General features: G+C 43.6%; 1 long non-coding RNA gene across 2 annotated transcripts; it reads right to left on the bottom strand.

The window, feature by feature from the left end:
* Nucleotides 1-26,819: 26,819 nt before the first annotated feature.
* On the bottom strand, nt 26,820-135,225 carry LOC143653280 (uncharacterized). Of its 2 annotated transcripts, none has more exons than XR_013161218.1 (4): nt 135,113-135,225; nt 134,585-134,694; nt 127,726-127,920; nt 26,820-26,935 (listed from the first exon to the last, which is right to left on the bottom strand). It is a non-coding gene; the product is annotated as an uncharacterized LOC143653280 (long non-coding RNA). The 2 variants fall into 2 exon arrangements; XR_013161217.1 differs by lacking the exon at nt 26,820-26,935 and adding an exon at nt 125,810-125,924.
* Between the last annotated feature and the right edge of the window lie 8,954 nt (nt 135,226-144,179).

The following is a 144,179-nucleotide window of genomic DNA, read 5'->3' as shown; positions in this document are numbered from 1 at the left end:
TTTGTTTTGGTTTATGCCTTCCCAGGAGGCACCCAGAGCCTCCTGTTGTGGCTTTTGTTACTGTGAGGCAGCAAATATAGGCGGATCCTCAACCACTTACAAACAGGCCTGTCCCTTCCCCAGTCTGAGGGTCAGCCCTACGTTTATAAAACTGTAGGTCAACTACTCTGTGTCACATACCTGGTGGGTATTTCATAAATCCTTCCTAAATGAATCAATGAATGCATGAATCAATGAATGAATGAAGAGTGATTTGTAACCTGTAGTTTACAACTAGGGGGAAGTGATGAACAATTGAGATTCAATTCCATGATCTACAAAGCGCCCTATGCAATGGTGAGCTTTGAGGACAATGGGGGACATGACTCTTCCCATCCATTCCTCCAACAACATTTACAGGGGGCCACAGGCTGTGGAATTGCGGGCTTAGACCCAGGAACAGGCAAGTCACAGTCCCCGACTCCATGGAATTCAGCCTGGCCAGGAACCAGACAGGAAACTAGTAATTGCCCTGATGAGTGTCTAATTACAAGTGTGAGACATGTCACGAAGGGAAGATAGAAGGCCCTGTGAGAGCCAACAGTGGGCCCTGACCAATCCCAGGGCCAGGCGTCCCTCAAGGAGAGGAACATGGAAACTGAGACCTGGGCAGGAGCAGAAATTGGGTCCAGAAAATGTCCAAATGCCTTTGCCAATTGTGATAGTTGGGAAACGAACTTTAGTCTCTTCCATGCCACATCAATGTAACTCCTGTCTTCTCTGCCAGAGGGTCAGACTCCTAGGACAATGCTGGCAGCATGGAGAGGCTGGGTTATCACTGCTAAACCAGATTGGATCATGTCTTTTCCAAAGTCAGAGCCCTAGAGTCCAAACTTCACTCTAAGACCTTCCTTAATTTTCTTTACCACCTCTGCCTATTTAACTCTAGATCTTGACAGCATGCAAATTTTGAGAATGCGCATAAGACTAAAAAACAGAAATTTTCTATCCAAATATCTCACAGGATAAATTCCAGAAAATTCTTTCTTTCAATGAATTGCCTTCTTCCTTCTACAGAGTAATAAAAATTATATAACCCATGGTGATCTTGGCAGCTAGGAAGTGCAAAGCCAAATTTAATGCATCAGAATAATAGCTCTACCAATCCTCGAGGTTAGCAAATTTGCTTCCTCTTTTTGTGGATTTGATTTTGCAGTATTTGGTCTATAATCCTAATGTACACATGACTTGTATACAAATTTATGTCATGACATTTATAAAAGGCAATTACACAAACATAAACAAACCCAAAAAATAGCAAGAAGAAGGGAGGACAGAGGGAGAGAGAGGACAGCAAAGTGAATTAATAGAATCAGGCAGGCCAGGGCTTAGCATAGGGAGAAAACAAGAACTGCGATGGAAATGTTCCTATCCCCTTGAATCGTCAGCTAAGGCCAACGGTGATTCCAGGGCTCACATTTCATATAGGCACCATTTGAGAAATGTCCTCTGCTGAAACATGGGAAAATGAGAAATTATAGAGTCCATCTAACAAATCAAAAATAAATGAAGTAACAACATAAAGGTAGATTTACCGTTATTTATAATTTACCACTTTTACCTTGTTTTCAATTGTCTCTCGTCCTCTTCATTTGAGGAGCCCATTACATTTTATTATGCTAAACCCTATCTTCTGTCACATAAATTACAGTTAAAGATCTTAATATTAAAGCCTCTTAGCTCCGAGATCATATTTCAAGCTTTGTTCAAACCAGACGTTAATGCTGGAATTGAACACAGAACACTTTGTCATCATTACCTATGATCTCAAAAGTATAATACAATTTTTGCTATATATGGCACAAAAATGCCTCTTGGTATAACACTGAATTATGGAGATATATTGATTTCTGCAGTATTTTGACAAAACAATAAAACTAAACCTGTTAGCTCCTAAACAGATACCCAGACATCAGCCCAGCCATGATAGCAACGGTCATGAAGATTAAGGTTTCATTTAGCCCAGTTAAAATAGGAAACCACTCAAACTCGTGCTTGTCCTGGCAGTGCCTGCTACTCACACTTTCGTTTTCCTTTTCCCTCCTGGGGGACAGAATAGAGGAGTCAAGAGGGAGCCCATTTCACCTCTAGGGTGACTTGGAGGGGACTCCCAAAGCAGCCCTTCCCTTACCTGTTGGGGCATCTTGGCCACTATCCTAACCTCATGCAGCTTTGGTCTCCTCCCAAGTAAGATTAAGAGAATATCAGCCTAATGGGATCATTGAGGGGATTAACTGAGCCATGTACACACAAGGCACCTAACCAAAATCTGGTTTAGTATACCGCAGGTGCTCAATAAGTGATCGGACTCCTGGAATATACATTGCATGGATCATGAATGCCATTTGCTTATGCTCTGATGTGAGTGAGTTAGAAGACCCCACCAAGTCCTCCTCCTGCCTCTGCTACCAGCTTTCTCTGTGATCTTGGGCAAATCACGTTTCTTTCCCAACACTCTATTTTCTCATCTAGAAAAGAGATAATTGCACTGGCCCGGCCAACCTCAGAAAGTTGTTTGGGGATAAAATGTGAGAAGACTTGTGTCAGTGCTTTGCAAAGGGAAAAATGCTACACACCCATAAAGGATTATTACCACAAATCAGTCTTACGGTTTGAAACTGTAAGCACTCTCAGAGTGCTGTGCCATTCCAAATCAGGCATTTGGCCGGCACAATAAGAGAACTTCTCAAGGAATAAATCAACGTGTCCTTTTCCCCCCTGTAATGATGATGGTAATAGCTCCGCAACCACACAACTCATTTTTTCCCCTAGTAATGATAAGAATAATGCTGCCACCTCCCCAACTTGCATTTCTTGAGCTCCTACTACGAGCCAAGCATGGAGAGAATATTTGCACATAAAATGGTTTTCCCATTTACTTCCCAGAACTACCTGATGTGCAGAGCTGAAATGAGGTATATTTTGCTGACAGGGAAACTGAGGCCCAGAGAGAGTAAGCAGCATGCCCAAGCCATCACAACCATCAAGGGAAAGCCAAGATGGGACTGGGTCTGCCTGACTCTGAGGCCAGGGCTCTCTTGGACATGCCCCTTGGGATCTGAGGTGCCCACTGACTAAATGACGGGTTAGTCAAATACTGGCCTAGACGTTGCTTGGATATATTTTGTGGATGGGCTTAGCATCTACAGTTAATTGACCTTCAGTGAAGGATAGTACCCTCCATAGAGTGGATAAGCCTTATCCTATCAGTTGGAGTCCTGAAAAGCAAAGAGCTGAGGGTTCTAGGAAGAAAAAGAAATTCAGCCTCAAGATTCTGCCGAATCTTCTTTGAGTTTCCAGCCTGTCAGTCTCCTCTGTGTATTTTGGCCTCAAGACTTCAACATCAACTCTTACCAGAATTTTCATCCTGTCTTTCTTCCCATGGATCTTAGACTGGTCAGCCCCCATAATCACACAAATCGGTTCCTTAAAATAAATCCCCTACGATGTAAATCTATGTATATTCTGTTGGTTTTCTTTCTCTGGAGAAACCTGACCTGATTCAAGATCCATCCAAAACGCAGGTGGCCGGGTGATTGCTGATAGCTGAGAACTTTTGAGTAGGTCTTCAGTTGTCATAACAGACCATCGTGGAGCTCTATGTCACCAGACCCATCATCTCCACAGACCATCGTGGAGCTCTATGTCACCAGACCCATCATCTCCACAGCAACTCTAAGCCAAGGCCTCATTCACAACCAAAGCCACAGACCCACTGTTGGCCTGGGCATGGCCCCCAGCACGAGCCCATGGAAAATTCATAGCCCATGAGAGCACTTGGCTATGATTCTTGGTTATGGATTATGCTGGGGAATAAGACAGGTTGTGCAGTGAAGTGAGGTCATGGGTATGGAAGGAATCTGCAAACTGACAACTTGGCCAGTGTCTTATCACCTTGTTTCTGTAGGGTTTGGGATCTCACCTTAGAGTTTTCCCTACCATTGCATCTACTACAGTTTCCTGTCCCAAGGGCAGGTTCACCCACACCATGGGGTGTTCATTGTGAAGACATTCACTCTTCACCACAGTGAGGAGCAAGCTGTCCCCCAAATCTGTACCACTGTCAACACAAGCCTAGTAGATGACCACACCCATGCTCACCAACACAAACCTAGGGGGCGTGTCCTACCTTGTGCAGTAGGACAAATGTGTGCAAAATGAAACAGGTGGTGTCACACACATATATGCATACACACCTCTGCACACATACACACACAAGCACACACACACGCACACTACTTCAAACACTTCAGTGACTTCTTACTATTCTCAGGGTAAAGACAAAAACTTTTACAAGGTCCCAGAAGTGTGGACCCGCAGCCTGACACACCAACACTTACTGCTCCTTCCACCCACCTCTTCTGCCTAGAGCTCTGGCTCTCCTTAGCACTCCATTTGCCCAGTTGCTTCCCATTTTTCCTGCAGATCTCAACTCAATCATAATGACTTTGTGTCTTCATGGAAAGCCATCCCCCAATTATACCTCACTTCTTAGTTCCTATCAGAGTAGACATTTTACATGTTATTTGTGTGATTCCTTTATGTATATCTGGCTCTTCCCCAGATAGTAAACTCCATAAGGACAGGAAACATGTCTATTTTTCTATCATTTTCTATCTCTACAGCTTAGCACTGTGGTTGGTACCCAGTGAAGACTCAGAATAAATGATGGATTAGTTAGTGGTTGGAATGAGTCCCTCTCATTTGCCCTCTTCACCTGCATGCCCATGTCTTAATTCAGTTGAAAAATATTGATGAACCCATACAAATACATCATGGCACACACCAAAATTAATTCCAAATGGACCACCAACCTAAATACTAAGGCTTAAACTATAAAATTATAGAAGAAAATATAGATAAAGATTTCCCATCTTAAGATAGAAAATGTTCTCAGGCAGGACACAAAAAATGACACTATAAAAGGGTAAATTGGACTTTATCAAAACTAAAAATTTCTGCTCTTCAAAAGAACTATGTCAAAAAGTGTAAAGACAATCCATAGTCTGATTCTCTCTATCTGTAATATTTTAAGGCATATATCTAGAATATATAAAGGACTGTTACAGCTCAGTCATAAGACAAGCCAACAAACAAATAAAATATGCAAAAGACCTGAGCAGGGATTTCATAAAAGAAGATCTACAAATGGCCAGCAAGAATGTTAAAAAGTGTTCGCCGGCATTAGTTATGAACCACATGAAAACTAAAAATACAAGGAGATACCAGTTTTAACCAGCAGAACGGCTAAAATGAAATACTGACAATACCAAGTATTGACAAGAATGTGGACCAACTGAAACTTTACTATATTACTAGTGTGACTTTTTAAAATATTACAACCACTCTGGGAAACCATTTGGCAGTACCTTATAAACTTACCCTTCTAGGCATTTACCCAGGAGAAATGAAATCTTATGCCCACACAAAGACTTGTGCAAGAATATCTATGCTGCTTTTTCATGACAAAGCTGGAAATAACCCAAGCGCTATATCAATACAATGGATATTAATGGAATTATAGCCATAAAAGTATATAATATTGAGCAACAAGAATGAATCTCAAAAACATTATGCTGAGCGAAAGAAGCCAGACACAAAAGAGTACATGTTATATTATTTCATTTGTATGAACTTTAAGAACAGACAAATTAAGCTATAGTAATAGAAGTCTGCTCAGTGGCCGAGTGGGTCAGGAAGTGGTATGACGGGATGTTCCGTGGCTGAATACATTTGTCAAAGCAAGTTACATATTTAAGAGCCGTGTTCTTAATGTGTATAAATTACACCTAAATAAAGTTGAATTTAAGAAAGGAATAATAAAACATTAACTGAGCCCTCCCCCTGCCACATGTCCTGTATTGATTCTTGGGGAGCAGAGAGTTGGAGAATAACCGACTTCCCATCCCTCCACCCTCCAAGGCCTCCACCACTGCTGAATTTCGGTCAGAAAAGAAAATGATAGTTTAAGAAGGAACTGATACATGGGATTGTGCTTTTTTAAACCATAAAGCATTCGGCTGCTCCCTCTGCTCCCTTCCCCTCCCCTCTATGCATTCTTCACAAGAGAAACAGAATGAGCATTCAAACTCACAGCCCAAACCTGTCACCACCTGCCCCCAACATCTCCTCTGCCTGCACCCTCACAAATTATTGGATGAATTAACTTTCCGGGGCTGCCCTGACCAAGAATTTACCAGAACCGTGGTGGTTTAAGACAACGCCGGTGTACTCTCTCCCAGTTCTGGAGGCCAGAAATCCAGAATAACGCGTCGGCAGAGCCCTGCTCTGGGGGAGAATGCTTTGACTCTTCCAGCTTCCGATGGCTCCGGGCATTGTGTGGCCTGTGGGTGCATCTCTCCAACCTGCACCCCGTCTTCATGTGGCCTTTCCCTCTCCTGCCTCTGAGTCTCCCTTCTGTGTGTCTCTTACAGGATCACCTGTTACTGGTTTTAGGGCTCACCCAGATAATCTAGGGTGCTCTCCTCTCAGGGTGCTTAACTTGATTAATCTACAAAGACCCCTTTTCCAATAAGTTCCCAGCAACAGGTTCCAGCGGCTAGGACATGGGCATGTCTTTGGGGGGGGTGGGTGGAGCACCATTCACCCCCCCTTTATTAGCACACAGGCACTTTTTAGTGGCTCCCAACTTTTTTTTTTTTACTTTTTATTGAAATATATGTTCAGTAACAAGCACATAACGCAAGTGTTCAAAATTTTCACCAACAGAACACACCCATGCCACCAGCACGCAGGTCAAGAAATAGAAATTTAGCCACTCCAAGAACCCCCTATGCCCCTCGCCATTCCATCCCTCCCCACAGGGGTGGCCCGTGCCCAGACAGGGTTTGCTGCTTTTGTCCTTTATGTTGATGGAGTCATAGTTTGCAGCCCTTCATGCCTGGCTTCTTTTGCACTGCTTTATGTTTGTGAGATTCTTCCATACTGTTGCATGCAGTGATTGGTTAGGCATCCTTGCTACGTATAATATTCCAGCGTGTGGGAAAACAACAACTTCTTCAGGTGGGCATTTGGGTGGAAGCTGGTCTGAGGTCATTACAAATAAGGCAACTTGGAGCATCCTCCGGTAGGTTTCTTTTTTTTGAGGGGGGTGGTGCATGGTCCGGGAATTGAATCTGGGTCCCCTGCATGAAAGGCAAGCATTCTACCACTGAACCACCCATGCACCCCTTCCTTTCTTGGTGCCCAGGAGCACATATTCCTGTTTAGACCATGACCAGGACTGAAATTGCTAGGTGTGGATGATATTCATCTTTAGTAAATACAGCCAAACCGTGCTCCAAAGTGGCTATACCAATTCCACTCCTACCAGCAGAGAATGAGGGCTCTCCTTCCTTACCAGCACTTGGTTGGTTTCTTGCTTTTTTTATCTCAGTGCTGCAATTATCTTCTTGGACTCTGTGCTTGCCTTCTCACTTTTAATGGTGACTGTTGATAAACATATATTCATCGCCTTAATATAGTCCAAAGTGTCAAGTGTTCCCCTCTTGATTAGTGCTGTACTGTTCTGTTTAAGAGTCTTTGCTTGTCTTCAGACCCCAGCCCTTAGTCCCAACCTCATCTCCTACTGTGCCCACCATGTACCCACTCCTGCCACTCAGAATTCCTTTTCTCTCCTGAAAAGCTTCAAAGCTTTTCATGACTCTGGACCTTTGCACATGCTGTCCTTTCTGCCTTAGATGCTCGGATGGAAAGGTCTCCTTTTTATCGCTTGAGGACCAATTTCAACACAACCTGTATGTGTTGTGGTGCCTTCCCTGGCTGGATCCATTCCCTTTCTATACACATGTCTACTCCTCATCTCAGGGGCCCTGATGCTCTAGGATCTAGTGATAGCCTCTCAAATGCAGTGACCATATCTGAATGTGACTTCTTGTGTGTCTGTGACCTGTGTCAATCCAAGAGTATAGGATGGGTCGGTGGATTTGCTGAAGTGAGACATGCAAGTCTAAGGTAAAATACTCCTGGTTACTTTAGTAGAACACTTAGGTGGGATAGCATGGTGGTTAGGGTCAGGAGCTGTGGGATCGGAAGGATGTAGGTTTAAATCCCAGTTCAGTCATTTGCCAGCTGTGTGTCCCTGGGTGGGTTACTCAATGTCTCTGATCTTCAGTGTCCTCATCTGTCAAATGGAGATAAGAGCAGCTGCCTTCATTGCATTCTTGTAAGGATTACAAGAGACAATGGATGCAAAATGCTCAGTTCTGTGTCCAACATATAGTAAGCACCCAATAAAAACGAGCTCTTATTGTTTCCTCCCACAAAACAGATTATAAAGCCATGGTCTTACTTTAGCTGCCAACAGTGCAATTGAGAGAAAACATTCACACCTCTTCTGATAAAACCTTGGTTGGGAGCAGAACCATCCTGCCCCCAGCTGCTAGCTGGTTCCAGACAAACAAAAAGACTGCAGTAACCAGGAAAGCTACAATTTTCACACCTGTATTTGGCACATCACCTACGGGGGTACTGGGAAAGCAAATTGGGTTTATGTTGCAAATAGAAAATGATGACACTAATTATCTTACATTGTGGTGGCCCAGGATAGAGGAATAGTTCCTGGAGCCCTTTGCCATCCATTATCTTGTTTGTTCACACCATGAAAGAGACTAGACTTCCATCTCAGGTGTTCACGGCTGTAGTCTAGATTTGAGACCACCTCTCCTCCACATCGTGGACTTTTTCCTCCCAGGAAAAAGAAAGACTCACTCAGGAGGCATTACTTATTTGGAGTGAAGCCTTCCAGAGCTGCAATGAAAAGAGAGCTCTGCATCTGCCTGGAGTCACTTGTGGAGAAGTGTGTTTTAGAAGTCCCTGCATCCTTATGATGTCCCAAGCCAGAAGCCAGGACAGCTTTGCCCACGCTGGCATGCTTTCCTCCGCCCCCAGGGCTGCCTGCGTCCCTCTAACTGTAGGCACCTATGATTCAGGTAGTTTTGCTGCCTCGGCATTTTAAGCACCAACCCCCCGCCCCCCACCCTCTGCCATAATGAATACAGCCGCTGAATTATTGGGATATCATGAGGGACCGGGACGTAACTGCACCGGAACACGACACAAATCATCCCAACCCGACACAAAAACCATTTCCCGCCAAGTATATAACGTGTGGCTGCAGAAGCCTCATCCCTCCAAAATTCCCAAATGGTGTGTCTTCCCATCTGGGGTCTCATTTTGGCCTGCGAGAGTTTCCCTCTTTATTGGGAGAAAGGTTTCCTTTAAAATCTATTTTTTTAAATATATCCTTTTTCCATTAAAACGAAAAGGAAGGGTCATGAGTCCTTCCCCATGATGAAAGTATAAATATTGCATTCTAGAGGTGAAATAGTTTAGCTCCCGCTTTGCAGGATCCCCTTGGGTAAAATCTCCCCCAGAGCTGCAGTGGCCTTATTTGAAAAAAAAAAAGGTCTCAAGAAACGATGTGGGTCTTTGAATTTCAAATGCTATGGAATTCTTAGGGTGCACTTGACCAATTATATTTATGAATTTCTTAAGGGAGGGCCCTGCAGCTGTTATCATTCTCCATTTTCCCTTTTTCAGGGCAGTGCAGAAAATGTAAACCTTTCCTTAATTGGGGGAGCAAAATAGTTGCCAACTTACAAAGCACTTTCCTAGGAGCCCCCCATACCTGTCAAGAACTGCACCATATTTTTTCGTCCAAGAGATTTTTAAATGTTAGTTTTTTTCTTTATTCCTCTTCTGTTTTTTTTTTCCCCCTGTTTTTCTTGCTCCCTTTTTATCTTTTATTGTTACTTTTTATTTTCAGCTTTCTGCATGGCCTCTGGGAGCAGCTCTTCTGGAAACATCTCCAGTGAGGCTCTCAGCCTTGATGGAGTCTCTGCTCTCGTTGCCTTTGGCATGCTAAATGGTGCTGTTTCGTTTTGTTCATTTATAGGGCTACTCTTTCATCTGAGGCATGTTTATTAACTGGTAGCTGTTAATTATATAAGAAGATAATTTCATGTAAATGTTGGATTTAAAAGCAGCCTATCTAGCATGCTTACTGTTTAACAAGAAGGCTTTGGGATTTGTTTTTTGTTGTTCCTATGTGAGTAAAGCAATTAATTGATTCAGTTGATTGAATGAAAAATGCATCGTAATTGCTTTACCCCATCAAGCAGCTACTAGAATTATTTAATGCTGGCAGGGGACAACAGCCTCTATGATACATATCTGTTTATTGCCCTAATAGGACACTGAAGCTGGGCCCTTTGTTAACAAAGGCAAGCTCAGATGGGGGCTGGTGGTCCTTTCTCTGAAGACACAGAGAACAGCCCCAGCAACTTGGACTATTCAGACCAAAAAAAAATAAAGGAAAGAGGGGGGAAAAAACATTTTTGTCACAACTATCCAGATAATTGCCTGCCTGCTCCTTTGGTCCTGTCTAGCAGGGCTTTGGGGGCTGAGAATGTTGGGTCTGAAGTGCTTTCCAGCCTCTGGGCTTTGTGCCTGCACGCAGATGGGGCTTGTTTTGAGAGAACATGCTGTTCTCCACTCAGGAGAAAGATCTGGGCAGCTCCCAGGCAACCAGTTTTGTCTTGTGAGGGGTTTCCAAGAAGGGCCTTCAAGAAGAACTGGGGGAGGGGTGAGGAGGGTCTTGCTCGGACTCAACCACAGCACCCAAGAACCACAGATCCCATTCGTTCCCAAGTCCCCTATGCCCGGCATGGGTGCCTGGCTGGTCACAAGGGGTCAGGTTGAAACAGACTCAACAAAACCCACCAACCCCAACTCTGGCACCACCGCTGAAGGTTAACTTCAGGGGAGCCCATGATCCAAACCTGGCCCCAGCTCTGAGTCCAGGTACATTCCAGAACTGAACCCTGATCTTCCATAGCACCGAGCTTCATCAGAGATTGGGAACCAGCTTTGATCTACTCTAATGGGAAACTCCCTATAGAGACTGCCTACTCTGTGCCAGGGGCCATGAAATGAGATTGATTTAAATTGCCTCATGCGCACAGCTTTATATGCCATAATAATCTCACAAAGAAGAGTTTATTATTCCCATCTGCCAAAGGAGAAACTGAGACTCAAAGAGGTTAGATGGTGTGCCGGTTAGAGACTATTACGTACCCAGAAAAGCCATGTTTTAATCCTGATCCAATTTTGTGGGTCAGACCTATTGTTTAGGGTGGGAAGCTTTCATTGGACTATTTCAATGGAAATGTGACCCACCCAGTTGTGGGTGTGACCTTTTAGTTAGATTACTTCCAAGGAGATGTGACACACCCAATTGTGGATGTGGCCTTATGATTAGAAATGTGACCCCACCTATTCAAGGTGGGTCATAATTAGTCTACTAGAGTCCTTAAAAGAGGGAAACGTTATGGAGAAACCTCAGATGCAGATGCTTAGAGAACAGAAGGAACAGAGACAGCAAAAGACCCAGACATTTAGAAATGCAGGGCCCAGCAGATGTTGCCATGTTCTTTCCCATGAGATGTTAAGCAAGTCAGACCTGGAGAGAGCCAACGGATGCCAAGAGATGAAACCTAGCCCCAGAGAAGCCAAGTGAGGAATCCCCACAGGAAACAGAGGCTGAAAGCAATGAAGCCCAGGAGCAAGGGACCAGCAAATGTCCGCCAGGTTACTTCCCAGCTGAAAGAGGTGATCCAGATGCCATCAGCCTTTCTTGAGTGAAGGTAGCCTCTTGTTGGTGCCTTAATTTAGACATTTTCACGGCCTTAGAACTGTAAACATTTAATGCAATAAGTTCCCGGCAGCCTTAACAAACCAAAACAAATTGTTTATTGATGAGCACCCTGTTAGAAAGAAGCAGAGCTGAAATCTGAACCGTCCTCTCCCTGATCCAAAGCTCAGTCACATTCAGAGCCTAGTCCAGCATCAGGTACTTGGAAAGCAGCCCTTAATTATTAGTTTTGTTGCTGTAGCTGTTATCTTGTTTTAGCTGTTGTCACTGTTATTCCATGAGGCTACTTGCTTCTATTTAACCAAGGGGAGCCATAAATACATCTAAGAGGTGTGTACCCAGCCATAAGTTGTGCATCTCTCTATAGGGCTTCAGAATTCCAGGTGTATCCCACGGTTGCTCTCACCTTCTTTTCCCTGTGGTAATTAGACATCCAAGTCAACTGACTTAGACCCACTCCTGAAAGCAGCTAGAGAAAGGCATCAAACTGACAAGTCCTCGATCCCAAAGAAATAGACAAACACAAGATGCAGGATGGCGTCAATGACTTATGGACACACCCATAGGTACATGTATGAGCATTATATGGAGGAATTTTGACCCAAAAATAAAACAAAATAGAGAAAATGTTGTGCTGTGCACTTTGAAATTTTCCCAGTCTTAGTATGGTAAGGTGATACCTGCTGACCACTCACATGCCGAAACAAAGCACAAAAAAGCCCTCCCACTGTTTTGCCATAACCTGTTCCATAACACCAAACAACAACACTGACAACAGTAATAATAATTCAGAATTCACTTTGGGTGAATGAACACAGGCTGTCTCTGAATTTTTTTCCAGCTGCCAATATGAATTATTTAGTGTTTCTAAAATTAGAGGGCATTTCCAATGATTGCGGTAATGACCTTCCAGATGAACGTCCATCACAGTTGAAGGCATTTGGCCGACTGGGTGTTGTAATAGTGGCCATACGTCACCTGGGCCCTGCTCTCCTGGGGACCACTATGATGCTTGCTGGAATTAGATGAGAATGCTTGCGTGTAATCCCTTTCAGACCTGTCCCAGCCAATGCTTCACTGTCGTGGCCAGAGACACATGCAGCCTGTGCTGTGAGGCAAAGGCCTGCCCAGCAGGGTCCCTCCTGGTTAAGTGGGAATGACTGTTTTGGGGGACACATTTGCAGGAGAGGATGTACGTACGCCATAGAAGAGCCTTGATCCAGGCCTCAGTTACCAGGTCAGGCAGTAGCTGTGTTTCCTCCCCATTCCTGGGTGTCTAATTAGGTAACTTGAGCTACAATGTTCGTGGGTTTTGAAAGGTCAACGTGGTTAGATGCTTTCATGATTGAATGATTAAATGCATTCTCTGTTCCTTATTGAAGATTCACACTGGACCTTAATGTTGCAAAGGCTCTGAAAAGTCCTATAGGAAAGAAACTTGTTAAATGACTTCATTCAATTTGCCAGTTCTGTTTTCTTATGTTGCAAAGGCTCTGAAAAGTCCTGTAGGAAAGAAACTTGTTAAATGACTTCATTCAATTTGCCAGTCTGTCTTCCATGGCCACCGAACATTCTTCAAGGACTGTCCTTATACCCCGCTGAGCCACCGCATCCCATTGTCCACATTTTGGGAAACACTGGACAGAATGATAGCTTTGCTCCTTTCCAACATAGAAGTTTGAGTGCTTGAGCAACAACACATGTCCTTTCTGAAGGCATCCAGTGATGTTGCTCAACAAAGAGGAATATTCCATTGGATGAAGATTTCCCTCCTGGTATAAAGGTTAGGGCTCTTTTGTTTTCAAACTAACTCCATCTCAAACTAACTCATGCAAATAAAGAGGATATATTTCAGTATAAGGAATTAAAGGTGAGCTAAAGAATCTGTACCTTGAGGATTAGAACTGCAACCCAGCTCCACCAGGATTGTGGAGGGGTTGGGTGGGGGTTCTTTCTCACTCTTTCTTTGTCTTTCTTGCCGCCCATCTCTGCTGCTCTCCACTTTTCCTCTTCCCATCAATCCAGCCAGCCAAGCTTCCAGTTCACATTTCCTTTTGTCTCTGCTTCTCCGTGCTACTGGTAGGCTTTTCCATGTGGGAGGGAACATGGCTGCTGGCAGCCCCAGGTGACTCAGCCCAGCAGAGAGAGAGAGAAAGAGCGCATGAGAGAGAGGGCTCCTTTCTTCTCCCATCCTCATATCAGCCCTGGGCAAGATGCATCACAGCCAGCCTGAGTCACATGCCCACCACCAGGAATTGCCACCTGGATCACATGCTTTCCCCCCTGGCCCAGAGGGGGCAGCACACTGAGAACACAGTGCCCATCATGACTGCCTACAGGGGACGGGGGTTCCCCAAAGGAAAGCTGTGGCAGTGACCCCAAAAGGAGGAGGGAGGGACAGGATGCCAGGCACCCAAACTCAGCAGCCCCCATAGACCACTTTTCCTCTCAAGTAGGAAACACGGAGCAGCCAAGCCCTTGTGTTGTCTTACCATTCCCATTTATTTTTGCCTATTCAGACTAGACTGCAAGGGTCTTGCATTTGTACAACTTCAGATTTGCAAGGGATTCTGTTCTTCAAATGCTGAAGACATCTTTTGGGTTGCTTCCATATACAAGTCCACACATAAAAGAGAAAGGCTGTAGCACAAATTTGCTAGGGCGCCAGGTCAGCGGTAACAATAGTTCTAATGAACGGGCCCTTCTGTGGGCCTTTCCATTGGTGAAGGCTTCTGTTGTGGACAGGGAGGATTTACGATAAAATTAGTCATTTACCGATGCTCATAGGACCCTGGAAATCACCACGGTTGCTTCTGTCAGTGCAGAAGATGGTTCAGTATTCAACTGTTGCTTTTCCTGGGGTTTTGTCTACAGGATGCCCAAACAACGAGTTTAAAGGTGAAAGAGCAGGTTCATCAAACTAAAGCACTGACTTCCGACCGCCATCCTGCTGTGATTAAGGGTTTTGCAGTCCAGCCAGTGGTTGCTTTGACCTCATGGTCTCAGGAGCCACGGAGCTTGTGAAGGAATGACAAGGATATTCAGGGCTGGAGTGGGAAGGGAATTCACACCAGTGTTGATGTGAACAAGGGGAGCACAACCTACTCATGCTTAGTGTCTCATTATTTTAGAAACAAAATGGATTCTCGTGCCACACACCAGCTCGGTAGGTCCCTGACACCCAGAGGTTGGAAATCTTTCCAAGTGTGGATTCATTTCCATGAACCAGGCATAGTAGGGGTGGTAGGTGACAAGGGCACACGTCAGGTCTCATCCCCTGCCCTGACAGTGTGTAGACTGAGGGAAGGTATGTTTTATAAGTAATCCCATAGATCTACAGTCCACCTAGTCTGAGCCTTGAAGGCTTCTGAGAATTATCCAGGGGCAGGGTTGCAGCCAGAGGTGAGAGGGAGTGTTTCAGGCACAGAGAGAGAGCAGCATGGGGGAGTTTGGGCTAACCAGTGCACATCAACGAGCCCTACCCAAGGGAGTGAAAATATGCAGAGACAGCCAAGTCACTGCTGCTTGGGTAAGAGGTTGGACCACGAGGGTCATGGACAAGAGCATCAGACAGCATGGGCCCAGTCCTTAAATATTCTAGCAAAAATGAAAGCAACCATAACCTTAAATGAATTCCCTACCCCTCTGGACTAAGCAGCTTCTCCACTTCTCTCTGCACAAGCTCTGAAGCAAGTCTGGCCTCTTTGGACTCAGGCTCAATCCATGGGGGGAGAGACACTGGGCTTGCAGTTTCTCAGGCTAGTCTGTGTTCATGCCTATTTTAATTCGAACAATTAGTTGTTTGTACTTTGAGTTGATGAGGTAGGACCTTCTGTACTTTTGATCTGCCTGTGATAACCCTTCTAACTAGACTGAACTGATATAATTTCAGCCCCTAATTTTTTTTGCTTAATTAATTGTTTTGTTAGTGTATTATACCTTGTCACCAGAAAATGTGGACAGACCATTAAGGACTTAGAAATACTGAAATCATTCCTGTCCTCCTCCCCCTCCCCCATTCCATTTCCCTGGTCCTCCACGTGTCTGAGAAGCCTGGTCAGACATCACTCCCTCAAGCTTGGGTGGTGCTCATGATGGAAACAGTGACCCAGTATGAGGCAGCTCTTACCTCCCTTTGTGTTCATTGCTTGCTACCTTGCCAACCTTCTCTTCCATCTGAGGGCCCATTGGTGGCAGGAACCCTCACCTAGGGTCTGGCATTCAATAAGTGCTCAAAAACCCTTTTGTCAAGGAAATGGGTGGATGCACACTCCTTAAAAGCAAAGACTGGGTTGGTGTACTTGTTGGGCCTTGCCCCCAATATGTTGCACTCACATAAGTCTTAACATGCAATGGGGCTGAATCCCTGTTGGACAATGTAGAGAGAGGCTGGAGTCTCCCATTACCATGGCAACAGGCCTGCATGGTTTTGCAGGTGAAATCAGGCAGCATTACTTGTATTCCCCCTATTGTTAAGAAGACACCCCCATGATATGGAGATTCTCTCTGACCTTGCATCCCAAGTGACCTGGGAAGCAACAGCTCCTCCCCTCTCTGCCATCAATGAGAGTAGATTAGATGTCACTACCAAGATCAATATCTGGTCAGTGGGAAGGCCACACTGTCACTCCACCAAAATGGTGTCATTGCTCATGACAGTCACAGAGAGAATCTAATTTTAGAAAATAGGTCTTCTAAAGCCCTAATTAAAGCCTTATGCTCTGTGATTATGCAGGCAAGGAGTTTTCACAACTCAGGCTTCTCTGCATTATTAAATAATTAGCATATAGTTGGGATGTTATATTTTACATATTTAAAAGAGACGTGCAATGTTAGAAACTCTAGAATGCTAATCTCATGTTAGACCATTCACTCTGTAGAAGGGGTATCTTTGTGTCAAGTGTCGGCAGTTTGTTTCCAGCCCATTACCTTTTAACTGAAAATTTCCTCAAGAAATGAAGCTGATACATCATTGTAGAGATTTCCAGACCTTCCATTGCATATGGACAGACAGGCATCCAGTGCTCAAAGAGGGTCAAGGGAAGGCATGGATATCTTAAAAAGTGTCATATACATTCTGGAAGGCACAAAAACAAACGGATTCAGAAAGCCTAAGACAAGTTTGTCTAGAAACCTCGATCCCGGGAGAAAGAAGCAGATGTTTCCACAAGGATTGGGCTGACAGTAAGAAATCACTGTCTTTCATTCAATTCCTTAAATGCACCATACTCCTTCCAGCCTTGGGGCCCAAGTCCTGTTCCCCCCACCTGCAATGCTCTTCCCCTACGGCCCCATCACCATTCACCTCCTCAATTGGGTGTTTCTCCTTCAGACCCCAGGTCAAATGTCACTTCTTCAGGGAAGGCTGCCTAGATCCCCAGCCAAGACCTGTGTTACCAAACCCTGTGCTTCACCTCCTTGTGTATTTAGTTATGGGATCGTTTTTTCCTCATGTCTGCCTTCCATCAGGAGTGAAGCAGCAGGGAGGAGCGAACCCGTCCCTGTCTGCCATTGTGATACCCCCAGGGCCTTGCACAGCACCTCACACATAGAAGACACTCAATATATGTTGAGCAAATGAAGATGTGGGAGATAGAGTGATGGGGCTGGCTGGCTGGGGGCTGGCTGGATACTGGCCAATCCCCTTACTTTCGTGGGTATCTTTATGACTTTCTTGCCTTTGGATAAAGTAGCCATATGCTCTAGATGAATGTGAGATGCCAAGGATGATCCATGGGAGAGGCATGTGAGAAGAGAAGACTGGGAATGCTGGACCCCAAGGCCTCCACCCACAGCTGGTAAAGACAGTGGAAGTGACCAAGGGTGGTTTCCTTGAAGAATAAGCTGGGACTTCACACGGTGTCACCCAATGCCTCTCACACCCCAAAATTTCCTAAACCTATTTTGGAAATCATTAAACAGATGCTTAATGAGCATGTACTACATGCCGGTCTCTGTCCTGTGTTAGGAACACAGCAGCGAACCCTGCCTTCATGGAGCTCACATTCCAGTGAGGCGAGACAGACAATAAACAAATGGGTGAGTGGACCATCCAGCATACCAGATGGTGACAGTGTCCCGGAGAAAAGTAAAGCAGGGTTGGAGGACAGCAGTGGCTGCTATTTTGAGGAGGTCATCAGGAAACCTTCTCAGACGAGGAATATTTGAGCAAAGAACTGAGAAGAGTGAAGGGGCGAGTGTTCCAGGCAGCGAAAAGAGCCAGGGCTTCTTCCTCACCCTACTCACCCGGGGACATTTAAAGAACAGAGAGAGCAGAGACCACCTGGAACCCAAAAAGCCTCTGGGAACATTTGTGCCCCTGTTTGTGGGTAGTTCACATGATAAGGCCAAAAGGGTGAGCTGCTCATGGGTTCAAAAGTCTCGTTTACCCAGAGGTGATCTACTCTGCAGGTATCTCGGCATTTGCCAGCGGCTGGTCAGTGGTGCTTTCAGCAGGCAAATGGAGGAGGAGGTGACCCAGACAAGAAGGAATGATGACCACGAAAAGAAGGAATGGTGACCCAGGCAGGGAGAAAATGACCACGAAAAGAAGGAATGGTGACCCAGGCAGAAGGTAATGGTGACTTAGAAGGGAAGAAAGTGACCCAGGAAGGAAGGAAGTGACCAAAGCAGGAGGAAGTGGCTTAGGCAGGGAAGAATGGTGGCCCAGTATCTGCTCCCATGGCCTTCCCACCTGCCTTTGCTCAGCATTTCAATGGGGAGCTTCCAAATCCAAGAAGTCCGTGGTTAAAAATCGCATTAAACAGGAAAAACAAAAACAGCAAATACTTTCAAAACATCCAGAACTATGAATAGATGATGTCAGCCCGAACTAAGGCAGCTAAAGTCCTGCATAAGGGCCTGAGGGAACTGTCGAGTCCCACCCTACACCCTCAGTCTCCCATCAGCCTGCCTTCCAGGCTCATGGGCTTCATACTGGGCACCAGAGAAGCAGCCATTTCTCAGCGGATTGAATGAGCCTTAATGACTGGCTTTTGTTAGGATGCATTAGATCTCCAGTGCCGTCAGTCAGGACTGCCCACCTCACGTATGTTTTTGGAAGCTGCAAATGTTAAATTCATGAAATTCATGTTTAAAGATGGTTGCTTCCTCCAATGCTGATGGTACCTTTCCTGCTCAAGCAGAGAGCCTGGGGGCAGCCTCACCCTGGCCAAGAACGTCCAGTCTCTGAGATGAAAGAGCTGGTTGCCTGCTTCTTCAAGGAGGCAGAGACAGGAACAGTAAGGCACTGTGTTCTCCTGCTTCGCTGCCCTTCTGCATGACACCACCAGGATCAGGAATGGCCCTGCCTGGGAGGAAGTGGCCCAGACAGGGAAGAGGCATTGTCTGCTCCCATGGCCTTCCCCAGCTGCCTTTGCTCAACATTTCAATGGGGAGCTTCCAAATCCAAGAATCCATGGTTAAAAAATGTATTAAACAGAGAAATAAAATAAGCAGCAGACACTTTCAAAACATGTGGAACTACAAATAGATGACATCAGCCCAAACTAAGTCGGCTCTAGGCTCCCTGGCACCTATGCTCTCACACACACCTGTAGACTGAGAACATCCTGGAAGAGTTTCAAAGAGGCCAGGGGTCTCTCTCTCTAAGGCCACAGTCTCAGCACTTTGGGATCACCTGCTGGTCAGCCTTGCCCTCCCCCAGTTCTGTTCCTTGTCCCCCAATCCATTGCCCACTCTGTCCTGGAAGATCTTTTGTGTACAGAATTCCCAGCTGCAGGCCTGGCCCAAATGCTCAAGCCGACCTCAGAACTGGAACTTGGGGCCCAACCCTACCTGATAGCCCTGCCAAGCAGCCTACCAACCCCCATCCTGAGCTGTGTGTGCCAAAGTGCATTTGCCCTACGTTCGCATCCACATCTGCTTCCACCTCTTCCACCACCCAGGCACCAGCCACGGCTCCCTCTCTCTGCCTCCTCCTCCCCAGTGCTGCTCCGTCCTCTGCACTAACCACAGGGGCTAACAAGAAAGAAAAATAGCAATAATAACAATAACTACAGCAGATTCCAAAGAAGCATATTATTCACGTTTCTTTTGAATGTATTTACTTTTTTAGGAATGTTAAGGTTCTTGTAGAAATTAATTTCATTTCCCATTGACTCTGTAAGAATATGCACCAGGAAACCTTTTCATCCTACAAAGGACCTATTTATAATAAATTGCAGTGGGAAAATCATCACTTGCATTGTTGATTAGCTTAACAAAATTTTGCAAAATTACAATCTTTTAGTCAGAAGACATTTAATGCCCGTGGAAGCCAGATTGTCACAAATGTGGGCCACATTCAGAATTGTCCAGAAATCTCAGTGGTATTGTTAAATCCTGCCTTACAGTAGCATCTTCGTCCTGCCACACTCGGCTCGGGGGCTGTCAGCAGCAGGGGCGGCATGAGGAGCCTGGGCGAACCTGGGTTACCTAAAATTTCCTCCGACGCACCCACTTCCCTGGGATTAAGATGATTTTTGGATTTTGAACCTGGGGGATGGATAGAGACAACCCTCTCCAAAACAAGAGCTAACTGATAGAAGAAAGCCCTAACTTCCTGACCCCGCAGTGGGGATCCCAGGTGGAAAGACTTGGCACATAGTAAGTGCTCGACCAGTTGTGGTTGAGACGAATATGGATAAGAATATGGGCAATTGTGATGCAACAATAAACATACATGTTCCAATCCTTAGGGAGTGGTGGAGGTTCTGGACACATCTCCATGGGTGGTGGGGTGAAGGCCAGCCTCTAGGCAGGAACCAACTGGAGTGGCCCGTCTGTCTGCTTGGGTGTGGCTGCATGAGTGCTGGGGACCGCTCTGCAAAAGCGTCACACGGCCGTGCTAAGGGGCAGCCTTCGGATGTGCCCCCAGGCCCCATTCCTGGGTGCAAGGCGCCATCTTGAGATGCTGGACAACTCCGGAGTAAGGGAAGACAGCACACCAGCGGGCACCGTCTTAGCTTTGGGCTGTTTGCAAAGTGCTTTCATGGCAGCCATCTCACCTGAGCCCATTCACCAGCCCCTCCTGACACCTGAGGAATCCTGGGCAGTCTTAGGTAGTCAGGAGAGAGGTTTGAATCCCCCAAGTTCCAGGCTTTCTTCCTTGGGCAGCTTAGAAATGGGTTGCTTTTAAAGTGGGGTTATTCTTGCTCTTGGGGAGAGTTTTCTTATAGGATGGGAATCAGATTGTTCAGACTGCAGAAGTGATGGCATCATCATACGGCCATTCAGAAAGCAGCTGGGGCCCCCCACTTCTGGCAGCCAGGCGGGGCAGATGTTCAGGAAAGGCAGAGCAGGAACCAGAATTCCAAGAAGCCAAGTGGAGACAATAGAGTCTGGCGAGAGAGCCCGTCTCCTGGAGCCTGGCCCCAGTGGCATTATGGGGCAGCAGCAGCAATGGAAACGCCTGGAAACCCTCTTACACCTCAGCATCCATCAAAGGGTTCCCTGTGCTCAAATTGTGGTGGGCATTGTCTCTCCATCCAGGGACGTAGGCAATGGATGGGATTGGAGCAAAGTGGGGTGGGAGTCTGAGGCCCAGCAGGTGGGGTGGGGGCCATGAGAGCCCTATGAGAGCAGCTACCACCAATGACACTTTGAAAAAACACAACTAACACATAAACCTACAAGGTGGGTGCTAGGATTGTGCCTACTGTACACATGAGGAAAGTCCTACCCAAGGTCCCGAACCTGGGACCAGGTGGAGCCAGCCTTCAAATCCAAGGAGTCTGACTCCAGGGACCACATCCTTCACCTCTTCCATAAGCCGGTTCTTGACGTCAGGTAGCCAGGGTCCCAACAGTGGCTTAAGAAATGGCTCAGAACATAGAGAGAATGGACCAGCTCTGACTGGCTGTCTTCCCAGCCCGGGGCTGCTGAAGATGCTAGCTGAAGCTCAAGGTGCTGGAGCCCACCTTTCCCCACTGAATGACCTGGCACTAGTTCAGCTAGCAGGCATGGGTCCTTCCCCACACACAGAAGGGGAGAGAAGGGCACAGGCTCCCCAGGGCTCCTGGAGGGTGGTCAGCCCTGGCTCAGCTTCCTTAGACCTTCCTGAGAGCTGAAGCCAGCGCAGCCGTCCCCCTTTGTCTCCCCCCAGCCCCTCCTCATCTCCTCGTTCATCCATCTCAAGGCCCAGAGCTCCTCAGCTGTGTATTTCCAGCCCAGCAGTACACAGCTTGCCTGTAGCCACTGATCCCCACATGTTATTCTTTGCCTTTATCTTGTTAGCATAATGTGCAGCTTCATTAACCAGCCAGATGAATCATTTAGTAATTGAAGCTAATGAATTTAATTTTCTACTTTCTATTTTTTGTATAATAAAACAAAGTCATATTTTACCAACAGGTCGAGGAAGGCTCCAAGTTGCTGTTTAGAGTCAACATCAGGCCAAGAGAACATGGCAGGCAGGGCCAGGCATGTGCCCTTTGGCTCATCTCACCGCCATTTTTGGAATCTCTCAGGCACCGAACCCAATTGGATCATCTTCCACATCTACAGAGAAGGAAACTAAAAGCCTGAACCAGAATTTGGTTTTCTCTTTACTGCATGATATCACCATGGGGTCAGCCTTCCTAATTGGTCAGTATGAAGAATAGGATAGGAGAGGTTCATAAAAAAGAAACATAAAGGTGTTGGGCCACTGGGCATGCAGTGCCACTGGCATGCAGTGGCACCATGGACCAATTTGTCTCAGAGAGATTTTTCTCCTGAGGGCCCCACTGCCCCTCATTCAGTGAGCTGGATTGGTCATTTCCACCACCCTCCTCACTAGGTTATTACTAAAAAACATGGAAGCCAGTGATGAACCAGTACTAGAAATTTCCACAGGGGAAGGCAGGCTAATTAGAGTGGGTCCCTCCTACCTTGCTGCATAGCTGAAAGGCACCAGCGGAAGCCCTACTCATCCCTGATTAACAGAGCCTGGCTGCAAACTAAAATGCGGTTAATTTACTGTAAGTTTTATTAGGCATATAAAAGGGAAGCAGGAATGACCAGCCTTTCGTTGCTCGAGATACATTTCATCTATGACTCGGAGCAGATTCCTTGCAGATTAAGCTTGTTAATTTCCCTCACCACCAGCATTCTTCTCTGCATTGCTGAAGCCAAAGCCACAGACTCTTGTCTGTAAATGGATGGGATGAAAAGGACTTGGGGCCCCCTGGACAACAGTTACATTAACCACTTTGTCCTTTTAATTCATCTAATTACATGCAAGGAGAAAGCCTTCCGCGCCTTAGCGGGCTTCAGCTCCTTGCCAGGGTGCAGTGCCGCTGGGCCATTGCTTTGGGCTTTTTGTTGTCTTATTAAGGGTGCTTTTGTTCAGAGAGATGGTTAAAGCCATTTTCAGCAGCTACCGAGATGAAGCAGTTTCAATAAGGACACAATGTACTTGTTTAAATTACCTTTCAAAATGCTCAAAACCATTAAGGGGGAGGCGCTGCAAATAAAAGTTGGATTTTTTTGTTATAATGTTTTACCCTAATAACAGCTTTTATTTTATTATAATCCATTAGTTGACAATATTATTCTATAGATTATTAGGCAGCAATTTTGTTATTTTATCACACTTTCAGCACTCACTCACCGGGCCAGAATCCACAAATCTCAGTATAATATGCTTTCAATTTTGCTAAAATCTCTATTTAACTGGTTTGGCTGCGGAACATCTTGGCAAATGCGTTTTTAATTTCCTTCTAATTAACTTGACAGTTGACAGAACTCGATGGTGGCACACGGGTGACCCTTTTCTAGGGTCCCCACTGCTTCATTCCTGGGGTCCATTTCTTTCTCCCGCTGGTCCCCACGTGCAAGATGTCAGCGCTCACATCCAGGAAAAAGGGCCTTTCGTCTCTATCAGAAGTGCATGAGATTTTTAAAAAATCAATTTAAAAAACTGGCTTCTTTTATGTGTCAAAAGGAGATCAATGATTCCTGTGGGGTTCTCAAAAAATGGATCGTTCTTATAGATGTGGGAATGGGTGGGGAAGGAGGTCTAAAAGACGAAAATAAAGACAAAGCAAGTGAGAACGGAGGTTTGCTCTTACACATATAGGAAGCCAGCTCTTTCCCAAAGAGATACTGCAAAAGAAAGACCACACTCCTTCTATCACCCCTATTAAGTGGGAAACTGTCATAAATTCTCTGCTTTGGGGGATCAACCCTGGGAATTACAGCTTTAAGAAAACTGACCCTGGTTCTTTAAGCAGTTTCATATTCTTGGTCTTTTCTGGGGAATTTCACGCCCACCAACTTCCTGGAGGTGGCATCTCCTTCTTCACTCCCAAGTGCTACATCATCTGGGACCCCTGGGCAGAGAACAAGCAGCGACACAGGTGATCCTGGGCCAGAAACCAACAATTAGTACTTTTTTTCTGAGAAGTAATAACTTTTTTTTTTTGTATGCTGTGTGACGGGGTCACATTCCATTATTTTTCCACGTGAGTATTCCATTATTGCAGGATCATTTGTTGAATTTTTTTGTTGCTTGTTTGTTTTTCTGGGGGGAAGTACATGGACCGGGAATCGAATCCCAGGTGTCCCACATGGCAGGTAAGAATTCTACCACTGAACTACCCCTGCACCCCCACGAAGTAATGGCTTCTTGATATGAGGTAAAGTGACTCTCTCTAAAACAAGTACAATCTTTCCTACAACTTTTGTTTCATAAACAGAGATGGGCAGCCAGTGGATGTTATAGGAATCTTTAGAAATTTGGAGGTGAGGGTCTTGTGTGAATATTCACAATCTGCCGTGATTGGTGAGGCACCAGCTTCTCCCATCAGTCATTTGAGTTTCCAGGTGCATTCATGTGTTCATTTGTTCCATCTCTCTTTCTCCCTTCCTTCCTCAGATCTTATAAATTATGCCATAACTGGAAATCCCCTGATGCCCCATTTGTTTCCTTTGCTTTGCCTCTGATCAAGTATAAAGAACATCAGCCCTACCAGAAGCCTGAGAGAAGATTCACTACTACGTTTCCTTCCCGTTAGTGACCAAAAACTCATGGCTCCCAGGGTTTGGGACTCGCACCGCATAGCTAGAGCCCAAAGAAGGGCTCTTCTCCCAGTCCAGGCTCTTTCCTGAAAATTTCCTTGGAGAAGGCTCTAGTTTCTGTCTAATTAATCAAAATAGTCTCTCCGCCCCAAGTCTTTAAGTGTGAATTTTGAAATTTGACTTAAAACCAGAATGTTGCTACACAAGGTTGAGGCCATTAGACTAGAAGCAAGCACCCCATGGGCATGCTCCAAGGAGAGCCTACATTTTTAGCTCCCTGCAAACAAAACACAAATGCCCAGACCCCTGCTTCTCAACTGGTGGCAGTTTTGCCCCCCAAGGGACATTTGTCACTGTCTGGGGATACTCTGGGCTAATGAGTGGGAAGGTGCTGCTGGTGAGACTGGGGCCAAGGACGCTGCTGCACATCCTACCCAGCAGGCAGCCCCGCCACTGAGAATGGCCCCACCTAAAATGTCAATTGCACCAGGGTGGACAAAACCTGCCTTACCCTTAACCTCAAGGAACTTACATTCTACTCGGGGAGAGGCACGGATGATGAGCTGGCAAGGGGGAGCCTGCTGGGTCAGCCATCAATGCCCCCAGGGGCCATGGTAAAGGCAGGACCTGAAGCCATGTGACGCTGGCATTGCTTGCTCTTTTTTGTCCTGCCTGGAGAGCAGCTTGCCCTTTACCCACACTCCCTGCAGCAGCTCTACAAGTTTAATAGCTGCTGCAATTCCCCTCGGCCCCCCTGGCCTCTTCTAGCCAATGCAGACAGTCGGAGTGAGAAGACAGAGAAGAGGCGCCCAGCCAGGTCCTGGCTCTCAGTGGGCGGTCCAGAAGTGGGGCAGTGATGAGAAGGCAAGTGGCAGTGACAATGTCAGTGGTGATGGTGCTGCAGCCTGGTGATGTGGCTGCGTGCCAAAGGCACAGGTCCCAGGCTCTGGCATTGTTTTTTCCAGAACATCAATGTGAGTTCTGCTCAAATACTATAGGAAACTCACCTAATTGCCCCACATGGGAAGAAATTCACAAAGAGAAGAATTTGGTGGAAGGAGGTGGAGGAGGGGCAAGAGAGGAGAAGAAGACTGTGGAAAGGGTGATGTAGCTTCTCAGGACGTGTGCCCTGCCTCGCTGCTCCCCATATTCCCCATAAGCCATAAAGGCGTCATTAAGGCTCTGGTCAGGGCCAGCTCAAGCTGCGAAACAAGGGGGTGATTTCTGTGCTCAGCTTCCTGAGTCTGGTACGGATGCCCAGCAATGATTCGGGTCAAACAACCTCGAGCTATCTGAGAAACCCAATCCTTACCAAGTGCCTGCTTCCTGGTGAACCCTCTCGCTAGGTGTAAAAAACCACAGGCAACATCTCAAGCCAGACTTTATGATCAGAATATTAATTTGCACCATTAAATATGCGTTGGGCTATTGAAGTGCTTGTTCCCCAACTCTCCTCCCCGCCTCATTTTATTCTCCTTACAGCCATGTGTCCGCTGTTGGGGAGGGTGGGGTGGACGTGCAGGAATCGTCTCAAAAATTCGCCCCGTTAATTAAAAACTTCTTTCTCAAAATTAATTGCCAAAGAGAAGCAAAATGTCCTTCCGATACTTCTTCGTCTCTGAAACTGCTCCCTGGCTTGGGAACATCTGTCAAGGATATATATTTCCAGGACTCTGGATTGCACAGATTTTAACATCCAGCCTGGTTAAAGCCGCAAGAGATTAGCCATCACAGTGCTCCTTGCAGAGACATTGCTAGAATAAAGGGGATTTTCATTTCTCTGCCGAATGCGTGCGGGGTTCTGGGGACGGTAGCTCCGCCGTGGGTGTGCCTTGCCCCAGCCCGGCCTCGGGTGCACGGAGCCTTGCACACCGCTGCCTTGTAAACCGTCCTTTTGATTCCCTTCTCCATCAGCCTCTGTTTTACCAGGCCAAAATTAAGTTCTGCTGGGACATTGTAGCAGGCGTGTGTTTGTCCATTGAGCACCATGTGTGGCCATTAGAAATAAAAGGAAAATCAATAGAGTTTCATTAAAACAGCAGGCAATCAGGGCCCAGCCCTGGCTTAATTACAGTTTCAGTAGCATTTGCTTTAATTGGAAAGAATAAAAGAAGTGAAGTGGAGTGAATGAAGAAATTAGCATATCTATCACTGTTGTCACATGTACCGTGGCCTGAAAACACTGTTCGCTCTTTCCTATCTCCGAGGCTGAGCCGAACCCTGGAAAAAAATATGGAACGGCAATTAGCAAATCCTCAGCCTGCACCTTTGTGAAACTCTAATTAAAGTCCTTTATAATCTCTAGGAGGCTTTTTTATTTTTTTAATCTGCAAGATATGCTTGATACACTTTGCATCATGTTTGTTAATGACGCCAGCTTGGCACAATGTGGAGAGAAGCACCATCGTCACCATCACATCGGGCTGTGTGTCTAAGGCAGACCTGCACGGTCTAGAAAAATCACAGAGAGCCTGGTTCCTACAGACTGTGGACCCCGAGGGCTGCTTCTCCCAACTGGAATTCTTCCTGTGTATTGGACTTTACAATTGTTGAAGATAAAGGAAAAATCTGAGTTTCAAGGGTCCTTTGGCACTGACTAGTCCAACTGTTTACAGGTGGGGAGACTGAGGCCTAAGGATTCCAGACTAGGATGGGGTAGAGCAAGGACTTTTTCCCAGACCTGTTCCTTGGCAAAGCCCCATCTATCCAGCAGATCCTGGAGGCAGAGTTTACTGCAATCTGACTGGGATTCTGGAAAGAAATGCCAAAGACCTAACCATGTCCATGAATCTCATGGAGGTTGCAGAGATAGCTAATAATAAGAGCTTCCATTTCTTGAGAACCTATTTTGTGCTAGGCCAGCTCAAGTCCTCATGTGGAGGTTCTGCTGTTCCCATTTTTGTAGATTAAAATAGTGAGGCAACAAGCTGGAAGTTATTTTCCTGTGGTCAAGACACCATGAACTGGGATTTAAACTCAACGTAGATTCCAAAGGGCTTTTCCCACTAAGCTGCATAGTCCTCTCAAGGACCAATTCCAGGGTAGATGGCCTGGGTGTCTCAACTGAGCTCCCGGCCTTGTCTCAGCAGATGCCATGGCCCAGGCAGCCTTGCAGGTGTGGCTCAGTGCCCAGGCTGGGCCCTTCTGAAAATTCATGCAGACCAGCTGTTCCCTTCCAGCCACGAAGGGTGAGCCCTGCCCTTTGGTGACAACCTGAAGGCAGCAGCTCATTGTGCAGCTGAAGAGAAGGCATCACTCAGCCAAGGAAAGTGGCTGGAGACCACGGAGCGCTCTCCATTACAGGGATGACATGGTTCATTGTCCCCTCCCACGTGGTCATCTGGACGTGTGGAAGTGGCTCCTCACTGGAGTATGGCTGGAACCCATCACGGGTCAACCCTGGAAGCCCAGGCAGGGGCAGAAAGGTACGCGTTCTGGGCCCCCTGGGGTAGGTGCAGGCCGGGCCCTAGAAGCACTTTATCTCCTCTCACCATCGTTGTCCAGGGAAAGGGGCCAAGAGATGCTTCCCACCAAATGCCCAGGGAAGAGGGTGGAGAAAGGACTGAAGAGGAGGCATGCCCGGGAGCTGTATGAGATCGCTGCCTGCCTGGCTGCGCCTCCACGGTCAGAATCTCCTGGCTCAGAGCAGGCATGTCGCTGCCTCCAAGAACTACTGTGGGGGCGGGAGGGGGCAGAGGGCTCTACCCCACTCCCCAACAATGACAGAGAGGTTGTTCCCAGGCCTCGTAGAACCCCCATCTTCCCAGCCCCCGTGGTGGCATCGGGGGTCCTGGTGATGACTGGGAGGGACCTGGGTCCTGCAGGCCTCAAAGGAGCATCCAGGGCAGCCCTGCCAGGAGGGGCAGCAAAGGAGGCAACACCTCCCAGAGGACCCCAGGGCCTGGGCCTGCCCCGCCTTTGCCCCCTTGTCTCTCTACGGCTCGGCAAGATGGTGAGGCAGCTGCACCTCTGCTCTGGGACCATTTCATTTCCTACCGGCCGTGTGTCCTCCCAGTCATGTGTCCTTGCAGGCTGTGTGTCCTCCCAGCCGTGTGTCCTTGCAGGCCGTGGCATCCTCTGTGCCTGTGACTGAGATGCACTTTGGCCCTACCCCCTCAATGATCAGGTCTCAGGCCAAGGACGGCCTCAAATGAGGAAGGAATGAAATGAAACTCACTGCCAGGCACAGAAGGCTGAATTAAGATCCTTAAACCTGAGTTAGGGCAGGGTGAGGACACTTAGAAATGGGACTGCAGTTGGCCGAGGCTGTTTCCCCAACCCTACGATAGCCATCAGAGTGAGAGATGAGCAGGCAGGTGGCGGCCGCAGCTGACGGAGTCCACACTTGCACCCCCAACAGTGCCAGGCTCTGGGCTAATCCTCTGGGTACACGAACCTCCTCCCCCTCGCCACCAGCCTGAGCTGCTGGAGGAGGACAGGGCTGTGAGTGCCCCCTCGAAGGTGAGGTCACTGTACAGAGGACAGCTAGCTTGCCCCAGGGCCTGGGACTGCCCCCCCCTTTGCCCCCTTGTCTCTCTACGGCTCGGCAAGATGGTGAGGCAGCTGCACCTCTGCTCTGGGACCATTTCATTTCCTACCGGCCATGTGTCCTCCCAGTCATGTCCCACGGCCAGGGAGCAGCTGAGCAGGACTTCAAGTGCCCCAGTCTCTGCACCTCCCCCCCGCAGTGCCCACCTTGCCTTTCCTGGCCAGCCCACGTGGCCATCAGCCCCCCTGGCATGGGACCAGCTCACACTCCGAAGGGAAAAACCAGAGGTCAAGGAACTGAAGGCTAGGGAACCCTATGACCACAGAAAGAGCCCCCCCCACCTCTGCCCCTAGGTCCCGCAGTCAGTTCGGGTTTGTTTTTTGCTTTTTTCCTTAGAGAAGACATGAAGCCCCACTCTGGAAAGGCAGAATTGGGTGCTGGGTTCAGTGGTTCCTACTGTGAACGAGCCCAAAGTCACAGGCACCTGCCTTCCCCCTGCAAGTGCTGGATCCCCTGCGGTGAGGCCAGGGTGATGCGACATCCCCCTCACGGGGCTGTCCAGTCTTGGGCTGCATCGCGACTTGGCCACCACCATCCACCTCAGCCTCAGTGCCTGATAGTAGGCCTGGGAGCCTGTGACCCTCTGGGCCATGGGACCCCTGCACATCAATTTTCCGTCTTAAAAGGCGGAGGCAGAGGGGGCGGGCCATGGTGGCTCAGTGGCAGAATTCTCGCCTGCCATGCTGGCGCCCCGGGTTCAATTCCCGGTGCCTGCCCATGCAAAAAAAAAAAAAAAAAGACGAAGGCAGAGGTTATCCTTATAGGAGCTGGGTGCCAACTCTAATGCTTGCCCATTCTCAGAGGACGGGCCAGCCACCAAGGGCCATGCACCCTGAGACAGCCCTGCCTGCTTCGGCGTGTCCCAGTCCCTGCCCTGGTGGACCTGCCTTCCAGGACAGCATCTCCCTTTCCAGGGAGGGGCGGAGGCCTTTGAGAGGAGAGCCATCTCTGGGTCCCTGCAGTGCAGGAACTAGGGCGGGCACGTCCCTGTGCCCGGCTCGGCCAGGGCACACGTTCACAGGCCGTAATTAGAGGGGAAATATCCTTCGGGCAGCCGAGCTGCGGAAAACCATCTTCATTGAAAATATACATTTGTAATTGTAAATGGAAAGATTACCTGTAATAGCGGTAACAGACCCATTTCCTAATAAGATGAACGCTGTAGCTGATGACTGAAGCATCTGTATCTCGCTACGTACACCATTTCTGTACTGCAGGCTGCCAATTTGTTTCAGCGGCGAAAAGCGTGATTTAGTGTTTGTAGCATTCCCATCTGTTGTCGTTATTACAGAAATTATATATAAACCAGTTAGTAAACACTTTGCCGCATTGTCTGTTGTTTTGATAATCACCCATAATAACATCTAGCATCAATATGGTCTTTAAACCCGATTTGGGAGTTAATGGAATAAGAGGAGGCAGTCTGTATATGCACCGGGGTAATGTCATTAGGAATGTTTGTGAAGAACAAATTAAATCAGTTGTAAATTGTGCTCTCAAGTCAGCCAGAAAACCAGTCTTGTTCAGGAGAAGGGATTTATATTTTAACCTCGCGCAGAAAATGCACTTACGCAGATTAAAATAAAATAGGGACTTCGCCGATGGATGGAAGTGGTAATTGCTGGGGCCTTAATGGCTTCCTGTTGGCTGTGTCATGCAGTGGGCACGGCTATTTTAAAAGTTAACCGGCACTCGGGGTCATACTTTCACTGATTCAGTCATTAAACCAGGCTAGACATGTCACTAAATGGCTGATTATTCAAATGACAAGCCATTCCATAGTTCCCGCGTGTCATCTTCTGAACATGGGGATTTTCAGGAATGGTTCTCATAAAATTGAGATGAGTTCGATTCAAGTATGAGTCAATGGTAGCAGTGGGCTGGGGGCTGGCCCGTTAGGGGTGGCAGAGATTTGCCCCGCCTGCTTTCTCACGCAGGTTGGGGCGAGCAGCCACAATGGCTACACCTTACTGTTCGGAACTCACCACGGTTCTAGAAGAGCAGTTTTTGGATGTGTCTAGAGGGGAGCCATGTTGAGACTACAGCCTGGCCTGGAGACCAGGGAGCTCATCTCAGTGGCAGCTGCAGGATCTGGCTTTGGGGCAAGACAGGGAGAAGATGGAAGGAAGCCCTCTAACAAGAGCTGCTCTCAGCACAGAGGTACCCAAGGCCAGGGGGAAGGCTGGACCATCCAAAGGACCAGGAGATGCCAAGCCACTGGCCATATTGCAAGCTGGGGGGACAGAGTCAGTTGCAATGCTTTCCAAAGTATTGGAAATTGGTAATTTTCCAAATTACCAAGTGATCTGGGATTATTTTCCTCGTGTACAAAATGAGGCCAAAACACTCTACTTCACGGGACTGGTGAGGACACTAAATGGGCCATCAGGATGCTCGGTGCACTGAGGCAGTCAACAAATGGGGGCTAGGCACAAAAGTCAAAGGACCCAGGCCTCTTCTTCCAAGGAGCACCCAGGAGATGTCAGCTTAGGACCCAATGCCCTGTGTTTGAAGCATATTCAACCAACAACCTCTGAGTTGGAACAGCTGAGAATTGGAACAGATGAGCTCCAGGGCTCACCTCCTGATGCTAATTCATGTGGTTCTCACTACACAATGCTCCTGGATGGTCTAGTCCCAGTCTGGGTTGTGTTTGTCTGTTCTAATAAATAAAAGACCTGAGGTCCAGAGAAGTCAAGTCACTTGTCTAAGCTCACACAGTGAGCGAGTTAGTGCCAGAACCAGGCTGCAAGTCCCCCAGGGTGCACTAACGATATTTCACGATGTGCCAGCCACTGTGATATGTGATTTTCTCGAATCGTCACAACCAGACTACAAAGTGAGAACCATTATCACCACCCCAGGTTGCAGACAGAGAAGCTGGGGCACAGAGAAGGCTACATCACCCATCTACCGCCACACAGAGCCAGAGCGGGAACCCAAGCCATCCCAGACAAGACCAAGAGCACCGCATCCTTGCCCAATCCATGTTACCAGGGTCAGCAAGCCACGCACTGGCTTTTATCATCTCACTCATGGCCCGTGAGATGACAATGTTTGTCCTTACATTTTTTAACGATTGGGAAAAATCAGAAGAAGACTATCTCACAACACATGAAAATCACAACAAATTCAAATTTCTGTATCCAAAACAATTATTTGTCCAAAACCCAGCATGCTCCATCATTTACATACGGACTGTAGCTGCCTGCAGGCTGCAAAGGCAGGATCCAGCCATGAGGCAGAGAGCTGGACAGCCCGCCAAGATTAAAATATTTCCTGGCTGACCCTTCACAGAGAAAGCTTGCTTTCTGCGCCATACTGCCTTGGAACTTCTGTCAACAAAATGAGGAAGTAAAAAAGGAAGGGACTTTTGTCTCTGGGGTGCCATTCCTCCTATTGTTTCCCAAGAGCTGGGGGCAGGGGAAGGGGAAACAAAAGGAGGGAGGAAGAAAATGCCCCACACCCATGAGCCTTCTTGCTCCAATGTCCCTAATCCTGAGATTGCAAAGGCCAAGGGAGAAGGAGGTCGCAGTTTTGGAAATGAGCCTCCTTTCCCCAGCTTGTCCTGGGATGTTGATGACCAGCCTGGAAATCCATATCCAAGTGACTACCAGGAAGGGGGACCATCAAGATTGCGTCTCTATAGAGATACTTCAGGTGCTTGAGTATTTTTCATAAATTCACATAATTATATTAATTAAAAATCTTTAAAATATTAATGGGTGGGGGAGGTAGTGTCCAGCACAGAGTTAATTACGGCAGCTGTACTCACCGCCTGTACTTAGGGCTCCGTCAGCTTTGCCGCCAGGAACCACGGGTTTTTGCAGGGGGTTATAATTCAACCAAATAAACTGGCCACTGGCTGAAGCTTGACATGCGAGGTTGCAGGGTGGGAATTAATTGCTTAATTGATTTGAATATTCAAGGCCTCTGTGTGGAAGTTAAAAGAAACCCTATGTTGTCATTTCAGGGCATCTGTGTCTGATGACCTGCTATTTTTTTAGTAGCTCACTGGTCATCATTTCCCCTGTTAAATCCCCATCGTCCATCGTTTCAGTTAAAAAATGCAGACCTTTAAGGACTCTGCAGCAAAAGGTTCTGACTACCTTACTTAGCTCTTAAAATCCTCCCTAAGTTTCACCTCAAACGAGTTTCATTAATCTGAAAAGGAGAGGCTTTTATCTGTTCGTGTGAATGTGTTTTAAAATAAGCCATTTCGTGTTTGGTAGCCTCAATATACAACCAGCAGCAACTGCGTGCTTCCCTTTCCTTGGCTGAAATCCGATCATTAAACCAACTTCACTATTAGGGGGAATATCTGGCTGGAAAATGCATTTATCCCTGAAGAATATGCCATATTAGTGTGAAAATTACTCTAAATGGGAACAAAGCTGACAACTGCTGCTTGCAGCTAATGGTCTGGTGTATATATCGCACCCAAAAAGCATGTCATCACCCTGGGCAGATCACAGGCGTCAGGCTCTGGTGGGTAGAAATGGGACATTAAGGACATCGAGAAGGTTTTCAGGGTTTGGGTGGGTTTCTCCCCTCCTTCCCCCTTTAACATAAACCAACATCATCAGCATCGGCAAAACCAGAAACCCAGGCCAGCCCAATACTGGGAAGGCGCCGAGCCAGCCACCAGCAGGTAGAAATACATCCTGTTCTCGCTTCTGTAGGATTACCCAGTAGCCATTTAATGCAAAATCACGTCCTATGATTTTGGGCATTTTCTCACCCACTGCAGAGTTGTTCAATTCAACCTCTGTAGGGGCTTGGAGGATGCCCCGGGGACAAGCGGACGGCACAAGTCACAGCAACGGCTCCTTTATCAAAAGACAGAAATTGTGCCGTTGCATTGCCCAGTCAAAGCAGCCCCCCGGGAGGAGGGAAGGCAGAACAGAAGGCTTAGAAGTTCTCAAAATAAAGATGTGAATGCTGTCCTAAGGAAAAGAAATCTGGTTTGTTTCATTTGCAATCCTCGATTCTATCTTCCTCATGAGAGCAGATTCAAATCTGGGGCCATTTTCCATTCTTATTAAGGGGAAAGTGGTACCAATTTTAATGGAGCCCAAGAACACCCATTAATAGAATCCATTTTCCATCCAGCTACAAACATAGTGGGAGCCACGTCGGCGACTCAGAACATTCGAATAAAGGGCAGCCCCTCGCGTCTGCCTGCTGGGTGGGGGCGGTGGTGCCGGACGACAGCAACCCTTAGAACTTCAGTCCTCCTTTTGTGTGATTCTTCAGATCCCCTAATTCAGCTATTATTTCCCATCAATTTTTTTTTATTAGAGTGTAATTCATTTACTGAGATTGCTTCTTTTGAAAGCATTGGGCGATTGGATCTCTCTTATTGAAAATTCATGGCCAAGAACATGGAAATTTGGCTGGTAATACCCTCGAACCGAAGGCTAGTTCTCCATAGCCTGAAACCTTTACACATTGAACTAAAAAGGCAGATAAGTGGGCTGGGGCAAAAAGCCAGGGGCAGAGAGTCGCTCGTGGTGCAGGAAGGAGGGGATGCCAGCCACCACCCAAAGCACTTGTGTGGATTCTCAAACATGAACGGCCAGTACCTCCCAAAAAGTGACATTTCTGCTCTTCTCCCCACCTGCCCACAGCTCTGGCACGTGGAACAAGCGTTTTGCCTGTATCGGGCCTAAAAACGTAGATAGATAACTCTGCAAATCCAAAACCATTACATGCATTTTAGACATGTAGAGGGTGCATTTCACCTCACTTTAAAAGCAGAAGGTTCACATATGTCCTAAGAAACTATTAGACCAGGGCCATATTTAAAGTCACACAGTACCTAAGAAACAGCAGGCTTGTGATGATTACTCAGCTGCAGCTGTGAGCATGGCTCTGTTCTGGGCACCACGAAGGCTCAAAGAGCTTCCCGTAGGGAAAGATCCCGTGCGAGGAGCTGTCAGTGATGCAAAGAGATCATGGGATGTTCAAGTGGAGAGAAGCTGGGGGGTCAGTTAGGGCAGTAAGCCCGTTTAACGGATGAGGAATCAGATCCAAAGAAGCAAAATGACTCCGGCTTGGGGTGGAGTCGGAGCCATGACTGTCCATCGGGTTGGTCATTCCAGCAGTGAACTCACTGTCGTCGTTGCCGTGTGTCGTGAGCTGCACTTCGATTTCCACAGTCCTTGAAACAACCTTCCGCCATAGTGTTATCCTCCCGATTTACAGTGAGGGAACAGAGGCCCAGAGGGGGTAAGTTACTTGCCCAAGTTCGCACAATTAGTACCTGAGCCCCCAGGTTTCCAACCCAGCCCCATCTATTTCCGACATTTCTCACCCAGCCCCATCTGTTTCCTACATTTCTCACCCATTAGATTCTTCAAAGGCCAAAGTGTGCAGCCGGTTCCACATCCCCTATTGACTTGGGAAACTCCAATTCACCCTTAAAGACTCGGTGACTCGACCTTGCACAGCCTCCCCTGACCCCCAGCAGAGGTGACCAGCCCTCAACCTCAACAGCTCCCGCTCCTCGTGCTGTCCTCTCTCCTGCTGTTCTTCTCAGCATCCTACATAAGGATGATGAGGACCTCAGACTTCTTTCTGGGTGGCAGGGATGGGGGCCGAGCAGAGGAAGGGGCGCTTTGGAAGCGGTGGGTGGCATGTCTGCCAGGCAATCAGATTTCAGCCTGCCAGGTTGGCCTCCCCTTGGCATGTCTCCTGGGCATGTTATGGCTCCTGCTCTGCCTTGAGAGTATTACCAAACACCCCTCTTGATTTCCTTACTGCAGCGAGTTCACAAAAAATAAGTGTAGTTGTATGTACAAGGGGAAGGCACGGCGAGCCTAAAATACCTTCCCTCCATTTAATGAAACCTGACAGCTAATAAAAGCAATTTAATGGCACAACTGTGATCTGTTGCCTTATTAAATAAGCAAGAATTTAGAAAAAATAATTTATTCTGGTGTTTGAAGGGTGGGAAATGCTGTTACTCTCAATAGTGATAAACCATCTCCTGAAAATTCTAGCAGATTCAGAGTAAATATTGAAATGCCTAGTTTGATCAGTGGTAGGGAAATGGAGTGCTCTTGAGAATAGAAAATTCTAATACCAGTGTTTCACCAATTTGTTCAAGAATCAAAACACAGTGAAGATATTTATACACAAACTACCAAAGGTACAACTGGCTCCTTTTTTTTTTTTTAACAATTCAGAACACACTTCAAATCTCATCATGCCTCCCATCAGATTTTCCATTCACACCACAACTCCCTAGACCTAGAATTTTTTAAAAGATCTTGTTTGTTGAATCCTGTGCCAGCCTTGCTTTTATACATTTACTGAACATCGTTTAAATTAATCGTCCCAAGTCCTGAGAGGAAAGGATCATTGTCCCCATTTTACAGATGCAAAGACTGAGTTCAAATCAAATCACCTGTCCAGGTTCACACGGCCAGATGGCGGTTGCATCAGGAGCCCGAAACAGGTCTCTCTATGCACCCCTCAATCCCATTCCACCTCCTTAGAAAACCCTGGGGTTTGGGGTGAACCCATACCAATCTTGACATATCCTGGAATATTGTTTTGCTGTGTGTTTTCTGCTATGGGGAGTTTTATATTTCGTTTTAATGAATCTTCATCAGCCTATTTATGTCTCACTTGTTGAATCATCTCAGTCTCACTTCTACTCTTTATTCTTTAGGGTACCAAGGAGTTGTGGTTTGAATCTTCTGGCTTTTGAGACTGCAGGTGAACAGGCCATTGCTGAGACCACAGCCACCTGCAGGCGACCAGAAACATGGCGAAGCCAAGGGCAGCTCCACGCACACCTGGTGCTGTCCTAACCCTCACCTTTCTACCAAGTAACAGCTAAGGCCCACCTCAGGCCTATGAAGGGCTCCCAGCCTTAGCATAAGCCAGAAAGGGGCACTGCACAAATGGAGCAGGAAAGGGTCAGCCACAGTAGTACAAATACAACTTGAAAAACTGAAAAATCTGATTTTTTCCTATTAGTAAAATTCTTGTATGCGATAGCAAGAGGGAGTGATAAGCTTTTATACTTTGCTCATGGGAATGTAAACTGATGCATCCCTAGGAAAACAATTTACACATGTGTATGAGAATCTGAAAAATATTGATCCTTTGAGTTAGCAATTCATTTTGTGGCTCTAACCCAACCCAATAATCTGAAATAAGAAAAGATGCTGTATATAGAACATTGTTTAGTGAAATAATATTTAGAGTAACAATAGCATTACACACACAAAACATGAGATAATCCAAAACCACACTAATAGAAAAATAGCTGTTAATTTATGGCGTAGGCACATAAAGACATAAGAGAAGGAAATACTAGGCAACCCTGAAAACTGATACTGTAAAATTTTGAGATCCAAGTTTTTTAACTACACATATCTATTGCAAGCACACTGTAAAAATAAAAGAGTAAAATGAAATACACAAAAATCCTAACGGGTGGTTGGATTAGTTTTTCTTCTCATTTTCTCACGTGTATCTTTCTGTATTTTACGTCTGCAATCATAACAGAAAGAAACTTTTCATGCTCTGTTCACGGAATACTTTTGATAACTCGATATGGTTCCATATTGGAAAAAATGAGGACACACGGAATGTGATCATAATTTCTTTAAAAGGAAGAAAAGGCATCAAAATATTAACAATGGGAAGAATGATGGGTGACTATTTTTCTTCCTTCTACTTTTCTATATTTCAAAAAATTTTAAAATAAACACTTTTTATTATTATAAAAAAAACTTGAAAATTTTGAAAAATGGATTTATTACCCATAAGGTGGCCATAGAAATAAAAATAAAAGTGCTAGCTGGATGAGTGTACCTGGTAAAGGCTCTGTTTTAAAAACAACAATAAATGAACAACAACAAAAAATGGTGTGCAGAAGTGGTGGGAGGAGTGGGCCAAGTCCTGCCGGCACCATCCTGAGTCTTTCTCCTGAACTCCATTAGACAGATGGAGAGAAAAGTGAAATGGGAATCGCTTTCATCAAGTGCATGCCCCGGCTGCAGGCACCTCCTCAGATCAGCCCTGGTCCCCACCCTTTGGAGACCCCGGCCAGGGCATCTGGCTGTGTGAGTCCATCTGTCCTGCAGGTCCAGATGTCTGAGGAAAGACACGCTGACTGTTCTTCCGATCAGAGCTGCCCAAACAGGTCATCGATTCGTCGTTCCTCTCCCGGGTCAGCAGGCAGGCTGCCCCTCCCAAAGGCGAGCCCACCCTCCAGCGAGGAGGAGGAAAACGCAATGCAGAGAGGGTGGCCAGGGTCTCAGGCCCGGGCGTTGCCAGCATTTCAGTGCGTGGCCAGGATCGCTTAGGATGGCAATTTACATGGAGAGGGAATAGGGTAGAAAAGGGCTAACAAACACATTAATAAACAAATAGATAAACACACAAACTAAAGCAAAAGCATGAAAGAAAACACAATCACCCAAGGTTGGCTATTTCTCAGTTTAGCAGCAGACGGCCAGCTGGACCTCAGAGTCCTCCTCCACCCAGCCTAAAATCCAGAGTCTCCCTGCCTGGGTCCCGCGAGCCTGTGCCCTAGGTGGCTGAACTCCTGACCTGAAGGGAGCCTTGCTGAGAAGCGTGGGCATGCAGCAGTTATGCAGCGAGCATCATGACATCACTGTCAGCACTAATGCTGCACCAGAGTGTTTTGCCTAAAAATTACCTCCTTGTGATTGCAGCAGACCAGGGTGCATTTCAGGCTGAATGAAGGCAGCGAGCCTGGTGGGGCACTAAGGCTCTGGGGCTCAAATCCATCCCCACCCCGACACACACACTTGCACACACATCAATGCACACATACTAGCTGGGTACTGGGGTAGTTATTCAGCCTCTCTTAGCTTCAGTATCCTCATCTACAAAGTGGGAGTTGCTACTGCAGAGGGCTGATTTGAAGACTGAAGAATGTAACATAAAGCGTTCAGCACTCACACATTAGCTGGTAGGAAGGACTAGCACTTCCAAACCTCAGAAGAAGGGGGTCCAAGGGAAGCGCAGCAGCCGCCCATGCTCATGGCCATTCTCTCCAGGACCTTCTCTCAGGGCCTTAAGTGAGGGCCGGGATAAACAGTCCAGGGAACTTCTCATCCAAACCAGAACTGCTTGAGAGAACGAAACAGAGTAGGTGGGGACAACTGATGTAAAAATGAGATGATCCCTGCCAATCAAAACTTATGAGCACCCTAACAATCACTGTAGGTCCTGCACAGGCACAAAATGTTCCCAAAACTCTGCACATTGTGGTCTTTTAGTCTCAAGTAAGGGATTGGTTTATTGAGTTAAACGTTTACCATTGTCTCCCAGAACAAGAGCCCAGAGAAGATGAGAAATTGGAAGAATGTGCATCTTTATCAAAATATAACTTACATATTAAGTGTACAGTTGAAGGAACCTCAATAAATGTACCCACCCATGCAACTACCATCTAAATAAAGATATGGAACATTTTCATCACCCCCAAAAGTTTCCATATGTCACTTAGAAATTAGCCTTATGCCCCAATCCCCAGACCCAAGCACCAACTGATCTTCTGTCTGCGTATGCCAAATTCTAGAATTTCATGTAAATGAAATCATACATATGCACTCTTTCATGTCTGGCTTCTCTTTTCCCGCATCACCCATGTCACATGCATCAGTACTTCACTCCTTTTCATTGCTGAACCCTATTTCTTTGTGTGGATATACAGCAATTTGTTTATCCATTCACCTTTGATGGACATTTGAGACTATCATGAATGAAGTTTCTAAGAACATTCTTGTACAAGTCTTCTTGTGGGCATATGTTTTCATTTCTTTCACATAAATACTTAATAAAATTTAAGGCCATACGATAACTTTAGAAAAACTGCCAAGGTGGTTTTTTAAATGGTTCTAAGCTTTATACTCCCACCAGCAATGTGTAAGCATCCCAGTTGCTTCCACCTTCTCACCAATACTTGATATTGTCAGTCTTTTGAATATTCGTCACTCTAGTGCATGAATAGATGTCGTGATTTTAATTTGCATTTCCCTGATGACTGTTGATGTCAAGCTTTTCCTCAGGTAATTATTGGTCATTCATAGATGATCTTTTTCTTTCTCTCTTTTTTTTTTGTGTGTGTGCTATATGGTGGGATCACATTTCATTATTTTTCCATGTGAGTATCCCACATGGATTATTGCAGCACCATTTGTTGAATTTGGTTTTTGTTTGTTTGTTTGTTTGGGGGGAAGTGCATGGACAGGGAATCAAACCCAGGTCTCCTGTATGGCAGGTGAGAATTCTACCACTGAACTACCCTTGCACCCTCTTCCTTCTTTTTTTTAATGTTCATTTTTTTATTCAAGAACTATGGGGGTTACAGAAAAATCATGCATAAAATACAAGGTTCCCTTATACTTGACATTGGTGTGATACATTTGTTACACTTGATATAAAGCACACTTTATAATTGTACTATTAACTATATCTTATTTATCAAGTGTCTCTTCAGATAGTTCTTAAAATTAAGTTATCTTATTATCAGGTTGTAAGAGTCCTTTCTATATTCTTAACAAAAGACCTTTGTCTTAATAATGAATATAATGAATATTTTCCTCATTTGGGGCATGTCCATTTTCTTAATGCTGTCTTTCAAAGACCAGAAGTTTTTGTTTTAATGAGGATTAGAATATCAATTATTTTGTTTATGGTTTGTTTTTGTGGTCTAAGAAACTTTGCTTATCCCTAAATTCCCAAAGATTTTCTCCTATTTTTTTCCTAGAACTTTCATAGCTTTAAATTTTATATATAAGTCTATCATCCATTTTGAGTTAATATTTGAATGTGGTATGGGCTCAGGGTCAAAGCTTTTTATTTCCACATGGATATCAAGTTGTTCCAAGGCCATGTGTGGAAGAGATTGTCCTTCCCCCACTAAATTACCTTAACAGTTTTGTCTAATATCAGTTGTCCAGATACATGTGGGTCAATTTCTGGACTCCCTACTGTGTTTCATTGATCTTTGCTATTTATTGCAAGCTTCCAGTAGGTCTTGAAATTAGATCATGAAAGACTTCCTAATATTCCTAATAAAATGACAATTTTTTTCAAAACTGTTTTGGCGTGTCAATTTCTACAAAAAAAAAAAGCCTGTGAGATTTTGGCTGGAATTCCACTGAATCAACAGATCGATTTGGAGAGAATTGACATCTTGACAATATTGAATTTTTCTATTCATAAACATGATCTATCTCTCCATTTATTGGGGGTTTCTTTAATTTCTCAGATGTGCTGTGAAGGTCTTGCATATATTTCTATTTGTTCTTAAGTATTAGTGTTTCTATGCTATCATAAAAGGTATTTTGTATTTCATTTTTCAATTGTTCATTGCTAGTATATAGAAATACAGTTGATTTTTTTAATACTAACCTTGTTTCTTGCAACCTTAAGTCACTTTTCTTTTTCTTTTGTTTTGTCAATTCTTTAGGGTTTTTCTGTATACAAAGTCATGTTGTCTGCTAGCAAAGGTGGTTTTATTTCTTCCTTTCCAATCTGATGCCTTTCATTTCTTTTTTTGTCTTTTTATGCTATCTAAGCCCACCATGACAATGTTAAATAAAAGTGTTAAAAGCAAACAGCCTTGCTTTGTTTCTGATCTTATAGGAAAATTGTCCAGTCTTTCAAGATTATATATGGTGTTCCGTGCAGGTTTTTGGTATATGCCCTTTATCAAAATGAGTAAGTTTCCTTCTATTCTTAATCAACTATGAGTTTTTATCATAGATAGGTGTTGAAATTTTTCAAATACTTTTTCTGCATCTACTCAGGTGGTCATATAGTATTCTACTTTATTCTGCCAATATGGTGGTTTACACTATTGTTCGTTTATTTATTTTTTTAATGTTAAGCCAACATCATATACCTGGGTTAAACCCCACCTCATTATGATGTATTAATCTTTTTTTAATATATTGCTAGGTTCAATTTGCTAATATTTTGTTAAAGCTATTCACATCCATTTTCATGAAAAGATAGTGGACTATAGTTTTATTTCTTGTCATCTCTTTGTCTTATTTTATGTTAGGGCAGGGGTGGCCACATGAGAGAGAATTTTGGATAGTGAGCAAGGTAAGGGCAAAAATAGGGTAGGAAAACCTGAAACCTAGGGGGTCCAGCCTCTCTGGAACATCAGCTAGTTCCATCTCCCTACCCCATATTATTGGCAGCCCCTTCCAACATGTAAAAGTTAGGATAGCCGTAGCCCAAATACCCCTAAAGCGGGCGATAGAAAGATCAAAGGTGATGGTGGGGTTATACAGAAAATGTAGGGTTTAGCAAGTGACTATGAATGCTGAATTTTTAAATTGATATTTCTTTTAGTCTCCAGTATCTCAGAGCAGCTAGAAGTAAAAACTTAAAATTGTGGAATTGTAACCCATAACAAACTCTGAAATCCATTCTATGACTAATTGTGCTGTGCTCTGAAATTTATTGCTTTTTGTATATATGTCATTTTTCACAAAAAAAGAAAAAAGTCAGTTGTGATGTTAAAAAAAATATTTATTCCTTCTAGCCTCCTATATTCTGGAGCAGCTAGAAGGAAAACTCTGAGATGATGGTATGGTAGCCCACGACAAACTCCGGCATCTGTCCTGTTGAAGAGTGCTTTGAAAACTATTGCTTTGTATATATATTGTACAATAATTTTTTTTAAATAGTAGAATTATTTTTAAAATGGGGTGGGAAAAAAGGAAGGAATGAACACATTTATAGAACTAGGCCATCAATTGAACTGCAGTATAGAACCAATGACTTTACTGGGTCTCACCAAAACTTCAATTTCAGTTAAAAAAAATATTAATTCAGTCTCAGATTGTTTTTACTTAAAAACAGCACACACATGCCCACAACATTCAGATCAAGGGAAGCAATAAGCCTACTCTCTAAAATTGCTGGGTCTCCAAAGTGCAGGGTTCAGTTCTGCACACCACATTTTAAGACAAACTGGTCTGAATTTCAGGGACCCATATCCAGGAGGATAAGGTGCCCCTAAATTAGGAAAGGACTAGAAATGTTTCCCATGGTGAAGGGCAGGAGACCGGGAAGGAAGGACAGGCTGGCTGTCTTTAGATTTGTGTTTATGCGGGAAAGAGATTAGCCTTTTACCCTACCGGCTCGGCGGGTAGAACAAGGGAAAACGAGATGATGTGGGATTTCAACTCACTATTAAGACTTTGTAACAATCATAGTCATCTCCAAATTTCGTCTTGGAAGTAGGACATTTCCCTTTCTGCCTGTGTTCAAGGAGAGGCTGCATAGCCACAAAGAAAGAGTTGGCAGGAGGGTGCTGCTAACGGGGTGAGATGCTGGAGACAGGATTTGATTGTGCTGTGGCTGAATCTTTCACACACGGCCCTGTTCTGTTCCCCCAAACAAAAGCTTCTCTGCTCGGTTCGACAAAGAAAGTAAGACGGTCAAAGTCCCTACAGCAGTGGTTTCCATACACCAGAGCCAATACCTGATAAGGTTTTTGGTGAATTTTTAAAACTAGACTATTTCAATCCATTTTTCATAAAATCAAATTCATTTAATTAAAAGATCCTCCTTCATATTTAAGATTATGCCATTATTATTTTGGGAAGGCACTAAACTATTTTTCCTTTGATGAAATGCTGGTGATAGTACATTATCTTATTTTTATATCTTTAAAAAGAAATTAAGCCCTCTAATTTTTATAGACATATTTAGAGGTTACTGCTCTGTGGAATCGAAAGTCTCTAGCTGCCACACCCGATAAGGTCATCTTGAGAATCTCTCATGTGGATCCACTGCATTTATCTAGACCAGTGTACTCGGGGGAGTGGGGCTAAGGCAGTTTACAATCACTAAAGCTGGGAACAGTTTTCATAGTTTTTGTCAAATCCTCCAAGGTGACCAGCCACTGATTTAAGGTGCGGATGGTTGCGGACGAGACTGAAACTAAAGTCCCCTCACAGCCCTACAAGTCCGTGCCTCTGTGGTTCTGAGACCCCAAGCATGAAAGGTTCTAGAAGTGGGTAATTGGCTGAGTCCACTGAGGGCTTTGGACTGCCAGGACACATCCTGTGAACCCAGGCACAGAGAAGAAAATTGGATCCCTCTGACTTTAACCATCTTACCTGACCACTCCAAAAATCTCTTAAATTCTTAAAGCAAATGAGGTCAATTCAAAATATTCAAACAACTGGGGAGAAACAGAAATTCTTGAAGTCTTCCCTTATTAAGTTGCAATTATTCTCATTCTATAGAAATGTTAAACAGTGATACCATCAGCCTGCAAATATTTGAGCTGCTGACACGTGGTCTCTGCTAAATTCTCCTTTTAGGGAATACACCTGGTTTGAAAATATGATTTCAGTCTCTGCAGTGTAGATAAATATGGCCAGTGCTAGGGAATAAGGAATCACAGTGAGAATGCTTTCGCCATTCTAGCCAGTTTCACTCTGAAACTACAGAGCAGCCGAGCAGCCACACAATGTGGCTTTTGTTCAAGTGGCAATTAGCAGAAATTATAGAACGGGGCAGTGTCATTGTGCAAAGGATTCAGTCAAAGTAGACACAGACCAGTTTTCATTAGACCAGCCAAAAGCTGGAGAACCCTCTTTTAAAAAATTAAACATGCTCTCAGCCCATTTGCTCCAGTTTTAACAATGCTGAGAAGCATGCTTCCTCTCTCTTACAGATAGTACCTGGAGGACACTCTGTGGGGGGGAGGGGTCCCTCTAAGTGTTGGGTCTTTGACTGACAAATGTATTCAAGGGGAAATTGCTGGTGCGATTTTATACATTATTAAGAAAATGAAGGAGCTGAATTGTGCTATCTTGTAGCTCCCGTACCAGCTACAATTGTGTCTCTGGTTATTTTGTTTTATTTTATTTAAAATCTGACATTGGAGAATGATGTTCCATGTTGGTCCTTCTGGGGCAGGAGGGAGAGTCTGAAGGAAAGTCAGAGTAATTAAAAGGTAAGAAGACGGACTTGTGTGCAGTGAGTCATAGAATCTCTAACTGGGAGGTGGTCCAATGCTCACTAGTCTACTAGTTGGTCCCAGATAAACCCTCCAGATGATCATGAAGAGATGAACCAATACCCCCCCCCGCCCCCACTTTGAAGCAGCATCTCTTGATGTACTTGAAGAGATAGGTCATGCCCGACCAACCCACATCATCTCCAAACTAAATACCCTCAGTTCTTGCATATTTCTGGACTCCCAAACTCTTCACCTTCCTTTTCATTTCCTCCTGGATGGTCCTGTCTCTCAAGAGTCCACCTAAAATATATAAACTGAACTTAACCTTGGGAAAGTAAAGCCTAGAAGCCACTGATAACCAACGTCAAGGCTTTCAAAGTTGACAATAGGAGGATGCTCTTGACCACCTCAACTTCACAAAAGAGATACAGCAAAGGCAACGCAGCAGGCAAAATTGCAGTGTCTTCAAGGAGCTCCCAATTCTGTAGGACCTTAGGGGTGGAAACTTTTCCCCAGTTGACAAAGAGCTAGTGACTGAGACATTGAGAAAAACCCAGCACCCTGGAATTCAAGAGTCTGAACCCAAGAGCCTGCTCTGCCTGTACTTTCCTGAGTGATTTTAGGGATGGCACCCCTGCCCCTAAGCTAGTTCCACCTCTGGGCTCTTGGTGGGAGCTGGATTCTGGGACTCCCAACAGGGTAGAGATAACTACAGAGTTACATCTAGTAGGACTCAGGAATCCCCCTGCATATGAAATCTTGTCTAGAGACTAAAGGAAAGTACGGCTGTCATCACAGGAAGATGGGATGTCAAATGGTATCCTTGCTAGAAATGTTGCAATCCATAGGTCAAGGTGACTGCCGAGGTCCCGAAATCCCTTGCAGCTCAAATGCCCTAACGGAGAGTTTCAGGCGGATAAGATGACTTTTCCAGATCTAGTCTGCCTGTGGATGAGAAGTTAGAGAATCGGCTAATTCTGATTCTAATTCAGGAAGATTAATCCTGACCAACTTTGTAATGATGGTTTATTTTAAAAAGCAAAAATTAAAAAGTTGAAAGTCAAATGCAAAATCTCAATTCCAGAAAGTATTTTGTAATGGTAATTTTTATGACAGAGCCCGCATTTTTTATCAAGTCAGACTCCTTGCTCTCAGCTTTTCAAAATGGTTTATTATAGTGGTAAAGAACTTGAATTTTGGAACCACACAGATCTGAGTTTGAAGCCTCAGTACTTACTTAGCTGTGTGACCTGAAGCAAGTTACTTGAGCCTCTGAGCTCTACTTTACTCATCTGTAAAGTGGGTGTAACATTCTGAGCCTCCCAGAGGAGTGGTGTGAATTAAATGACACAGTCCTTGTAACACATTTGGCAGGCCTGGCCCACGATAGCAGGCGTGTTTTCTTTGGAATCAATTTGATCATTTTTAAAATCAAATTTGACACCTTGGGTTTTCAGATTACATCATAACCAGGTCTTCCAAGGAGGTTTATACACAATGAAGGAATCCAGTACAATTTTTTTCTTTCAAAGTGAGGGATTACACTCTCACAATCACACAGATAAAAATGTCACCGAGTAAAATGTGTGACCTTCGCACTCCTTCGCTTGAACCCCAAACACTCCTGTCCCTCTTTCCCCCCTCTTCCGGGTACCCACATCTCATCTCCCTACCCTCCTTCCAAATTACCACAAACCCTGCCCCCAGCAACCCTTGAAGGAAATCATTCTTGCATCTTCCAATCACCTGGTCAACTCCCTTCTCCTATGAGGAGAAAGAGGCAAGTCAGCTAACGTGACATGGGTCAGCAATGACCCCCTTCTCTTCCCTTCCCCATCCCATGAACATCTTTGTGTGTACTGACAGTAGGTCTAGTGCAAGCATCCCAGGCAGAGGGACCAACCTGTGCAAAGGCTTTGCCTGCAAGGAAGAGGGATACAGCACTTTCCAGGAGAAAGACTAAGGCTGCTAGGAAGGACCTGTCTTGGCTTTTATTACTTCCTCAAAATGGAAGTCCTGGCTTTATTTGCACAACCAGCATCCTCAGAAATGAGGTTCTCCATCCTTGCAGGGAAGCACAGATTCAAAACATTAAGCCTACATGCAAATAGATGCAAATGTGTCATGTGTTACAGTGAAATAACCAAGGTGTACACAGCAAGGGAGACTTGCCAGCACATTGTTCTATGATTCACAAGGTGATTATGGTTAATTATAGCTTTCTGCCTTAAATCAGAGGGCCCACAGTATGAGAGTGCTTGCCAGGCCCAATTCATGAAATTCAATGTAGGTGTGAAACACACATGAGCTCTCTCGTCCTAAAGCTGGTCATCGAGATGGAGCTCTTGACTTCATGGCTCTTCATTTCTAATGGTCTAGGGAATAAAACATCAACATCTGATTTCACCCAGGGACGTTTTCATCTAGCTTTGGAGCCAGAGTCTTGGGTTCTAACACCAGCTGCTGATGGTGAGCAGGAGTCCTAGAAAAAGTCACTTAACCTCTCCAAGCCTCAGTTTCCTCATCTCTAACACAAGGATAAAGACAATTTCATCTCTCTTCTTCAGACTTAGAAGATGAATCACTCTTTCCTTCCCTGATCCCCAATCCAAAGCCCCTTTCCAACAAGGATAGAAAAAGTCATCAGGCTAATATTTTCTGGATTATTGTGTATGGAGCCAACATGTGTTAGGATAGAACTGAATTGGACCAGGAGTAAGAGGACCCAAAACACGCTCAGGCTCAGGAATGGAGATGGGGAGAGCAGGGTTGGTGCAGGAGCTTAGCTGGCTTTCGCCTCACGTCTTCACGGTGGTCACCAGTACCTCAGCACCACTGAAGACTGGCGTGGTGGGCGCCATCTTGCATAGCTGCCCGTGAACTGCAGGCCCTGTTTTCAGGCCTTCTTCAGCAGGAGATAATCAAGTACCTTTGGAATAGAGACGCAGTAACAATTTAAACACTTCACTACCCTAAGCAGATTGCAAATGTTTCCTCAGTGGAGAAGAAGAAATCCTATAAAATGTAATGCTTCCTTGAGGGTTTGGGGATTTTTGTCATTACAGTCCATCATATTTTTAAGCATTTAGGAAACAAAGTTAATTCACCTTTTATTTTTTCCATTTCTTCTTAATAATGACTAAGATCACCTCCAGATGGAAAAATTTCAGGTTTTTAAAATTAAGACCATTGTAACTGCGTGTTTTTCAATGTTTCACTGGGTTTTTGAGCTGGAAGGGGCCTTGGGGAGCATCTTACTCGATGCCTTGACATTCAGGTCACAGAACTGGGGTCCAGAGAGGTGAGTGACTTGTCCAAGCTCACTTGGCAGGTCAGGGACAGGGCTGAGACAAAATCCAGATTTTCAGGCCCATATCAACCACACTTTATTCCTTACTGTGCTGCCAGAAATAATACTAGGAAGACGAAAATAAAACTAGGTTTCTTTGTGAATGTTAGTACAATCCCTAAAGCTGGCTGGCTGGACCTTGACCAAATGGAGAGGGCATATCTGCATGGCCTGACTTAACAGATGACCTTTATGTAACATTGAAATTCACTCAGAGAGGAACTGGGGAAATCCCAAATTCCTCTAACCACCAATATAGTAGATTCATAAGATGCAGGGAGGATAAAACCAATCCAAGCCAAGAGCCCACACGTATTAAGGCACCTTAAAGAGGGTTGCCAATCAGCTAGTGGTACACGGTATATACTTATGCTAAAAAAAAAATGCACAACAGTATAAAGCTCATTATCTGAAATTCAAATTTAACAGAGCAACCTATATTTTATCTGGCAGCCCTAAGCAAAGACAGAGTTTTAAAAAGCACAACATTAAAATATAAGCCACAAGGATAGACACTCCAAAATTGCAGCAGCATTTCACAATAAAACTGCTTCTCACCCAGGCAACTCTACTTAATGTGCTTCAGAATAATTAAATTATTTGGTCAAGGCCAAAGGTTCTCCACAGTGAAGGAAAGCCCAGCTAATACAAAACACAAGAAGTTCCACTAGGAACTTCAATTTCATCTTTCTCCCTCAAGTCAATGAAAATAAATTGTAAAATACCTACCATGTGTAAAAGCAATTTCTCTACTCTTTCCTTCTCACTTAAACTTCTTGAAGGGACGTGTCTATGCTCGCTCTCTACCCTTCCTCATCCTCCATTCAATTCCCAAAACACCATAATTCAGTTCCTACTCTTACTATACAACAGGAACCATTCTTGGTAAAGTGCACAATGACCTAATAATGACCAAATCCAATAGACATTTTTCAGAACTTACCCTAATGGGTCTCTCTGCCACATCTGATCACTTCCTTCTTGAAACTCTCCACTCCCTTTGCATCTAGTACCCTGTGTACTCCTAGAATTGATACTCCAATGCTACTTCTCTATCTCCTTTGTGGGTGCCTTTTTCCCCCAATTACACCTGAAAATGCTGCTATTCCTCAACATTTGAGAGGAAACTGAGACTGAGGCACGGGACTGAGCCAGGGCGCTGAGACTTTGGCCACCCTGTGCTGGGGGAGGGTTGAGTCTCCCTTGGAACTATCCCTCTTACTCATCGGGTCACCTACTAGAGGGTGGTGATACCTGAGTGTGGATAACTGCCAGGGTTAGAGAAAATCAAATGTCTACACTGTCTCAGGACCAGGGCAGAGCTGCATTGGACCAGGAGTAAGAGGACCCAAAACAGGCTCAGGTTCTGGACCTAGATGACCTGACTTGATGGCCTGGGCTGGAGGTCACCCCCAGAGGCCTCAGGGAGGGCACGAGATAGGGATGCACATAAAGGACCTTGGCTTCACCTTGGGGAAGGACAGAGAGGAAGGAAGGAAGAGAATGATAATAATGGCTGATGCTTACATAGCACTTGACATGTTCTACTGCACCATAGTGCCCCTGGGTGACAATGACAATGACAATAACAATGATGATGGAAAATACTATACAGAATGTCCATTATGTCTTGGGCACTGTGCTAAATGCCTCACTCCTATCAGCAGCCCTGGGAAGCCACTTCCCAGACAAGGAAACTGAGACTTAAAGAGGGTGAGCAATTTGACCCACGCGTCCTAGCATGCAAGACTCAGAGTTGATATTTGAACTCAATCATTTAACTTCAGGGCCTGAACTGTTACCCATTCCTTGATACTGCCTCCCTTCTCCAAGGATCCCGGCCCCAGAAGCTCTGGAGAACCTCTAGAGCACAGGAGGGACAAAACCAGGAACTGGGAGCGTTGAGAAATGAAGTGAGGCTCCATGAGTAGACTGAACTATCTGGTCAGTAAAGAGCCAGCAGCAAAAGCTGGCCTGCTGCAGAGACCCGGAGCTGGGATGCATGTATCAGGAATGCAGATGGGGAGCGCAGGGCTGGTGCAGGAGCTCAGAGGGCCCTAGCAGCCCAAGCTCCTTCCATTTTGCTGCTCTGCCATCCACGTCATGCAGCTCTCGTCCTCATGCTTGCCACATGGTGAGGGGCATCTGCTCCCCCTCCAGCCTCACATCCATGGTCCAGCAGGAAGAAGAAGGGGCAACACCAATGCTAAGAGTCAAAAATTATCTCCTAAATTCTCCTCCTTGTATTTCATTGATCATGCCAGTTTCAAGACAGGATAAAATATGTAGGCTTTTTTAGGAAGGAACCCTGTTAGTCCAAACAAAATTGAAATTCTGTTAATAAAAGAAAAAAGGGAGAATGGATATTAAGCAGTGTCTGCCACGATATGGGATTGTTCTAAACCCATCCTGAGCTCAAAGCTTAGCCTTAGGAAGTGCCTCCTTCTCTTTTGGAGTTTGATCATCCTTTTGTATCTAACTGTAAAGACAAGGGGAAAAAACTCGGCTAGCCTAGCCGGTGGTGTTGAGAGGTCTCCTGCTTGGTTAGCCAGGTTGCCAGAAAGCTGACCTCTTAACTCTGAGGGCACTTCAGCTCAGACAATCAGACAGGAGTCTCCTCTGATAAACCTTTGCAGAGCTGCTTGAAGTGTCCCCCACAAGAGTGGTCACAGGCTCCAACAAGGTTCAATTCTCCAGAGCAGCCCAGGGTCCCAGGTCTCCAAAGCCAGCCTTCTCCAGCTCTAGAGCCTTGGCCCATGCCCCAAGACCGGCAGCCCTGGCCTCTGACCCCTTCAGCTTCCATAAACTGGAGCAAATGAGCCAAGAAAGGAATGGATGATGCTCAAGAGACCAAGAAAAGAAATGCAGGCAACAGTAGGTAATAATAGCTGTTAAAATTCACTGAGCTAGGCACCAGGCTCTGAGCCTAGCAATCTATGGGCCTGAGAGCCAAACCCCACCCATCACCTACCGAATGTCTATGGCTGCTTCCCAGCCACAGCAGAGTTGAGTGGCTGTGGCAGAGACAGTAGGGCCCGCAAAGCCTAAAATATTTAGTGTCTGGCTCTTCACAGAGAAAGCTTGCCAAGCAAGCCCGGCTGACTCCCAGTGACAAAAGCATAAGGAATTGACACTTGGAGGGAGTGGAATATGTGTAGCTATGCATGATGCCATCATATCTCCACAGAGCCATTTAGTCTCCCATCTACGAAGAAACAAGGTGCATTTTAAGTACTTGCCAAGCTCATAGCCCCTGAGAGTGATTGCTGGGATTCAAGATCACTAGGCCCACCTCCAAAGCTAAATTGCAGGCCACCTAGACCTAAAGCCAAGGCCAGAGGTGTGTGTGTGTGGATGTGTGTGTGTGTGTGTTTGGGGCCCCGGACTGAAGCTTCTGCTCTATCTTAACACGTTCAGAGGGATCTACAATGCAGGGCAGAGAGACAAATCTCTGCCTTGTCGAGTAATTGTTCCTAAAAGAATGTCACAATTCACAAATGCTGATTTTGATTAAAATAATCAAGATGATTTCCTATTTCCAAAATACTGACAAAATAGCTTTTTTATCTATGTAGACAAAAAACTCAGTGAGGATTATTTAAATCAAGATTATGTACAACAGGCATCCTAATTACTACATGATTACCTAGCTAAAAAGTGGATATTAGTGAATGTTGTTTTCTCCTGGCAGTCAAATCCAAATTAATAGCATTCTAGGCTGATCTGGATAACAGATAAAATTAAATTAATGTGACTCCAAGCCAGCTCTGTTTATGAGCACAGCCCAACTACAAAGAGAAAAGAAACATTTTAAGATGCAAAAATATGCTCCTGTACACAAGCCGAACATGGATTTTTAATTAAAGCACCAAGAACTCTTTATTTATTTATTTATTTTTTTAACCAATTGTTCCTTTTGGACATTAGGTAGATACTTCCAGGCTGGCCTGGAGATGGTCCTTCTGAGGACAGCTGAAGGCCAGCAAACAATGGGGATGAATTTTCCTTGGGGCAAGTTCAACCAAAGGAGCAGTACCAGATGGGATTTTGAGCCCCCACCTTCAAAAGACCCCTCTCTGAGCCAAGATGAAAAAGAAGAAGAGAAGAAGCTTAAGACTTTTATTCCGAGACACGCTACCTGGTTTCTAGCCCCATGCCTGGGGTCTTGCATTTGGGCAGAACTGGGATAGACCAGCACCCACTGAGACCCACCCCTCACAGGCCCGGAAAGGGGCTCTCCTCTCTGCAGCTCCTTAAGGTGTTGGCACTGACTCCTTCCTACCAGGCTGAGGGCTGGTGGGAACCTGACATAGCGTCAGGGAAGCTAAGAAGGAAAAGAATTTGGGCTCCCAGCAGTTGGAAAGAAAATCACGGGGACTCAGCTCTCAGAGAGAAGATTTAAATGCAAAAACAATTTTTGATAACTCTGAGTTCAGACATTTTAAAGGTTCTTAAGAGCCTTTCCCAAATCTACAATGTAACAAAATGGTTCAAAAGCCTCTTGGGACCAGTAAGTAGAGCCCACAAAGGGGTTCTCTCCTGGATGCAGTCACCACCAATCATGGGCAGCACTGTCTCCCTGGGGAACACCTTCTGCAAGTCTCCTTCCCCCACCCATCCCATGGCTTTATGTGGGAAAAACAGCCTTTTACACCTCCCTCTTCTTTCACTTTAGGATGGGGTCTTCATCGTCCTCTTCCTCTTTTCTGCAGGTCTGGAAGCAGAGCATGTTGACCACTTGGAGAAATCCTGCCTTACAAGGGGAGCCTTTCTGAAGAGCCATGCCCAGAAAAGAAGCAAGTGGAAGCCTTGGCCCCAGGTTCCCACCCAGCAGCAGTCCCAGGGGTTACAGTAGAATTACCCCAAGGAAGCCATGCCATCTCTCATGCATCCACCACATGCTGAGGTCCCGGCCTCTCCAGTTGGTGCACTCATGACCACTGACGTGGTAGAGCGGGTTGCAGTCCTGGATTCCCAGGCAACAAAATCTGTGCCCCGGGTCTCACTTTCTGTGGTAGGTGTGGGGCACACCTGTCTCATGGCTTTGAACAAAATGGCCTGAGGGACAGAGTCTGGCAAGGAGCAGACTCTAAGTCAACAGGAGTTCAACATCAAATACACTTTTCAAAGGCCTTTCGAAGACAATTTAGCCAAACCCCAAATTTTAGTCAAGGAAATAAGCTCGAAGTCACCCCCAAGACCCCTGTTGGACTCCCATCTGCTGCTCTTGCCACCACATCTTACTGCCCTCTCCTTCAACTGAAACCCATCGATCTGGCTGTCATCTCATTTCTAGACTCAGGCCTGTAGGGCTTCCTGATCCCTTATAATCACGTCTCTCCTGCAGGCTGCACGAGCCCCTGCTCCCCTATTCAAGAGTTTAACAAATATTTATTGAGCACCCTCAGGCACTCACTCAGACATATACACTGGAATAGAATAAAAACAAAACAAGAACTAGTTCAACCAAGGCCGAAAACAACTCTCTCATCCTCAGTGGTGGTTTTGTGTGAAGGATACTGTTATGAGCCTTAACTTATAGATGAAGAGAGTGAGATCTAGGGAAATGAAACCTCTTGCTGACTTTCTTGACTGCTGTGTCAATCAACTGCTATGTCAACGTCTTTGGCTATGACCATCATTGTGGTTGCCATTATTATTATCTCCCCATCGTTGTACCCATGACTGCTGAGATGTCCTCTGTCCCCTTCTTTGTCCACTCATTCCAGCCCCAATCAAAACTGGCTCCTTTAGAAAGGCTCCCCTGCCCACCCCAGTCAAACAAGGTCCCCTTCTCCTTAGGCTCAGAGCACCTGTCTCCTTTGTCCCCAGTTTGGTCTTTGGCCCTGACACAGTGGCCCCTGCTGTGCAGTCTCCTCTGATGACAACATCATATGAGGTTTCCCCAGGTTGAAATGCTCAATGCACCCTCTCCCCAAGGGCAGGAGGGTTTCATACCCCCATTCCTTGTTATCCCAGTCTGCCCAGCACCACGGTGGGGTACAAAGGGAAAAGTGCTTCTTTGCTTCCAGCTCCCCAGGTACTATGGTCCCCAACGATGAGTGATCTTCATTCCCCATCCATCACGTGTGCCCCCAGGACAGGCCTGTGGAGCTCCCTAGAGGACCATGCTGAACTTCCGGTCCTGTGAAGGCCTATTGGTCCAAGACTTGAGGACTGAAATTCAGTCATCATTGCTGAGATCCTGAGGAATAGATCCCTCCTGAGGGATCTTCAGCCCCAGACCCAGCTACCCCACCCCCACCCCAGCTTGAGCCAAACTTGCTCTGTGCTTCCTCGGCCCTCCAGTGCCCATCCTCCTGGGTGGAGCCTCCTCCCTGACCCAGAGAAACCAAGATTGGCCAGCTCATTTGGAGCAGCTCTGACTGCTGACATATTCTTCTCTGCAAGGCAGTGCTATACAGCAGAGAGAGCCAACAAGGTTTTAGCTCAAACCCCACCTCCAAAACACTCCTTTCATCTCTTGCTCCGGATATCTCTTTGCCAGGGAGAGCTATCTTGCAAAAGATCTTGTGAAAAAGGGTTGTGCAAGGGGCCATAATTTCTGTGTGATCTTGGATAAGCCATAACTTCTCTGAACCTCAGTTTCTGCATCTGTGAAATGAAAATAGCCCACCTCAGCTACCAGGAATATTGGGCAGATTATGGGCAGTTGTGTGTGTAAAAGGGCTGTGAAGATGGTGATGATGACGATGATGATAATTGCCACATTCAATTACTATCATGTCCACAAATTAGATATAAATAGACATATGAAAAGGACAGTCACAAGACTGATCTCTTGGCCTGGGAGGAAGGTCCTTGGAAGGTGAAAAGGGACATTCTTGAAGTAGGAGCCATAAGGACCTAAGTCTTTTCACAGAAAAGTAAGAAGACCTTGTTTTGGACCTTAAGCTAAGGAAGCAAGGCATGTCATTACACGCCATGATGTTAGGCAAGGACACAATAAATAGAAGCTGTTTGTACTGGGGATGGGGTGAACCTCTCAGTTTGTTCTGTAGGCTTCTTGAGTGTTAAGGTTGGTCCCCCGTGTTGGGGGAAGATACCTCATGGAATTAGGGAGTTACCCTGTCTCTCCAAGCCTGCCATGGCTCTCTGAGCACCACCTGGGCCATTCCCAGGCATACACCTGCCTAAGTGGGGAGTCGTACAAGGTTCTGACTTTGGAGCATGTGCTCTGAGTGGCTTTCTGAAAGTTTCTTGTCCTGAAGCTTGGGACCATGCTGACCAGGCTATGGGGGCCATGCCTGTTGGGCTATGGAGGCTTGCTTGCTGAGCTGGGGTGGGAAGTCTAGCCCATTATTTGGATAAGATCCAGAATCTGCTTTTCAAGAGTTTCTCCCCACTACCACCACCCACTAAAAATTGGGAAACACCATTCTAAACTATAAACTAATACTTATACTCTGCTCTCTGACTGCCCTGAATTCCTCCTGGTTCCTTTATTATTCCTTAATGTCACTGACCTCCAGACCTTTCCACATTGCAGCTCCTCTGCTGCCAGAAACATTCATTGCTTCTCCCACCAGGAACCTTCCTTGATGCCCACCCCCATCCTTCATGAACTCCTATGTTGGGCCCTTTCCATATGATCCCATAAGGACCTAAGAATGATCACCTTATAATAAAATTGCCTACTGACTTGTAGGTCTTTCCCTCTAGAATGTGAGGCCCAATGAAGCAAAAACACCATTCTAGGCCACTGTTGAGAATGTCGAATAAACACAACATTGGCTGCTGACTTGATTCACTGAGTGATCCAAGTTGGAAATACATAAGCCCTCTCTCCACCTTGGGGATGTCTAGACAGGAATAAACAGCACAAATATTCCCCTCTGAAAAATAAAACAGAAAGCCACTGTCTTCCTGGATATTCTTCTGAATCTTGCCTGATTGAAGATCCAAAAAGAGAAGATATTCCACCGATAGATGCTCTCACCCAATATGAAAAGGTGTCCACCATGAATTCTGACCAAAGTTCTTTTTCCCATAAACAGCACAGCCTAGGTTAGCTCTACCTTCCATGTCTCTCCCAGCAACTGAGCATAAGCAGTGCCTCCTGAGGAAGTCAACACCTTTTTGGTGTTCCTCTTGGTGAACCTTTTTGTCTAAAACCAGAAAGCCAGTGGGTAAGAAGACTCCTTTGACTCTGGCCCCTATGAGACAGCCAACCGGGTCTGGTCTCACAGCTCTGCTTTCTCCAGGTTGTAGAAACACTGAAAATCTGGTCTTCCAGCCTCCAGAGCATGCAATTTTGATTTGTTGAATGCAGCTTTCACAAAACAGAGTAAACTCCCTTCAGTGCTTGGAAGAATCAAAGTAAAAGATCTTTCCAGTTTTGACGTTTTCCCTTTGGCAGACCTACTTTGCAGACTTCTTGGCCAGGTTCTGGGATCAGATTCTTTCCCCAAGCGTCCAAAAAATGGTTGTTTTTTTTTAATGCTCTATGGAGGAAAAAAAAAAATAGAAGCAACATAAGACGCCCTGACAAAAGATACCCTGTATGGGGAATTAAAAAAATATTTAACACCAGCAAGAAGGTTACTAAACACCATCAAGAAGGCTGGAATACTAATAAAGACCCCTGAATGGCAAATTAACATGCAATCTTTTCCTAGTCCAACATCCAGGCAGTGGGTTGGCTTTGTGAGTGCATAGTATGGAGAGTTTATGCAGCGGTTGTTTTTTATTCAGGGGGTTTGCTTTTGTTTGTTTACTGTCAGGTTTGGGGATTTTGTTTGTTTGCTTATGTGGTTTTTGCTTTTCATTTTTTTCCAATCATCTTCACAAAAAAAGACTGATTCTGTCACCTCCCGCCTGTAGAATATAGCGGCTTCTACATTTGATGTTGGAAGATGGGACCAAAATGCAGCACTTGAAAAACCTGAGCTGTTCAAACTAAAAACAGCCATTGCCATTTTTGAAGAATCTGTCATTAGCCCAAACTTTTCAGTGAGACATTACAGATTGAGAACTGAAAAAAACCCTAATGCCTTAGGATTGCCCAACCTTATAAGCCACCAGACAGGAACTTAAAAATGGGAGACATTTCACAGGGTTTCATTAGCCCTGCCTCTTGCAACCACCATCTACCAACAACTTTAAGAACAAACTTAACTTTTCTAAGCAAAAATGATTTCATCATTTTGTGTGGCATTAACACCCCGCTACTTCGATATGTTATCTATATTTTTCTTGTTGACATCCAACCAATTCAGAGCTAAAAATCCATCCTCCAGTTTTCCTGTGGGTCGTAAATCATAAAAAGGTTATATTTTATGAAAGCTGAAGCTGAGAAGTAAACAGCATATTTATATCCAAAGAGTTTCATCTATTAAGCAGCAATGACAGGGCCCTGTGGGCCAGAATCTAGTTTTCTTACTTAAAAAGCTTAGTTCTTTTGTAGACTCCTGCAGGGACCTGTAACAGTTGGAATTGGGTTTTTTATGCCTTTGAGGCCTCTGAATGAATGTTACACTTTTCCATTATTTTCTTTTTTCTTCTGAGAAAACCAGGCTACCTGCTTATTGCCTAAAACTTACACCCCATGATTGTACTGTCATAAAATCTGTCTTCTGCCCTTTCCTCTCACATCTTACCAACATCTCCAAACTTTGTTTAGACTGAGTGTCAAGCAAGGTTACACTGCATTTACTGAGATGGGGGAAGGAAGCCCTGTGCTGATCTGGGCTGATAAATGGCACACCCAAACAAAATTTGGCCCAAGGGGTACCCAACAACCTAGACCTCTTCTGCCTTGCAAAAAATATATAAATTAAAGAGCTTAAATCATAATATCTCCCTCACTCTGGCTTGAGAATGCCTTAAAGTCTCCTGACCATTCTGTGAGATGGTGCATGGCTGAAATGAAGAGGTGGAAGTCCAGCTTTTCCACTCCCCGTTACAGCCTGCTATTAAAATGTTAGTATGACTGCCCCTTAGGCTATTAAAAGATGCTGCACCTGCCCCATTTGCAAATGGTGCAATTTGTGGTCATGAATATATATCTAGGTTTATGCAGATATGGGTATGGATTTCACACCATTATTACATCTGGCAAGTAAGTATAGGTTCAGAGCCAGGAAATGGTCACCCTGAAACTAGCCAAATAATCACTAACAATTAAGAAAATGAAATACCCGCGCCTCAGTCCTCCTTTTACCCACTTCGAACATATATTTGTTCTTTTGATGTCCTGTGTGAATAGGGGTGCTTTATCTGACTGCTGATGGGCCCAACAATGTGTCTGAGTTGTAATATAGAACTCAATTTGCTGGAACCATCATCTGAAAGGCCTGGACAATTTGTCGAACACTGCAGATGAAAGAAAGAGAAGGAAAAAAAATTTTAAAACTGACCACTTCTAAAATGAAGAAAATAGGGCACTAAAGGGTATTGTAATATACTTTAATCTTCCTTAATGTAGAAAAATATGAAATGCCATTAAATCTTCCTTTGAAATGGATGTGGCCGCATGGCTCGAGCATCCAAATCTAGTTAATGAATCTATTGTTAAGGCAAATAAACAGGAAAGAAGCAGTGAAGGAGTGATCTGTGCATGATGCAACTAATTCAGAAGATGAAAGGCAGAAAAATTAAAGTTAAATTCACATAAATATTAGCGCTAAGGAGAATAGCTGCAGGTGTAAAAAAGCCAAGCCTGCACCCATCTCCCTTTGGTTGGTGCTGGGAACAAGCAGACACTTTCTGCTCAAGAGCAAAGTCGGCAAAGATGAAAGTGTTTCGAGGGGCCCAATAATTAACATTTTAAAAGGTTCTCTTAATAAAAAATGATCTGACAATAATGGCAATTTAATCATTTTATTTGAAAAATTAAATTGATCGCAGCGTTCATTTGTGCGGAAGTGGCGTTTACAGAATTTGGATGAACTTACCCAATCAGATCCCTGCTTTAATCACTGTAAATGGAGCCAATATAGAGAAAGAAAGGAGGCAGTGGAGACTCAAAGGACAGTCATTTGGGGGAGATGAGCAGTCCTTCCCAAACGAACACCAAGCAACCTACTTGCCCTGCTTTATTTGTTGCAGGCAAAACACTACCAATAGAACTCAAACCAATGCTATGAGGAACCTGTTGGGGAAAATGGGCTTCGTAACTTCTCCATGACATAAAGGAGTCCTATCAAATTTAGAAAGATGGAAGGATTCATCTAGGTTAACCTTGAATTTTGAAAGGATGCAGAGGTTTCAGACACATTAACTTTTCTTTTTTATTAGAGAAGTTGTAAATTTACAGAAAAATCATGCCTAAAACAGAAAGTTCCCACATGCCTCCCTTATCGTCAGTGCCTTGCTTTGGTGTGGTACATTTGTCACAATTGATAAAAGAACAGTTTTATAATCGTAGTACTGACTATAATCCATTAGGGTTCGGTGTGTCATACATTTCTGTGATTGTTGTTTTTTTATCCTAGTAATGTATATTACCCTAAAATTTCACCTTCTTACCACATTCTTATTCAAGAATTATAAGTTATAATTTGCTCAATAAATTGGAGCTGCTGTCATTCTAGAAGGCAGACCGGACAATGATCAGGTATCTACAGGCTGGGTGGGAGCACGCAGGTCCACATGTGGGGCCAGAGATGACGCTGTCCTACCAAGCCATGGATTCAGCCTCCAACCAGAACCTCTTGATTCCAAGACAACTAACAACTTGGGATGTAGCATTGGCCAGTCCAGCATCACAGCACACTCTCATTGTCCAGAGAACCATCAGGGGCAGGCTTCCCTAGGCTTTCCTCTAGAACCCTGGGGCTCTTCTGGATGCCTGGGAAGTCTTCAAATGTTCAGTTCAAATTAATCTTTTACATTTTTTTTTTATTATAACTGTGTACTTTGCAAGGCATAGTATGGATACTCCAATGCATTAACCGGTACTGTGACTTGTTTTTCAGCATACCTCAGAATAAATTTTCTCCTTTATTACTTTTCATTGATAGGCATTCTTAAATTCAAAGCGAGCTATTTTTTAAAATTACCATTTGCAAAGTCTCATCCATTTGAAGCAAAATGTATTCATTGCTATGAAAAAAATCTAAACTGAATTGGATGCTGGAGTTGATATAGGCTACAACTATAACTCATAAATCTAATTCCAAGACAGTTTTATGATTCTCATGGATTGATTTTAATACATTGTTAATTTCAGCTTCTCAAATAAACTGCTAAATTACCACTTACCTATTACATATGTGAGGGTTCTCCACAAGATTGCTTTTGATAAAGACCAAAAGACTCCTGACAAAGTTTACAGGCCACTGCCCTGGGGCCTGACCAGCAAGAGAGCTGATGACCATTTCACGGTGAGCCAAAAAGACTGAAGATCCAACTTCTCCCTTTGCCTTTCCTGGAAGCCCCTAATACCTCTGTGCCTCTGAAAAGGGGGCCATTCTCACCTGGACTTCCAGACTTCACATTTAGGAAATTATAAGAAACATAGAAAAAAAGACTGGAAGGAAATATACTAATTTGCTAACAGTGCTTTCTCTGGGTGAAGGGCTCCTGCGTGACCTAATTTTCTTCTTTCCTGTTCCAAAGTTTGCTACATTGATTTACAAAGTTTACACATTGGGTTCTGGTCACTTTATTACTTTTGTTTACTTTTACTTTGTTTTTTCTTTTCCTTTTTTACTTTATTTTTGCTTTTTTTTTTTTTTTTTTTTTTTACTTATCACTTTTTGACTCAGAAAAGAAAGTAGCTTTTTTTTCTTTTAAGGGGAAGACCATATAATAACCTTCCTTCTTGACCGACCCCTTCAACTGCTTGCTCCACCCAATACTGTTATAGGCAACTGATAAGGAGGAAGAAATTATTTTCTCTACTCATCTTATACCATCCCCCACTCATGCATCCAAAAGAAGGCAGTCAGGTTCCACGACATCAGCTTTGCACTGGTCACTATACACAAACTAAATGGAAAGGAATGAATATAAAGTTTAGAAACAAAAGTGAACTTGGCAGTCAGCCACTTTTCCATCCCTCTGACTCTGCACTAAATGTGTTGTTTCAGTTAATAGAACCTGTTGCATCAGTTTTTCCAACTTAGGGGTGTAAGATGTAGCAAATAAAAATAAGGGATACCCAGTAATGAACAAATAATTTTTTTACTATAAGTGTGTCCCAAATATTGCATGGGACATTTTAACATAATTTTAGTACTGTTCGCATATACTGAAATTCTAATTTAACTTGGTGTTCTGAACTTTATCTGACAATTCTATTGCCCATCCAAACAAATTGACTCATCATGTTGGGGTATTTTTGGTTCAGTTTGGTTTGATTTGGTTGTTTTTTATTGTTGATGTTGTTTGGAGCTTGAGGGTTGTTTTACTTTTAATTGGCTTGCCTGACAAACCCTAACACTGGGCAGCCTTCAGTCTGCTCATATGCATGAGCTGAGCAATAGTCATCACTCTACCCAATATGAGATGATGAAGGGAAAGAATCCAAAGAGTGGAGCCACTGAGCAGATGAACAAAGTCAAGATGGAAAGAGAAATCAGTTTCTTGGGGGAGGTTCTTAACCTTTTTTTTTTTTTTTTTTTGGTGGAACACTGGGCTATGTGTATACAAACAATGAATTAAAATACTTAATATGCAAACAGCTCCAATAAATTAAAGTGAACATCATATGCATACAGATGGGCTGGCCATGCATTGGCAGCATAGCATGATCCACCACATATTAACCACAGGTCTCAGGGCAGTCTCCTCCACCTCACCAAGCCTCTGTCCCCCTGTATCAAATGTAGATCATAACATCTACTCATGGAGTTTATGTGAGGACTAAACGAGATAATACATCCCATAAAACCGCGCCAGCACTATTCCCTCAATTAATGATGGCTGTACCTATTATCACAAAAGATATGTATATATCAAATATATATTTGAGCAAAAGATGAGAAAAATTCTACTTTACTAGAAATAAAAAAAAATTGAAATTAAAATCACAATGATACCTCACTTTATTTCTGAAATTGTCAATGATTTTTAAGGATTTTAATCATAGTATACTTGAAAGAGCACAAACTGTTCATAAATATTCAACAACTAAAGATTGTTAAATATACAGTAATATGATGGTCAATATACAGAAAATGGTTAAATAAACTATGAAATATTTACACAAATAAGAGAATGGCTAAATAAATTAGGGAATTCTTATGTTGAACATTCTATGAAGCCTCTTGAAATAACTATCATATTACAGAAGAGCATTTGATAATATGAAACATGTTTATAATGAGCAAAAAGAGTTTCAAAATATGTCAGTAAAAGTAAAACAAAAAGGTGGAGGATTTAGGGATATAGGAATAGTGTATGCACATGTCATTGAAGTTAAGTTGGTATCAAATCAAATGTGATTATTAATAGATTTAGAATGCTAAGTTTAAGCCTCATCATAACCACAAAAAAAAAGATATCTAAAAAAATACATACAAAAGGAAATGAGAAGGAACTCAAAATGATTTACTCCAAAAAATCAACTAAATATGAAGTAGGCATTAATTAAAGAATTGAAGGAGAATACAAATAAGACTTACAAAGACCAAGTAGCAAAATGGAAGAAGAAATTCCTGCATTATCGCTAATTACTTTAAATGTAAATGGATTAAACTCCCCAATCAAAAGGCAAAGATTGGCAGAACTAATTAAAAAAAAAAAGCATGACCCAACTATATGCTATTTACAAGAGACACACCTTAAATGTAAAAACACAAGTAGGTTGAAAGGATAGGATGGGAAAAATATATACTGTGCAAATAATAACCAAAAGAGAACTGGAGTAGTGATGCTAATATCTGATAAGATAAACTTTAAGTGAAAAACTGTTATAAATAACAAATAAGTTCACTATATATACTGATAAAGAGGTCAATTCAATAGGAAGACATAACTTATAAAATATTTATGCTCCTAATGACAGGGGCCCAAAATACATGAAGCAAATATCAGATTTGAAGGTAGAAAATGGTTCACCATTCTAAATTACTAGGAGAGATTTCAATACATCACTTTCAATATGGATAGAACATTTAGACAGAAGATCAATAAAGAAACAGAAGACTTGAATGATATGATCAACCAATTCAACTTAGACATACATAAAGCATTTCACCCACAGCAGCAGAATATACATTCTTCTCTAGTGCACATGAGTAATTCTCCAGGATTGACTATATGCCGGGTCACAAAACAAGTCTCAATAAATTTAAAAATATTGAGTCATGCAATATTATCTTCTCTGACCACACGGGAATGAAGTTAGAAACCACTGAGAGGGAGAACTGGAAAATTGACAAACAGGTGGAACTTAAGCAATGCAGCATTAAACAACTAATGGGTAAAAAAAGAAACCGCATGTACTCGTATGAACAAATGTTGTGCTACTACAAAAAAGGAACAAATTCATGAGGCAAGCAACAATGTGAATGAACGTGTGAGACATTTGGTGAGGTGAAATAAGCCAGAAACAAAAGAGCAATAATGGTGCGGTCTCCTTCAGAAAATGCTTCTAGGAAAGCAGGGGCCTAGTTGTAAGCTTTTATAGCAGACACATTCAGTCCAGATTTTGAGAAGCCATTTTATATATATATATGTATATGTATAACCTGATTATTTCTGGATTCTGAAAGGCTGTTATATGTGTGTGTGTATATATATATATATATATATATATGTATGTATGTATAACCTGATTATTTCTGGATTCTGAAAGGCTGTTATATGTATATATGAAACCTGGTATTTAGAGACAAGAACAAAACCCATCAGGCTGAGATTAAAGTAATTCAGAACACAGGGGTAAGGAAGACATGTCAATGTTTTAGACCCACATGTACTCTTTGAGACCTAAGGAAGAAAGAGTTATTTGGTCTGGAACCGAAATTTTCTGTAGCACAAAATCTAACTCAACCCGTCTGTAGAGCTCATTTGAACAATTGAAACACAGGGAACCCAGAATAAGAAAGAGGACACTTAATCTGTATAGCTTAATGTAATGCCTACATCTTAGAGTTTATTAAGCAGATGTATTGGTAAAGTCCCTTAAGCGATGAGAGAAAAAACATAGAACTATTAAACTTTACCATCAAGAAATCCCCTGATACTGTATCAAACTTTAGGAACAACCAATCCATAGGCCAAGCCTTTGATCTTGAGGCTTACTCTTGTGAAGCTTATGTAGGTAGTGGAGAAGCTTAGCCTATCTATAAGAGTTACTTCTGGAGGACTTCTTTTGTTGCTCAGATGTGGCCTCACTCTCTCTAAGCCCAACTCTGCAAGTGAAATCATTGCCTTCCCCACTAAGTGGGACATGACATCCAGGGGTGAAAGTCTCCCTGGTGACGTGGGAGATGACTCCTAGGGATGAATCTGGCCCTTGGCACCGTGGAATCAACTCCATCCTGACCAAAAGGAGGAAAAGAAGTATAACTAATAAAGTATCAGTGGCTGAGGGAGTTCAAATATAGTTGAGAGGCTACTCTGGAGGTTGCTCTTAACTCAAGTTTCAGTTAGACCTTGCTACCTATCATAACCTGCCAAACCCCAACCAGGACAATTTCAGCCCATCCTAAAGAACACCTAGGGCAGTATATAAGATTCCACAAGGGTTCCATGCACCAGAGTAACTTTCCAGAAGCCTACAACATCCGGATGAGTCCCTGGACCCGATAAGTCCTAAAACCTAGAGGGCCCAGCCTCTCCAGTGCATCAGATAGTTCCGTCTCCCTACCCCATATTATTGACAAACCCTTCCAACACGAAAAGGTTAGAATGGCCATAGCCCAAACACCCTAAACAGAGGGATAGAAAGATCAAAGGTGGTAGAGTTAAAGAGTGAAGATAAGATTTAACAAATGAATATAATTGCTGAATCATTAAACTGATATCTCTTTTAGTCTCCAGTATCTTTGAGTAGCTAGAAGTAAAAACCTAAAATTGTGGAATTGTAACCCATGTCAAACTCTGAAATATGTTCTACAACTGATCGTTGTGCTGTGCTTTGAAATGTATTGCTTTTTTTAAATATATATGTTATTTATCACAAAAAAGGAAGAAAAAAGTCAATTGTGATGATAAAAAAAATATTTAAGCCTTCTAGCCTCCTATATTCTGGAGCAGCTAGAAGGAAAAATCTTAGAGGATCGTATGGTAGCCCATGACAAACGCTGGGATATGGCCTATAGCTACTTGTTGAAGAGTGCTTTGAAAACTATTGCTTTTTTATTTCTTTGCTTTGTATATATGTCATACTATACTATAAAAAAAGTTTAAAAAAAAAGAAAGAAGGAAATATCTTGAGGTGAAGAAAAATGAAAAGAAAACATACCAAAACATATGGAATGAAGCAAAGGCACTGTTGGGAGTATTTATAGCTCTAAATATTATAAATAAGAAAGGACTCAAGTCATAGACCTAACTTCACAACTTGAGGATCTAGAAAAAGAAAAGCAAACTAATCCCAACGTGAGCAAAAAGAAAGAAATAACAAAGATTAGAGTATAGATAAATGAAATAGAGAATTTAAAAAAGACAATCAATGAAACCAAATGCTTGTCCTTTGAAAGGATTGATAAAATCAACAGATCTTTAGCTAGACTGACAGAGTGAAAAAGAGAGGGTACAGATAAATAAAATCAGCAGTGTAAAGAAGGACATTGATACTGACCCCACAAAATTAAAAAATATCATAAGAGAATACTCTGAACAAATATACACCAACAAATTAGATAACCTAGAAGAAATGGGCAAACTTTTAGAAACACCAAACTACCAATATTGACTTGAGAAGAAATAGAAAGTTTCAAAAGAGCAATAACAAGTAAAGAGATTGAATCTGTAACCAAAGTAAAGCCCAGGATCATAAAGCTTCTGGTGAATTTTATCAAACATTCCAAGAAAAATTAATAATAGTCTGTCTCAATCTCTACCAAAAAAAAAAGAAAATTGAAGTGGAGGGAATACTTCCCTACTCACCCTATAAGGCCAACATAACACTAACACCAAAACCAGAAAAGACACCAAAAGAAAAGTAAATTATAGACGGACATCTTTTATGACCATAGATGCAAAAAAAAATCCTCAATAAAATACTAGCAAACTGAATCCAACAGCACATAAAATAATTATGCAGCATGATTAAGTGAGACTTATTCCAGGGTATGCAAGAGTGGTTCAACATAAAAAAAGCAATTAATGTGATACACCACATTAATAGAATGCAAGTAAAAACCACTCAATTGACACAGAAAGGGTATTTGACAAAATCCAGAAATCCTTCATGTCAAAAATTCTTAGAAAATTAGGAATAGAAGGAAAATTCTTCAAGTGACAAAGGGCATATGTGAAAAGCCGACTACTAACATAACACTAAATGGTGAAAGGCTGAAAGCTTTCTCTCTTAACTTCAAGAACATGACAAGGAAGGCCTCTGTCAGCACTGCTATTCAACATTATACTGGAGGTTCTAGCCAGAACAATTGGGCAAGAAAAAGAACTAAAAAGACATCCAGATTGAAAGGGAGAAGTAAGACTTTCCCTATTTGTAGATGACATGATCCTATATATAGAAAATCCTGAAAAATCCATAACAAAGCTACTAGAGCTAACAAACAAATTCAGCAAACTGTTGGGGGTACAAGATCAACATGCAAAAGTCAATAGTGTTTCTACATAGTAGCGTAAAGAATCTCAAGAGGAAATCAAAATCATTTACAATAGCAACTAAAATATCTAGGAATAAAGTTAAGCAAGGGTGTAAAGGCTTTGTACACAGAAAACTACACATTGCTAAAAATAATCAGAGAAGACCTAAACAAATGGGGGGATGTTCCATGTTCATGGTTTGGAAAACTAAATAGTGTTAAAATGTCAATTTCACCCAAAGCAGTTTACAGAATCAAGGTAATCTCAATCAGAATTTCGACAACCTTCTTTGCCAAAATGGAAAAGCCAATCATTAAATTTATACAGAAGGATAATGGGCCTTGAATAGCCAAAGTCATCTTGAAAAAGAAGAACAGAGATATAGGACTATCACTTCCTGATTTTAAAACTTATTACAAAGCCACAGTAATCAAAACAGCATGGTACAGACACAAGGATAGACATATAGACCAATGGAATCAATTTGAGACTTCAGAAATAAACCCTGACATCCAAAGCCAACTGATTTTTATAAGGTTAACAAGTTCATTCAATGGGGAAAAATAGTCTCTTCAACAAAGGGGCTATCAAAGCTGGGTATCCATATACAAAAGAATGAAGGAGGACCCTTATTTTACCCTATATATGAAAGTTAACTCAAAATGGATCAAAGTCCTAAATATAAGGACAAAAACTAGAAAAGTTCTAGAAGAAAACACAGGCAGGTATCTTTAGGACCTTATGTTAAGCAACGCTTTATCAGACTTTACACCAAAGACACAAGCAATAAAAGGAAAAATAGATAAATGAGTCTTCATTAAAATTAAAACTTCCCAGTAGTCATGTTTCTTTTTTTATTTTCATTAATAAAACCAATCAACATACAACATGAACATTCTCAACATGCGAACATTCCATACTTGGTGTGCAATCAATGGCTCACAATATCATCACATAGTCGTATATTCATCACCATGATTATTTCTCAGAACATTTATATCACTCCAGAAAAAGAAGTAAAAGGCAAAAAGAAAAAACTCATACATACCATACCATACCTCTTACCCCTCCCTTTCATTGACTGCTAGTATTTTCTTCTACCCAATTTATTTTAACGTTTGTTCCCCTATTATTTATTTGTAATCCATATTTTTTACTCATCTGTCCATACCCTGGATAAAAGGAGCATCAGAACAAAGTTTCCACAATCACACAGTCACTTTGTGAAAGCTGTATCATTATACAATCATCTTCCAGAAACAAGGCTACTGGAGCACAGCTCTACAGTTTCAGGCACTTCCCTCCAGCCATTCCAATACACCATATACTAAAAAGGGATATCTATATAATGCATAAGAATAACCTCCAGGATAATATCTTGACAAACTAGTAGGGGAAACAGAGGTTAAAATAAATTAAGTAGATTGAAATACTAGTGGTCAATGAGAGGGAGGGATAAGAGGTATGGTATGTATGAGTTTTTTCTTTTTTCTTTCTTTTGCTGGGGAAATCCAAATGTTCAAAAAATGATCATGGTGACGAATACACAACTATGTGATGATATGGCGAGCCATTGATTGTACACCATATACAGAATGTTTGTATGTCAAGAATGTTTGTATGTTTGTTTAAGGTTTACAATAAAAATATTTTTTAAAATATCTAGGGTGAGGAAGAAAACATTCAGACAATGATGACTTCTCTTAGGTCTTGGATCACACACATGCAAATGTGACACAAACTCTTTATTTTATCTATTTATACCCAATTCCAGTCATTAGCACAATATTTTCTAGTTTTAAGCATCAATGTAAGGAAACAACATAAAAAGAATTTCAGATTTTGAAACAGACTTAGGTTCAAATTGCAGTTTTCCTATTTACTAACCACATAAACCCTATGGAAATAATTTCTCTTCTAAAAATCACAGCGTTAAGGGAGAAAGTCACAAAATGTGAAGCGACAGATATTAAACTCTGCTGGCAAATAGCAAATTTCATCTGCTCCTCTCCTGCCCCACCCTCCCCCCACCACACCCCTCCCCAACACACACACTGACACAAGGATTCAAAACCCCTAGATCAGAGACAAAGACTACTTATTACTCAAAAAAAAAATTTTTTTTTAATTCTGTGCATCAAAGAACCTCATTATGAAAGTAAAAAGACAACCTACAGAACAGGAGAAAATATTTGGGAACCACATATCTGATATGGGTTTACTATCCAGGATATTTAAAGAAATCTTACAACTCAACAACAAAAAGACAATCCAATTAACAAATGGGCAAAGTCATTGAATAGACTTTTCTCCAAAGAAGCTATCCAAATACCCAATAATCATAAACATAAGCCAATAGGAAAATGCAAATCAAAACCACAATGAGATACCATGTTACATTCACTCGAATGACTACTATTTTTTTTTTAATGTAAAAAAGCATGTGTTGGAGAGGATGTGGAGAAATAGGAATACTTATTCATTGTTGGTGGGAATGTAAAATGGTGCAGGCACTCTGGAAAACAAGTTGGCAGTTTCTCAGAAAGTTAAGTATAGAATTACCATATAACTCAGAAATCCTGTATTTGGGCAAATAGCCACAAGAATTGAAAGCAGGTATTCAGATATTTGCACACCAATGTTCATAGAGCCCTTACAATTGCAGAAAGACACAAAGGTAGCCAAAGTGTCTACCAACAGATGAACAAATGAACAAAATGTGTTATATACTTACAGTGGAATATTATTCAGCCATAAACAAGAATGAAATTCTGATACATGTGACAATATGCATGAATCTTAAACACATCATGTTGAATGAAATAAGCCAGACTTGAAAGGACAAATATTTTTTCATCTCACAGATAAGAAATAATCAAAATAAGCAAAATTATGGAGTCAAAAACTAGAATACAGGTTACCAGGGGCTGGAAAGGGGGTATGGAATTGGTAATTAAAACTTATTTTCCACAGAGTTTCTGTTTGGGGTGATGGAAAAGTTTTGATAAGGAGTAGAAGTGGTTATAGTACAACACTGTGAATGTAATTAACCACTGAATTATATATTTGAATGTGACTAAAAGGAGAAATTTTAGGTTGCATATACTTCAATAGAATAAAAAATTTGAAAAAACCATAGGACTGGACAACACCAGCAGTGAGCCCTAGTGTAAACTATGGACTACAGTTAACTGTATGATTGTAACAACATCATTTCATCAACTGTAACTATAGTGTACCACACTAAGGCTAAATGTTCATGGTAGGGAAAAACTCTATATGTGAGGGGGGAAGTATATGGAAATTTTGCATTTTCTGCATGCTTTTTCTGTAAACCTACAACTTCTCTAATAAAAAATAAATTTAGAAAGTTATGTATACCATGAGGAAGAACAAAGGAATGTCAATAATGCAGGGTGTTGAAAATAGGTGGTAATTAATATTTTAAAACTTCAATGTATGTGTGAGACAAGCAAAAAATGTTTATTTGGTACAAAATTTATATTTTGACTAGTGCATTTCCTAATATAACTTATATGGACAGCTTAATCAAGCATCATAGTACCTGGAACCTTGCGTAGGGCATGAGTTTTTGTAGGTTTGTCCTGAGTGCCGCCCAGATAAATCCCAGAGTGATTTGAACAGTGAATAGGGAAGTATTTGCAGAGTCCCCTAGGGAGAATGGTGAGAAAGTGGGAAAATTCAACTTCCCCAAATGGAGAATTCTTTATATTCTCACAGGCAGTGGGGACAGCCAAAGCAATAAGCTGAGCCTCCAATCTTGGGGGTTGTTCATATGAAACTTAATCCCACAAAGGATAGGCTAAGCCTACTTAAAATTAGGCCTAAGAATCACCCCCAAGAGAACTTCTGCTGCTGCTCAGATGTGGCCTCTCTCTCACAGCCGATACAGCAAGTAAACTCACTGCCCTCCCCCTCTCTACGTGGGACATGACTCCCAGGGGTGTGGACCTTCCTGGCAACATGGCACAGAAATCCTAGAATGAGCTGGGACTCAGCATCGAGGGATTGAGAAAATCTTCTCAACCAAAAGGGGTTTTTTGGCTTTTTCCACATCCTCTCGTCAACACATGCTTTTTTACATTAAAAAAAAAAAAAATAGTAGTCATTCTAGTGAATGTAACATGGTATCTCATTGTGGTTTTGATTTGCATTTTCCTATTGGCTTATGTTTATGATTACTGGGTATTTGGATATCGTCTTTGGAGACAAAATAAGGTGTGATGACGGAGAGATTCCAACCAGAGTCAAGAGGTTATCCTGGAAGTTATTCTTACACATTGAATAGATATCACCTGTTTAGTTAAGGTGTAATGGAGAGCTGGAGGGAACTGCCTGAAAATGTGGAGCTGTGCACCAGTGGCCATGTTTCTTGAAGATAATTGTATGATGATATGGCTGTTGTAGTGTGACTGTGTGGCTGTGAGAGCCTTGTGTCTGATGCTCCTTTTGTCTACCTTATCGATGGATAAGTAAAACATATGGATTAAAAATAAATAAATAATAGGGAGAACAAATGTTAAAATAAATTTAGTAGATTGAAATGCTGGTGTTCGGTAAAGAGGAGGGGTATGGTATGTATGAATTTTTTTCTGTCTTCTTTTTATTGCTTTTTCTGAATTGATGCAGATGTTCTAAGAAATGATCATGATGAATATACAACTATGTGGTGATCGTGTGAGTTATTGATTACATAACAAGAATGGAATGATCATATGATAAGAATGTCTGTGTTTGTGTGTGGTTATGTATTATAAATAAAAAATAAATTAAAAAAAGAAGTTATGCATACCATAATGGTAGACACAGATAAAGAAGCAAATAAAACAAGGACTGTAAGGAAGGGCTGCAAATGGCAGCAGGGGTTATTTCCGGGGTGTGGGGTGATTACAGGTAATATTCATTTCTTTTTTGCCCTTGTTTTACCTTTCACACTTGCTATAATGGCCATGTGGCACTATTATAAGAAAAAAACATGTTGACTGAAAAAAATGCAATGCTGAAATGCTAAGTGCATATGGTTCAGGTGGAGATTACAGAATGCTCAGTGTATGTGTATTTAACAGTCTCTCTTCTCTCCTCTCTCTTTCTTCCTCCCACCTTCCCTCCTTCCCAGGGAGAGGAATAAGCTCAGCTTCCTTCCCATACACTGCATACAGTCAGGTGCCTACAAAAGTCCTGTGTGATGAGGAGTACGGCTAAAGACACTTGACTTTCCATTCTGCAACATACCATATTGAAAATCTCAGGGGCACTCATTCCATTGGAATTACTCCTTCTCTAACTCTTTGCAGATAGTGCAGAGCTTGGGGCTGCCCTTGGAAAAGGTGGGTCCACCCTATTTTAGAAACATCAACAGAGTTCAAGTTGAACCCCTCCAGGGCTTTTCTCTAAATCTATACCAAAATCCAGTGGCTGCATTCATGCATTCACTCATCCAAAGGAAAATGGATCAAGCACCAGAACTCTGAACTACACCAGAGCACTGAATTACACAACAGAGCCCAAGATGCAATAAGATTGCTATTTGAATGGGGATGTGCACAGTCCATTGAGTGCTGGAGGAATAAGAAAAGCTGCCTGGGAGTCCAGGAAGGTGTCACGAAGGGGAAGTCCAAAAGCAGTTGGAGTTTGCAAAACAAGGAAGGGCCTTCCAGACCATGGGCACTGCCTGCTCAAAGCCACCAATGCAAGACCACGGCATATCTAGGATCCTGTAAGTGTCTGAAGTGGGGGTGAAGAGATGAGAGTGGGCTAGCCCATGTGGAACCCCCAAATGCCAGGGTAAAGAACATCTGCTGCATCCCAGAGATGCTATGAAGAGAAATGGAGGGATGAGATGGCCCTGGATGGATCTTCCACATGTATAGAAGTTCTCAGTGTCCTACTCTCTGATTCTGCTGCACAGGGAGAAGTCTACCTCAGTGCCCCACTTTCCACATTTTCTCACAGACCAAGCCAGACTTGGCTGAAGAGGTTTCCAAGACTCTAGAGCTCTGTGGGAGAAGGGTCCTAGCTAAGGTCTTCTTAAGCCTGACTCAGGCCTCATCTTTCTCTACCACCCAAATACCATCATTCCCAAACCATCATCCACCACCACCAAGCCCTAAGAAAGCATAATGTCCAGTCCCTATGAGTGCTGGAAAGAGAAATGTCCTTCCCAAACACTGGTCCATCGGAGTCTCACCTAGACCACTGGATGTCTGGGCAGAGGCTATGTCCTGTCCACATCAAATAGAATCTGTAGCCCAAAGGTCCAGTTTTCTGGGGAGCTGCTGGCCTGGCACTAGCCTTTCTCCATGACCCTGATGACAGAGGGCAGTTGGGGAGGCCTATAGATACCAAGTCCGCAGCCCAGGAAAGGCCGGCCTCTGGCCACCTACAGCAACTCAGAGAAAACAAAACAAAGCTCGACCATTAACTCCTTGGCGGCACCAGAGCTGGGTTCTTTAAATCCAATTGCAATCTTAGAAGCCCAGCATCACCTAAAACAAAAGCCTCACTGATCCCTGGAAGATGACTTTGGTAAAAGTAGAGCTCATTTCAGAAAATCAAAGCAAAGAAAAATATTGAATCCAATTCAGAGGCATAATGCATTATTATGGGCTTTTATGGATTTTATGTATAATTTCTTGTAAAGTTAAGAGGCTGAAGCGATCTCTTATATTCAGCTGTATTATCAGCCCAGCACCAAACAATGTTCCCCATCTTATTATGTTCACAGTTGACACACTATTAGAGAAATGTGCAGCTGTCTTACTCTGCTATTCATTTCCTCATTACTATTTTATAAATATATGATTAACAGTTATTGCAGCTGCCTAATTCACATTTATTGCAAATGCAACCCCACAAATGAATGCTCAAAGCAAAGAGATGTGGTTTTAGAGTAATTTAAATTTTACAGTTCCATTTACCCTCCTTTTTAATTTACTGTATAATGACCCTATTAGAATAAAGCACATCTGGAAGTTCTTTGGGGAACATTTAATTTTCTGTGGCTTCAGTACTAACAGAACTTGTACCATAAAGCCCGCAGATGCTTTGAAGACTGTACGAATTTCCACATTTTATGCCAAGATGTTGGTTAATTGTACAGATGAGACGATTACAGCAAAAGGCAAAGACAGACTTCCCAGTGCTGAAAAGTGAAGACACTGCCCTCTGACCCACAGCTTCATTATTTGCAAAGTTTCCACGTCAAAAACCTGAAATTAGCTCTCCTGCTTTTTGATTTCCATTTGGCCCTTTCAGAAAAGAGGCCACCTCGGGTTGTGCATTCTCCCGGATTCTCTCTTTCTTTTTTGGCACAGTTTTCTCCCCAGCCCCACTGGCCCTTCACCACAGAAAACGGAAAGCAACACAATCTGCATGTCTCCTGAAGCCACCGAGAGGCAGGAGCATTTTCTGCCCCTGGCGTCATCTTCATCGGCAAAGATGCCACCAGATTCCAGCATGCCACATTTTCAGGATCATCCTGAGCATTTGAAATTGATTTGAATATTAACTACAGATCACACAGCAGAACTCATGTATGAGAAGTAATGTGAATCCATTGCCATTGATCAGCTAATTTATGTTCTACAACTAATCGAAGCACAAATCTCATTAGCCACAGGTCAGTAAGGCTCGGAGAGAAAAAGAAAATCATTTGGGTAGCCTAGTTGGCTGTAAAGACACAATTAGAAGGCAGCCAGCTTGGCAGTCTTCTCTGCCCATCCTTCCAAGCCTCAAGCAGACTGAGAAGGGAAAGAAAGACAGCTCTTTCTCCTGGCTCCTGCCGGCCACTAGAAAAGATATCTTCATATTTAATGATCTAAGATGCTTCTTTTATTTAATGCGATAACAACACACTGACTTTATTGTCTCTCGAAGTAAGAACACCATAAACTCTTCAGAGCGACTGCACACACTAGGAACACAATGTGAATTGTTACTTTTTCCTTATTTGCAGCCCTGGGAGGAGAGGAATAAGCTTTCATCTTGAGAAGAGAGGGGTGGGGGTAGGGAGGAGATGGCCAAGTCTTTCTCTATTCTAACCTTACATGCATTTGATGATCTGTCTTTGTACAATGGAGGGAAGCCACAGAGATTATCAAATAAGACTTTGCAATTAAAATGCACCTGCGATAATTTTCATTTCTTGGGCCCTACATAGGTCAATTTCAGGCAGAGGTTTTTAGCCAAGCTTATATAAAGAAGATGAAGTGGACACGACAGAGGAGAGGGAAAAGAATCTTGTTTTAGCTACACAATAAGAAGTAAAATCCCTGACACTGATCAAATCAAGAAATCCGGCAATAAGTTCCTCCTGCTAAACCCTGTTGCCGGCTTCCATAGGATGGCGTTTTACAAAGGGAAGCAGTCTCAACCCTGTTGGCATAAGCAGAGAACCAAGGCTCCCAGCAGACTCGCCTCTTGCTGACATGTAACCCCTCCACCTCCTTTAACAGAAAAAATAATGGATCAAACTGGGGACCTTTGCTAAATGACCGGGAACAAAGCCCAAGCTGAAGTTTTCTGAATAAACAAATAGGAAAACAATGCACCAAATTCCAAATATTTTCATTGACCCATTATTTACAGGTCATTGCAATAAGCCATAGGGGTCCATAAATGGCAAAACCTTCAGCGGTCAGTGCATGTTTCAGGAGTCTTAATCCATGCCCTCTTGAAACAACGGCCTACAAACATTCCTCCAGGCTCAGTAGACTAAGGGGTAGGGCATTCTTAATGCAACCAGAAGAAAAGGGCCCAGGCGAACTGAGAACAGGAAAAATATCATCTCACATTTTCCCACTGGGGCTCGGTCAATTCCACAGGGCAAAGAGTCTTCATATGTGCTCCCAAATTAAAAGAATTTTCTACATTTTAATTTTTTTAATTTTACTGTTTTGGGAAAATGCTCCTGAACTACAGACATTTGAAAAGATCTGGCTCCCTCCTACTAACTGTTTTTGTCTGTGACTCAAAATCATGCTGTCCCTGAAACCTTCACAACATAGAACCTTCCCAGGTGTCCTTTCCTACAGCAACACATCCTACCTCCCTTGATAGACACATGAGAATCGCCTTGAGGCCAAAGCTTCCCACAGCAGCTCTGGTGGATTTTTTCCCCCTTAGGAACAGCATAACTGGATAACATGAACCCCTGTCATTAAGCGGAAAACCTGTACACTGACTCCTGGGAATTCCAAGAGACCTCAGCAGGCAAAACTGAATCTGTCGGCTTTATTCTTTTCTGTAGGTGCTTGAAGAGCAGCTTCTTTCCCAGGATGGTGTCAAACGGGTTAAATCTTGGTAGGGGCCTGAGATCCCTTTGAAGCTCTGCTCTCATGAGAACCTTCCCCTTTTCTCTCCCCACAATGCAAGTTCAGCATGCTGGCTGCCTTGCACAGAGATCTCTTCACTCCCCACCCTCCGGACTTCCAACTGTCAAGTGCAGCCAGTCCACTCCATGCCCTTCCAGTGCCCTCTATTTTCACGTTTATTTTTAATTATGCAATGTTTGACGCTAAAAGAATACACAGAACACACATGCAAGTTACAAAGCATAATGCCAAAATGAGCATTCATGAAACCGGCCAACTGGGCGGACTTCACATTCTCCCAAGTCTCAAGCAGACTGTGAAGGGAAAGAAAGACAGCTCTGCCTCTCACTCAACCTGAGAAACAGAATTTCACCCACACTAGTGGTGCCACCTACCTGTGCACCCTCATCCCTCCCCTCCGCCTCTTACAAAGGTGCCGCCAGGGGCTCACTGTCTAAACAATATTGTCTAACACTGCTTGGTTTTTGAGTTTTATAAAAAGGGTGTTTTAGTCCATATGGCCTTCCGTGAGTTGCCTTTTTCACTCCGCATTATGGTTCCAAGAGTCATCCAGGTGTCTGTGGGGAGCTGTTGTAGCGCATTCATTTTCGCATCTGTATAATATCCCATAGTATGCTTATCTAGTCTCCTACCACTGGACAGCTGGGATGTCTCCAAGGTTTCTATTTCACCTACAGTGCTGCTATAAACATTCCCATAGCATGCCTTCCGCTGCTCATAAACAAGGTATAAACCTAGGAGTGCGGTTGCTGGGTTGCAGGGGATGTACAGTCACATTACCTACAAGATAATGCCAATTCGTTTTCCAAAGTTGTTTTCCAATTTACCGTCTAAAAGCAATATATGGATTTCCATTCTGCACAACCTCACCAATGCTATATCGTCAGACTTCTTAACCTTTGTCAACCCAGTAAGTACATATTGGCAGACTAGGGGGTTGATTTGCATTTTTCTGATTACAAATAGGGCTGGGTATCATTTTTTGTGTTTATTGGCCATTCCTGTTTACTCTTCTATAAGAGGTCTGTTCATGTCTTGTGCACATGTTTTCATTGGGATGTTTGCTTTTTCTTATTATTTCCTATTTGTTTATATCCTGGGTACTAACCTTTTGTTATATAGCTTGCAAATATCCAAGATATTGTTGAAAGAAATTTTTTTAGTTTTAATGTAGTCTAACTTATCAATATTTTGTGTTTTACTTACTGTATTAGTTAGGGTTCTCTCAGGAAACAGAACCGATAGGAAATATCTGTAAATATGAGATTTTTGTAAGAATTGTCACACGCAACCATGGGGATGGAAAAGTCCAAATTCCATAGGGTGGGCTGCAAGCTGGAAACTCTGGTGAAGGTTTTCAATGAATGGCCTAGGAGAAGCTGGCTGGCTGAAGTTTAGGTGGAAGTTCTCTTTTCTGACTGCTGAAATCATCACTTCTCCCCTTTTAAAGGCTTCAACTGATAGGATGAGACATCCCTCATTGTTGAAGACCATCTCCTCAGTTGATTGTAGATGCAATCAGCCACAGATGCCATCAACTTAACTGATGATTTTAATCCATGAAACACACTCACAGAAACAATCAGGTCAGTGTTTGCTTGACCAAAAAACCTGGCCAAGCTGACACATGAACTTAACCATCATGCTTAAGAAATCCTGTCCTGATCTGAGGTCACAAATTAGCCTTCTCTATTTTCTTCTTAAAATGTTGAAGACTGGGCGGTGGGATGGTAGCTCAGTAGCAGAATTCTTGCCTGCCATGCCAGAGAGGCGGGTTCGATTCCCGGTGCCTGCTCATATTTGAAAAAAAAATGTTCAAGGCTTGCCTTTCATATTCAATCCATCTGGGATTGGATTTTGTGTGTGGTGTGAGGCAGGGATCCCATTTCCTCTCCTCCACATAGTTAATCCATGTTCCTAGCACTCCTTGCTGGATAGTCCTTGCTCTCCCTGATGATCTGCAGGGATCTTTGTGCAAGGTCTGTTTCCAGGTTCCCTATTCAGTTACAGCAGTCTCTCATCTATTCCTAGGCTAGTACCATGCTATTACAATGACTGCAGTTTTATGACACCTCTTGGTGTTTGGTAGGGCATGTACCTCCCATTTACAGCCCACTTGTTTGTCTACTTTCAGTTTGACAAACCCATTTTACAGAATGCAAAAGAAGGAGAAGGAAGAGGAAAAAAACAGAAGAATGGCAGCTCATTACTTGGTGTCAGGCACTGTGCTAAGAATCTGACATATATTACCTTATTTAAATATGCCAGCAAGATATTTTCTTTTTACCTCTATTTTATAAATAAGAAAATTGGGGCTAAGAATGGTTTAATGCCTTGCCAAATTCACACAACAAAGATGCAGTAGAAATACAGATTCTTAATTCAAGTTTATTGGACTCTTTTGTTCTCATGGTATCATTTGGGGAAGCCCAGATTCTCAGAATCATATTTGGAACCATCATTTTAGATGCCATTGAACTGCTAGAGACTCCTTCCCTGCCCTCCTTGGAAACCAAGAGATATTGCCACTGGATCTCTGAGTCTGAGCTTTAGCTTGAAAGTTTCCTGGTGCTCACTTGGGCTCTCCTATACATTTGCTTTCAGAATGTGCTATCAGCTAGGCTTACTCTCCTTTATTTCTCTCTAATTATGAAGCATATTCTGCTCATTCTGGATTAGGAAGGGTGGAGCAGGGGGGAGAGCAAAGTGAAACCAATTTTAGACAAGATTCAACTTCCCACCTATAAGTTATAACTGATATTTCTAAATTTTAAGATACTAAGCTATTTCCATATAACCTGGTTGTTCCCTGAAATTTCGGGTATTTATGTGACACCTGAGACTCAGACTTCAAGCACTGAAGCTATGAAAGTCAGCATTACCCTATTCAGCAACTGTTTAAAAAGCTGAAAAAGTGATCACACTTCATCTAGAGATAAGAATGAAGCTGATCTGGATAGGATTAAGGCAAATCAGAATACTGGGTAAAGGATGATATGGCCTGTGCCAGGTTGAATCTGTGGTGGACCCAAGAAAAGCCACGTCCTATAATCTTCATTCAATATTGCTGGCTGGGAGCTTTTTTATCGTTACCATGGAGATGTGACTCACCTGATTGTGGGTATTAACTTTTGATTAGAGGGAGATGTGACTCCACCCATTCCAGGTGGGTCTTGATTAGTTTACAGAAATCCTTTAAAAGAGGAAGGATTTGAAGAGAGACAGAGAGCCGGCACAGCCAGAGACCTTTGGAGATGAAGAAGGAATAAGTCTCCAGGGGAGCTTCATGAAACAAGAAGCCTGGAGTGACAGTTTGTAGACATCACCATGCTCACCATGTGCCTTTCCAGTTGAGAGAGAAACCCTGCACTTCATCGGCCTTCTGGAACCAAGGTGTCTTTCCCTGGATGCCTTAGATTGGATATTTCTATATCCTTGCTTTAACCTGGACATTTTTTGCAGCATAAGATCTGTAAACTAGTAACTTATTAAATTTCCCTTTTTGAAAGCCATTCCATTTCTAGTATATCGCATTCCAGCAGCAAACTAAAACATGGCCCATATTTTCAAACTTCAACCTCTGTGCAAGACCAAATGGGGAGACGTTTATTTAGTGCAAAATTTATATTTTGGGTAGCACATTATGCAATTTAATTTGTATGGTCAGTTTACTTGAACACCACAATTTCATGGAATCTTGAATAGGCCGTGAGATCTCGTTGGTTTGAACAGGTTAATGTCATGCTCCGATATACCCCAGAGCAATCCGGGCAGAGAATAAAAGAGTATTTGCAAAGTCCCCTTGAGGGACTAGGAAGAAAGCAGGAAATATTCACCTTCCCCATTTGGGGAATTCCTGATGTTCTCGCAAGCAATGGGGACAAATAATTCAATAGATTTAGCCCTCAATCTTAGGGCTCACCCCTATGAAGCTTATTCCTGGAGAAGCTAAGCCTGCTGATAATTATGCCCAAGAAGCATCCCCCACCCCAGAGAACCTCTTTTGTTGCTCACATGTGGCCTCTCTCTCGAAGCCAGCTTGACAGGTGAACTCACTGGCCTCCCTGCTATGCGGGACATGACTCCCCAGGGTATAAATGTCCCTGGCCACATAGGACCTGACTTCTGAGGATGAGCTGGGACCTAGCATCATGAGAATGAGAAAGCCTTCTTTTGACCAAAAAGGAAAAGAGAGAAATGAGACAAGATAAAAATTTCAGTGGCTGTGAGACTTCAGAGTCGAGAGGTTATCCTGAAGGTCATTCTTTCATATTATATAGATATCCCTTTTTAGTGTATGGTGTACTGGAGTGGCTAAAGGGAAGTATCTGAAACTGTTGAGCTGTATTCCAATATCCCTGATTCTTGAAGAAGACTGTATAACTATAGAGCTTTTACAATGTGACTATGTGATTGTGAAAACCTTGTGTCTGATGCTCCTTTCATCCAGGGATTGGACAGATGAGTAAAAACATATGGATAAAAATAAACAATAGGGAGATAAAAGGTAAAAATTCAGTAGATTGAAACACTGTGGATCAATGAGAGGGAGTGGTAACGGGTAAGGGATGTATGAGTTCTTTTTTCTTCTTTTTATTTCTTTTTTGGAGTGATTCCAATGTCCTAAAAACCATCATGGTGAAGAATACACAACTATGTGATGATATTGTGAGTCATAGATTGTATAATATGCTTAGGTTGTATGTGTGTGGATATTTCTCAATAAAGATATTTGAAAAGAAAAACAACTTTCCTCCTACAGCTTTTGCCAAGCAACTTAAGAAAATGCCCACAGGGAACCCAGTGCCATCATTTTCAGAGTGAGAATGGCTGGAGTCTCTGTGCACATCATAAGCCCAACTGGCCTGGTGGATTCACAGGGATTAATTATGTGGTTGAGGCTAAATATATCATATGGACAAAAGCAATGATAGACGGGTTCTTTGCACAAAAGACTTCAGCTCATTTGAGAATTAACCATTTTTAAATTTAATAATTTTTTTTTTAAAGCCGCAATTGTAAAGGTCAGATCTAATTCCACTGCCCATTATGAGCTGCCAAACCCGAGGCGGCAGCTCTGAGCCAGCTGAGGATGACTCAGGACTGGGGACAGAGGCAGCTGGACCAGGAAGTGGCAGGTCTCAGCGTGAGACTCTGGGCTCGGGCAAAGACGTGCTCTATCAATTACGGCCAGTCTCGTTTCCTGGCCGGTTCTAATGGCAGATGTCTAATTTATTTTCCAGTTTTGTCACGGTGTTTCCTCCTTCAGTGTTCATTTATTGTCCCTGCTGCCCTTGCCAGCTGCCCTGTCTGTGAATTTGTTTTTAAACAGTGTTATATAGCCTAATGTTACACTTCAAAACACCAATCAAAAGTGTCAATGCAGTTTCTGGAATGTTCAGGATGCTTGGCCTTTCTTTCTAATAAAGAAGACTTTGGGGTAAGCACATGGCATTTATCATGAGCTCCAGGTGGCTAGACAGGGTGTGGTTTCTGCAGAAGAGAAGGGAGGGACCCCCAAGCCCCAGGATCCTCAACACAAGCCAGACCATAGCCTACAATGCCCAAATTCTGTTACCACTCTCCGTTCTTTGCCAAGAGTGGCTATTTCCACTAAAAATGCAACCCAGCTATCTGTCCACCAGGCTGGGAAGAAAACTCTAGTGGGACATTCTGAAGTAGTCCAGTCCAAATTCTCCAAAACCTCTCTTAAGCGAAGTAGGGTGGGTAAACTAGCATCCATAATAAAATGAAATCCATGACAATGTACCATCACCAAGATTTCTTTAGAATCATTGCTACAACCTCCAGCCCCTGATTTGGAGGATTCATTCTCCACCCATTTCTGAATAGTAAATCCAATTTTCTTGCTCTCCTGTCCTTTCTCTTGCTGAAAGGCTGCCCACTGCCTTGAAGCAAAATCCGATTTCCTTAGCCTGGCACCTAAGATGCTACAGGATCTGGCCTGTGCTGCTCCCCTGCCGTCCAGGGGTCCCCCACACTCAAGGGTTCTCTTACAGCACTTGACCTCAGCACACGCTGAGCCCTGGTCCTGGAACGTGCTTCCTGTCTCCTCCTCGCCAACCTTGAATGCCCATCAAGGCCCCTACTGGAAACCTTGGTGTCCCTACTTAGTATAGCCCAGAAGACACCACACCCTCTCCTAACACTGAATTGGAATTTGCCTCTTTCAATCCCAACAGCCCTTAAAGAGGTTGAAGTTGAGTCCTAAAGACGCGGGGTGATCAAACTACTGTCCTACAAGTACTTGAGCCTGAGCCAGAACTCAGGGATGCTGCAGGGTCACCTCCAGGCCCGGGGCTGGGTCTCCTCTGCACCCCCACAGACCCCTATGCTATATTATACTCTCTGGTTGACAACTAGACAGTCAAACTCAAAAGACAGGGGCACAGCTTCATCTGTTTTTGTATCCCCAGCTCCTGGCCAACCTCTGGGACATTATAGGTGCTCAATTAATGTTTGCAGAAAGAATGAATGGTCCATTGGGAAAGCACTTGTTGGTAAAAGGACTTGTTAGACAACAGCCACAAAAGAAACCTACAGAGCCATGTACCATGCAGTTATTGCAGAGAAAACCGTTTGTACACAGTATGTTCTGGGCACACTCACTCAGTGCTCCGGGGCCAGCTTCTGAAGGACGGGGCAGGGAGAGTGTCCTTAGCACAATTTGGTCCCCAGCCCCTCCCTTCTTATCATGCAGCATACTTCTTGGTTAGCTCTCAGCACCAAGAAATGTATAATCAGGCCCAAATCTGAATAGTCTATTAGACATTAGTAGAAAGATAAATCTGTTGCCTAATTCAATGTGTTTTGAGACACATGCATATAAATTGCATTTCTCCAGATGTTTAACAGGTCCGTGCCAAACCATTTAAAACATGAAACAGGTAAATTCTTTAAGCCCAATTTTCAGGTTCTGAAGGATCATTCCCCAGCAGATGGCTGGGCAAAGGAATGCGAGAGAAAAATTAAGAGCTGTCTGTATCTTTCAAATTGACATGGAGAGCAGTTGGGCTCTGCTAGAAACTAAGAATGACCACAAAATGTAATTATGATTGTAATGAGAATGGGTTAAGCTTAAACTATTTCTCATTTTCATTGCAGTCACTGCCACAAGATGGAGTAGAGATTAATGCCAGGCCATTTCCTGTGCTTGTTATACTCTTTGTCATTAGACTCAAACACCATCATTTAAGGATCTCACATATACTGAGGTAGGCCCAGGAGGGGTGGTCACCCTAAACCTGGGTCAAGTCTCCAGACTCTGGTGCCCTCCCCTGTGGCTGGTGATCACCAAGAGAATTGGGACAGACCCACCCTAACCCAGTGCACCCATCCCACATCATCATTCTGCATCCTGGACTGAGCACCAGAAAGCTCTGCGTCTCATTCTCCGCATCTGTAGAGTGAGGACCATAGCAAAACCCTCCTTTCTTGGGGCTGCTTCTGGTTCCATCTGAGCAAGTGGCTTATGGCAAGGCTTTGTAAGTTGTAGAGAACTGTGCAAGCACAAAGGAGGAAGAAATTGATGACACTGGCTTCCAAACTCAACAGATCTGTGTTTCATCACACACCGATTAGAATATTAGAATGGCTATACTCCAAAGCCTAACAACATCCAATGCTGACCGGGACAGGGAAGTCACATTCATTGCTGGTGGGAATACAAAATGGTACAGGCCCTTTGGAAAACAGTATGGTGGATTCTTACACAGATAAACACAGGCTTAGTATACGGTCCAGCATTTGTGCTTCTAGATATTTACCCAAAGGAGTTGAAAATTTATGTCTACCCAAAAACCTACACATGAAAATTTATGGCAATTTTATTCATGATAACCAAAACTTGAAAGGAACCAGGACTTCCTTCAATATGGGAATGGATAGGAAAATTGTAGTATATCCTTACAATGGAATATTATTCAGCAATATGAGAAAGGAGCTATCAAGCCACAAAAAGACAGGAGAATCTTACATGTATATTGCTAAATGAAAGAAGTCAGCCTAAAAAGCTACATAGTATATAACTCCAACTATATGACACTCTGAAAAGGCAAAGCTATAGACAGTAAAAAGATCAGTGGTTGCTAGGGGGTCATGGGGAGAAGAGGAGAGCACAGAGAGTATTTCGAGGGCACTGAAACTTTTCTGTAGTATATTTTAATGGTGGATACAGGACATTATGCATTTGTCAAAACCTGTAGAATTTTACTCACAAAGAATGAACCCTATTTTAAACTATGGATTTTAGTTAACAGTAACATATCAACGTTGATTCATCAAGTTTAACAAACGCACCCCACTAATGCAAGATGTTAGTAATAGGGGAAACCGGAGGACAAAAAAGGGTTTGTAGGAACACTGCACTTTCTGTGCAGTTTTTCCATAAACCTAAAACGGCTCTCAAAGCTAATGCATGTATTTTTAAGAAAGGAGATCCGAGTTCAATTGTCTGAACTTGATCAGGACATTCTCTGGGATGCAGCCTCTGCAGCAGTAAAGCAAAGACAGGGGCCCTCACTGTGCCAAAGAGAACATAAGCATGCGCTGCCTAGCGGGGGCCTGACACATACCCAGTGCCCCGTAAGCGGTGGTTCTAATTGTGGATGATGGTAATTGCTAACGTCATCAGCATCCGGGGCCCCGCTCGATGCAGGCTCATTGATATTCTGATGGTGCAACTAGCAACCCTGAGGATTGTTCATTCAAGTCAGTAGTTTTTTGCCGCAAAATTCTAGAACAAAATCTTTCCTGTGTATGTAATTAACAGCGCTGAATTATATATTTGTGTGCCATGCAAGGGGGGCATTTTATGTTGTATATGTATTACTAGAAAAAAATTTTAATTTTTTAAATAGGATTGGCGAGGATGTGGAGACACAGGAACACTCACTCACTGCTGCTGGGAATGGAAATGGTGCAGCCGCCGTTGAAGGCAGTTTGGCAGCCCCTCAGAAAGCTAAATGCAGAATTACCAGATGACCCGGCAATCCCGCTGTTAGGTATACACAGAGGAACCGAAGCAAGGACTTACACAGACATTTACACAATGTTCACAGCAGTATTATTCACAATTGCCAAAAGATGGGAGCAACCCAAGCATCCATCAATTGATGAGTGGATAAACAAAATATGATACATACATCTGATGGAATATTATTCACCTATAAACAGGACTGAAATCCTGATGCTTTGAATCTTGCAGGCATATTAACCTTGAGGACATTATATTGAGTGAAATAAGCCAGGCACAAAAGGACAAATATTGTATGATCTTATTGGTATGCGCTAATTATGATAAGCAAACTCATTGCGTTAGAATCTAGAATCTCGATTACCAGGGAGCAGTTTGGGGTTAGCGAATAGGGAGCTGATGCTTAATTTGTACAGAATTTCATTTGAGGTTTGTTGCTAAGGTTTGGAAAAGGATGGTGGCGATGGCAGCATATTATCGTGAGTATAATTATACTCACTGAATTATATTGGTGAAGGTGATCGGAAAGGGAACTTTTAGGTCGTGTATGTTACTAGAAGGAAAGAAGATAAAACGTGGGACTGTATAACACAGTGAACCCTGCTGTAGACAATGGACTGGGGTTAAGAGTACAAGGATAAAAATGCTCTTTCATGAATTAGAACAAATGTATGACACTACTACAAGGTGTTAATAATAAGGTGGTATATGAGAAAAAATGCATTCCGTATGTGTGGACTACAGTTAGTATTCTTTTAATGTTCTCTCATCAATTGTAACAAAGGTACTACATTAATGCAATGTGTCAACACTCGGAGGTATATGAGAACGCTGTATTTTTTACACGACTTTTCTGTGAACTTACAATTCCTCTAATTAAAAATAATTTTTAAAGAAACATAGCACTAAACACAAACATTAAACGCTATTATAAATGATGGACTATAGTTAATAGTACAATTATTAAAATGTTCTTGCATGAATTGTAACAAATGTACCACACTAATGTAAGGTGTTAATAATATGGCAACTCTGTATTTTGTGCATGATTTTTCTGTAAACCTCCCTCAAAAGGAAGAAAGAAAGGGAGGGAGGGAGGGAAGGAAGGAGTCTTACATAGAGGTGCCACTTATGATACACGTGGGAACAGCTGCTTTGTTTCAAGAGGAGGGAATGAGGGCTGCAGAGCTAACGACTGACCCCACACCACCCCCGCCTCATCCCACCCACACCCCCCATCCAGCATCTCCTAAGGAGTCCAACTGGAAAACCACAGAGCTGAGGGAATGCATTTATTGGTCTGGGTCTTGCAGTCTGTCCTTGCTGTTTGCCTGTCCTGGTTCACTGGGCCTCCTACTCACCTTCGTGGGCCACCTCCAGGATGGAAGTGACCTATTGGTCACCTCCCCGACCCTCAAACAGAGTCAGCTCCTACCCCCATATCTCTACTTCAACCCTCATCTCTCTGCACTGCTTCTCCTTGGTGACGCTGAATCCTCATCTAGACCAGGGATTGCCAAAGACTGGCCTTGGTTGGATTCCTCTCTGTCCAGCCTGGAGTAGATCCATGCCTGCAAATATGCAAACAATGACAAGATTGACAACAAGGGAAGGAATGGAGGACAATGTGTCACCACAACACAGACTTTCTCCTGTAACTATCAGCCCTTAAAAGTGAGCTGTTAAAACAAAAAGTAGGCTGCCCTGAGTCTGTCACCTTTTATCTCTTCTCCCTCCCCTTTCTCCGTAGCCTATGACTTTTTATCATCTTCAATAGGATTGGTCTTTAAATCCAAAGGAGAAATTGGCAAGAGGTTGTTGTCATCCATGGCAGAAATGTGCTACAAGTTTACTAAACCTCATTTTATTTTCCAATTTCTGGGCAAACAGGGAGATGCCATTTCCTGGTCTCCTTTGCAGCTGGGACCACGTGAGTGCGTTCTCTCAACAGGCTGTGATGGGCAGTGTGAGCACCAAGCCTCGGCCTGGCTCTGGGTGATCAGCACACAAGTGTTTCCCAACTGGGGCAACTTTGCCCTGTCCCTTCACCAGGCACCTCAAATGTCTGGGGACACCTTGGCTGTCACCACTGGGGCCAGGGGTGGTGGGTAGAAGGCCAGACATGCCTCCTACAATGCACAGGACATGCCCACAACAGAGAGTTACCCTCCCCCAAACTACGCCTGTGCCAAGGTGGAGAAACCCTGATCTACACTCTAGTCCGCATCTGTAGTAACCTTGGAAACCAAACTCTGAAGGTGGTAGCGTCACAATAAACTCTTCAGCATCTCCAGATGGAAAAGCTTGGATCCTGAGTCCTTGCTTGAAGTATGCTTGTCCAGGACAGACACCCAATAGGTAGGTACCTAATCCACATCTGTAGGAAGGTGGGAGAAAATTTAATGTTTCCACATTTTTTGGTAGCACAACATGTTTTGCAGTCTAACCTGACCTAGCCTGATGTTTCAGTTTCCTGGTTGCCAAGCCAACTGCCATGCAATGGGTTGGCGACCCTCGGTCCTTGGCATTTCTGCTATGTGGCAATGCACACGGTGGCCTCTCCAGCTTCTCTTCTGGGTTTCGTTGACATCCAGCTTCTCGCTGCACCCTGTGGCCACTCTCTCCGTGGCCTTCGCTCCAAGGCCTCCAGTGATAGGATTAAGACCCATCCTGATTCACTTGGGCCACACCTTAACTGAAGTCACCTCATCAAAGGTCCTATTTACAAGGGTGCACCCCCACAGGAATAGATTGAGTTTAAGAACCTGTTTTTCAAGGGCACGTAGCTCCACGTCACCAAGCTTGACTACTCCCAAGGGGCAGCACAACAGCAAGGGAATAACCCTCAACAGTGAGTTGGGAGAAACAAGGACCAGTTATGGTTCTGCCAGTGCCATACTATTTGGCCCTGAGCAAGTTGCTTTCCCTCTCTAAACCATCTCTCCTTTAGGGAATGAGGAGGTCAAAATAGACAACTACCAAGGTCCCTCTTAGCTGATAAGTTCCAGGTTTCAAGCTTGACTGTAACAGAAATAGAGCAGGGAACTGGAAAGAAAAGAAAGTAGATACACAGTTGGGCCACCACAGCTTTGAATTTTTGCCACCGCTGGGAGGCAGGGGTGAGCGGTACAGGCTCTGCTCCAGTCCAGCTGCCAGCAGAGTGGTTCCACCAGGGTGAAGGGGTCAGAAGTGGGCAGGCCCAGAGGAAGGAACCAAAGCCCATCCATGAGGTGGATGGCAGGTCCTGTCATCGGCAAGGCCATAGAGGGGAATTAACTGAGGCCAGAAAAGCCAGGGAGATGCTGAAGCTTATCAAGGGAGAGGATGGGCCAGCATGCTCACGACACTATGAATAGGACGGGAAAGGGACAGGCTTGGGAGACCGAGGGAGTGAACCAACAGGAAGGGCATAGCCACACACCCCCGACTCCTCCCACTTCCCTTACTGTGGTCACACCAACCCTGCTTCTGTGTCCATTTGCACTGGGCCAGGATTCTCACCACAGGGCACAGCAGGCCCTCACTCAATGTGGAGCAGATAACGGGTGCATCGCCTTCAGGTGGAATGTGCTACAGGTTATTCTTACTGATTGTCATAGAACCAATGTTTATAACAGTCAATCTTCTTCCCTAAATCAGAGCTGATTCGCCATATTCTCTGGAACAGTGTCTTCCTCTTAGCCCCATATGCTCTCTTGAGACCTGGAAAAGGGCAGCAGTAATAAGTGGCATGATGCCCTAGCCTCCCTTCCTCTCGTTTATCATGGTGACAGAAAGCAAAGAGCTCACCCAGAAGCCCTGGCTTTCCAAGTTCCAGGCAGAGATGGGCTGAGGGGAGCCAAACTTACACATCCTTTAAGGCTCAGCTCACAGAACTGCCTATGGCCTCCCACTGATATGGCCCCTTCTCTGAATTCTCAGTATGAGACATTTTTAAGAGTTTTTTTACTGAGATACAATTTACATACCATAAAATTCATCCTTTTAAAATATAGAATTCAATGGTCTTTAGTGTCTTCACAAAGTTGTGCAACCATCATCACTATCTAAGTCCAGAACACTTCATCACCCCAAAAGGAAACCCTATACCCACTAAGCAGTCACTCCCCATTCCTCCTTCCCCATTGCCCTCCCCCCACTGCAACCACTAATCTACTTTCTGTCTCTATGGATTCCTATTCTAGACATTTAATATAAATGGAATCATACACTATATTATCTTGTGTGTCTGCCTTCTTTCATTTAGCATTAGGTTTTTCAGGTTTCATCCATGTTCTAACATTCATCAGTGCTTCATCGGTTTTTATTGCCAAATAATATTCCATTGAATGGATATACCACATTTTGTTTATCCACTCTCCTGTTGATGGACACTTAAAACATTCAGGTTGTTTCCATTATGGATAATACTGCTGAAAAATGAGTGTGTACATGTTTTCAATTCTCTTGGCTCCTAGGATTGGAATTGCTGGATCATGTCATAACTGTCTTTAACTCCTGGGGGAAGTGCCAAAGTGTTTCCCAAAAGCAGCTGCACCAATTTACATTCCTCCAGCAATGTATGAGAGTTCCAACTTCTCTATATCTCACCAACACCTCGTGGCTGTCTGTCTTTTTTTATAACTATCTTAGTGGGGTCAAAGTGGTATCTGGTTGTAGTTTTGAATGGCCTTCGCCTAAGACTAAATATGCTGAGCATCTTTTCATGTATTTATGACCTTTTTGTATGTTTTGTTTGGAGGGATGGCTATTCAAATCCTTTTCCCGTTATTTAATTGGGTTATTTGTCTTTTTAGTGTTGGGTTGTAAGAGTTCTTTATATATTCTGGATACTAGATCCTTATCCAATATATGATTTGCTAATATTTCCTCTCATTCTGTGGGTTGTCTTTTCATTTTCTTCAAGTTTCCTTTGAAGCATAAAAGTTTTAAGTTTTGATGATGTTCAATTTACTTTTTCTTGGGTTGCTTGTGCTTTTGGTGCCATATCTAAGAAACCATTGCCTAATCCAAGATCACAAAGATTTATACCTCTATTTTTGCCTAAGAGTTTTATAGTTTAACTGTTCTGTATGGGGCTTTTATCTATTTTGTGTTCATTTGTTTATGGTATGAGGTAGGTATACAACCCCATACTTTTGGGTGTGATACCCAATTTTCCCTACTCCACTTGTTGAAAAGACTATTCTGCCCCCACTAAGTGGTCATGGCACTCTTGTGAAAAATCAGTTGACCATGAATAAATGGGTTTATTTCTAGATTCTCATTTCTATTCCACTGACCAATATGTCTCTCTTTATGACATAGCATACTGCTTTGATTACTGTTGCTTTCTAGTAAGTTTTGAAATCAGGACATGTGAGTCCTCCAATTTTGTTCTACTTTTTCAAGATTGTTTTGGTTATTCTGAGTCACTTGCATTTTCATATGAACGTTAGGATCAACTTTTCCTGCAAAAAATCCAGCTAAAATTTTTATAGAGATTGCACTGAATCTGTGGGCCTGTTGGGGGAGTATTCCCATTTTAGCAATATCATCTTCTCTCCCATGAACATGGGATGTCCTCCCAATTTATTTGGATCTTCTTTAATTTCTTTCAAGAATGTTTTGTGGTTTTTTCAGTATGTAAGTCTTACGCTTATCCTGTCAAATTTATTCTCCAATATTTTATTCTTTGATACTATGGTAATGAAATTGTTCTCTTAATTTCATTTTTGGATTTTTCATTGCTAGTGTATAGAAATACAATTGATTTTTATGTATTGACCTTGTATCTTGCAACCTTGCAAAACTTGTTTATTAGCTCTAATGTTTTTGTGGATTCCTTGTGATTTTCTATATATAAGGTCATGTCTTCTGCAAATGGAGATAGATTTACTTCTTTTTCCTCTGGTTGCCTTTTATTTCTTTTGTTGCCTAATTGTCCTCATTGCACTATCTTGAAATCTGTTCCCTCCCACTTAACTGTGCAATCCTTGGGACAGAGAGACCTTCTCTTAGTCTTCACCTTATATGCCTGGGCCCAGCCCAATACCTCACCAGCAATAAATGTCTGATAAAGGGATGGCAGGACATAAGAGTAAAAATTTCACATAATAATACATGAAGATTTGTAAAGAGTGCCTTATCAAACATTACATGCTTTCTGATGTGAAGAAATACAAAGTACCAAACATTCTCTATGTAGTATTCTTTCCTCTCCACCCCAAAAAAGTTAATTAGGGCTAACTTCTGCCTAGAGGAAGTACAGGGCATAAAATTAAAGTTAAATGATGCCATGCAGAAGCAAACAGGTAACTTCAGAATGTAAGACGTTCTATAACAACTGATCTATTACTCTAAGTCAATGGCCTGGGGAAGAACATGTGTGGGGTGAGACTATTTTAGGATAAGAGCTACTTAACTTGTGGCAGTGTCTATTATTTGTTAAGACTACATACAGCCCAGCCCACGTGGCTGACCTCTTCCTACCAGCTTCTCTCTGTGGAAGGATTGCACTTCCCAGCCCACTGACACCTAGATTAGTCAATGAGAAGTGAGAGAACACAACACTTCCCCTTCTCAGCAGAAGCTTCAAAAGCCTTCCCATGTCCCTCCGTTTCTTTTCCAAAAAAGGGGGCTGTTCCTTCAATCTAGGTCCCAGAATAAAGAGCTGAAGCCAACCCATAATGGATGTGGAACACAAGTCAAAAAGAAACCTTGTGGTTGAAAATCATTGAGAATTGAGGGTTGTTAGTTATGATAGCATAACTTAGACTAAATTGACTAGTATAACAACCAGTATCAAATATTAAAATGACCTTATAGTTATAAAGAAAATGCCCATAATTTTTAGAAATATGTATTTGAAATTGTGAGGATAAAATGGCATAGTGGCTACTGTAGGCAATATTCTAAGATGGCCCCCAAGATTCCCACTCACTGCTGTGCTCACCCTGTATAATGCCCTCCCCTTGAGGGTGGAAAATACCTGTAACTATGATGGGCTATCAGTCCTGTGATGGGTCACTGATCAGTTGACTTTGAAATCTTCAAAAAGGAGAGTATCCTGGGTGGGTCTGACCTAACCAGTTGACTTTGAATTCATCAATAAGGGAGAGTATCCTGGGTGGGTCTGACCCAATCAGGTGGGCCCTTAGACAAGGGTGAAGTGTCAGAGAGAGTCTTCTGCTGTCCTTGAAGGAGAAGCAAACAACCATGAGTGAACTTCTATGGAGAGGGGCAGCTGCTAGGAGCCCAGAGCTCCCGTCACAAGTAGCCGAATCCTTCCAATAACCACATGCATCTAGAAGAGGATCCTGAGTCTCAGAATAAATCACAGCTTTGTATGGCCTGAGCAGAGGATCCAGCCATGCTCAAGCCCCTAGACCATGGAAACTGTGAGATAATAAACCCATTTCTTTTTAAGTAACTAAGTTTGTGGTAATTTGGTAGGCAGCCATAGAAAACTAATGTCTTCTGGTTTACTTTAAAATATTTCAACAACAATAAAAAAACATGGAAGATAGGTGACATAAGAGTGGGAAAAAATCTTGTTACTGGGTGATTCTGAGTAATGGGTATATGAAAGTTCATTATAATATTCTGCCACTTTGGGGAAGGTTTGATACTTTTCATTATAGATTTTTTAAAGGATGCTGCAACAAATTCAAATTTCCTGGAGATCAGGGCCCCTGACAATTTTGTTCACCATGTATCTCCAGATCCTCGCACAGTTCTTGGTACCTAGTAGGTGCTCCATAAATAGCTATCAGGTCTATTAATTGGTGTACTGTAGGTTTAAATGGCATGCTATAGCCTATAACCTCACACAACTGTCTCTCATCTCATTCTCCGGACACCTCTTTGCATAAGCATCGTAACACCATTTTACAGATGAAAGAACTGAGGCCTTGGAAGTTCGTGGCTCAAACTCATGTGATGAATAATTGATGAGACTAGATTTCCAGTTTTCCAATTCCTGATTCAAGATCCAGTGGTCTCACTTCCGTGTCTAATATCTGCCAGCCAGGTTTTCTTGGGGATGTGAATAACTGCCGTTTCAGTCCGGTTTATCAGAAGAATTTACGCCCAGCCGCCGTCATATTGAGACATCCGTTAGGAAATCCAGGCAGGCAGGTTAAATGTTAATTTCCTTTCTACTGCACCATTTTCTAACCTCCATCCATGAATCAAAGTGAGTAAAAGGTTCTCCACTTACCGACATAAAACAAATTGAACAAATTACGTTACTTAACAGAGGAAGAACTCGGCAGGCCATTGATTCTGATCCAGCCTCAGCTGTGCTTTTCCTCCTTATTAACATTAATTTGCAAATGAGGTTTGGATCTTTTAATGGAACATCGCATTGATCTCATTAGCATATCTGACTGTATCCTGTCCATGGTCTCTTTCCTGCGCAGCAAGCCTGCCGGGGAGGGGGGTGCGCCCTGCAGTAGCACACCTGCCTGCACGCCCGCTGCCCAGCAGCCCAGGAATCACAGTTCTAACCAGCCCATGAATCAGAACCGTAGGTGGAACTGTTTCTATAGATGACATCAGTAACTTGAGAGTGCATGGGAGGGCTCAGAGAGGGCCAGAACCTCCCTGGATGTGAAATAACCAGCCCAGCCTGCTGCAAATTTCTTTTTATCAAAACTGTTGATGGCAGAGAGCGGGAATTTTAAGCTCTCATCATGCAGGGCCATTTGGCTTCCATTGGAATGGTCTTTGGGGGAGCCCTGGGGAGCCCTGTCTCTGAACCCAAGTCCTGCACAGACACATTGGTCAGTTATTGCTAGCGGAGAGGATGAAGGCAGCCTGGCAGGACGATGGCTGAGCCCATGGAGTGTGTATGAAATGACCAGCACCCTCTGGATGAGACTGGAGGACAGGACAAGTTCCTCTGGTTCAGATACTGGGGAATCAGTGGTCCAGTAGAACTGGGCAATCCACTGCTCCATTCCCACCTTCGCTGGCTCTGTGACTCGGGCCACTGATTCCCCTCTCTAAACCTTCATTTCCTCACACATGAAGTGAAGATGATAATTATCCCTACTTCATGGGATTAAGTGAGATAACATATAAGAAATCTGGAGTGAACATGTAGTAAGTGTTCAGTACATGTTTGCAAGGGGATATTCTTTTTTATTAAAAACAAGAAGTAATCATGGTCCTGGATGGAACAGGCCCAACAAAGGCATTAGGTGGATTTCAGCCCAAAGCATGTAGATGTTCAAAATAATCTCCCTGTGGCAAATACGCTCTCAGAACCCTCTCTCACAAACCCTTCCATCTGCCAGTTCCCTCCTCCCGCTAAAACATGCAGCTTCGCCAAGACTCATCCAGAGGGAAGAACTAGTCTGTCAACTGTGCCATCTTCCTGGAAGGCACAGCTCCCAGTGGCTGCTGACTGTTCATTTAGTGCTCGTCCAACACACGAGCATCCTAATCTGTGCAAGGGGCAGACCCTGCATGAGACAATAGGACAGAGCGCTATTTGGTTGAGAGGAGAAGACTTTCAAGAAGAATTATATGCAGCTGCTGTGAAAGTTGAACATAGAATTATCATATGACGTGGATATCTCACCTCTAGATATATACCCAAAAGAACCGAAAGCAGGGACTCGGACAGATACCTGCACACCAATGTTCATACATAGCGGCATTATTCACAATTGCCAAGAGGTGGAAACAACCCAAGAGCCCATCAACAAACAAATGGAGAAACAAAACATGGTCTAGACATACAACGGGAATATTGTTCAGCCAGAGAAAGGAATGAAGTTCTGATGCATGTTACAAGACAGATGAACCTTGAAGAAGTCAGACACAAAGGGACAGTTATTTTGTGATTTAACTTTTATGAAATAACTAGAAGATGTGAATACATAGAGACCGAGAGTAAATTACAGGTTACCGGGGTGGGGAAGGCCAGGGTAGGGAAGAATGAGAAATTACTGCCTTAATGAGTTTAGAATTTCTGTTTGGAGTGATGGAAAAGTTTTGGTAACAGATGGCGGCCATGGTAGCACAACACTGTAAATGTAATGAATGCCACTAAATTGTATACTTGAAAGTCGTAAAAATGGGAAATTTTCTGTTGTATATAAGCAACTACAATAAATTATTTTTGGAAAAAAAAAAGGGACAATGACAACCTAGGGGGCTAGGTGATTGGTGGAGTAAGATGGGTGTGATTAAACTCCTAGAGGAGTCCCAGGAGGACACACACACTTCCCAAACCATAGATTTTAGGGAAGAGGTGGCACTAGCAAGTCTCAAGTGTCGGGTTTTCTATGAAGGCAACAAACTTCATAGACTTTTGGCTCCTCAATGTGGGGTCTGTCCCTCCCAGTCATACCCTGTGCATCAGTCACTCATAGTATGACCCCAGCCTGACAACTGGCCCCAAGAGCCTTGCAGAGGCACTGCAGGCATCACATCCCAACATCCAAACGACTCCTTGAAAGATAAGGGTCCCCACTCACCGGGGTCTGGGGTCCAGCCCTGCGCTGGACACTCGATGCCCACAGTGCACATCAGCTGCTGCCAAATCAGATACCTTCAGAGGCCAAGCAGGAAGTGTGGGAGAGTGAAGCAGATTAGACCACGAAGTAGCAGAGAGCAGTACAGTCTGCAGCCAAGGAAGAGCCCAAAGGAGACGCCACCACATGACCCAGCCAAATGCTGCCTTGTAGGCCCAGGGACAGCACATCTTCCAGTCTCTGCCCAAAGCTAGAAATCAGGACATGTCAATGTAATGACTCAATGTTGAAATGAGGCAACCTGCACAAACATTTTCAACACACAGTTCTAGCTGCTGAAAACACTTCTCTGGACCGCATCCTACCCACAGGTCAGGCAGCCGTGACCTGAAACGGTGCCTTTAAATCCTCACAACAATCCCAAAACATGTGTCCCTTTTAGAGCTGCGAATACCTTCCGTTTCATTTTGTTAAAGCTGCTGGAATGTAATATATCAGAAATGGAACGGCTTTTAAAAAGGGAATTTATTAAGTTACAAGTTTGCAGTTCTAAGGATAAAAAAACGTCCAAACTAAGGCATCCAGGAACAGATATCTTGACTCAAAAAAGGTTGATGACTGTCAAATGGGAAGGCCCATGGCCGGCATCTGCTGGTCCTTATTCCTGGTTCCATGGCTTCCAGCTCCTGATGCCAGTAGTTTCCTCTCTAAACATCTGTGGGCCTTCACTAAGCCCCTTCAGGGCACAACTCTGGTTTCTGGCTTGCTTAACATCTCATGGGAAGGTACATGGTGATGTCTGCTGGGCTCTGCGTCTCCAAACATCCATTTCAAGGCATCTGATCTCTGTCAGCACTCCAATCATCTCCAAATGTCTATGTCTCTTTCAGCAACTGTTCTCCAATCATCTGCATCTGAAGTTGCTCCAAAACATTTCCCTTTTAAAAGGACTCTAGTAAACTACATCAAGACCCACCTTGAATGGGCGAAGTCACATCTCCATCTAATCAAAAGGCCACACGCACAACGGAGTGGGTCAATTTCCATGGAAACAATCCAATCAAAGTTTTCCACCCTACAATATTGAATCAGGATTAAAGGACATGGCTTTTCTGGGATACACAACACTTTCAAACCAGCACACCTTCCGACCAAATCCATTCTGAAGTCTAGGGAATCAGATGTTCTGGGATGATGGCTGATGCTGGTGGTCAAGCTTCATGTAGATGCTCCCTACCAGTGACCTCAGTTCCGGGAAGCCTCTTTCTTGGCTTTGGTGGCAGTAGGAACAAGGCCCATCCTTTTCTCTGTTGCATCCTTATTTAGTGGATATGAACTTTTCCCCAATGAGGCCAAAAGTGGATGCCCCAAAGGCATCTGGTTACTATGAGAGATGAGACGGCCCTGGCCTGGGGACCTCAGGGCATCACTGAGAATGCCAGTGTCCAACAAGTTTTGCAGGAGCCTAGCTCAATTTGGAAACTAAGGACCCGAATCATTGGCAAGGTGTAGCTACAGGGATGGCCAGCATGGAGGCAAGAAGGCAAGGCTTTGGGAAGAACCAGCTAGAAGGCACAGGCTGCTGCCTACCTCAGTGCAGGACGGGGCACCACTGCCAGCTCTGCCATAGCCTTCAAGACCTTGTCCACCTGCTTACTCACGTGGAGTTTCGTCTTTAAGGAAGGAAAACAGTGTCTACCCAGCCACTCAATTCTGGTTTTCTCTTCCATAAAACAGGAATAATAATGCCAGCATATGGCCCGGCAGGTTCGAAGAGCTCAATCAATGCCAGCAACCACAAACATGATCAAGCACCCTGGGAACTGGCCATTGCTAGTTCACGGTGAGATGTCACAATAACCCAGAAGGCTGATAGCTGTGGGGAGCCCCTCCCCACCTACCCAGGTAGCTATAGGTGACAGTTCTGCGCCAACTCCCAGAGCTGTCCCCAGGTCACAAAAATGACTACGTCCAACAGGCTCCGTCCGACAGCATGAGCGGGTCGTGGTGAAGAACTGGAGTCTGAATCTGACCCCTTAGTCAGAATCCTGATTCCTCTCTTTGCTATCCTGTGTGATCCTGGACAAGGGCTCTGCCATGCTCTCAGCTATAAGCAGGGGGACAGTCGGGGTCCAATCTCATGCAGTCACTCTTGGGGGCAAAGCAGATGCTGAATGGAAGCGCTTGGCACAGGGTAAAGTGCTCAAGCATCTGCTGTTGTCATTTTACTGTTGTTGATGTTGCCATTTTTAATGGCAGGCTGAAAACTGCTTGGCCCATTGCCCAACGCCCAGCATTCTGGGAACTGTGGCAGCACGGTTCTCAGACATTGCTTCTGTGGCTAAATATTCGACTGGAAAGTAAATATGGATTTTGAAAAGAATGTGTTTTTTTTCTGTCTACATGTATAGTTAAAGGAGAAAGAAAACTCCCAGGCACGCAGTGTCCAGCAAGGCCAGACTCCGTGCCCAATGCTCCCACATCTCACCCTGCCTGTGGCTTATGCATTAATAGCCCCATTTTACAGCTAGGGAAATTGCGGCTCACAGAGTAAGTGGTAAAGTGAGAGAGCCGAAGCTTGAGCCCAGATCTGCTTGTCTCCAGCGTCCACGGGCCTTTCTGTAGGTGACAGCATGTCTCAGGAACTGCCCACCCCAGGAGGAGGGGCTGAGGACAGACATCGGCACCGCCACAACTAACTTGCTCCCTCGGCCTTTCACAACTCCATGTCACCCGAGGAGCAATCAGAGGAGAAGAACTTAAGAGCCACTTTAAACCTCAGACCCAAGTCAATTTTGGAATGTCATTCATGAGGTGTAGCTTCTAGACAAAATTTCTAAATGACTAATGCTCTTCTTTGTCTGTTTCAGAGGAAAATGAATGTTGCTGCTAACACTTGATATCCATCACCCAATCACAGGTTGTCACATCATTACTCAGCTCATGACAAAAGCAGAGGAAAAAGATCACAGCTGACAGGTGCTATTGGGCAAGGAACCAATCCAGGGACCCTGGAATCAGGAACAAAATGAAATTGGGTGAAAGAAGCTCCGTGTAATGGGTCATATTGAGGAAGAGATGCAATAAGAAGTTCATGCATTATCAGGATGGCTATTTATTTCATGTATAATTTTTAAAATTCTATCTGCATATTAAGTCGGGCCAACTGGCCATGATGGGTCTGTCACTGCAGAGGGCTGGTCCCCAGGGCAGGGGTGGTGGGGTGGCCATGAGGAACATGGAAGGGCAGGCGCACCTCGGCACCTGCGGCTCACTGTAAAATAAGGTCTCCGTTTGAATAGACGTTTCTACGAAGAAGATACAAATGCCCTTCAGTAAGCACCTGAAAAAGATGTTCAGCATCATCGGCCAGCAGAGAAACAGAAATAAAAAACGCAGTGGATACAACATCACACCCAAGAGCATGGCTATAAGAATAATATCAATAAAAACAGAAAATAAAAAATGTTGGCAAAAATATGGAGAAATCATAACCCTCAAATATTGCAAATGGTGCAGCCACTGTGGAAAACAGTTCGCTGGGTCCTGAAAAAGTTAAACAGAAAACTACAATATGACCCAAGAATTCCACTCCTGGGCATATGCCCCAAAGAACTAAAAACAGATGTTCAAACAAAAGACATACACTAATGTTCTGAGCAGCACTATTCACAATAGCCAAGAGGTGGGAACAGCCCAAATGTTCAACAATTGACAAATGGATAAATCAAATATGGTCTACCATACAATGGAATATTAGTCAACCATAAAAAGGAATGAAGGCCTGCTACATGCCACAAGGTAGATGAACTTTGAAAACATTAAACTGAGTGAAATAAGCCAGACATGAAAGGTCACATATTATGTGATTCCATTCATACGAAATGTCTAGAATAGGCAGATCCACTGAGACAAAAAGCAGACTGGTGGTTGCCAGAGGCTGAGGGAGTGACTGCTTAATGGGAAAAGGGTTTCTTTTTGGGTTCCTGAGAATTTTCTGGAATCAGGTGGTTTTCATAGTTGCAAAACACTGTGCATGTACTCCTGTTGACTCTTAAGAACACCTAGGGCTTGAACTGAGACTTTATAAAGGTCTCATGCACCAGGTTTGCCTTCCTGGAACCTATAATTCCTGGAGGATTCCTAGGTCAGATAAATCCTGAAAGTCAGAGGGACCAGCCCCTCCAGGATTATCAATTAATTATATCCCCTTTCCTTTAGTGTGGACACCCCTTCTCAACATGAAAAAAAGAATGGGCATTACCCAAAGATGCCTATAAACTGAGAGAAGGAGGAAGAATAACAGAGCAAATGGGCTTTACCAAACAAGAATGGCTACTGACACTATATGACTATTCCTTCCAGCCTCCAGTGTTTTGGAGCAGCTAGAAGAAAAAATCTGAGATGATAGAATGGTAGCCTATGACAAATTCTGGGATCTGTTCTGTAATTTTGAAGTGTGTCTTGAAAATTATTGCTTTCTTTCTTCCTTTGCTTTGTATATATATATTATAATTTACAATTTCAAAAAAGATATTTTAAAAATTGTGAATGTAGGGCGGGCCACAGTGGCTCAGCAGGCAGAGTTCTCACCTGACACGCTGGAGGCCTGGGTTTGATTCCCGGTGCCTGCCCATTAGAAGAAAAAAAAAAAGTGGATGTAATTGATGCCACAGAATTGTTCACTTTAAAATGGTTTAAATAGCAAATTTTATGTTATGTGAATTTTACCTCAATAAATATATTTAAAATCTGTCTCTTTTTATATATACACAAACATTTACACATGGATATATGTATGTATAGCTACATGTATTTCTATTTCTCTATGTATCTGTGTGCATCATCAGCCCCCACTCTTTCTGTTCACAAACTCCTGAGGAATTATTTTTCCAATGCCAAGAGAAAGGAAAGGAATCCTCTGCATCTAAACCAAGGCCAGCCCTCCAGAGCCAGGGGCATGGAAGCTGGTGGCCAGAGCAGAAAAAGACCCGTTGTGCTCTCATGCCAGGAAGACAAGGCAAAAGGCTGCCAAGATCCACAAAAGTCCCAGTGAGAGGTACAAAGAGCTGTTTTTGTCAGCTCCTTTACACCCCATGTTGCCTGTAAGTAGCTTATTCAATAGAACCATTTCTTCATCTTGCTCCTGTTTGGAAGTGATGTTGGTGGGTCAGGTGGCAACTCTTGCCTGGGAGAGAACAGGTGAACAAAGAATGTTAATATTCATTGAAGTCAGGATAGCATTCCTTCTTCACTCGCTGAAGAAGCACACAGAGGACACAGGGCTTTGAGGCCCTCAACCAACTCTTAATTCCTGCCTACCATCAGGACAAGATAATCCCACCCTCTGCCTCTCACTCCACCTCAGGGATGTACTTTTATAGCCATATCTTTGGTGGAACCATTCAGCTTGTCTCTATGATTCTTCCTTCAGTATCTTTTTCAACATGTTTTATGTTATGGACAGTGACAGGAACTTGGGCATGAATCGAGATTTTTCACATTAATTCTCACAGATATGTTTTCTCCATGAGAGGTGCTTTGTTGAACACAACTCTGGTAGGTTGAAAAGAACTCCCCAGAAGACACCCATGTCCTGATCCCTGGAACCCATCACTATCAGCTTATATGGCTAAAAAGGATCTCTGCAGATGTGATTATGTTAAGGATCCTGAGATGGGGAGGCTCTCCTAGATTACCCAAGTGGGCCCTAAATGCCATCGCAAGTGTCCTTAGAAGAGGGTGGTCCAGGGCCACTTGACATAGACAGAAGAGGAGAGGGTGGTGGACCACAGGGGCCAAGATTGAGAGATGTGGCCACAAACCAAGGAATGCCAGCAGCCACCAGAAGCTGGAAGAGGCTCAGTAGGGCTTCTTCTTAGAGCCTCTAGGGGAGCACAGCCCCAGCACCTTGATTTCAGACTGCCAACATCCAGAAACTTGAGAGAATACATTTCTGTTGTTTCAAGCACCCAAGCTGTGATCATTTGTTACAGCAGCCACAAGAAACTGATACAGCAATGTTGATGGATAACATGGAGCCCCTGCAATGGGTGACAGCCATAAGAAGAGAGAGAGGGAGGGACTGCAATGGTGGCAGGTGGGGGAGGTAAGAGTGACAGGGCCTGGTGACAGATGAGGTACGTTCAGACAAGATGGTGGGAAGATCTGAGAAATGACTGGTGTCTCACGTTGGGGGAAATGATGGTCCCATTCGCAGAAAGAGGCGCTAGTGGAGGGAAGGAACTCTGCAGAAATGACCATGATGCTGCTAGACATCCAGGAGCAGCCCAGCTGGAGAGAAAAGTCTAGGCGGGAGGGCAAATGTGCCAGGTTTAAACAAAGAGACAGCAGATAAAGCTTCATGGTGATGAGAGCTCACCCAGGGAGACACATGCAAGTTAAACTATTTGGAGCCATTTCTAAATCAGCATTTAGAAAAGAGGGTGAAAATTAGCCCCAGAAATGAACAGAAATGTGATCAGGGCCCCTAGGAAACAGGACCTGCTTGCCCTGGTGAGTTCTTGTCAAAATAGACACAGCCCCCTTTTCTTCGTTTCATTGGGTGAGCTATTCTCTATAGAATATTGACATGGATTACTTATTTTCCTAAAAGCTCAAAATTCAAATATGTAGGTCTGTGTTTGCCTGTAATTAGCATGATGTATCTATTCAGAATAACTACAACATCCCGTCCCGGTAATGAAAAGTGATTAATTACCAATTACAGCAAGTATCCAATTTCACGCAGCTCACCACTGGTCTGTGCCACTGAATTGCTAGCGTTCTAATTGCAGACATTAAAAGTTCTAGGTAATTATTGTTGAAAGATCAGTAATATCAAAAATATTGGTTGCAGCTATTATTACATTTGCTCTAAATGCAACCAAGACTTAAATTTATGTCTGAGCTGCCAGCCATTTCATCAGGGCTATTTCCGTGACTGGTTTGGAACAACTGGTTTTTATTTCCCTTTCTCAGAGACTATTACAACAAGCCTATTAACAGCTCTGGTCTCCCCATTTTGTAAAGCTTTCATCAAGTGAAACAAGCTAAAAAAAAATCACTAGTAGGTGCCTTTAGCAAAGTAGGGAGGTAATTATCTCATTTACAGATAACTACGTGCATTTCATTTTTCAAAGCACAAAGAGAAAACTAGCTCTAAATGACACTTTTTCGAGCTCATTAAATTCACTAGAGAAATATCAAATTAGGAGTTTTCAGTACAAATGCCATCATGAACTCTGACAGCAGCTATCAACAACAGGGACATTTGGGGAAATATCCTCATACCCAAAGTGGAAATCAAGGAAGAGTTCTTCGAACTTGAAAAAAGGCATTTTAGTGTCATTTCACTCTAGTCCCCAAACACCCAAGCTATGGCTCTAAATGGCTGGCTCATTTGTAAGCTTGCTGGGCACAGCTCAGAAAACTGGAGGCTCCATGGACAGCTCCTGGGCAGCCCAGGGTGGCAGGCATCACCAAAGCCGATGGTACAACCCAGATTTAGGTTTGTGCTGTGCATCAAACCTAAACACAGGAGGGCCAGAGAGATCACTAAATACCATTCAGGAATCGCATGGATGAGACAACAGAGACCAACACAAAGAAGGAGGCGGCCAACTGTATGGAGAAGGAGAATCAAGAATTCACAGAGGAGGGGCTGCTTTCAGCTGCATCTCCAAGGATGAGCAGGAGTTCACCAGATATATAGAGAAGGTAAGGAAAGGGCACCCTTAGCAAGATTCGATACCCAGAAGGCACTAGGGCTTCATGATGTTCTTAGATTGAGAGACAAGTTTGGAGGGTAGGAAGTGTACAGGCCAGAGGGCATTACATCTGGGGCTGTATCAGAAAACCTGCCAAGCTGGCCTCTTTTACTGATAACAACAAAATGTGATAAATCATTTAAATGCTCAACATAAAGGAAATGACGAAATAAACAATGGTACATGCCAACAATGGGATTTCACCATACAAAATTAAAATGCTTAAAGAACGTTTTAAGAGCAGGAAACAAAATTATATAGATCGATTATCTCAAATATGTAAAGTCATATACACAGAAGACAGAAATTACACCGTTAGGCAAGAGATTGGCCCTGGATTGAGAGAGAGAACTTTTCTCTTCTCCATACTTCTCCATATTGTCCACGTTTTCAGTAATGAACATGTATATGATACGTGATCAGCAAAGCAAAAGTGAAAAAATTCTGCCTAATAAACAAACCCTAGGCAGGGCCTAGAATCCAGAAGGAACAGCGGGAATTTATAAAGGAGCCCCTATACATTATCACAAAATCCACCTCTGACGAATATACTCCATAAATAGGCCAGTATCTGAAGGCAAACTTTAAATCTGTGAACAGGCTTTATGAGTTACTGAGAATTTGTTTAGATTCTACAATCACAAGGGATTCAAAATACCTAAAACCTTCCATTGCATTGGAGCTGAATTTTACCCCCGACCTCTACACCTCATCACTACCCGGTTGCCTGAAGACTCAAGGATGCCATTTTTGAGTCTACCCAGCTCTGGTAACTGGAGATGGTGCACTTGAAATGATGCAGTTGCTGTCAGATGAGGACACCATCCCAGCAGGTCCAAAAGTTGCCTGTCATCATAGGGGTGGACAATTACTGGAGCTTTCAGCATCCTGGAGCCCTACGTGTGGGGGTGTGTTTTTTGGGTATTTGATCATGCATGCATTTTGGGGCACATCTATCGTGTGTGCGGTTCTCCTTTTAACATGCTGTATACAGCAGGCAGGCTTGCTGCAAGGGAAACCAGAGCTATAAAACCCCATTGATTGATGGCCTCCATCACCATTTTTAGGGTCCGTTGCACAAACTATTTTGACAGCTGAAGCTCATAAATTAACAAACGAGCCCAAAGTGACACAATGAAGAAGATGTTGTGGCCACTTCAATTTAACCGCCAGGTGATTACTCAGAAAATCGGGGTGCGGAAAGCTGCCTCCCTCTTTTGTTCCTACTTAACTGGAAGATAAATGTCTGAAACTAAGGACCCCAGGCACCCAATAATAAAAATCTTTAAGAGAGGAGAGCCTTGCACTAGTTAAAAGAAACTTGTTCCATTTTTCTGGGGGAAAAAATGGAAGTAAGTTTTCCCAACGGTAGACATCAAGCCTTTTTATTGAGACCCAAAAGTTCAAGCCCAAGAAGGAAGAAGAGGAGGGAAAGAGAAAAAGAGGAAGGAAGAAAAGAGTGATAGGAGAGGAAGGGAAAGAAGAAAACAAAGCTGGCAGCGCTATAACTTAGGGCAGCAGGATAAATTGTTGAGGAATTAAAGCTCGTGAAGCTTATGCATTTGGGAGGTGCCGCATACCTTCTAAGGCGTTAGAAAGATTAATAAGAAAATCTGTGGCTCCAGATCCCCAACGAGCTATTATTCCAGGATTTCACCGAACTGTGTTTGCTAGAAACGAATGGAGGCTGCAGTGTTTTAATCTCTAAAGAGAAGGGAACTCCTGTGTGAGTGGGAGGCTTAGCTCCTAAAAGGATTTCATATATACACACATCCATCACAGACCACAGCCCCCCAAAATGGACTTTTTGTTCACATCCAAAGGTAATTATTGCCAAAGAACAAGTGATAGTTTAGAGATCACCCTTCCCAGAGGTGCAATGGAAGGTGGAACCGATTAGAAGTGGAGAAACAAGTTTGAGCTGAACACCCATTTCATAATTGAGTGAAATGCATTGGTTCTTCTTTTCCTTATGAAAGTAATTCCCTGAAAAAAAACAATCAAGCAACTTGAATTACCTGGGTACAAATGACACCCTTTAGTTGGGCAGATATCACCCCATATTTCAGTCTGCGCAACTTTTAAATTACTCAGAGAATTCATGGAGGGTTTTTCGGTTTGACAGCTGTCGAGCTGGAAAGCATGCTGCTATGTGGGAAGTAAACCCTCCAAAGATTTATTTTTTTAATGGATTGGAAATTAAAAGGGCTCCAAAATGCCCTTTAGAGACCCAGCTTGGGGAATCGGGCTGTGTTACAAGGAGACTTTTCCTTACAAGTGCTGAGGATTGGGACCAAAAGGGCAGGTCAGAGGCACTTGGATTGCGTCTACATGAAGCCAAAACAAGTGTTTGAAAGCAAAAGGGGCAATCAAGCTAGTGGGTTCTTTTGTCTACACTATACTCCAATGCCAGGCTGGCCAAATGTTTCCACCAACTCTGAGGTCAAAGAAAGGGAATTGGAAAGGACTGCTGAGAGAGGAAACCACAGCACCCAATGGGGAAGGACTCACCCAGCGTCCCAGGACCAAAGAAAGAACAGAGCAGAGTCATACCCTGCCTACCAAGGACCTCAGAGGGATTCCCCAGACCACTGTGCAGTGACCCCAAGTTTGGTATCTTCACAGAGGAGGGTCACCTATTCAGCAAATAAAAATTCAGGAGGCCTGGGTCAACTTGCATTTCAGACAAAAGCTAAATAATTTTGCAAGTATAAGTATGTCCCATACGGGATTGGGACATACTTAGATAGTAAATTAATTGTTCTTTATTTCTCTGAATTATTTCTGTAGGCATCCTGAATTTTATCCAGCAACCCAAGGAGAGGACATTTTCTTGGGGACAGGAAGCACCTCATGCATCTCTCCTCCCCATCCCTGTGCAACCAGATCCATGCAGTACACAGAGCAGGCCCCATGTCCATCAACCCACTCCAGTAAGTGAGCTCAAATGGCTGCCGGAAAGACCTGGAGCAACAGAGAACCTGCTATAAAAGCAAAATCCCTTCAGGCCTAGAAGGGGTAAGGAAGAAGGAGGGAAACCATTCTACGCTCAGAAGTTATAGGAGTAGGCGGTTTCTATGGTTTACAGATGAGGAGCCTGAGGCTCAGAGAGAACATCTTCCCAGATGTGTTGACTCCGAGTGCCGTGCCCTTTCCACAAAGCTAATAACAGCAGCAAGCCCGGCATCCTAGACGTCGTATGAGCTTTACCCTAGTTCATGCTCTCAACAATGCTGTATGACAAATATATTATTTCCCCATCCCTAATGAAGAAACGGCAGCACAGAGAAGTTAAGAAACCAGCCCTGGGTCACACAGCCACCTGACCGTGATCTCTCTGCTCTATGTACAGCCTTCTGCCACACCGTCCTGCTGTCTCCACAGGTCTCACCAGTTAGAGAACTGCTCAGTATTTTCTGTTTATACAAACACAGCCGTGGCCCATCCAGTGTTCTGAGCAGAATAAAAATAAATAAATAAATAATCTGCTCTCCTCCTAGACGCTCCTCTTTCTAGCCAGACCAGGAGGCCAGATGGGCTCGGCAGGCATTGCTTGCAGCACCCAATCAGCTCACAGAGGCCTGGGGCGGAAGGGCGTGTGCGGCGGTGCAGGCAGCTGCAGCAGGCAACCTCCAAACAGCAGAGAAGGCGCTCCTGTGTCTGTCTTCCACTGTGAAAAAGAAGACTCGACACTGTGCTCTGACGTTACAGCAATAAATAAATAACCATAATGTCCATTTGCTCAGTGTTACCCTTTAATTATTGTACCTCGAGAACAAATTCAGCAATTCTCCCTCTAGAAGCTAAAGAATGTGCTTTATAGGTGGATGGGAAAAAACACACCTACTGTGAACTATGGTCTATAGTTACAGTAACTCTTTAATATTCTTTTGTCAATTGAAACAAAGGTACCCTATTAATGCAAAGTGTCCACAATAGGGGGGTATATGGGAATGTTGCATTTTTTACAAGACTTTTCTGTAAACTTACAACTTCTCTGATTAAAATAACAGTAATTAAGGAGTGTGCTTCTTGCCTGTTACAGGTCGAGTTTTGTGATCACCAGAAAGATTTGTTCAAGTCCTAACCCCTGTTCCCATGAATGGGAACCCCTATTTGGAAATGGGGCTTTTGAAGATGTGGCCCCAAATCCAACAGGACCTGTGTCTTGATAAGAAGGGGAGAAGACAGCCACGAGATTAGAGGAAAGCCCAGGACTGTTGGCAGCTAGAAGAGGCCAAGAAGGATTCTTTCAGCTCTTTAAGAGGGGGGCTGGCTCTGTCGATGCTCCCAGAACTGTGAATCAGTACATTTCTGTTGTTTGAGGTCACCAGCTTGTGGCATTTTGTTCCATCAGCCCAAGGAAACTAAGACCGTGCCTCCAACATCTGTGACACACTTCTGTGAAACTTGATTTCTGACTTGTATTTAGAGATCTAAAGGATCATATTTAGCACAAATGCTCCAAGGGCCCTTTAATTCCCAGAAATAATTAAATGCAAAACTGGGAACTCTCCTTGAGAGTCCACGTGCCAAGCACAGTGCCCAGACCCTGCAAGAGACGGTGGAGGGCCTGGGGTGTGCCCAGCCACCTCCCTTCACTTCTCCCCAGCGGGTCCCTGCAAGATGAAATCTTCTCTAAGGGATTTTGATCTAAGAGAGGGTTTTGAACACCCTGATACAGTCACAATGCAGCAATCTCTGAATATCCACAACACGTTCTGCTCTTCCCAGCCCTGGAACAAGGCTGCAAGCCCCATGCCCACCAGCCATCCTCACGCAGTTGAGAGGAATCCCGTGGACCTTTAGACCCCAGGGGCCAATGGACCGGCTGCCTTGGGCAGCATACCGAGAACTCTACCAGAGTCACCTGTCCACCCTCACGCTGCCCTCCCCCCTGAGTGACGGAGCTATTATTACCCACACTTTACAGATGAGAAAACTGGCATGCCTGGAGCTCCCCAGACTTGAGCCCTAAAGGGACTCAGGGAGAAGGGGATGGAAGGGATGCTTTCCTGACTGCCATCTTTGGAGAAGAGATGCTTAAGCAGCTTTAAGGAAACCCTTTCCATCCCCGCAGCCTCTCCCCAGGATGGGTTTTGCCTCTAGATCACTCTGGAACATCCACCAGACTTTGGTCTGATAAATAATTTCCAGAAAGAGGAGCCCATTTTCAGAAGCTGCGAATGCGATGATGAGGAATGGGTGCTCCAGGGGGTCAGCCCTGGATTTGTGACTCTCCTGCACGGAGCCATGAGCTCCTCCCCCGTGGGGCCCTGAAGCTCCAGCTCGCGCCCCTGCCTCCCCCTTGTGTGACCTAGGAGCTGTGTGAATGCTGGTTGTCAGGCATAGGGCCCCTCTTTCCCCACCTTTGTGGATGGACCCTCCCCCTTGAAACCTCCCCCATCCTAAAAGGGGTCTAGAGATACCCCCTAAAGTTCATTCACACAAGAACCTCACCCATCAGCCCAGCTCAGGCTGGCAGCTAATGGAAAATGAAGCAAACTCTAGGTGTTGGGAGCTAGGGTGGGGGGTAGGGTGGCATGTAGAGAGGAAATCCTGAAATAGCCTGTCAAATGGACTTTTGTCTTCCCCACCGGTTTGGGCATTTAAAACTCAGCCCGCAGCCCTCCCCTAACCGAGAAGTCCCTTTTCCTATCCCCAGGCTCTGGGCCGGGCCCGGGAACCTGCTCCCCACGCAGCAGCCCTGTTCCTGCCCCGCGCGCTCGTGGCCCCCACTTCCTTCCCGGCCCGGCAGCGCCTACCCAGCCGGTAATTGCCAAAGGAAGGGGGTCGCTTGTTTGCCGCCTCATCCGAGAATGATTAAAGGTAGAAGTTTTTCAGACATTAGCGACAGAAAGAGTATAGTTAAAGCTGCTTTAGAAAGGGAGAGGCGGATAAAGAGACGGTACTCAAAGCGCTATTAAAAGCATCACGCTTGTTAAAACCAGTAAAAAGGCAGGGAATCGGCGAGGGAAAGGCAGCTTCCTCTCCAATTACCGCGAGGGGCACACACCTTGAAGGTCCCTTTGAATTGTGGCCGCCAGCCCCTGCCCCTCCCCTCCGCAGGGCCATTCACCGGTGCATTAGGGAGGAGGCGGGAGGGGCCGTCTCCCCAAGTTCACTTCTCGCTTGTTACAGGCGACCCATTTAGAGCTGAATGACTTATGTTCAGAGACAGCCCTAAATGACTCCCTCCACCTCTTCACGAAGCCACTTGGTTTTGTCTTTTTTTTTTTAATCCCGGAGAAATAATTGATAAATCGAGCGGCTGCCCACCTTACCGGGGGCACCTCCTTCGCCACCTGGTTAAAACCCCTCCTCCTCCCCCTCTCCCCGCCTCCCTCCATCCATTTTGCTCTGTGCTGTTTAAACAATACTTCATCAAATGCAGCCCCGAGCAAATAAGAAAGCTCAGTCGAGTAAATAAAAAGTCAAAAAAAAAATCACCGGCTGGAGGGTAAGTACTTTTATTCCTGTACTTTCATTGCCTGGGGAATTATTATCCCGTGGCCCGGCCTGGACGGGAGGGAGGGCGGCGTTATTCACAGAATGGATTGCTTCTCTCCCTCTTTTCACTCCTCTGGCTCTCAAGAGCCCACTGATTACAGCCAAGTGTGGCCATCCATTCCGTCTTATTGACAAAGGTCCTTAATTACCGCCGCAGCAGTAATACCTGCTATTAAATTCTGCTAAACAGAGGCCGCAAATTAGCTGTGGATCTCGGGCACCTTTTGTGTGTAATTACGATGAGTAGGATTGAGGGAGAGGCGACATAACTGACCCCAGTCAGAGCAACGGGGAAACCTTTGTCTATCACCTGCGGTGGGGGCCAAAATGTGAAATTAAAAGCTCTCCATCAGCTGAAGGCCTTCGGAAGGCCCAGGGGAGGGAAAGAAGTAAGGGGAGCGGGGGAGGCGACAGGCCAAAACAAACTGCTCACTGGCATTTATAAGCATTTCGCTCCACTGCAATTTACACTGACAGTTGATTAACCGAAAGCTCCACTAATTCTGTAGGTAAGTAATGCAAAGTCCAAAATGGCAAAAATTTAGGCTCCGTTTTAAGGTGTATTCTGTATTTCACGGAGGCCTTTAACCTGCATTTAAGAGCCTGTTTAATGCAATTGCAAGCCATAAACACCTGTCACTAAGAGTCTGAACTTTTCACATTGATCCTTCTGGAGACCCTGGATTCATGAAAACCATTCCAAAAATGTTAGCTATCATCCGCAGCCGGCCCGATTTATAAATTCTATGCTGACGCCTACTTGGTGTTTCATCGAAGGCAATTATTTTGGGGGAAATTTCATTCAACTTTCCCTTCCGTTAAGGTAGAAGAAGGGTTAGCCGCCCTGAGCTTGCTGGGAACAATGAGTGGTCAGAATGCAATAACTTAGCACAAAATGCTTAACATCAAGATAATTAAATTTCATTAAGGTTTTAATCACCCTGAATGGAGGCTATTAAAATTCATGGGGCTCTTGTCACACCACAGACATGGACACTTGGCCCTGAACAAGACTGGAAAGCCCACTTCTAGCCTTGTCCCAGGGAACGAGAAAGCTTTGCCTCCAACTAACCGTGGCAACAACCAGTACTTAGGCAGGATCTGGAGGTCTCATATGGGTGAGGTGTCCCAGGCCCCAGCCAAATGTTTAACTGGCTGTCCCCTCAGCAGCCCTCTGTAACTCTCAATGGTATCCAGTATGAAACCTGCACCTGCTGCTCATGCCATCATATATGGATGCCATTTTTGTCCAGGTGAGGATTACCCTGAGGTCCAGGGCAACAAACACCTACTTGCTGCTCTGCTCTGGGCTCAGTCTTTGCATCCACTGGGAAGCCTTCCCTGACCCTGAGCAAATGTAGGACTCCCTTCTCTCTGCTCTCACAGCACAAAGAGAATGTGCCTCTGAAGTCATTATCTTAATGCACAGTGTTTGTTTGCATGGCATTCTTCCCAGTACACATTGGGTTCCATGGAGATAGCGACAGTATCTTTCTTGTATTTGTATTTCTAACCCTTGATGCACTGTGGGTGTTTGATAATGATGGATGGATGGATGGATGGGTGGATGGATGGATGGATGGACAGATGTTTGGATTGCATGGATGAATGGACAAACAGAAGGATGGATGGACAGGCAGATGGATAGGTGGATGAATGAACAGAATATTTGGATCGAGGATGGATGGATGGATGGGTGGTTGGATGGATGGATAGCTGGATAAATGGATGGATGGATGAATGCATAAATGAGCAGATGGATGGATAAGTGGCTGAATGAATAGCTGGATGATTGGGAGATAGATGGTATGCTGGCTTGAAACTGTTATGTTCCCTAGAAAAACTGTGTTCTTTAGTTCTGTTTCAATATTATAAGGTGGGACCTTTGATCGGCTTGTTTCCATGGAGATGTGACATACCCACTTATAGGTGTGACCTTGGTTAGATGTGACTCCGCCCATTCAAGGTGGGTCTTGACTAGTTTACTGGAGTCCTTTAAAAGAGGAAACATCTCTGTCAGAATTGACAGAGATGCAGATATTTGGAGGTGCTTGAAGTGCTGACAGAGAGAGCAGATGCCTAGACAAGAACGTTTGGAGATGCCGAGTCCAGCAGACATCACACTATGAGATTCTAAGCAAGTCAGAACCCAGAGTGTGTCCCTGAGGAGCTCATGGTATCAGAAGCTGGAAGCAACAGAACTGGGAACAAGGACCAGCAGACACCTGCCACGTGCCTTCCCATGTGACAGACATCAGCCTTCTTAAATCAAGATCTCTTTCTCTGGATGCCTTAGTTTGGACACTTTTATTGCCTTAGAACTGTAAACTTGTAACTTAATAAATCCCCTTTTTAAGAGACTTTCCATTCCTTGTATATTGCATTCCAGCAGCATTTAACAAACTAAAATAAATGGATAGATGGTTGAGTAGACAGATGGATGGATAGACAAATGGGTGGGTGGCTACACAGATGACTCAAGGTCACTATGTAACAAAGCCAGAACTAAAACCCAGGCCCCTCACTCCATACCTACAGTTGTCTCTTTGGCTCAACATAGCTCAGGTCAACCACTTTCCTTTGCCTGTGGTATTGCCCATCGCATTCACATCAGGCCCTTGGCATCCCTTTCAGAGTGCCAGTAAATTATTTTGATCATTGTGGTAATAGGTTTTCCCTGACCCCTTCACATACTTTCATGGATCCATTCATTAGTTCATACACTGCTTCTCTGATAGCAGTGCCCCTTGTGGAGTATCGAGGTCCCATCTCTGCCCTCAGAGTACATTCAGTTTAGGAAATGAGCACAGCCTTCTTGGCAGAGCAGGCCAGAGTGAGGGCAACAAACTGGCTGGTATCAGGGTAACATCTGCCCCATTTCCTCACCCAGCCGAGTGGGCCCCACCAAATCCTCTGGTCTACCTTCCTTAAACAAAACTGAAAACACCCTGACATTGGAATATAGTCTTTCATTCATTCCTCATGTAAATTAATCTCCTCTTACCAAGCAAGACAAGGTATTTCTTTTTTTTTAACATTTTTATTGAGAAATATCCACACATGTACAGTCCCACCATATCATACAATCACAATATCATTACAATGTAGTTGTGTATTCTTCACCATGATCATTTTTAAAACATTTGCATCACTCCAGAAAAAGAAAAAGAACTCAAATATCCCATACCCCTGACCCCTCCCTCTCATTGGCCCACAGTATTTCAATCTACCCAATTTTTACCCTTTATCTCCCCCTATCATCTATTTATTTATTATCCTTATTTTTTTAACTCATCTGTCCATACCCTAGAGCATCAGACACAAAGTTTTCACAATTACACAGTCACATTGTAAAAGCTATATAGTTATACAGTCTGCTTCAAATATCAAGGCTAACAGCTTCAGTTTCAGACACTTTCCTCTAGCCACTCCTGTACAGCATAAACTAAAAAGGAATATCTATATAACGCATAAGAATAACTTCCAGGATAACCTCTCGACTCTGTTTGAAATCCATCAGCCACTGAGACTTTACCTTGTCTTATTTCTCTCTTCCTCCTTTTGGTCAAGAAGGCTTTTTCATTCCCATGATGTCAGGTCCTGGCTCATCCCAGGAGTTCTGTCCCACATTGTCAGGGAGATTTACACCCCTGGGAGTCATGTCCTACGTAGGGGGGAGAGCAGTGAGTTCACTGCTGAGTTGGCTTAAAGAGAGAGGCCACATCTGAGCAACAAAAGAGGTTCTCTAGGTGTGATTCTTAGGCATAATTCCCAGTAGGCTTAGCTTCTTCTTTGCAGGAATAAGCTTCATAGAAGCAAGCCCCAAGATTGAGGGCTCAGTCTATTGAATTGTTTGTCCCCACTGCTTGTGAGAATGCCAGGAGTTCCACAGATGGGGAAGTTTAACATTTTCTCTTTTCTCCCCAGTCCCCCAAGGGGACTTTGCAAATACTTTTTATTCCCTGGCCAAATTACTCCAAGATATATTGGCGCATGACACTAACCTGTACAAACCAACAAGATCTCACACCCTATTCCAGATTCCGTGTAGTTATGGTATTCAAGTAAACTGACCATACAAGTTAAATTAGATAATGTGCTACTCAAACTATACATTTTGCACCAAATAAACATCCTCCCTTTGGTCTCACACAGAGGTTGAGGACTGAAAATATGGGTCTTATTATCCTTCACCCAGTATTCTGATTTGCCTTAATTCTATCTGAATCAGCTTCATTCCTATCTCTAAATGAAGTCTGATCACTTTTTCAACTTTTTAAACAGTTACTGAATGTGGTACTGCTGACTTTCATAGCTTCAGAGCTCTAACTCTGAGTCTCAGGTGTGACGTAAATACCCGAAGTTTCAAGAACTGACCAGGTTATATACAAATAGCTCAGTGTCTCAGAACATAGAAATATCAGTTATAACTCCTAAATGTACGTGACTACTGTGAGAGCCCACAACCTAGGAACCCTGACAATAGGCCCCAACCTGATAACCCATGTTCTTGACTTCAAACTCTCCGAGTTTGTATATTAAAGTTAGTCCAAATGAGTGAGGCATGATAATATTTGTCTTTTTGAGTCTGACATTTCATCCAACATACAAGACAAGGTATTCCTTATTTATGTCTCCCTAAACATATGCACTGGGCTAGAGTGGTAGAATGCTTACCATTCAATGTTGCAAGTGCTCAAACGTAAATAAGAAGTATGGAGAAGATGCTCTGGGAAAAAGGAAGTGAGTCTTGAAGATAGGTGGAAATTTGTCAGGCAAAAAAGGGAAGAAAGGTCCAATCCCAGCAGAGGACCAGAAAAACAAGTCGATACCACAGGATACCATGGGGCAGGGGCTGGCACAAAAGGCAGTCCAGGACCCCGTCAAACTGGAAAAGTTGAGTGAGTCTATGCAAGAGGGGAGGTAAAGCCAAAGAGCTATCACAGAGTAAATCCCAAAGCCAGCGGACCAGGAGCCTGGCATAGCTGTCTTTGCTCCTAGGGCAGACCCCCATGTCAAGGAAGGGTTAATTGCGTGGATTGATGAGAACCATGTCACAGGCCAGGGCAGAGCTACAAGCAAGGACTCAGAGGAATGACAGACCATGGGGCACCCAGGCTGCGGTGAAGGTGTGGAAGATGGCAAGGGCCCTAAATGCCAGGCTAGGAGCCTTGGACTTGATCCTTCAGGGAAGTCACCAAAGGGTTTTTAACAAGGAAGGAATGGGATCAGTCTCTGTTTTGAAAACTAAATAGTTTTCCTTTTGGCCTGTTCCTTTAGAATATTGTAAAATAAGGAGAAATCAGAGTTCTCTAGGCTAAAGATGATTTCCCACATTTCTTCAAAAGTCAGGTTTTAAAATTCCATACCTATCAGGGCATACACTGGCAAGTCTTAAGGGGAGCGAGGCAGCACCAGGCAACCCCAAGCCCATTCTGCATTTATAAAAGGAATCATCTGTGAGCAGCACATCTCATTAGCATAGGAGGTTCAGCTGAGCTAATCTTGTACCATCGCAAACCTCAGCCTCGTATTCCATTTTCTGCCATTTGGGCTAATTCCAATATGGAGTGATTTTTGCCACAAAACCACAGCCAATATTTAGACGTATTTGGGGTTATAGAAGAGAAAACCAAAGACCCACCCCATTGAAAGGGGAAAGGTCAATTCTGGGTTCTTTTACAAATTATCAGAAGGCACTGATTACGTTGTTAGTAGGGCAACTAGGAATCTGAAAGGAAATTAAACAGTATTGACTAAAGGATTTTCCTAATTATCCCATTAGGGATAATCCTGGTTTCTTTTCTCTCCATGATCTATTCCTCCCAGAGGCCTCTCTCCTACAGTGTCTTTTGTAGTGTGTTTGGGGTTTGAACTTCGGAATGAGGCCAGAAGGATCATTTAGTGGTTGCCTTTTCTCTCCTTGGGCTGGCAGTGCAGGAAGGTGTGTGCCCCCAGCCTGGATTCCTCACAATCAGGACAAACAAAACCTGAAAAAGTTGACCACTGGCAGAATGAAACGCTAACATCAGTCATTCACTTAGGAGGAAGTGAGCAGGAAGGAAAGAGTCAGAGACTAGAAGCAACTGTGAGCAAAGAAACCAATAAACATACGGGAAACAAAATTAACACTGAGAATAAAAATCAAAGTGAGATCAATGTCCCAATAGCCTCATATTGTTTAGTAGGAGAAAAAAGATACTGGGAAATTACATTATTTGTCAACATAAGTATGCATGTTAAAATGTTAAGGGCAGCCCCTAAAAAATAGAAATAACATATATCACTTTCAAAATCAAAGTGGTGGGGGTGTATGGGTGGCTCAGGAGTAGAATCCTTGCCCGCCATGTGGGAGGACTGGATTCAATTCCTAGCCCATGCACTCCAAAAAACAAGCAAAGAAATTCAGCAAATGGTGCTGCGATAATAGGACATTCACGTGGAAAAGAATGAAATGTGATCCCCACCATACAGCATGCAAATAAATAAATAAATAAACCAAAGTGTGAAGATTGTAGGAATGTCTCCATCTGGTCCCCTAACCCATGCAGGACAGGAAAGGTACAAATTACCAAAATAAAAAGGGGATGGGTCAAAGGTTGGGATCTGAATTTAAAATATTAAAACTGTAGATAATATATTATCATTTTACAAGGTTTCACTGACCACACAGAGATGGGGGAAATCCCAGTTACTGGACATACATCTCAAATAGATGCTCCTCAGAAGAAGACGGGATAAAAATTATGGGCAACAAAATAAATGATTCTGGATGACCATCTGCTTAAGAAGTTGTAAACAAAATTCTTGTATTGGGAGGGATACTAATTTTAGGCCCCGAGGCCAGAAAATATCTGGGGGCAAGGGACTTCTAGGGTGGTCAACCATCCGAGTTTGCCTGGGACTGAGTGGGTTCCAAGGATGCAGGACGATCAGTACACAGGAAAGTATAAAACAATCCAAGGTGAGTTGATGCTTACTAGTGGCCTCAAATTAAAATGTATAATACATACACCATTCATAGTAGCATTCTTCACAATTGCCAAAAGATGGAAACAACCCATGTCCCTCAATCGATGGATAGGAAAACAAAATGTAGTATATTCATACAATGGAATATTATTCAGCCATAAAAAGGGCAAAGTATGATGCATTCTACAATACAAATGAAACTGAAAGCATTAAATGAAAGAAGCCAGACACAAAAGGACAAATATTGAATGATTCCACTTGTACGGAAATATCTAGAATAAGCAAATTTCTAGACAGAAAGTAGATCAGAGGTTACCAGGGCTGGGAGGAGAGGGGGATGGGATATGATTGCTTAATTATATTTGGGGTGATTAAACAGTTGTAGTAATGGATGGTAGAGATAGTAGCACAACATTGTAAATATAATCATCACCGAATACTAAAAATGGTAAATTTTGCTTTGTGTATATATATATGTGTGTGTGTGTGTGTGTGTGTGTGTGTGTGTGTGTGTGTGTGTGTGTGTAAATAAACATATTGCCGCTATAAATTTAAATATAACACAGCTGACTCTGCCAGACAATTTGGAATATTTAATGTGGGTTGTTTTGGTTTGCTAAAGCTGCCAAAATGCAATATACCAGAAATAGATAGGATTTCAGCAATGGGGATTTATTAAGTTACAAGTTACCATTCTAAGGCCATGAAAAATGTCCAAATTAAGGCATCCACAAAAGGATAGCTTCTCTGAAGCAAGCCTCCTGGCATTTGGGACACCTTCTGTCCAATGGGAAGGCACATGGCCAGGACTGCTTGTCCTTCTTTCCCGGGTTTCGTTGCTTTCAGGTTCTGGCTTCAGTGACTTTTTCGGTTCCTGCAGGTCATTGTCTCCAGTGGCTTTCATCTCTGCTTTCTCTGAGGTGTTTCTCTCTTTTATCCTCTCATAAAGGACCCCAGTAAAGGATTAAGACCCATCTTGAATGGGCTGGGTCACATCTCAGTTGAAACAACCACCCACAATAGGTCTGCACCCACAGGAGTGGATTCAAATAACATGGCATTTTCTGGGCTGCATGACAGCTTCAAGTCAGCACATTGGTAAAATCCAAACTTTGGAATGACACTAGCACCCACCCCCAGCCGAGTGTACTTCAGCTGCCTCTGCAGAGAGAATACTGAAATAAATGATATTTTTAGACATAATGAAAAAGTTACTCTTCAGAAATCGAGGTCTTCCCCAAAACTGTAGTTTGGAATCTCCCTGCATCTTGGCAGCCGATTTTAATGGCAGAACACTCAAGAAATTCAAGTCAAGCTTAATGTTCCTACTCCCACTTGGCTTTCCTGATCATGCCTGTTATCAAGAGAAAAATTTTGCAGAGCGACGGGCAACTTGATTCCCAAGAGTCATTGACCCATCCCATGAATTAAGACCAAACTTGGCCAGGGTGCTGAGTAAGGAAGAACAATTACCAGGTCCACAGCTGCCGGCACTGCTTACCCTGATTTGGCCCAGGCTAGTCATTTATTTCTTGCTGCCTTCTAAGGTTTATTAAGCTGTTCCAAAAAGTTTCCATCATGCTTCATGGGTATGTGAACTGCCCTTGTATTCATTTCACAACTTGATTCATTCTGATTAAATTGTTCAACTGTTAACGAGTTTTAGATTGCAATATGGAGGGGCAAACAATTCAGAGCATTAAGGCAGTAAAATACCTTAATATTTCCCAAGCTCTCAATGGAAACATAAAACAAAAGGCTCATTTCTGGGAGGAGAGACTGTAATAATTACCCTTTGTAAAAAGAAATGCACTTGGCTCCCTATACATTTTCCAGTCCACGGTGTAGGCACCTCACTACAGAGAGCCAGACGGAAATCCCATAAATACCTGCAGAAATTCTGCTACTTACAAGCCAGTTTCAGCAGACGAGATAACTATTTTGCCATATTATTCCAAAGAATTTCTGGGGCTAGACAAAAAATTGATTCTCGCTCACCTTACTTCACAGTCTAATGAGTTTTGCAATCTGGAGGCAATGGTGCGGGGTGAGGCGCTGAAGTAGCTCAGGAGCTGAGGGCTTCGAAAACAGATTGGAATTATAAATCGGGTGACCAAATCCTGCTCTTCAAATGACTCAACACCTCTCCCTCCCCTCCCCACCCTGCGCAGGCGGTTTTTCCCTCCTATCTGTTCCACCTGTGATGCGGTGTTTGCTTTGACAGTAATAAAGATTCACCGGCCACAGCCTTTCAATATTTTTCCTTTGAACTACTCTCCTCTCAAGAACTCTCAGTGTGTATAAAGTATACTGGGTAGAGGCTACCAAAATACTGAGGGTTTTGAGGCCTTGCATTCCTTCACTTAAACTCTGGAAAATGCAATTGCTCCATTTATGAAATAGGAATTAAAACAGGTTGTCAGCCTAAAGGCAAAGTGCTCAAATTAATGGTTTCTGCTGTTCCTTCCAGCTCCAGAAGCTATGCCTGTAATATAAATATCTTTTGTTTCAAACCAGCTTTCCATTTGATCACCCCAACTTAGGAAAAAGTTGACCACGGAGACTCTGGAAGTCTTAAGGGAAACCTATTATGCCCTATTATCCCAGCACACGATGCAGCAGGACCTCTGAGGGCTTCAAGGTCAATGAGACCATTTTGCAGATAAGAATGCTGATGCCAGAGAAATCCAATGACTCTCCTACGTGCAGGGCTCACCAGCGTAGGAGTGCAGATAAAGAGCCAGCACTTGCAGCCCAGCCCCTGGGCCTGGGATTTCCAGCACGCTGCTCTATGCAGTCCCACCTAATCGGGCGGGTATCATTAGGAGCATTTTACAAATGAGAAACATTAATAGGTACTTCGAAGCCATAATCCCAGGAAATGCCAGAATTGGAACTAGACTCGAGTTTTCTGGTTCCAAGGCTCCCCTATCCCACATTGCTTCACGGAGAGAAGATTGCGTATGAATTTGTGCTAAGAAGAGGGTGAAGTCCAGAGACGATGTAGAATCAGTGAATTCAGGTTATGTTTTGAGTCCTGGCTCCCATCATTTGGAGCCAGTACAATCCTACCTCGGTACTTCCCTTTCTTAAGAATCCCCTATTCTATCCCAAAAGAAAAAAAATGTCCAGATTGATACATGTTTTTAAATAAAATTAATACACTTCAACTTTGCTTTTTTTTACACAGGCAGGAACCGGGAATCGAACCTGGGTCCTCAGGCTTGGCAGGCAAGCATTCGTACCTGCTGAGCCACCGTGGCCCACCCTAAACTTTGCTTTTAAGAAGCTGAAAGCACTGGAAGCATCCAGAGTTTCCCCAAACCACACTTGGAATCGGTAATCTGTAGCTGTAAAAAGGCACAGCCATGAGTTCCTGGGTAAATTGCAATGGAATTACTTGCCAGGCTCCCCCAACCCAAATTGGGACCTGAGTTATCAGGGTCTGACTGCCAAACTCCCAGGGGAGGTTGGGATTTCTCCTCCACTTCCTCTCCACTGTGTGGTCTTCTATTAAACACAACCTCATTTCATCATAAGTCCTCTTTGAAACGTCTTAAGTATCTCCAGAAAGGACCAAAATTGTATCAACCACCAAATATCCCATAAGCACAACAAATCCTAACCTCTCACAGAATCTGTCCTGTTCTCAGACTTCAGGTCCAAATTCAGCAGACCGATTTCAGCCTGCACCTTATGGCATGCCAGATTGGACCACAGAATTCTTCTCCCGGCAGCCAGACGGCAGCCAGTCTGCCTTCAGACATGCCACCATGACTCGGCTTTTAAAAGGACATCTCATTTAGGAAAACATCAATAACAACAACAAACCAATCCACGGGCTATATAGAATTGTAGATCATCCGTTTCATTATAAGTAAACACTAAAATGGGAGAAGTAAAATATTTATGAGACGCATTCCCTTTGTGCGGTGCTCCTGAAATTCTTTTTATTTTTTTCTTATTCTGGTAAAGTACAAGATATCTCAATAGCAACATAAACACCATATTGTCTACTGGTTACTATAGCAACTCCTACCCGTGTAATTTGCTCATGTCTAAATTAAAGCTATCCAGGGTAGCTTTAACTTGCATCTCTCACATATTACTTTTTGATGGCATTTTTCTTTAATGGGAATTTTGTCTCTTAAATTGTAGGCAGCATGCTCTACGTTCTGCCTTACTTGGCGCTCACTTTTGCCATCATCTGACTTTGTTTCCCTCATTACTTTCAGGTATTCATAGAAGGAAGGACCTGCTTTCTTGCTGCTCTCTTGCTGGTATCTATACCCCGTGGGAGTGGAGGAAAAGAGGTGCAGGAGAAACAAGTTTTTCACCTTAAAAGAACATAGCCATCTTCCCAGCACTGAACCTCACTGCTTCGGATCAGTCGATCCTTTTCTACCTCTTCATTCAACACAGTGCAAAAGGCAAAACCTGGAAAAGGACATGATGGAAAGAGGTACAGAGGCCCACTAAGGAAGAAAGGCATAGTAGTTCATCATCTTCTCCCTTGTATCTTTCCTTCAACTCCACAAGATAACCAAGTCAATTTTGTTGATGGTAAGCAATATGGTGAATTAATGTGCCTAAGTGCTAGCACTGGGTAAATGAATTCATGGTTGAGAGTTCTGGATGAGCCAGTAATCAAGTGTTATTAAGTCCATTATGTGTCCTTGCTTGTGTCTGCTCTGGAGTGGAGTTGGGTGAGGAATGCAGCCATGAAGAAGCTCGTTATATACCTATCTTTGTAAAATACTGCATTGCAAACTAAAGATTTTACTAAGCTTTTATTAAAGAACCCAAAATCCACAGTGGTCCTACCACTGTGGGTAGATATGCAACTGCCCAAAGAATTTTTGGCTGACTAAAGATCCAGCTGCAATCAAACTGAGATGGATTCATGAAAGGAACCATCAGGATCTCTGACCAACATGGTAACCCTCAGGACCAACAACGGGAAGGTCTCTAGATGCCCCTTTGCAAGGTCCAGAGGGGCTCTGAATTCAGTCTGGAAAACCTGTCAATAAACATTTTCAATTACTGCAACCCATGCATTTCCAGTACCATAAACTCATGTGCGTTTCATTAAATCAGATCATCTGTGCAAACACTGCTTCATATTCTTTTTCTCTTTTCCTCCCTCTTTGTAATGCTTGATCTAAACCCAAGTGCATTTTGTGCTGGCTGCTGTCGCCGGAATGGAAACTTGAAAACAGTCAGGAAAGCACCACACGCCCCCCCCCGATGGCAGCAAGCCTGTCTGTTTGCCGGTTTAATCCTCCAGACTGCAGCTGTTTCCCGTGTGATCCTTCACATCACCTTGGGCTGATTCGTCAAACATTTCACACAGCTAAGTCAGTCTCCAGTTGCTGAGGACTTTGCCACAAGCCCCATGCCTGTTCCTAAGATTTTCATTTGAAAAGATGCCAGTGTGTCCATGTTTTCTACCGTGCATAAATACTCAAGTGTAATACCTCTGGGTTTTGTTTCATGTTAACATTAACTATTTTTTTAAAAGATAAATAAAGAAAGGGCACTCAAATTCCTGGCCCAACAGCGAAATGTCCCACTGACAGCTTTTGCAAGGGTAATGTTGTGGGAAAAACATCCATCTTGGAAACAGCTTCATTAGCCCCAGCTAGCTGACCTCTCCACCTGAGATTGTCAAATGTGACGGGCATCAGATTATTGGGAATATGGAGATCAATAAATATGCAACACTGGCGCTTAGAATGCTTCTGGCACTGGAGCCACACAACGCCATCTAACATGACTCAAAGTCGCCGTCATCTGTCACACCGGCTAGTAAATAGACAAGCTTCCAGGGAAGGCTGTCCGACATAGTACAATATATGAGTGAAGATGAATTAGACAGGAAGTGTGCAGACAAGTTCTGATGCATGAGGTTTCAAGTGAAAAACTCCGAGCAAACACTCTGGAGCCACAGCCGGCCTTATTTAGGGAATTGATGCAAATTCTTGCTGCGTGGTCAAAAGCTCTTAGTGGTCCTGCCTCTGCGTTTTCACGGTCAGCTGCCAAGGAGGTTGGTCTGCTCCTGGGATGCTTTCCAGATGCTTGCAGCTTCTCAAGCACATTCTGTACAATGTGAGGGAGCCAGACCACCTGTTCCCCCAAATTCCCATGCTGTATCTTTCCATGCCATGGTGGCCAGAGCCAAAAATGTGCCCAAACTGTCCAGCTACTTCAAGTCTCAAGCGCCTATACCTCTGGGTCCACAAAGAAACCAGCTGGGTGAGCTGCCAAAGGAAGCTCTGACCCAAGCCCGTGGTGGCCAAATTGCCCAGATAATCAGACCCCTGATCATCCGCATCAGACCACCCCTCCCGAGTTCTCTCAGTGTCGCCTACCCGGCCTGCAGGCCACAGATCGCCACTGCCCAAATGCCACCACCCAAGGCTCATGACCGCAGACCCCTGCTCTCCCCCAAACACTGTTTTCCAGATTCTCCAGAATGGGCATCCCTGTCTGGCTTATGCTCTTTTTCACACACCTTTTCTCCACTCCAAAAAGTGCTTGAGCCCAGCCAAGTCCAAGCTTTCAGTTAAGAGAAACTTAAAGAAAAGCAAATTCTCGAAACAGCAAGCCCCGCCGATGTAAGCACCATCGATGAGTCTACTCAGATGGCCTGCGCCAGAACCCACGTTTCTCAAACCCAATTAACGTGGGTGGCCAACGATGACCAATATCCTTCCACCCCTCTCTGTTTTAAGAAATGTCATTCATCTCTATGGAAAAGAGAACAAACAAGAAGCATAAAGGTATTTTTGAAGTATACTGTTATGAGGTACTTGGCGAGTAATTTGCAGCCTGGGTACACACCATACCTTTTAGCACGGCTATTTATCTCGCAGGGAGAATGTTGCCGTACTTACGATAAAGGCTCTGTTGGGCCTCTTCATCAATAGCAAACCTTTAAGCACAGCACATCTCATAAAGAGGAGTTCCACTAACACAGACTTCAAAAGGATAGAACTTGATAATTCAAAAATAGAGCTATATTAAGTGTTCCAGCAGTCCATCCATAAAAGCTGCGTATATTCCAAACGCCAGAGTCCTCTGAGCAGCATGACAGGTCTATTAGAATAATAGCAGGGGAAAGCATAATTACAAGTAATCATTGGCTGGAAAGGAGCTAGTTGTTTTTGTAGAACAAAATGCCGTGCTGAGCCCCTCGGAAAATGCGGCAGCACAGCAGCGGCGGGGGCAGACAACCATCGGAAATAACCATGGCGCAAACCCTGCACTATTTATTTCTATTTATTAAGAACTCTTTGTATACCTTAATGTTTTCCTGGTGAAATCATCTTAATTGGAGCCCACATTTTCTTTGGATAAGATCATTACGTAATAGCTACTTACCAGCTACTATTTTCTATACATCTGGTGGGCAACAGCTAATGTGTCTGTCTTTTCCAGCCTGGCATTGGAGATCATCCTGCCAGGCAGCAGCTCCTGGTTGGCTCCAAGGAGCCATATTTTCTATACCCTGTGTGCCAAAGGGGATGGAGGAAGCTTGAATGGGCATTAGCTTATTGATCTATAGATTAATGACTCTAACAATCAAAGGCTTGGACCATTTTCTCATTAGGGTTAGCAAAAGATGTGGGCTACCTAATGGACTGTTTTCCTACAGTCTGGACTGAATTGGAGAACCAGAAACCCTATTGTCTGGTGGTTTTGTTTATCCTCCTTAATTAGATGGATTCCTTACCATCTTGAGCACATTCAGGTTTCCAAATGCAGGTGAGCCCATGGGCAGCCCCTGGATGGAGGCAGGGCAGGGTCATTGGCTCCACTTCACAGGTATGGAAATCGAGGCTCAGGTAGTGAAGTAGCTCCCCAGAGGTCACACAGGTGATGTGTAGCCAGTTGGGACTTGAGCCCTTCTTCCTACCCCATCAACCTGCCTTGAAAACATGCTTGCTTTGCACGTGGTTCTCTATCGCACTTGTTCTCTGGGGAGAGCCCTGGGCACACGTAAGATGCACATGGGACACTATCGTGCATGCACCAAGGGGATCTTGGCACCCTAAAAACAGACCTGTGCATGCACTTCGAGCCCCATGCCTCAGCCCCAGGCTCCAGCAAGACGGTGCTGTGCTGTTTGTGTAAAGAGAGACACAATCATCTGAGGTTCACCTAGGTCTGGAAATCTTTCACTTCCCCAACATGTAACGGTCTGTGAGCATGGTACTGTATAGGTACCAGAGACAGGGAAATGGAAGGGAGAGACAGGCAGAAATCTAGTGTTTAGCCCAGAGATGAAAAATACATATAGGGTGGGCAATGGTGGCTCAGTGGCAGAGTTCTTGCCTGCCATGCCAGAGACCCGGGTTTGTTTCCCAGTGCCTGCCCATATATATATAAACATAAAGACTTAGTCTAATAATAGCAAGTAGAGCCAATGTTGAACATAAAGGCAATGGGGAGCCGGAGGTTATGCGGGAAAGCATCCAGGAACTCCAGGATGTCCATTTATTTTCCAGCTGTCTGAATTTGGGCCATTGTCTTAACCTCATTGAGCCTCGGTGTCCTCATCTGGAAAATAGAGTAAAAATATCACCTGCCTCAAAGAATTGGTATAAACAGAGGAGACAATCCACATGGTACACCTGGCACAGTGTGTGGTGCACAGGAAGTGCCATCAGAACCCAGAGGAAGGAATGATCCATGGGGCCAGAGGCTCCCTTTTAATGAAATTGTTATAGAAGACCCTGATGGAGCTCAGGTTTGGAGGGGGGATGCTTGCTTTTAATAATACAATACTGTGCCTGCCCATGTAAAAAAAAAAATGCAATATTGCAATATAGTGTCATGACTTAAACCTTTTGGATTTTAATATCATATCGATGTTGGTTATAAATTTGTAATACACAACCCCCCAAAAAAGGTCAAGTTTAAAATTAATTTAGTTTTGAGATGTCGGCACTAGTATATTATCAATGCAAAGTGATAATCCCTGTCCTGTGAATACAGTTAGGATTTAGGCTCTCTGGGGATCTTCAGATTACCGAGTGCTCCATCTTCACCCTCTCTAGTGGAATAAAGTTGCCAGAGCATTCAGCCAGGCCCTCCCAAGCAGCCAAGTGCCTGTCATGAACAAGACATCAAGGAAGAGGTAGAGGATGGTGACGATGGTGCCTGCAGTGTGCTAATGACTATGACCTCACACTCGAGGGCAAAGTCGAGGGTCAGGGTTTGTTTTGAGCAAAGGATCCAATTTAGCACAGAATGTTCAGTGGATGCATTCAGAATGCTCATCCACTGAACCCCAGGATGAGCCGTGGAGGCTGGACGTAAATAGACGCCATTGGTCAGCTCAGCGGCCAGATCCCCTGAGAAAATTCACTTCCCCTTGGCTTCTTCAGAATGAGGGCGTGCTAGTCTAAAATCATTATATATCCCAGAAAAGCCATTTTCTTTCAGTCCTGATCCAATCTTGTCGGGCCAGACCTATTGTTTAGGGTGGAAACTTTGATTAGATGTTTCCATGGAGATTATCCACTCAATGTAGGTGTGTCTTTTTATTAGATTACTGCTATGACCCACCCAAATGTGAGTGTGATCTTTTGATTAAACAGAGATGTGACTCCACCCATTCAAGGTGGGTCTTGATTAGTTTACTGGAGTCTTTTAAAAGGGGAAACATTTTACAGTTTCTTCAGAGCCAAAAGAGGCCCAGATATTTGGAGGTACTCGGAGTACTGACAGATAGGTTTGAAGATCAAGACAGAAGTAGACTGAGTGCTAAGTAAGGACTCACAGATCCCAAAGAGAAGAAATCTGCAACCCCAGGAGATGCTAAGCTAAGAGATGAAACCCAGAGTTTTGCCCTGGAGCAGCTAAGGGAAGGCCCACAGACCTTTAGAGAGGAAGCCACCGGATTCAGAAGCTGGAAGCAATGGAACTGGGAACAAGAACAAGCAGACACCAGCCACATGCCTTCTCATGTGACAGATATTGGCCTTTCTTGAGACAAGTATCTTTCTCTGGATGCCTTGGTAGGGACATTTTTATGGCCTTAGAACTGTAAACTTCTAATAAATTAACTTAATAAATTTAACTTATTACTTAAGTTATAAGGGGACTTAATAAATCCCCCTCATAAAAGCCAACCCATTTCTGGCATGTTGCATTCCAGCAGCGTTAGCAAACTAAAACAGAGGGGTTCAGGCTATACTAGCTCTGGATCCCAAAGCTCACAAGTCTGAAAAAAGGGTTTTCCTGCAGAGATCACTAACCCTAATATAAGCATCCCAGGCATAGCTTGGGCTCAGAAAAGATACAAACAAAAGTTAACCCAAGTAAGCAAGACAACACAATGTCTTTATAAATCTACCTCCTGTTTTCCAGATGCCCCCACGTGTATCCGCCACTGGCCTATGTCCTGGGCATCCCTTCCTTGGTTCCACGATCAGATTTTTAAGATGATTTCTGCAATCGCCTCCTGAAGAAAGCCTCATTACCCAGGGATATGCTGTAGTCCCATCCAATGCTTCCAGAAAAGTTTCAATGTCCATTACGTTAGCCAGCCCTAAAATTGAATACAAATCCATTTTAATCAATATGTTGTAATAAATAGATATTAAGGCACCCTGGCACTAATGTACAGGTAGACTAATTAAAGCACCAGCATTTGTAGCACTCACATACCTCAATGTGCTCTACAAAATCCTTATTGAACCACTACTTTAAAAAAAATAATTGCATTTGCAATTAGAAACACTGAAGTTACATTATCGATTTTCTGCTAAAAACCTTTTTAGTAAACAAGCACAAACTACATTCATTAAATGTAAGTGCTTGGAGCTATGGTGTGAAATTCAATTCAGCCATTATCATGAATTACACTGATTATTGCTGTAATTATTTTCTCTTGGATACAACTGCATTTCTGTCCCTTGCTAGCTCTGTTGGACATATAACCATGTTCATTTTATAGCTAATAATACTCAACTGTAGTCCCAGCAATTACTATCACTTATACAAATCATTAAGTTAAGCTACGGGTACCTAGTAAGATTTTTAAAAATTAAGTAAAACATCCATTTTTACCCTTGAGATAACTAATAACATTGGAGAACAAGGAAAATTACAGATGTTAACTGATTTACATTGCAAGCTTTAATCACCTGTACTTGACTCGTCAGGAATTTCTGCTGTCCTAAGCACACAATTTGAAAAGAAATCTGCCAACAGACTGTTTTCTTTTTTTTTTTTTTTTTTTAGAAATGCACAGCCGGTGGCCTGGATTGCACATCTGCAGCACCCTCGGGGAGGAAAAAGAGCTACGATCATTTGGTGTGTGCTTGCAAGAGAATAGATTTTAGGCTTTAATCAGAACAAAAATTGTCCTTGTGTTTTATGGATTTGTTTGTTCAGGAATCGTATTAACTAAACAGATTTGGGGAAAGAAAACTGCTCTTCACTTTTTCTTCCCGAAGCAATCGTGGGTTCATTCCATTTTGAAAATGAATCCTGTAGGGAAACTAGATATTGTCAAAGGACACCTCCCTTCCTCCGCTCAGGTGAGGGCGCCCAGCGGGTTGGCAAGGTGGCAGGGCCCATTCCGCAATATTCTTTCTCGAAGGCTATGGTCCCTGGGGGTTCCAGATGCGGAGCTCTTCTCTCAAGAGGAAAACTGGTGGGCAAGAAGGAGGGGGAAGGCAGGAGGAAGGGAGGGAGGGGGAGAGCCTTATTCTAAATCGCACATGCACGTACATATACATGCAGGGGGAAGTGGGCAGACCCCCTCGCAGGAGAGTGGGCAGACTCTGCCCCTGGGCCTCCTGGCTGTCGTCTCACTTGCCTTCCAGCGGGACACTAAGAGGACCCTAGGAGAGCCTCATCCACAAATGGCAGGATTGCTTCCTCCCGTTACCTAGGAGAGCCCTTTGCAATGTGAGCATCCTGGGTCTCCTCGGAAAGCACTCCCTGCAGACTCCTTATCCCCAGCTACCCTTTCCCTGCTTTATCTTTCCACGCCTTCCCCACGGGGCACTGCCAGGTCCAGCCCTGTGGGACTCCCTGGGGGGGAGTGGCCTGAGCTGCCAGGTAGGAGACCTCAACCTCTGCAGAGACACCCTCTCAGGAACTGAGGGGCCCTTCTCCCTTTTCTCAGTAAGTCATTTTTCAATATCACACTCCATATACCTCCTCCTATTTTTTTCAATCTGAGAGGAGGGTAGGTGGCATATAGAATTCCATAAACAAAATTTTAGCAAGTAAGATAGGCAAGGTTCCCAGCCCATGCACTGCCAAATATATCTATCTATATTCAACAAATGGTGCTGCAATAGCAGAACAGTCATATGGAAACAGAATGCAATGTGATTCCCACTAGACAGCATACCAAAAAAAAAAAGACAGGCAAGTGTGGGTGGTATGAAGGGAATTCCAGAGTTGAGATCCATACATGCAGATCAGCACACATGGTCCTATTAAATTTTTAGAAGCAGGCCACTATTTTGACTCAGAGCAGCCAAAGCAAAATGAAAAACACAGTCTTGTAGACACAAGGCTCACTGTTTCCAAAGGAATAAATATAAATTTTAAAATAAATAAAAGATGTTTATTTTGAAAAGACAAATAAAATTAAAAGTTGTGTTAAAAGATTCAGAAGCCAGGAATTAAAAGCATCTTTTTTAAAAAATCAGATATTATTCTTTCCTAGATTTTGTGTTTTTTCACATAAGAAAACCTCTGAAGAAGCATCAGTTGAAACTGTCACTATTTTTAATTACAAAAAGGACAAAAAGAAAGAAAATAGAACAAAAAGTACTTTCAGCACATCTTAAAAGCTGAACAGCTAGGAGACAGTATGTGGTCATTCAGCTGAACTATATTTAAATGACCTTCAATTAGCCAATTTACACCATCATTTTGGAGTCATTACCATTTTTTCCAAAGCAACTAAATGAATTTTCTGACCACTCTTGTCCATTTAAAGTATTAAACGGTATCATGCATTCAGCACGAAGAGGTCTCACTTTGTCATTCTAAAAAAACAGGAATTTAAGGATCCTTTTTAAAAGGACATTTCTTGTTCATGCTTCCTCTGCCATCTGGGAAATTACCTGCAACAATTGCATGCAGGTTTGAAATGATCAAAAGTCAGAATTCTCGGCCCCTTCCTTGTATCTCTTTTAAACAGTGGACATCTTTTTATTACTAAAGTGGTTTGTAGTTATGATATATATATATATGATATACTAATGGTACTTGTATGTGATACGATCTACCAAATCATATCAGAGGAACCAGTTAAATGAAAAGCACACCCGTGTCTCACAGCCCCAGGGAAGGAAACATTTTTGAATACAAAAAAATTTGTCTATATCCATTGTCTGTCTGGCTTGGTATGCTTCCTGGGGAATCACATGTATTACTTTAATAAGCTGGCCTGAAAATTCAGAAAAGGGAAAATTAAAATTCCTAGAGATTGTCAAGAATATCTTATTCATGAAGAACACTTTCCGCAGGAGCTTGGAAACATGTAATATAACCTTCAAAGTAAAAACAGTTTGTTGCATTAGTTCTGCTTAGCCGACCTTCTATACCAACTGCAGGAAGAATTAACTGCGTCCCATACCTGAGCGCAGGAGTCAGCAGAAAAGGCAAACAATGAATAAGGTAAAAATGAGCATCCATACTCTAAAGAGACCAATCAACTCAGCATGATCTGCAACAAAACCCCAAATTACAATGCGGTTAGTATCTGCCTCTTGCCCCCAGAGATTAGAAGAAAGAAGAGAGACAGCCACAGCCAGATTGGCCTTTTGGTGAGAAAATATGTGGTTTTGCTCTTGATTCGTGTATTAAACTTCTCTTACCCCTTTTTCTCTGTCCCACCTGCTGCAACCCCTCCACAGTCTCAGGAACTTCATGACTGCTGGAGGAGCGCCCCATTTTGCACAATGTCTTCAGGTGAGAGAGGAAATGTGGTTGGGAGAAAGAGCCCTTTGGGGCAAGATGGGCTTGGGAGTGAGCGTCGGCTCTGCAGTTCACCAGCCCCGTGTCCTTCAGCGAGTCCTTCAACTTCTTTGGCCCTTGGTTCCCTCATCTGTAAAACATGGACACTGTTGCCCAGATCACAGAGTCCTGAAGATAATATAGAAAAATATCTGTAAAGAGTCTGGGAACAACTAAATCCTGAACAAACACTACCCTCCGATGTTTTCCAGTGGCGCAGAAGCTACTGGAAATTCTTTCTACACACTCGGTATGCCTGTCCCTTCCAGAAATCAAAGGCAGGCATGGAGCATGGGCTCCAAGGAAACAGGTATGTCTGAAGTAGAACTGGAGAAACCCTGGCCCAGGTCAGGTCCATGAGGGGTCCTAGACACCATCCTTTGTGGATAAAGAAGCTGGCACCCAGAGATTCCATTAGAGGCCTCTGCTCCTGGACACACAGAGCTCTGGAGAGTTTTGTTTCCCTCTGGCCCACAGGAGGCTCAGCAGCCTCTGGTTCCAAAGCCAGTCTCTGAGACCCTGAGACTTCAGGGTCTCAGAATGCCTGGGGCAGAGCCCTAAGACTCTCCATCCCCAAAGTGTCTGCACTGAGGCCAGGCCCTTTCTGCCTAAAACTTTACAGGGGGTGGGGGGCAAAGCTGAGAGCAATGGGTGGCTTAAAGGAGACAGCCCTCAAAGAAGAGGGGGGCTCTGCCCCTCCCCCCACCACCCATCCCTCCCCCACCACAAGCATGACTACCAGCACCTAACTTTCAGGGCAAGCAGGTGCCTCGAGAATGGCAAACAGGGGATGCCGGAAAAAGAGATTTGGCTCAGTTTCTGGAAGTGGGATTTTCTTTTTCAAATGAGAGACAGATAAAAGGCAGCAGGGTCTATCTGGTGTTATCTGACCCTGTCATTTCCCTGCTCTAAGACTTTCAATGGCTCCCTGCTGCCTTCAGGGCAGGTCCGAGCCCTAGGGCGGGGCATTCAGGGCTCCTCACAGTCTCCTGCCCTCCACTCCCCACACACATCTAGGGGGACACACATTGCATTTCTTGCCATTTCCAAAAATATGTCCAGCTGCTTCGTGTCTGCCTCTAGTCATAGTTTACACCGTTTCCTCTCCTGGATCATCTCCCCAGCCCAGGAGGTGGTAATTGGGTGAAGGGCTCAAAGCCACAGGATCCAGAGAAGATACCGAACAAGAGGCAGAAATCAGAAATCTTACTGAAGGGAGTCCTGTTGGCAGTTGGGACAGAAACAAAACATGAGGGATGGCGAGGCAGCCACAGACCAGGGACACCAGGACCATAGCCTCCCCCCGGGCACACGAGGCAGATGGAGGAAATTGTGGCCTATGAAGGAGAGGTGCCCAGCAGGAGCTGCGTCCAGGGGACACGGCTATGGCCAAAGAGGTGGCACCAAAGCAGGGAGCAAGCAGAGAGGAAATTTGCCAACCTTTCTCTCCTCCCTCCCTCCGGTCTCCTGCTGGTGCTTCATCTGGCCAAATCCAAATGGAAGCCTGAAGGCAGAGACCCAGGTACAGGGACATAGCAGTTAGAGCAGGGCAGAGAAGGACAGAGAATAAAAAAGCAAGGAGGGTGATTACAGCAATTTGCAGACAGGTCCTGAGAAGACCTGGTCCCTCTCCAGCAACCTCATAATTATACCATGAGATGTTTGTACCACGCTTCACAGTTTTTAAAGCGTGTTCGCATATATGATCCCATTCAGCATTATGGGAATGGTGCAGCTTTTTCGGGCACTTTGTCTTCCCAGCTCACAACAATGCTTCCTTCTCTGAAAGCACCTCCCCTCACCAGCCGGGTCTTCAAGAAGCCATGTCTATACCACGTGATGGGGCCAAACAGGAAAACCTGGCCCCGTCTCAGCCCACCACACTCCCTCTCCCAGGGATGTAGAATTGGGCCTGAGGCTGCCAATGAGACCCCCTGGATGGGAGAACTTGGGGGTGGGGGGGCAGCTGTGCACCTCCTCATTCACAGAAAGTGGCAAGAAAACCAGTGGTGTTTTTGCAATCATCTCCTGCCAGCTAACAAGGGCGAGCGGAATTTTGCCAGTTGCTTGTTAATAAAGCCATAATTAAAAATGAAATGTTATTAACACAATCAAATAAATCATATTAAAATTAGGGTAATAAATACTCAAAATGTATCACTTCATAATTAGTTTACTACATTTTATTATCATCCAGGCTCTTGAGAGAATTTACTGGAAACACTGTATGATGGCATGCTCTCGCACATCTTTCCCCAAGGCCGCCTTAGATTTGGTAGCTTGAAATCAGCCACAGGGGGAGTATCTACACCATGGAAATCAGCAAGCACTCCAAACCAGGGCCTCTCCATCCCCTCATCCCAAGAGCCGTTAGACATTGACCAGAACACCACTGGAGAAAACTTTCAGATAGATGGAGGAAAATGAGGCTGTAGCTCTGCAGAGAACAGAAAGATGTGCAATAACATGCCATCATACAGAGGCAGGGGATGTGCAGAAAACACGGTAAGCTTTCCTGTTCCCAAGCCATTGCCTTCCAGGGGCCTGCCTGCATTTCTGCTCTTGGCTGCCAGTAAAACACACCTGCACCCTCCCAATGGCTTCCTCTGTTAGGCTTAAACTAGCTCAACTTGGTGTCTGCATCCCAGACTTAACCAAAGCCTGGGACATGGACTCAGTGAGCACACTGCACTCGCGCTTTGGGGATCATTTCAATCTATTCTTATCGAAACATAACAATAAAGCCCTAATCACTAGTTGGCCATTGTTGAGATTTTCTTTTTAATCGCCATAGAATACACCACTATCCTGGAGATATTCCTGCTATTTCTTCCTCATCACCAAGAACAATCGGGTCTGTGTGAGTCTCCTGGACTGGATCCCGCAGCCCCCTCTCTGATTTGGTAGAGCTCAGGCTTACATTTCTTTTACTTCAAGTTGTGCGTTAATTACTGTGACACCACACCCATGACCCAATTAGGTCTTAAATGTTTACTTAAGAGAAGGCTGTGTTCTTCAATGAAAGATTGGGTGGTAGGTAGGAAACCAAAGCATTTTGTGTGGTCGGTGATCCACAAGCTTGCTTTTCACGTATCAGGCAATTAGGTTTTCCCAGAAGATCAAAATGCTTTTAATCTTTGATTTTTCCCTGCCATAAAAGCCCAAACAATTCCAACGGCTTGCTTGTTTCCCCCTCTTCTCTCTCCCTCCTCCCAATTCCTCCATACCTCTTTTCGCTAAGTTTTTGTTTCCTTTGAATAATGGTTTCCTGGATGGTGCAGTCTGCAGCCTCTTCAAATCTGTTGGTTTTTAAGGATATTGAGATGGCAGATGCTTCCTAAATGGAAAAAAAATGGTAGTAACGAAACCCCCACTCAGACTGGTTCCCCTCATTGATGCGGCAGGTGGGACATCTTAGTGTCTGCACAGAAAGATAAACTTGAATGCAAATGGCACATGAAGTGCATATGGTGATTTAAAAATTTATCACCAGCTCTCACATGTACCCCAGGCCCCTACCTTTAGCGAATGCCTGCTTCAGTAGCAGAGCTAAGAATCAAGGTAATTGCTCAGATGTGCGTCTCAGCAGCTGACAGATTCAAGTTCAACCTTCTATCGCATCAAAATCCCAAATATATTCAAAGTCCCATTTGCACATATGCCTGAATTAGAATTTGGAAAACAAGCTATTAACCTGCCATCTGATCTATTCAATTGTCTGAAAACAAGTCAGCTGACACGGAAAGCATACATACAGATTTGGGTTTATGGATAAGGATCCATTTCTCATGGGTTATGAGGGTGACCTATTCTAAAGCACTTTCTTTCCTCCACAGGCTAATTAGCACTCAGGTATGATGTCTAACCAGCTTCAATTTAGAATCAAGAGCTTTTCTTTATGACACGGTAGGCAATCCACAGCCTGTAGGCCAAAACCATCTCACTGCCTGTTCTTGTGTGGCCCATGAGCTCAGAGCGGCTTTTACATTTTTAAAGGTTTTTAAAAACCCAAAGAAAGATATATTTTTGATATATGGAAACTATACAAAATTCAAATTCCAGTGTCCATAATAAAATTTTACTGAAATACCTCCAAGCCCATCTGCTTACGTGTTGCCGATACGCGTTCACACTACAGCAGCAGAGTTGAGTTGTTTGACAGAAACCACAGCACCTGCAAAGCATAAACTACTTCCTCTCTGGCCATTTATAGAAAAAGCTTACTGACCCCTGTGCTAGCAGGGCAGAGATTGGCTGAGCAAACCAAATTTGTATATAGCACAAAGGCCCACAACTCTAAGGCTTTACACCATTTTTCAACATTTCTTTCCTTTCTTAAGCTAGAAATGTTTCTGGATAGCAGGGCAGAGGTAACGGTTTTGTAGGGGATTTTGATTAGCACAGGTTACTTTTGTAGATAGTACCAGTCAAGAGTCTTGCTAGGTACACAGTAGGCACTCAATAAATACTCTTCTCTTTCTGTCAGACCCTTTCTTTCATCCCAAAGGCTCCGCTGCACTTGCTTCTTTGGTCTTGAGACAGCACTTCCTTGTCCTTAACCCTGCCCACCCCAGGCTCTGACTGTTTTCTGATTTCCAGGACTCCCCTCCTGGGCCAGGAAAACACGGGGACAGAGCACACCCATTGTGGTTTGCCTGCAACCTCACTGGCTGGGGACAAGAGCAATCTTCTTGCTGCAACTTGAATTACAGAAGATTTTTAAAGACCTATGATTTTATGATGTTCAAGTATGGATGGTAATGTGAATTTATTGATAAGATATTGACAATAAGACATCTTTGGAATTGAATAACCTTCTAAATAGCTGGCTTACTCTGGACCCAAAGATCTATAATAATTGGGAGTGGGGGGCTGTAACATGTGTATATATATATATATATATATACACACACACACACACACACACACACACATAATGTATATTTATTACATATATTTCTAATAATACCTGGAAAGGTGTTTTGTTTTCTTTTTTTAACTCCAGGCTTTTTGAAGACAAGAGGATTTGTTAAGAATAACAGTTCCTACATCTGGAATAAGAACTTTTTATTAGACATGATAATTGCAAAAGGCAGATGATAGGCTTCTGATGCTGGCGGTGTTGAAATCCTCCTTTTGCCAGAGCTGGCGAAACCCCTGGGCCAGGCGGAACTCTGCAGCATGACCCCTGTTCTGCTGCAGGCTCGTGCTGTCCCGGAAGTGCTGAAACTGTACCACGTGTGCCCTCCATGCCCACCTTTCAACTGCCAGGCTGTGTTCTAAGGGCAGACAAGTCTCAGGCTTGGTTGGAAGTGCTCTCTCAGAGTTCTTCCAAGTACTGAATCATGATTTAAGGTGCAATATATGTATATGTAGGATACTTTACATTTCAAATGAATGCCTTTTTGAAATATTGTATGCAGCGTAATATATATAACCCAGTTGGGTTTGTTTGATTCTCTCCAGCCGCTTTACCTGCATCTGCTATACCCACTGATCCTTCTTGCAATAGGGACAGGAATACTCTCTACATTATGCTACTCCTGGTGAGAGACTTTCTCCTGCCTGGGTCCAAGCTGGGAATGGATCGCCCATTCGACAGATAAATAATTTCCTTCTGAAGTCACGAGGCTCCCTGTTTTGGCTTACTAAATCTACAGAATACTAAATACCATAATCAGTTGGCTTTTAACAATGGGAATTTATTAAGTTCCAAGTTACAATTCTAAGGCCATGAAAATGTCCAAATTAAAGCATCAACAAGAGGATACCTTCAACTGAATAAAGGCTGCTGCCATCTGGGGTTCCTCCGTCACATGGGAAAGTACATGGTGACGTCTGCTGGTCCTTCTCTCCAAAATGTCTCCGGGCTTCTGCGGGCCCTCGCTTGTTTCTCCCAGGGTGTGTCTGTCTCTGCTCTCTCTCCCCGTGAGCTCTCTTAAAGGACTTCAATGAAGGATTAAGAGCTACCTTGAATTGGGTGGGCCATATCTCCTTGGAAACAACCTAATCAAAGGGTCCCACCTACAATAGTTCTGTACCCATGGGGATGGATTAAAACAGCATAGGCTTTTCTGGGATACATTACAGATTCAAACCAGCTCACTCCTTTTAATTTTGTTGTTTGGATTTTTGTTGGCCTGCTAAGCATACACATTCTTGGGTATGATAGCCGGCCACCAAGACGCCCCCTTACCCACACAGTGACTCTCACTTCCTGATCCTCAGACCTCTAATGTCACATAGGGCTGTCCTGTATAGCCAATAAGATGTGTGTGACTTCCAAGGCTGTGTCCTAAAGGACACCATGGCTTTCACCTGCCCTTTGTTGGCTCCCTTACTTTGGGAAGGACCTGCTGCCATTTCCTGAGGTCACTCATGTGGTTCTGTGGAGAGGTGTACATGGTGAGGAGCTTGCCAGTCTTTGGTGGGCAACTTTGAAGCAGATCTTCCAGCCCAGTCCAGTCTTTAGATGACCACAGCCCCAAGCAACCTCACCAGAGACCCCAAGCCAGAACTGCCCCGCCAAACAGCTTCCAAACTCCTGACCTATAAGGAATTGTGAGTGATAATGAATGTTTGTTATTTTTAAATGGCTGTGTTTGGGGCAATTTGTTATGTAGCAGTAGATAACCATTACATTAGGAGAACATTTGGGTGGTGGTTTTATGGTCAAACTGAATAATAAAACTGTAGAATGACTCATGTTTTAGGAAAGAATAGTCATGCTTAGCAGGGCCTGTTTTTATAATAATACTACAAAGGTTTATTTCAGACCATCCTTCATCATATCCATCCAAACTCCTGGGCAGTGAGCGCTGGTCTCTGTACTGGTTTTCCAGAGGACAGAGACTGAGCCACCCTCTTCCTCTAACCCCTTGGATTCAGGCCCTGTGACCCCAGGTCCTGGATTCTGGGCACACTGTAGACACACGCGCCAAAGCCGAGGACCAGAGCCCAAAGCCCATCACTGGGGAGAGTCATGAGGAAGCTCCCCAACTGCACAGACCTGAAAATCCCAGGTGTACCCTGTCAGCTCAGCCTTAGGACAGCTTTGACACGGAAAGAAAGAAGGTCCCGAGGGACCATCTTCAATAGGTTTCCTCTATTTTCTCATCTGTGAAGAGATGATTATTCTATGGGGCTGCAGTGAGAATCTCATGTTAAAGTGAAACCTTGACATGGAGCTTGTAGCTCTCCCAGACAGAAACTGTCCAAACTGGGAGAGTTTCTCCTTTCTGGCTTCTGTACATTCTGAGCACCAAAACCCACCTGTGGTCATGAGGTAGGAGCCACTTTGGCTGTCCTAGAGAGTGTCCTTATCACCAACATTGATAAAGAAAATAAACACGCTTGGTGGAGAATTGCCGAATCCTCACTGTGGAGTGGGAATTCTAGGCAGTGTGCTACCTTGTTGATTTACAAGTAATCACATACCCCAGACAAAGGCCCTGGAGTGAGGTTCTGAGATTAATTCCCAGTTTATTCCACTCCAGGCGCTGTTGACAACCTTCAATTTGAAGAATGTTCTAGGATACAGAGAGACTGTAGTTTGATTTGTCTTCTTCTAGATGCTCAGTAGCTGTGACATCACTCACTTCTTCCTTTCAACATGTTCTTGTAGACTAAGCATGCCCCACACTCTCCTGAACCCCTGCTTAGGAGCACTCTTGCTTCCATGCCTACCTGCATTTCCCAAACCAACTTGTTGTTCCCACGGGCAGCACCATCCTGTGGATTGGCAGCTCCAAATGAGGCCACCAGGTGCAGTGGTGGACTGTCAGCCTCCAGGAGAAGCCAGGGAGTGCTCATCACTGGCCTCTGAAGACCAGAGCTGGAATAAATGCTTCGCAAGCTCACACCAACTTCCTGGGAGAATGGCAGCTTGAGGGTCAGATTAAAATAAAAACAAAATCTGAATGAGGAGACCGAGCCATATTTCTCTTGAGAAGAACAGAATCTCGGTACAACCTGGAATCCCAGAGACTTTTCCACCAAGATCCAGGACGATGCCCTTCAGATGAAAATGGAGTCAGTTTTCCCCACCTCTTTGTCCACCAGCTGCCCACAGCCTCGAATTCATGCAGGCTACGCCTACCCCCAGCCCCGCCGGGGTTCTGAGGCTGCCCTCCATCCCTTCTGATATTTATGCACTTTTTCTGAAAAGAACTTGGTACAATCACCTGGCCAGCCCATGTTGCAGGGAGAGGACAAGTGTATCTGTCACCAATGAAAAGGCTACATGTATGTCTCGGTGAAAGCCATTTTTTGCATTTTCCAAACTTCCTCAGAGAAGAGAGGAATTTGCCTCCTGAGCAGGAGCAAGCACCCACTGGCTTCTCCTGGAGGCTGACAGTCCAGCACTGCACAGGGTGGCCTCACCTGGAACTGCCAATCCACAGGACGCTGCTGCCCAGGGGGAAACAAGTTGGTTTGGGAAATAAACCAATTCATTGGTTAGGTACCCAGGGTCCTCCGGGAGTGTCCCAGATCCACCTAGCATTCCCCAGGTCAATGGTCTTGTAGCCAGATCTCTGATTCAGTCAACACATGCATAAAATCACAGGTGGTGCAATAGCCAGACAAGCCCCAAGCATCTGGTCCTCAGGGCCAAGTACGAAAGTTATTCAGTGGTTCTCAAACTTACAACCTCGCCCTGGAGATCCGAGCCCTGGAGATCCCCACTCTGTCATGAGTATCTAGATGATACTCTCGCTACTCACAACAACGATGCAATACGTGGGGGGTTCCCAGGCCTAACGTCCCGGGCATCTTGTGTTAGGGAGCCCCTGAGAACTTCCTCCTCCCACACACCCAGGCAGGCACGGCTTTCACGCTCCGTGTGCAGTCTTTCCTCCACACCTCTGGTCCACTGCTCCTGCTCAGGAGTCAAATTCCTCTCTTCTCTGAGGAGTTTCTGTTCAGATCCCAGATCAAAGGTCACCACCTCTGAGGAGCCCTTCTTGATTCCCAGAAACCTCAGTAGAATTACTTCCCCAGAGCATTGGGCATGTACCTCTGTTTCACACTTAACTCTCTGTTCTTACATTAATAATAAATAGTATTTCTTTTTTTTTTATTAATTAAAAAAAGAATTAACAAAACAATTAGAAATCATTCCAATCTACATGTACAATCAGTAATTCTTAATAACATCACATAGTTGCATATTCATCATTTCTTAGTACATTTGCATCGATTTAGAAAAAGAAATAAAAAGACAACAGAATAAGAATTAAAACAATAATAGAAAGAAAAAAAAAAAAAACAAAAAACCTATACCTCACATGCAGCTTTATTCAGTGTTTTAACATAATTGCATTACAATTGGGTAGTATTGTGCTGTCCATTTCTGAGTTTTTATATCCAGTCCCGTTGTACAGTCTGTATCCCTTCAGCTCCAATTATCCCTTCTCTTTTTTTTTTTTTTTTTTAATTAACGGAAAAAAAGAAATTAACCCAACATTTAGAGATCATACCATTCTACATATGCAATCATTAATTCTTAACATCATCACATAGATGCATGATCATCATTTCTTAGTACATTTGCATTGGTTTAGAAGAACTAGCAACATAACCGAAAAAGATATAGAATGTTAATATAGAGAAAAAAATAAAAGTAATAATAGTAAAATCAAAACAAAACAAAACAAAACAAAACACAAACCTATAGCTCAGATGCAGCTTCATTCAGTGTTTTAACATGATTACTTTACAATTAGGTATTATTGTGCTGTCCATTTTTGAGTTTTTGTATCTAGTCCTGTTGCACAGTCTGTATCCCTTCAGCTTCAATTACCCATTGTCTTACCCTGTTTCTAACTCCTGCTGAACTCTGTTACCAATGACATATTTCAAGTTTATTCTCGAATGTCCGTTCACATCAGTGGGACCATACAGTATTTGTCCTTTAGTTTTTGGCTGGATTCACTCAGCATAATATTCTCTAGGTCCATCCATGTTATTACATGGTTCATAAGTTTATCTTGTCTTAAAGCTGCATAATATTCCATCGTATGTATATACCACAGTTTGTTTAGCCACTCTTCTGTTGATGGAGATTTTGGCTGTTTCCATCTCTTTGCAATTGTAAATAATGCTGCTATAAACATTGGTGTGCAAATGTCCGTTTGTGTCTTTGCCCTTAAGTCCTTTGAGTAGATACCTAGCAATGGTATTGCTGGGTCGTATGGCAATTCTATATTCAGCTTTTTGAGGAACCGCCAAACTGCCTTCCACAGTGGTTGCACCCTTTGACATTCCCACCAACAGTGGATAAGTGTGCCTCTTTCTCCGCATCCTCTCCAGCACTTGTCATTTTCTGTTTTGTTGATAATGGCCATTCTGGTGGGTGTGAGATGATATCTCATTGTGGTTTTGATTTGCATTTCTCTAATGGCCAGGGACATTGAGCATCTCTTCATGTGCCTCTTGGCCATCCGTATTTCCTCTTCTGAGAGGTGTCTGTGCAAGTCTTTTTCCCATTTTGTAATTGGGTTGGCTGTCTTTTTGTTGTTGAGATGAACAATCTCTTTATAAATTCTGGATACTAGACCTTTATCTGATATATCATTTCCAAATATTGTCTCCCATTGTGAAGGCTGTCTTTCTACTTTCTTGATGAAGTTCTTTGATGCACAAAAGTGTTTAATTTTGAGGAGTTCCCATTTATTTATTTTCTTCTTCAGTGCTCTTGCTTTAGGTTTAAGGTCCATAAAACCGCCTCCAGTTGTAAGATCCATAAGATTACTCCCAACATTTTCCTCTAACTGTTGTATGGTCTTAGAACTAATGTTTAGATCTTTGATCCATTTTGAGTTAACTTTTGTATAGGGTGTGAGAGATTGGTCTTCTTTCATTCTTTTGCATATAGATATCCAGTTCTCTAGGCACCATTTATTGAAGAGACTGCTCTGTCCCAGGTGAGTTGGCTTGACTGCCTTATCAAAGATCAAATGTCCATAGATGAGAGGGTCTATATCTGAGCACTCTATTCGATTCCATTGGTCGATATATCTATCTTTATGCCAATACCATGCTGTTTTGACCACTGTGGCTTCATAATATGCCTTAAAGTCAGGCAGTGCGAGACCTCCAGCTTCGTTTTTTTTCCTCAAGATGCTTTTAGCAATTCGGGGCACCCTGCCCTTCCAGATAAATTTGCTTATTGGTTTTTCTATTTCTGAAAAATAAGTTGTTGGGATTTTGATTGGTATTGCATTGAATCTGTAAATCAATTTAGGTAGGATTGACATCTTAACTATATTTAGTCTTCCAATCCATGAACACGGTATGCCCTTCCATCTATTTAGGTCTTCTGTGATTTCTTTTAGCAGTTTTTTGTAGTTTTCTTTATATAGGTTTTTTGTCTCTTTAGTTAAATTTATTCCTAGGTATTTTATTCTTTTAGTTGCAATTGTAAATGGGATTCGTTTCTTGATTTCCCCCTCAGCTTGTTCATTACTAGTGTATAGAAATGCTACAGATTTTTGAATGTTGATCTTGTAACCTGCTACTTTGCTGTACTCATTTATTAGCTCTAGTAGTTTTGTTGTGGATTTTTCCGGGTTTTCGACGTATAGTATCATATCGTCTGCAAACAGTGATAGTTTTACTTCTTCCTTTCCAATTTTGATGCCTTGTATTTCTTTTTCTTGTCTAATTGCTCTGGCTAGAACCTCCAACACAATGTTGAATAATAGTGGTGATAGTGGACATCCTTGTCTTGTTCCTGATCTTAGGGGGAAAGTTTTCAATTTTTCCCCATTGAGGATGATATTAGCTGTGGGTTTTTCATATATTCCCTCTATCATTTTAAGGAAGTTCCCTTGTATTCCTATCTTTTGAAGTGTTTTCAGCAGGAAAGGATGTTGAATCTTGTCAAATGCCTCCTCTGCATCAATTGAGATGATCATGTGATTTTTCTGCTTTGATTTGTTGATATGGTGTATTACATTAATTGATTTTCTTATGTTGAACCATCCTTGCATACCTGGGATGAATCCTACTTGGTCATGATGTATAATTCTTTTAATGTGTTGTTGGATACGATTTGCTAGAATTTTATTGAGGATTTTTGCATCTGTATTCATTAGAGAGATTGGTCTGTAGTTTTCTTTTTTTGTAATATCTTTGCCTGGTTTTGGTATGAGGGTGATGTTGGCTTCATAGAATGAATTAGGTAGTTTTCCCTCCACTTCGATTTTTTTGAAGAGTTTGAAGAGAATTGGTACTAATTCTTTCTGGAACGTTTGGTAGAATTCACATGTGAAGCCATCTGGTCCTGGACTTTTCTTTTTAGGAAGCTTTTGAATGACTAATTCAATTTCTTTACTTGTGATTGGTTTGTTGAGGTCATCTATGTCTTCTTGAGTCAAAGTTGGTTGTTCATGTCTTTCCAGGAACCCATCCATTTCCTCTAAATTGTTGTATTTATTAGCGTAAAGTTGTTCATAGTATCCTGTTATTACCTCCTTTATTTCTGTGAGGTCAGTAGTTATGTCTCCTCTTCCATTTCTGATCTTATTTATTTGCATCCTCTCTCTTCTTCTTTTTGTCAATCTTGATAGGGGCCCATCAATCTTATTGATTTTCTCATAGAACCAACTTCTGGTCTTATTGATTTTCTATACTGTTTTCATATTTTCAATTTCATTTATTTCTGCTCTGATCTTTGTTATTTCTTTCCTTTTGCTTGCTTTGGGATTAGTTTGCTGTTCTTTCTCCAGTTCTTCCAATTGAACAGTTAATTCCTGCATTTTTGCCTTTTCTTCTTTTCTGATATAGGCGTTTAGGGCAATAAATTTCCCTCTTAGCACT

This window comes from Tamandua tetradactyla, chromosome 13, assembly GCF_023851605.1.
Source record: "Tamandua tetradactyla isolate mTamTet1 chromosome 13, mTamTet1.pri, whole genome shotgun sequence".
Taxonomy (NCBI): Eukaryota; Metazoa; Chordata; class Mammalia; order Pilosa; family Myrmecophagidae; genus Tamandua; species Tamandua tetradactyla.
This window is presented reverse-complemented; position numbering and strand designations above follow the sequence as displayed.